This window comes from Cajanus cajan, chromosome 8 (genome assembly GCF_000230855.2).
Source record: "Cajanus cajan strain Asha chromosome 8, NIPB_CcT2T_4, whole genome shotgun sequence".
In the NCBI taxonomy this organism is placed as follows: Eukaryota; Viridiplantae; Streptophyta; class Magnoliopsida; order Fabales; family Fabaceae; genus Cajanus; species Cajanus cajan.
The window spans coordinates 1396149-1518641 of NC_138524.1; the positions used below are offsets into that span (position 1 = coordinate 1396149).

General features: G+C 30.0%; 14 protein-coding genes and 1 long non-coding RNA gene across 33 annotated transcripts; 8 read left to right on the plus strand and 7 right to left on the minus strand.

The window, feature by feature from the left end:
• Window positions 1-8074: 8074 nt before the first annotated feature.
• On the minus strand, window positions 8075-9718 carry LOC145950875 (uncharacterized). The gene is made up of 2 exons (XR_014428708.1): window positions 8689-9718; window positions 8075-8600 (listed from the first exon to the last, which is right to left on the minus strand). It is a non-coding gene; the product is annotated as an uncharacterized LOC145950875 (long non-coding RNA).
• Window positions 9719-12095: 2377 nt separating this feature from the next.
• Window positions 12096-14790, minus strand: LOC109798259 (cell number regulator 6). The gene is made up of 4 exons (XM_020358466.3): window positions 14570-14790; window positions 13862-13976; window positions 13146-13423; window positions 12096-12530 (listed from the first exon to the last, which is right to left on the minus strand). The coding sequence occupies exons 1-4, from the start codon at window positions 14672-14674 to the stop codon at window positions 12300-12302; spliced, it is 729 nt and encodes a 242-aa protein (XP_020214055.1). The 5' UTR covers window positions 14675-14790; the 3' UTR covers window positions 12096-12299.
• Window positions 14791-19977: 5187 nt separating this feature from the next.
• Window positions 19978-23570, plus strand: LOC109798622 (LUC7 N terminus domain-containing protein). 11 transcript variants are annotated; one of them, XR_014428674.1, is made up of 10 exons: window positions 19978-20139; window positions 20222-20350; window positions 20648-20687; window positions 21117-21192; window positions 21281-21481; window positions 21602-21811; window positions 21892-22295; window positions 22368-22456; window positions 22539-22663; window positions 22794-23570. XR_014428674.1 is itself a non-coding variant. In XM_020358952.3 (7 exons), exons 1-7 carry the CDS (start codon window positions 20097-20099, stop codon window positions 22231-22233), a joined length of 1041 nt encoding a protein of 346 aa, XP_020214541.1. In that variant the 5' UTR covers window positions 19978-20096; the 3' UTR covers window positions 22234-23570. The 11 variants fall into 11 exon arrangements, 1 of the variants encoding a protein (XP_020214541.1); XR_014428675.1 differs by having other exon boundaries at window positions 22551-22663; XR_014428676.1 differs by having other exon boundaries at window positions 22602-22663.
• A 1378-nt stretch (window positions 23571-24948) lies between these two features.
• On the minus strand, window positions 24949-31497 carry EYE (conserved oligomeric Golgi complex component-related / COG complex component-like protein). Its single transcript, XM_020359025.3, has 10 exons — window positions 31046-31497; window positions 30641-30730; window positions 30414-30533; window positions 30207-30308; window positions 29833-30113; window positions 29371-29516; window positions 28499-28697; window positions 27467-28136; window positions 26412-26741; window positions 24949-25529 (listed from the first exon to the last, which is right to left on the minus strand). The coding sequence occupies exons 1-10, from the start codon at window positions 31328-31330 to the stop codon at window positions 25248-25250; spliced, it is 2505 nt and encodes an 834-aa protein (XP_020214614.1). The 5' UTR covers window positions 31331-31497; the 3' UTR covers window positions 24949-25247.
• A 4521-nt stretch (window positions 31498-36018) lies between these two features.
• On the plus strand, window positions 36019-36977 carry LOC109798887 (HSP20-like chaperones superfamily protein). Of its 2 annotated transcripts, none has more exons than XM_083062485.1 (2): window positions 36019-36279; window positions 36385-36977. In XM_083062485.1, the coding sequence occupies exons 1-2, from the start codon at window positions 36078-36080 to the stop codon at window positions 36807-36809; spliced, it is 627 nt and encodes a 208-aa protein (XP_082918611.1). In that variant the 5' UTR covers window positions 36019-36077; the 3' UTR covers window positions 36810-36977. The 2 variants fall into 2 exon arrangements, with proteins under 2 accessions (XP_082918611.1, XP_082918612.1); XM_083062486.1 differs by having other exon boundaries at window positions 36020-36276.
• A 5181-nt stretch (window positions 36978-42158) lies between these two features.
• On the plus strand, window positions 42159-45341 carry G3PP1 (putative glycerol-3-phosphate transporter 1). The gene is made up of 3 exons (XM_020358720.3): window positions 42159-42329; window positions 43065-44127; window positions 44247-45341. Exons 2-3 carry the CDS (start codon window positions 43122-43124, stop codon window positions 44795-44797), a joined length of 1557 nt encoding a protein of 518 aa, XP_020214309.1. The 5' UTR covers window positions 42159-42329; window positions 43065-43121; the 3' UTR covers window positions 44798-45341.
• A 4528-nt stretch (window positions 45342-49869) lies between these two features.
• SIGA (sigma factor A) lies at window positions 49870-54864 on the plus strand. 3 transcript variants are annotated; one of them, XM_020359393.2, is made up of 10 exons: window positions 49870-50114; window positions 50464-51176; window positions 51992-52190; window positions 52282-52374; window positions 52875-53003; window positions 53122-53175; window positions 53277-53354; window positions 53491-53553; window positions 54140-54252; window positions 54497-54864. In XM_020359393.2, the coding sequence occupies exons 2-10, from the start codon at window positions 50482-50484 to the stop codon at window positions 54615-54617; spliced, it is 1545 nt and encodes a 514-aa protein (XP_020214982.1). In that variant the 5' UTR covers window positions 49870-50114; window positions 50464-50481; the 3' UTR covers window positions 54618-54864. The 3 variants fall into 3 exon arrangements, with proteins under 3 accessions (XP_020214982.1, XP_020214980.1, XP_020214981.1); XM_020359391.2 differs by having other exon boundaries at window positions 49872-50114; window positions 50355-51176; XM_020359392.2 differs by having other exon boundaries at window positions 49878-50114; window positions 50355-51176; window positions 54492-54864.
• A 1228-nt stretch (window positions 54865-56092) lies between these two features.
• LOC109799209 (maltose excess protein 1, chloroplastic) lies at window positions 56093-61673 on the plus strand. 2 transcript variants are annotated; one of them, XM_029271267.2, is made up of 9 exons: window positions 56093-56354; window positions 56456-56622; window positions 58116-58406; window positions 58626-58715; window positions 59223-59324; window positions 59416-59534; window positions 60459-60521; window positions 60620-60681; window positions 61163-61673. In XM_029271267.2, exons 2-9 carry the CDS (start codon window positions 56548-56550, stop codon window positions 61243-61245), a joined length of 885 nt encoding a protein of 294 aa, XP_029127100.1. In that variant the 5' UTR covers window positions 56093-56354; window positions 56456-56547; the 3' UTR covers window positions 61246-61673. The 2 variants fall into 2 exon arrangements, with proteins under 2 accessions (XP_029127100.1, XP_020215350.1); XM_020359761.3 differs by having other exon boundaries at window positions 56094-56354; window positions 56449-56622.
• A 2343-nt stretch (window positions 61674-64016) lies between these two features.
• Window positions 64017-72240, plus strand: LOC109798458 (DNA topoisomerase 1 beta). 2 transcript variants are annotated; one of them, XM_020358765.3, is made up of 16 exons: window positions 64017-64130; window positions 65060-66266; window positions 66433-66627; window positions 66968-67048; window positions 68049-68108; window positions 68253-68347; window positions 68468-68624; window positions 68726-68851; window positions 69602-69682; window positions 69833-69923; window positions 70010-70143; window positions 70587-70655; window positions 70759-70848; window positions 70969-71072; window positions 71151-71319; window positions 71916-72240. In XM_020358765.3, the coding sequence occupies exons 2-16, from the start codon at window positions 65100-65102 to the stop codon at window positions 71982-71984; spliced, it is 2688 nt and encodes an 895-aa protein (XP_020214354.1). In that variant the 5' UTR covers window positions 64017-64130; window positions 65060-65099; the 3' UTR covers window positions 71985-72240. The 2 variants fall into 2 exon arrangements, with proteins under 2 accessions (XP_020214354.1, XP_020214353.1); XM_020358764.3 differs by lacking the exon at window positions 64017-64130 and adding an exon at window positions 64143-64318.
• Window positions 72241-76492: 4252 nt separating this feature from the next.
• LOC109798357 (cytochrome P450 89A9) lies at window positions 76493-78232 on the plus strand. The gene has a single exon (XM_020358587.3). The coding sequence runs from the start codon at window positions 76627-76629 to the stop codon at window positions 78103-78105; it is 1479 nt and encodes a 492-aa protein (XP_020214176.1). The 5' UTR covers window positions 76493-76626; the 3' UTR covers window positions 78106-78232.
• An 879-nt stretch (window positions 78233-79111) lies between these two features.
• LOC109798935 (esterase/lipase/thioesterase family protein) lies at window positions 79112-82761 on the minus strand. 2 transcript variants are annotated; one of them, XR_014428584.1, is made up of 9 exons: window positions 82332-82761; window positions 82111-82239; window positions 81640-81771; window positions 80640-80782; window positions 80438-80535; window positions 80256-80350; window positions 80029-80082; window positions 79316-79601; window positions 79112-79283 (listed from the first exon to the last, which is right to left on the minus strand). XR_014428584.1 is itself a non-coding variant. In XM_083062377.1 (8 exons), the coding sequence occupies exons 1-8, from the start codon at window positions 82722-82724 to the stop codon at window positions 79398-79400; spliced, it is 1248 nt and encodes a 415-aa protein (XP_082918503.1). In that variant the 5' UTR covers window positions 82725-82761; the 3' UTR covers window positions 79112-79397. The 2 variants fall into 2 exon arrangements, 1 of the variants encoding a protein (XP_082918503.1); XM_083062377.1 differs by having other exon boundaries at window positions 79112-79601.
• Window positions 82762-87030: 4269 nt separating this feature from the next.
• On the plus strand, window positions 87031-92249 carry LOC109798640 (mediator of RNA polymerase II transcription subunit-like protein). Its single transcript, XM_020358981.3, has 2 exons — window positions 87031-87799; window positions 91293-92249. Exons 1-2 carry the CDS (start codon window positions 87324-87326, stop codon window positions 91933-91935), a joined length of 1119 nt encoding a protein of 372 aa, XP_020214570.1. The 5' UTR covers window positions 87031-87323; the 3' UTR covers window positions 91936-92249.
• Window positions 92250-96147: 3898 nt separating this feature from the next.
• On the minus strand, window positions 96148-99332 carry LOC109798953 (uncharacterized). 2 transcript variants are annotated; one of them, XM_020359404.3, is made up of 4 exons: window positions 99101-99332; window positions 98257-98454; window positions 97991-98095; window positions 96148-97010 (listed from the first exon to the last, which is right to left on the minus strand). In XM_020359404.3, the coding sequence occupies exons 2-4, from the start codon at window positions 98444-98446 to the stop codon at window positions 96259-96261; spliced, it is 1047 nt and encodes a 348-aa protein (XP_020214993.1). In that variant the 5' UTR covers window positions 98447-98454; window positions 99101-99332; the 3' UTR covers window positions 96148-96258. The 2 variants fall into 2 exon arrangements, with proteins under 2 accessions (XP_020214993.1, XP_020214992.1); XM_020359403.3 differs by having other exon boundaries at window positions 98257-98497; window positions 99101-99330.
• Window positions 99333-102559: 3227 nt separating this feature from the next.
• On the minus strand, window positions 102560-105480 carry LOC109798841 (gamma-tocopherol methyltransferase, chloroplastic). Of its 2 annotated transcripts, XR_014428642.1 has the most exons (7): window positions 105225-105480; window positions 104500-104669; window positions 104239-104343; window positions 103638-103841; window positions 103380-103482; window positions 102758-102959; window positions 102560-102699 (listed from the first exon to the last, which is right to left on the minus strand). XR_014428642.1 is itself a non-coding variant. In XM_020359244.3 (6 exons), the coding sequence occupies exons 1-6, from the start codon at window positions 105433-105435 to the stop codon at window positions 102856-102858; spliced, it is 897 nt and encodes a 298-aa protein (XP_020214833.1). In that variant the 5' UTR covers window positions 105436-105480; the 3' UTR covers window positions 102560-102855. The 2 variants fall into 2 exon arrangements, 1 of the variants encoding a protein (XP_020214833.1); XM_020359244.3 differs by having other exon boundaries at window positions 102560-102959.
• Window positions 105481-116784: 11304 nt separating this feature from the next.
• On the minus strand, window positions 116785-120097 carry LOC109798298 (putative tocopherol O-methyltransferase, chloroplastic). Its single transcript, XM_020358516.3, has 6 exons — window positions 119691-120097; window positions 118992-119161; window positions 118752-118856; window positions 118205-118408; window positions 117987-118089; window positions 116785-117117 (listed from the first exon to the last, which is right to left on the minus strand). The coding sequence occupies exons 1-6, from the start codon at window positions 120040-120042 to the stop codon at window positions 117014-117016; spliced, it is 1038 nt and encodes a 345-aa protein (XP_020214105.1). The 5' UTR covers window positions 120043-120097; the 3' UTR covers window positions 116785-117013.
• Between the last annotated feature and the right edge of the window lie 2396 nt (window positions 120098-122493).

A 122493-nucleotide genomic window follows, 5' to 3' on the forward strand; every position in this document is an offset into this window, starting at 1 on the left:
GAATACTTAGCAGCCACGTAGTAATAAAACTGAAAAAGAAAAGAAAAAAAGACCAAATCAAATATGAAGTATGTATATGATAAAGCCATTGATGCCAGTTGTACTGGGATCAAGAAAGCCCAAGTTTAAGGGGAAAATGTCTAAAGTGTTTCCGTTACCCTCCAGTCAGTGTGCTCTTTTCTCACAACTAAGCTTGTGAGTAGCACAACAATCTTTCAGCTACGAGCTTAACCAGTTAAGTAAAGATTACCAAGAATTTCTTTCTTCAGTTAAGTAACCTTATTAATCATTTTTTAAATAAACAATGAAACACAATAGCTTTCTAAAAAATATTATTAGAAGGTAAGGTAATATATATTGCATTAAAATAAACTAAAATGAAACTTATTTTTCCTTCTTACACAACACAACACTTACTGTGAAATGGAATAAATACAACTTAATACACAAGTAAGCACCAAATTTTAAAGAGTAACTTCTACAACTGCAAGTGAAGATATTCATTTACCAATAATATGATGATCGATAAGCAAAATGAACCACCTAAACTTAATGGAGTGTGGTATAATACTTTGCTTCCAGAAGCCTCCTATTTAAGATTTCCACCTTGTTTTTATTCACCAAAACAGATATAATTTCCAAACATAACCAATGCAAACATGAATATGAAAATTAACCCATCCACCTCATCTCTCTCATCCCCAACCACCTAAAGTAAGCAAAACAATTTCTAGTCACATGCTAATGTACTAAGAATCCCAAAAGCATAGCAAGCAAATTCCAAAAATTAAAATAGGCAAATATGCGTAATACAAGCTCAATCTGCATATCTGTAAAGGCAGTGACATATTTTAGTTTCCAGTAATAGAGAATCTTCAATGGTTTACCTCAACACGTGGCTGTCCAGGAAGCAGCTTTGCAACTGCAGTACCTACTACAGCATGACCAGCCTCATGTCGTGCAACTACAGCTTTCTCACTTCCTCGTAACTTGGCAGTCTTCTTTTCTATGCCCTAAAACAAATAATTTGGAACTAAGAATTTATTTAGCAACCCACCTGACTGTAGCATAAACAAGAATTTCTTTCTTCAGTTAAGTAAAGCAACATCAAAATTCAAAGCAGAGCAAAAATGTTGGGAGAAAAAGCAGAGCAAAATGTTTGGAGTCGAACCTCTTTTTCTTTCTCAGCCACCGAATTCCAAGTTCTCAGAATCCCGCCATGGATCTACAGGAGCAGACCGAAATGTTTGGAGTTGAAAATGAGTGACAATGGCTGAAACCCTAGCGGCGCGAATATAAGGAAAGGGAAATATTAGGAGGGAGTGGCGTTTTAAAACCCTTAGCCCTGGGTTGCTCTGAGTTTATGAGTCCGAAAGTAAAAAAAATTATAAAACATTATAACTCAAATTATAATAAATATTTTAATATTAAATTTATTTTATTTTAAAATTAATTAAATATTTTTATCAAAGAAATTACTATAAATTTTAAATTTTATTTACTATGTTTTATAATAAAAAAATTTAATATTATATCAAAAGATAATAAAAATTATAACTAAAATCATAATAAAAATCATAATAAAATATAATATTGAAAATTAATTATATTTTATCACTTTTTAATAAAGTGAGTGAATGATAATGAATTAATTAAAATTTTAAAACATATTTTATTTAAAAATATTTTTTTATCAATATAATGACTAAAAATATTATAATAAATAATAAAATTAAATCTTATAATAGTTATTTTTTTAATGATACTAAATTAAATATTATAATTATTTTACAATAAATTAAAATGAAAAGATAATAAAATATTTGAACTGATATTTCAAATAAAATATATTAAAATATTATAATCAAAATAAATTCAGTATTAAATCAAAAGATTATAAAATTCATAACTAAAATTATAATAAATATTTGTATCAAAGAAATTGCTACACATTTTAGATTTTATTTATTATGTTTTATAATCAAAAGATATCTAACATTAAATCAAAAGATTATAATAATTATAACTCAAATCCAGATAAATATTTTGATATTAAATTTATTATATATTAAAATTAATTAAATATTTTTATCAAAGAAACTATTACAGATTTTAGATTTTATTTACTATGTTTTATAATCAAAAGAAATCCAATATTAAATTACCCAACATAACAAAAATTATAACTAAAATCATAATAAATTTTCTAATATTAAATTTAGTATATATTAAAATTAATTAAATATTTGTATTTAAGAAATTGTTGCAAATTTTATATATATATTTTAAACTTTTTATTATATTAAATTAATTGAAAATTAATTATATTTTATCACTTTTTAATAAAGTGAGTGAATGATAATGAATTAATTAAAATTTTAAAACATATTTTATTTAAAAATATTTTTTTATCAATATAATGACTAAAAATATTATAATAAATAATAAAATTAAATCTTATAATAGTTATTTTTTTAATGATATTAAATTAAATATTATAATTATTTTACAATAAATTAAAATGAAAAGATAATAAAATATTCTAACTGATATTTCAAATAAAATACATTAAAATATTATAATCAAAAGAAATCTAGTATTAAATCAAAAGATTATAAAAGTCATAACAAAAATTATCATAAATATTTGTATCAAAGAAATTGCTACACATTTTAGATTTTATTTATTATGTTTTATAATCAAAAGATATCTAATATTAAATCAAAAGATTATAATAATTATAACTCAAATCCAGATAAATATGTTGATATTAAATTTATTTTATATTAAAATTAATTAAAAAAATTTATCAAAGAAACTAATACAGATTTTAGATTTTATTTACTATGTTTTATAATCAAAAGAAATCCAATATTTGATTACAAGATAATAAAAATGATAACTAAAATCACAATAAATTTTCTAATATTAAATTTAGTATATATTAAAATTAATTATATATTTGTATTTAAGAAATTGTTGCAAATTTTATATATGTATTTTAAATTTTTTATTATATTAAATTAATTGAAAATTAATTATATTTTATCAATTTTTAATAAAGTGGGTGAAGGATAATGAATTAATTAAAATTTTAAAATATATTTTAATTACAAATATTTTTTATCAATACAGTGACTAAAGTATTATAACAAATAATAAAATTAAATAAATTAAATCTAATAATAGTTATTTTTTTAGTGATACTAAATAAAATATTCTAATTATTTTACAATAAATTAAAATGAAAATATAATAAAATATTCTAACCGATATTTCAAATAAAATACATTAAAATATTATAATCAAAAGAAATCTAGTATTAAATCAAAAGATTATAAAAGTCATAACTAAAATTATAATAAATATTTGTATCAAAGAAATTGCTACACATTTTAGATTTAATTTATTATATTTTATAATCAAAAAATATCTAATATTAAATCAAAAGATTATAATAATTATAACTCAAATCCAGATAAATATTTTGATATTAAATTTATTATATAATAAAATTAATTAAAAAAATTTATCAAAGAAACTAATACAAATTTTAGATTTTATTTACTATGTTTTATAATCAAAAGAAATCCAATATTTGATTACAAGATAATAAAAATGATAACAAAAATCATAATAAATTTTCTAATATTAAATTTAGTATATATTAAAATTAATTATATATTTGTATTTAAGAAATTGTTGCAAATTTTATATATGTATTTTAAATTTTTTATTATATTAAATTAATTGAAAATTAATTATATTTTATCAATTTTTAATAAAGTGATTGAATGATAATGAATTAATTAAAATTTTAAAATATATTTTAATTACAAATATTTTTTTATCAATACAGTGACTAAAAGTATTATAATAAATAATAAAATTAAATAAATTAAATCTAATAATAGTTATTTTTTTAGTGATACTAAATTAAATATTCTAATTATTTTACAATAAATTAAAATGAAAATATAATAAAATATTCTAACTCATATTTCAAATAAAATACATTAAAATATTATAATCAAAAGAAATCTAGTATTAAATCAAAAGATTATAAAAGTCATAACTAAAATTATAATAAATATTTGTATCAAAGAAATTGCTACACATTTTAGATTTTATTTATTATGTTTTATAATCAAAAGATATCTAATATTAAATCAAAAGATTATAATAATTATAACTCAAATCCTGATAAATATTTTGATATTAAATTTATTATATATTAAAATTAATTAAAAAAGTTTATCAAAGAAACTAATACAGATTTTAGATTTTATTTACTATGTTTTATAATCAAAAGAAATCCAACATTTGATTACAAGATAATAAAAATGATAACTAAAATCATAATAAATTTTCTAATATTAAATTTAGTTTATATTAAAATTAATTAAATATTTGTATTTAAGAAATTGTTGCAAATTTTACATATGTATTTTAAATTTTTTATTAAATTAAATTAATTGAAAATTAATTATATTTTATCAATTTTTAATAAAGTGAGTGAATGATAATGAATTAATTAAAATTTTAAAATATATTTTAATTACAAATATTTTTTTATCAATACAGTGACTAAAAATATTATAATAAATAATAAAATTAAATAAATTAAATCTTATAATAGTTATTTTTTTACTGATACTAAATTAAATATTCTAATTATTTTACAATAAATTAAAATAAAAAGATAATAAAATATTTTAACTGATATTTCAAATAAAATATATTAAAATATTATAATCAAAAGAAATCCAGCATTAAATCAAAAAAATTAATAATTGTCAGTAATACTAAATTTTGTTGTAGTGTCAATATGGTGGCTAAGAGTATTATAATAACTAATTAAATTTAAAAAAATAAATCTTATAATGGTAATTTTTTAATGATGAAAATTAAATATTATAATTATTTTACAAGAAATTAAAATGAAAACATTTTTTATAAATTATTATAAATAATAATATTTTTATTCTTTTAGCGACCGATTTTAATTCGGTCGCTAAAATTATTATAAATTATAATATTTTTATTCACTTAGCGACCGATTTACCTTTGGTCGCTAAAATTATTGTAAAATAATAATACTTTTTTATTCCTTTAGCGACCGATCCTACTTTCGTCGCTAACATTATTATAAATAATATTTTTTTATTTTTTTTTGCGACCGATATAAATTCGGTCACTAAATTATTTCAAAAATATTAATATTTTTTAGCCACCGATTACAATTCGGTCGCTAAAGTTATTATAAATAATATATTTTTTTTTTAGCGACCGATTGTGAGTTGGTCGCTAACTCTATTTTAAATAATATTTTTTTTTATTTTTTTAGCGACCGATTTTAGTTTGGTCGCTAAAATTATTATAAATAATATTATTTTTGATATAATTAGCGACCGATTCTATTTCAGTCGCTAAACTTATTATAAATAATAATTTTTTTTCATTTTTTAGCCACCGATTTTAGTTGGTCGCTAAAATTGTTATAAAATAATATTATTTTATTTTTTTAGCGATTGATTTTCTATTTGGTCGCTAAAATTATCATAAATAATATTATTTTAATTTTGTTAGCGACTGAAACCGTTCCGTCGCTAATTTAACCAACATTTGTTATGTTAGCGACCGATTTAGCGACCGATTTTTAGCCACTACAAATTTCGGTCGCTATTTCGGTTGCTAAATAAAATTTGCTACCAAGTCAAGTTCGGTCGCTAATTAAGTCGCTATTAGCGACGAAAATAATTCGGTCGCTAATTTCGGTGGCTAAAATGACTTTTTTTTGTAGTGATTTAACTTCATTATCACTTTTAAGGAGAAAATAAGAAGACTAAATACGACCTTAGACCATTGCTTGTTTTCATTTATTCTTATTAATCAAAACTAGTCATAATAATGCCAACTTTTACAATTTTGGAAGTGAGGGAAATTTCTTTAGTTTGGTCAAACTAGTAATTAATCAAAACTATGCACGTATAAATGCGCGTGAAGAATAATGTAATTAACACTGAAATATGTTTCTAATCACGTAAATAAATTTTGATTTTGATTTCTGAATTTATTTTTCATTTTTTTTTTAAATTAGACATCATTGATTTTTCGTAATATATTTTTATTTATTGTAAAATAATAAATTTTAATTTTGGTCTCTTTAAAATATCAAAATTTCACATATATAAAAATATAATATCTTTTTACAACTTTATTAATAAAGTATCGTTATATTGTTGTATTTCTTAAAAGATGTAATTAATATTTCGTATAAATAAAAATTTGTATATTTTGGTATACCTTTATAGTTTCTAATATTAATATTAAATAAAAATTATTTACATAAATTTTGTGGAAAAATAATTGTTTTTTTAATTTACATTAATGTAAACAGTCCATAATTATTTATAAACCAATATGTGTGTTATATATATATTTTTTCTAAAATATTATTTCATTATTAATATATTAGTTTTTAAATGATTAATGAGAATATGATTTAATTAATATAAGTTTTTGAAATTAGTTGTTAGAGAAAATACAATTTAATTAATATAAATTTTTATAGAAAGTTTTTGGAGAGAAGAAGCTGAAGTTTCCGTACGAACAATTTTTTTGAATTGAATTTCTGTCAAAAATTTAAATTTAATTTTATTAAAACCTTTAATAATTATTAATTAATATAATTAATATTTTATGACACTATAAATATCTTATATATATTATTTTCTTCTAACATATCAAAATTTCACAAATATAAAGATATAATATCTTATGTGGTTTTTCAAAAAATGTAATTAATAATTAATAGAATTAAAATTTTGTATATTTTAACCATTAAGATTAGTCTAGTGGTTAGGTGAAGAAGGAATGAGGTAATTAAAAATATGAGGACCTAGGTTCAATCCTTATTGCGACCATCTTTGTAATTTTTCCTATCTTTACCAAAAACAAATTTGTACATTTTGTTATACCTTTATAATTTCCAATATTAATATTAATATTAAATGAAAATTTATTTAATAAATTTGAATGAAAGATTTTTTTTTAATTTACATTTACTTAAAACTGTCCATAGCTATTTACAAAGTAATATTTGAGGAGTTATTCACTTTATATGTTATTGATATTTTTTTATTTTTCAAAAATATTATTTCATTATTAATATATTATTTTTTTAATAATTAATTAATATATAATTTAATTAATATAAAGTTTTGGAAGTAATTTTTGGACAAAATATAACTTAATTAATATAAAACTTTGAAAAAAGTTTTTGGAGAGAAGAAGGTCTCTCTTTACATTATTAAAAGATTATAGATATATTTCAAAGACTAATGAAATTTTCTTTAATTGGTTGATTAAAAAACTTAAGTTGTAATAAAGTTTTTTATACTGAATTTGATTTCAACTGAGAAAACAAAATATTTCTAGAACGTGTATCTAAAGCTTTAATTGCCACTCTCTTATTCTCAACTATAATGCATCGAAATATATTGTAAAAATCATTAATAGAATAAATTGAATGTCTGACATTAAATAAATTTAAACAATAATACTTAGCCGAGGGGAAATTCTTGACAAATAGTGCTATACTTAATTGTTGCAGAAAAAAACACAAGATAGAAAGATCAACTAGAAGAGGAGACGTACACGAATTGAATTATATCTGGTCTAGTTATCTACAAGTGATAGCGACAGTGTGTTCCTATATTTTTTTTTTTATCTTGAATGAAATTATATATAAAAACAATTAGAACATCTAAAAGCATAAATAAAGTGGTAAAATTCATTTTTAAAAATTTACAAAATAAAACAAAAAAATATAAATATATAAAATAGACTCAAATTCTTTAAATAAGATATCAAATTTAAATCATGTAAAAAAATATTTGATTGAGAGAAAAAATTTAGAATAATTTATGAAAACGGGTAGATAATTGCAGTTATATAAGAAGGTAATTAAAAAAGTTCACATATTTTTATGAATTTGTTTGTAAATTAATTAATGATATAACTCCCAAACTAAAATAGCTTCAACTATACCGCTACGCTAATTATTTATCAGTTGCAGAATAATAAATAATTGTTTTTAATATATTAAATTAAATAATTTACACATCTGGCAAGGAGTCATCGCCGTTTGTATAATTACAAAACAAGGGATTGATCCCTGTTTGTGACACCTCCTATACTATACAATGAAATAACCATAATTTATCACGTTCCGAACAAACAAAAGTTATGCGAACCAAACTTTATGTCACGGTTCGCTGGGTGATTCCCACTCTCAATAATTCATACTTAATTTTTAATATATATTCTCTCCACTATTTTTCTTTTGACGAATGTTTCTGGACTTTAATACACATATTAATCTACAATTAAATTAAACAATAATGCAAAATCACAATTCATAATGCTAATTTTTTTCATCATCATTATTGCGTGTATATGAAACTAACCAGCGGCGAATAGTAACAAAACTGTATCAACACCGCAACAACTAATTAACGAGACGAAGAACAAATCAACAAAATCGATCGCATCTATGGAAGACGATTCTGAAGGATTAGGCGATGAATCAAGCAACGCTGTAACGAAAAGGAATTGAGAGAAGTAATTGGATGAAAGATTGCGGATGAATAAAAAATTTGAGGAGTTTTGTACAATCGGACTTACTTAGGAAATGGAAATAATAATTACAAGGAGATTGAGGAATGAATCTCAGAAGTTGACGAAGGCGCGGAGAAGCGTGAGAAACTCGAAGCATCGGAGGTTGAAGCAGTTCTTGTTTTGTCGGCTGCGTTTGAGGTCTTTGGATTTGCGCTGCGTTGTCATGGACTCCATGACGTCCTGCTTGAATATGCAATCGTTGATCTCGCGGTGGTCGTCGTTGCCGTAGAAGACGTCTCCCATGACTCTCCGGTGAGTTTTACGGCGAAAGGAGGGCGGAGCAGATGACATAGAAAAGGAAGAGGAATGATTGGATACGCATAGGCCACACCCGCAGTAGTCACTATGACTATGAATATGATCCTTCTTCACACAGTCAACGCCCACACAAATTCCCTTACCCATCCAACGCATAATAATAACAATTAATAATTCTGATTATCATCACAAATCACCTCCTATTATTTTCTTTATTTATATACACGCCTTGCGTTTTATCTTTTTTCATCTTATTTTTCAATCATACCACTATCTTATATGATATATCAATCTTACCAGAATACTCCACTGCTATTCCCTCACTCAAAATTCATAACTAGTTTCAAATTTAAAAGGAGCCTTTTCTACCCAAATATTAAAAATCCTTCAAAGGGATACATTTTCTTTTTTTAATTTTTTACTAGTAAACAAGACTTTTTTTTAATTTTACATAAAATTATTATTTTAAAGTTACTATAAGAGAAAAATAATTAAACATATTGATCATATATAGACTCCTGACTCTCAAATGCCAAAAATACAGAAAAACAATACTCGTAAATTTAAACATTAATTTTGTTAAAATAAAAGAAAAGAAAAAACTTAAATTTGTGGTTATAAAAAACAATGAAAGTCGTGTTTTTTAAATACGACTTACTTTGTTTTGGATTTTTTTTAAAAATTTACCATTTCAGGAATTTAAAAAAAAATATATATAACTTGATTTGATGATAAATTTATTTTAAATTGTTAAATAATAAAAAAAATAATATTTAAAATTAATTATTCTTATACATATAAGATTTTAAATTAAAACTTTGAGATTTGAAAACATTAATGATTTTTGAATATTTATTAAATAAAATATAGATTTTGTCGATAATGAAGAAATGCTATAGTTTATTAATTGGGTCGGTTAATTGACTTGGTTTAACCCGTAAAATAATATGATTCCATATGATAGAGTGTAAATGATAAATAAAAAAGATATGGATAGGTACAGAAGATAATGATAACACCCTATTGTTACGTTTTATAATGTTCACCAGCCGCCTTTATGAGATAATCTTGTTTATAATATTGAATAATTAGTGTGGAAAATATGATTTTATTTCTTTCTTGTTGAAATTCAACCGCACGAATCCTGACCATTCAAACCATTTCTTTTTTTATATACAACTAACAAATGTTTATATTTATTATATAATTCTCTCAAAAATAAATATTTATTATATAATTAAAATTTATAATAAATCATATATAAATATTGTTATATTTAAACATATGAATTGTGTTTAAAATTTATATAAATAAATACTTTTTAAATATATTAATTATATTTTAGATATAGAACATATAATTTATATTTATATTATGTCATAATATTAAATTTAATTATTGATAAATTTACTATAAAAATATTAAAATTTAATTTATAAATAAATATAATAAATAAAAAATTAATTAAAAATAAATTTATAGAATTTTACAAATATTACTGTGGGATAATGACTCCTAAAAAAAATTATTGCACAAGATAATTTTTCATATTTAATATATAAAAATTAATTAAAATCAGGATCAATTTGAGTTTTTTAGTGTCTTGGCAAAGTTAAAGAAATAATGCCTTTATAATTATTTGAGTATCACTTATCATTTCAATTCTCAAACTTAAAAAGGTAATATACAAACAATTAAACAAATAATTACTAAAAAAAATAATTAAACATAGATACACTATACATTGAAAAATGGATCATTAATAATAACATATTAAAAAAATACGGTAGAAAAATAAAAATTCATAATTTAATTTCAAGATTTTAACCGAATAAAATAGACTACAATTCACGATTTAAAAAATAAAAAGTGAATTAAAAAATAAAAAATAAGGAAAAAAAGTTAAAGTCAAACTTTTCTTTAAACTTTATATTATTTATGAAAGTTCATATCAAGAAAAAAATTTAATAATATATCATATTTTTCTCATTAATTTAATATTATTAATTTATTTTCTTAAAATTATAAGTAGAGTTTTTTTACGGATAAAAAAATAATTATTAATTAATTGTTGATAATTAATTTTTTTTATAAAAAAAAAAAATTATAAAAATAATCAAAAATTGAATATAGATTAACATGCTTCTATCATCCTAAGTCTTCTCTACCCATAAATCTTTACATTCTTTTATTACATTTCTCTGGGCGGTCTGGAACTGTGACATTGTTACATCTGTAGTAACAACTTTTTGTCATATGCGACACTGTTTGGATGATTATATATTATTAAATTTAAAAAATTAAACATAATTATAAAATTTTATGAATCATATTTGTATTTATAAAAAATCGAGGTGTTATTTTGATGAGATGTATTAAGTATTAACTCCAACCCGTTCTCAGCGTCCAAGCTTCTCGCTCCTCACTATTTTTTTTTATCTCTTTTTGGGGATAAGAGTGGTAACTCTTTGCTATTAATCGGATTAGATTACATTCTTGTCCCTCAGTTACTGATTAATTATATCCTTCCCCACTAGTTCACCAAAAACTCCTTCTGAGCTGTTCCTTTATTGGTCCACCCTTGACCAAGGCTTTGCCACGTCAAACGACCTGACGACGTCCAATAGCACAACTCAGAGTAACTCAGTTGAGTTTAAACGGGACAGTACAATATTATTATTACTAATATTAACGTACAGGTATATTTATTAATTTTATATCTATTAACGTACTGTTTTATTAAAACTGTAAATAAAATTAACCATTTGTTAGCATGTGTAAGTAGTCAAGCTAAAGTAGCAACGTTGCATAGTTATTTCATTCATACATTGGATGAGTCATATACATACATAAAAGATTATTAGTTAGTCTGACAATGTTTTTCGAACTAAATCCCCGTTCCTGTACATTAATAAATCCAACATATATAAGAAGCAAAACTAACTACATTTTAATATTAGATGGCCTTTCATTTTATTTCATCACTGCCTGAGATTGAACATCACCAGAACGATCAATTAGAGGCTGAAATTTTTAATTAAATTTCCGCACTTTATACATCTGTTCTGACCCAGGACAGTAAGAAATAAATGACAAAAACAAAATTAAAAGATAAGACTCTTGCATAATGTATTTATTTTAAGCCGGAAAACAAATTCAAAATTAAGGATTCGGTATATAATAATATGGATCTCTAAAGCCGATGAGAGTTATGTATGTGATACACCTACATGTGACATGTCCAAAGAAACGGGAAGAAATAACTCAACGTCAAAGGTGAAAAGAAAAAATCCTCTATTAAAATAAACACATTACCCCCCAACCCTCAGTATTAAGTATTAACAATGGTATTGTATAGCTTATACAGCCTGTATCTCCACTTCAGTATGCTCGTTATTGTTAGGTGAAGAGGTTTCGGGAATTTCCTTGTCCTCGGTGGTGGACTTCATCTCTTGAACGGGAGGAGGGTTTACAACAGTCATTTCTGAAAATAAATTGTCTGAGAGCCGTCCCTTCATCTCCCTGTGTTCTTGACACAAGGCACACCAGTGCAAGCAGCAGTGCACACAGCATGCATTACACGGTGAATTCTGCAATCATAAAAATAAGTAAGCAGTCCTTAAAAACAAGTTTCATGTATAAAAATCAAAGGAAATCAGAGGAAACTGGAAACAATTAACACAAGTATCATGCTCCTAGGAAACACAATAAAAGCTATATTGACTAAATTGACCATCTGATATTCTCCACTCACTCCACTGTGCTAATCACAGCCATCAGGCATTTGATCTTGTGGTGGCCTTGCCTAATGTCGGGGTTCTAACCCCATGTTAGCATGGATGTTCCAGTTATCAGAACTGATGAAAAATATGATATTGTCCCTAAAGGCAGAGGCCATCATACAAAAACAAGAGAGCAAATCTTCCAGTTACACTAGATGAGCGAAGAGATGACATACAACACAACAGCAACATTAGCTTCTCTCTCCATCTTCCAGGTCTTGTAGCATTGTAAAAACAGTTCCCAAAGTTTATCAGGATTTCATGGTTACTTACTAAGATTACAGACAGAAAGTCTATCTTTGTTTCCTTACCAATTATCTCAAAATATGCATCCAAATACCTAAAAATTATCTTATCACCATATATTTTGCTCAAAAAGAAAATAGAAGTAGGTTTTGTAACAGGACAAGCTCGTATAATTACCTTCAAGTGATATTTCTTCTGTAATGATTGCCGAACTTGACCAGTGTGAATGCCACACATCCACCAAGTAAACATTAAACCCTCAAAAATGAGACATACAGTCCCCGGGTCAACAGCAGGAAAGATGGAAGTTGCAGCTACAGTTGCTACAGCCAGAGAAATGCCACCTTCAACACAAAGGGCATGACAAATGCATGGCCCAGTCCAAGGAGTGTCTTCCTTCAATCTTTCTACATTGCGCCCAAATAATACACAAGGACAAAACAGTCCAGTCAAGCCTGCAATGAAGGTAAAAGAATGTAACAGGAAGCAACTGTCTACTATAGCAAGTCAAATGTCAGTGCAATGTACAAACGCAAACTCCTGCCAGAGCCATACTTATAAATCCTTCACATCGAAGTTTAAAGCATAGCCCAACCATAATTGAGCAAATAAAGTATTTTATATATTTTGATAGTAAGAAAACGACTTGGTCAAAGGAAGTCAATATTTTATAATGAAATTTTATTTTATGTGATACTGATGCTCGCTTATCACTTTAGTCTCTGACCTGACAACTAATTAGTATTAAATGAATTCATGGATCTGCAATCTAGTCTAATAAAGTAACACAATGATCATTCCCGAGATCCCAGCTGACTGACTAAACAAGAATATATCATAGCTACCATCCCAATTCTAGTACATTTCGAGAGCTTGTTCATGCATTAACTTACAGCTTTCTCTGTCTTCAGCACATCCAAAGATCCCAGTCGTCCAAGGTTCATCTGCAGGAGGTGAATAGCTTTCAGGTAGCGGCTGTCTACATTCAGGGCACTTGCGAACATCCAACTGAAATGTATCAAAAACCATAAGCAGATGAAAAGTCACTCAAAACCCCAAAGAAATACCGGCACAAGTTTAACATTTTCAGATTGCAGTGACTAACAGCTCCATAACTATTACGCGAGATTTTAAATTTAGAAGTTAAAACAGAAGCTGCATAACTAATTCCTCGGATTGCTCTTAAGAATGTGAATTTCTTCCGAACTCAATCCTACAAAAATAACTCGTAAGGATTATCCTTATATCCCTCCCTTGTATACACTCTTCTCACCTTTCCACTACCCACATTGACAAGGGGTCCATTAGTCAATGTGAGATATATTTATATAACATACACCCCTTGTGCCAAGGATTAAACACCTCAAACGTGAAATTAAACTTGCAAGACTGAACATTTGGCCTGATAACAAATGCTAGGATAAACTCTAATACCAATTTTGAATTGTGGGTTTGGGTTGGAAGGTGATTGAAAATGTGCAGGTCTAATATCCACTTTGACATAACTCATAGAACCACGAAATAAATAAAATTTGACGCTAAACTAGTTAGCTAAAGCCCTTGAAGAAGATTTGGTTACAAAATTGGGGAAAAGAAGGTACCTGAGGAACCTGAATTGGTTGGTTGAGTTCGCCAGGGGTGATATCTTCGAGAGGTGACTGATCTTTGGAGAGTTTGACATAGCGTGATTGCTTCCTTTCTTCCATCTGAGCTCCTTTGAAGATCTGAGGAATCGCGGGTGTAGATCTCGTCTATCACAAACCAAGGAAACAGCGTTGGAAACGCTGCTTACTTTAGTCAACCGCCCTATGCCATGCCTTTCTTTCATTCATATTTATTATTTATTAAGGATAATTAATTCTTTTACTTTTCAAAATTAACGCATAAAACCGTATTATATACCACTAAAGTAAAAGCCCATTGTTTTATAAATTTGACTATAAATAATAATTCCTCCATACAAAAATTAAAAAAAATAATTAATATTTTAATTTTTAAAGTATTTATTACTTATTTTCTTGTTATACTTTTTAAGTGGTTAGAAAAATAAATAAATATATTAAAAATAAATAAATATATTATTTAATAAACATACATTAATTATTAAAAGTAAAAATAAAATAAATAAATAATAATAATAATATCAAAACGACTATAATTAAAAAATGGAAAGAATATTATATATATCATGATAATTGCTAGTATATTAAGATAAAAAATAAAAAAAATTTAGTTAATAAATAAAATTTTTATTTATATTTTGTTAAAAAATATATTTATACTACTTTTTTTCTTAACTAAAAATCACATATTTTCTTAATAATTAAAGTGTATGTTTTAAACTATTACTCTCTCTTATTTAATAGTCATATTTTTCTAATTAATTAGTGTACTTTTTAATAAAAATTATAATTAATGTAGTTTTATCAAATTAGGAGTATTTTAATTTGAAAATAATTAATATGTTAGACAATATAAATTGAGTCTAACAATTGTTCTTAATTAAGTTTTATAAAGAAAAATCTAATAGTATTGAATTCTGCTGATTTTCTTTTATGAATAAGCATTATAAACTTTAATATTATATTAATGAATCATTAAATTTTATCTAATTAGAAAGTGAACACTTTAATTTTTAATTGTGCTATTATTCATCTTTAAATTTCAATTTTTTTTTGCAAATAGATAGATTATTTTTAATTAATTTTTTAATTTTATTTCTTATTGTAAATAATTATTATTTATATTATATTGATATTAAACTATTATGAGAGAATGAAATATTAATTTATTTTAAATCACACTCATTTATTATTTTTTATATATTACTTATATATATATATATATATTAAAACATCATAAAATTAAAAAAATTAAATAAACATATTTTTATTATTCTCTTATTTTCTTTCTTTTTAAATTCGTATTTTTTTATTATGTTTGAAAATAATTGTAATAAATAATAATAATAAATAAATAAATGACATTTAAGATAAGTAATTTAATTCTGAAACGATTAAAAAATTATAAAATAAATAAATAGTAAATATCAATAAAAATAAAATTAAAGTTGAAAGTGTTTATTTGTAAAAAAATAAGTTTGGAGATTAATGAAAATAAAATTAAAGCTTATAATATTTATTTACGGGTAAACTTTAATGGTTGATCGGAATAAAATTAAAGTTTTTATTTTTTATTTAAATATAAAAAAATATATATAATAATTTTATAAAGTTAATCTTATTAATTTTAAAAATAATGTAGCATAATTATAAAATTCTAAAAAAAATTGTTAATGATCCGATCTCTACACTTAATATAATACAACACTATATGATGAAAATTATATATACATATACACACACACACACACATATATATATATATATATATATATATATATAAACTTAACTACCTTAGGATTCTCTTACAAAAGATATAATATATACATATACAAAATCATGTACACCTATACAATATAATATCAAATGTGCTAAATTGTATACATTGCAACCTTACTGTCGATCAGCGTCTCCACACAATCATCGTTACATCAGAGTAGTAAACACAAGATAGGTCACACCCAACATGATCATCCACCAAGTCAATCCTGTCATATTCTCATATTAAGTATAATCATTGTAGTCTAACAACAAGAAGAATAGAGGGCGAGCTTGTGAAAGAATCAACATAACAACAATATACATGTACAACTTATACTATACCAACAACTTAAACAACCTTCAATTAGTTTAACACAACATCAACATATCATCAACAAGTACAACTTTCAACCTTCATAAGGACGGAGCCAAGGGGGGACCTACGGGTGCCACGGCCCCCCCAACAATTTTAATTTTTTTTTATATACATATATATTACTATATGGCACCCCCTATTTTTAATATAAACTCATATTTTTAATATAAACTCATATGTATATTACTATATGGCACCCCCTATATGGCACCCCCAGTATTGAAATCCTGGCTCCGTCCCTGAACCTTCATATAGAACTTACAATATAAATAATAATTTCCATGATACAAACTTTTCACCTTAGCACACACAACTTTAATCAATTAATGCAACGTCACGTATATCAACATATGAAGTTTTTCCCACAATAAAGGTAAATTGTTTAAATGATTTAATCCTATCAAATCATTATTTTTTATTTATCGCAACCAAATCAAGTAGATACAACATTATATCTCTTATAATGTTTGGTAAACAACTTAAACTCGTTTCTCAAGTTCACTACTTAAATTAGGAAAGTCTAGCACTACTAATATGATAAAACAACTTGGGTGCGAGTTTATCATAACCTTCAGATGCATATTTAAGCCTCATATAAGATTATTTCGTCAACTACCTTCCAAATATTATGCACCTTTTTAGTAATCAATCAAAGATTTTTTATCCATCGATTTCATACTTTATCCGGTTATTCATTTCATACACGTTGTCTTAACTTGGCTTCTATATGGTTTCACATAAAACTTATAGGAGACAACTTTAAAATAACTATCCATCAAAAAGTCAACTTACTTATTGAAATATCTTTAACTTTGGCTCTTAGAGTATCACAACCTTTATTTACACGATGAGGTATTTTTATTTTTAAGAAAACTTGACTCTCTTATAATTTTTGTGTATCTCAATTAAGACATGTAATTTAACTCCACATGCTTATACAACTAATCAACTTAAATCAACTTACTACATACATCTTTTAACTTTAATCATTTTCGTCAACTCTCATTTATAAATAACTTTAAACATCACCATGCATTATCATAGATCAATTCATAATGAACTATGATCATATAACATCATTTATATACACAAGTCACCATATTTAAATCATTAAACAACTTAGAATATTACATTTTATTTTAGCATATCAAATTCGACACAATTTTTTTCACACATAATGTCATTAAGGTAAAGAGCTTCAAACTTGTTTATGCTTAACGTTAATCGACTGTCGTCTAGTATGGATGAGATAAAGAGTTTTAATTTATGAACTAACATTAATTATTAATTTAACTAAAATAAAGGAAATGAAGAATATGACACATGATTTTTAAAGAGACTCTACTAATAAATTGACATTTGATAAATGAAGATTCTAAATATAAAATTTCAGTTTGAAATACGTTATTAAAATGACATGAGATAAATAGATCACTAGCTTAAAATTGTTTTATACACAATACAAATAAATATAGATAAAGAAACATGCAAACGTTATGATAACTTTGAATATATATTTGACTTATTTTATTTTAAAAGCACATTTATTTATTTATGTCTATTTAATATAATATTTCGAGTAACCAAACATGCATTTAAAACAATCATGTTTTGAGTAACTATTCATTTTGATTGATCCACATGAATGTGATTAAAAAAAAAACATATAATTGGTTTTACGGTGTGAAGTTCTATCACCAAGTTAATTTTAAAAATACTTATTATTAATTATTAATTTAATAATGAGAAAATAAATTATATATCTATAATATAAAATAATTTTGTATTATTATCTAATCATAAACAATTGTACACGATAAACTCGTTAACTTCTACAATAAATAACTAATATATCATAATAACGAAGATAATTAGTAGTTGTTGAGTTGAGAGTTAAAAATAAATATAAAATTAGATTCAATCTTATTAAAGAGGCTATAATATGTTTTATTGATTAAACAAAATATTAATAGTGTTATAAAATTAATAATTTATAATTTAATGTGCTAAATTACAATTTTAATATTTTTTTAAAAATTTAATTTTATCATTTATTTTTAAAAAAATTCAATTTAGTCCTTTATATTGAATGACTTTAAATGATTGTTTCTGTTAAATTTCTAATGGTCAATGTTAAATCAACCCGAGTTGACCATTTACTATATATGTTAAAATAGATTTCGATATGATAAAAGGCGAAACTGAACCTATTGAAAAATATAAAAGATCAATTGAATACGTTTGAAAAGACATAGAATGAAAATAGAATTTTGTATTAGCAGAATTCTATACAGTGGTATTGAAATTGAAATAATACGAAAATAAAACAAAGTATATTCCAACACAACAAATAAACTTTGAACAAAATTTGAAACAACTGTGAATAAAGAAATAAATGCATTCACATAATATAGTTATACGAAGTTAAAGTTTTACAAAGCAATAATAACATTAAAAATTTCCCTAAAAAAAAAAATAACATTAAAAATATGAAGTTTGATTTGCTAACGTAATTATAAAAAATAGCTACTTCAAATAATTTCACACAAAAAATGTTAATCCCCACGAAAAGTTAAAATCGATCTACACAAAAATTGGATAAATATTTTACATTTTAATAACCATCTAAAATTAGTCCACAATAAATCAAATTTGGAGACTTCACAGCTTTGTTAATTTAACTCTCATCTTCGATTAAAATTTGTTGTATTTAACTGGGTGCAAATAGTTAGATTTTGATTGATGCAAATGAGTGTATTCAAGTTCATTTTCCTTCATAATTTTAATCAATAATTAATTACACCAATTTAATTCTTTATATTTTTAATTACTTTATCAGATTTTATGTCACTTCATAATTTATACTTACTATAAAAGAAATATAGAAGTATGTAATTATAAATTTTTTTACATTAACAACTAATTATATCTTTTAATTGTGTTATATCTTTTAATTGTATCATGTCACTATTAAAAATAAATATATTTACAATGACATGACATAATTAAAAAATATAATTAATTATTAGTGAAAAAATTTCACTGACAATGTATAAATGATTAACTATTCTTTTAATATAAAAAAAATTTATATTTTCAATATTTTATATATAACTATTAAAAATACGAAATACTTCAATCTTTCTAGTAAAAATATAATTTAGTTTTATATAATAAATATTAAAGATTAAAATAAAGAAATAAAAAAGAAAAGAAAGAGGAAAGTGGTAACTGTCGATTTAACTAGAAGAACTAGTGTTCACACGGTACCACAAACCCTACCCTCTATAAACCAATTTCCCAATCCTTTCTTCTCAACTCTTTCATTCCAATTTCGAGAGGAATTCATTTGAATTAGGGTTTCCCAGCATGGACGCTCAGAGAGCTCTTCTCGACGAACTCATGGGTGCAGGTACGTCTCTCTTTTCTCAATTCACCGAATCCACTACTCCAATTCAAAACGCATTAATTTGTTTCGTTTTGTTGTTTCTTAGCGCGCAACTTGACGGAGGAAGAGAGAAAGGGGTACAAGGAAGTGTCGTGGGACGATAAGGAAGTGTGTGGATTCTACATGGTGCGCTTTTGCCCTCACGATCTCTTCGTCAACACGCGCAGTGATCTCGGTGCGTTTCAATTCCATCAATAACCATTCAATTTCAATTCAGCTACACTGTTACTTCATGTATTATTAGATTGTCGCACTCTGCGAATCGGAATGGCTTCGTTTTAGTGTGTTGTTCTGTTTCATGCGTTTTTTGTGAGCTTTGAGTGAGGTTAGTTAATAAATTCGTAAGTAATATATCTGTTGAATTGAATTGCTTGGGCAATCATAGGGATCTTCTTTATTGTAATGTCTGAGACTGCCTTGACGGATTTCATTTTTTCCCCTTTTTGCTTAATGCGCGTAAATTTGTATGCAGGACCTTGCCCGAGAATTCATGACCCAAAGTTGAAAGAAAGGTGCACATTTAAATGTATTTTTATATAATTTAGGTTTTGTAATGCATATCTAATGACGAGTTGTATGGAACTTCTTTATGCTGTGTTTGGTGGGAGAGAAAGAGGGTGGAGAAGAGGAGAGAAATGAATGGAAGTTAATGTTGATGTGTGGTTTGGTAGATCAGAAATAGTGAGGAACTGTGACTATACCGTATTCAATATAAGTTTCATGATTCCTGCTTCAATTGGTGCTATGGTCGTATGTTCAATATAGACCTTACTGATGCTTGCTTCTTTTCCCAAGTTTACTATTCTTTGCCTTCTGTACATTTGACTCCAAAATATGTTGATAAGTGAAACTACAAGTCTCAATACATTGTTTTTAGATTATTCCATAACTATGTAGTTGAATTTTAGATTTAATGAGTTTTACTGTGTTGGTAACTTCAGTTTTGAGAAATCACCAAGACATGATGCATATGTACCCAAATTTGAAGCTGAACTTGCTCAATTTTGTGAGAAATTGGTAGGTCACTTACTTGTTGACATACCCTCCCAACACTCTTGTTTGTTAGTTGATGAATCACTCTTTGTATTTTCTGTAATAATCACAGGTGATGGACTTGGATAGAAGGGTAAGACGTGGGCGGGAACGTCTTGCTCAAGAGGTAGAGCCAGCACCACCACCACCACTGACAGCTGAAAAATCTGAGCAGTTATCTGTTCTGGAGGAGAAAATCAAGAATCTGCTGGAACAAGTTGAATCTCTTGGTGAAGCTGGGAAGGTTGATGAAGCTGAAGCTCTTATGAGAAAGGTGCTAAAGATAATGCAATACCTTTTTCCCTTGCATATAAAATGGACATCTAAAGATTTACCTCTTGCAGATCTGAAGAACTTTTGATTAATTTACTTTTCCGGGGACTTTCTCTTACAGGTAGAGACACTTAATGCTGAGAAGACAGCCTTAACACAACCTCAAAATGACAAGGTGTTGATCCTTGGTCAGGAGAAGAAGATGGCACTCTGTGAAATATGTGGTTCTTTTCTTGTTGCAAATGATGCTGCAGAAAGGACTCAGTCTCATGTTACAGGAAAGCAACATGTTGGTTATGGCATGGTTCGTGACTTCATAAATGAGTTTAAGGTGAGTTTTGTTGTCTTGAACCAACTTACACTAAAATATTTATAAAATATTTCTTGATTTAAGTTGGTATTGTTTTTCAGACTGCTAAAGAGAAAGCTAACGAAGAGGAAAGAACAGCTCGGGAAAGAGAGGCAGAGGAACGGAGGAAACAGAGGGAGAAGGACCATGAGAGAAGGAGACGAAGTGATTCAAGTGATAGGGAGAGGCATCGTGATAAAGATCACAATAGGGAACGGGATAGGTATAGAGATAGAGACTCAGACCGTGAAAGGTCTCGGGAGCATGATGTTAGAGGTTATCGAGATGGGGGAAGGGGGGTGGATTATAGGATGAGGAATGGAAGAAACGGAGGTAGAGACAGGTACCGTGATCGGAGCAGGTCACGCTCCCCTGTTAAGCATGGCTACAGAAGGTCTTCTTGAAGTCCAGTTTGCTCAAATTAGTGGAATTTCGTGATAGATGTCAGAATTTGAATTTAAAAGAGGTAGTCTTTAATATCCCAAGACTTGCATAAATATGAGCTTTTGGAGTCTTGAGTTTTTTTTTTTCCATCAAGGGTGAATTTACTCTTTTCCCATCTCAGAGCTTTGTTGAGACTATACAATCTCCCTTTCATCAATATTATTAATGGAGAAAAGGGTTGAGGTAGGTATTTCACTGTTGTAACTTTTCTTACAATTTGTTTTGCACCTTGATTTAAGTTATTTATGATGATTCATCTCTGAAGCATTGTGTGTAGTCTTTCTTTTCCCTCATTTCTGGAAATCAATTGATTGATTTAAGATGTCAGACACAAAATTACATGAATGATTGTCATTGCTGCCGAGGGGGATGGTTTACTCTTGTATTGAGGTAACATGTGAATCTTATACCTTGAGACAAATAGATTGATATTTGTTCAGCATAGAAATTTTTGTTTTCTTTTCCCTTTTCTTTTTTGTTTCATTACATTTGTTTCTTAAGGTGGTATAAACCAACACAGGTTTAAAAAAAATGCTGCTTATTCTGACATGAATTTGACATTGAACTACATTCCGAAGGCACCAGTTTAGAAGATATAGGTAAACTTGCTGAATCTGTTGTTAGTTATCTCCCAAATCCATGGCATCATATTTATAATATATATGGTGTGTGATATCATCCGATATGATCATATATTGAATGGAGAACTAATTTTTATTCCCTACTTTCCTGATGCCATTCTTAATATGGGTTTCCGATGGGGAAAAAGTGCTCAATTGGGAACTGGTTTGGAATGGTAATTACAGGATGATGACGTATCATCCTCTATAAAAATATTTGATTTACATAAGTGTTGTTTGAATTGAAAATTCAAAGGGCTGGCAAATACAAGGATTTGGTTGTCTTTGCCGAGTGATTCGATTGCAGAATTATTGACATTTGTATGAAATACATTCGTTGAACTGGGATGCAGAATGTCTCCTTTCATGAACAAACTTTCTACCTTTATTGTCTGGGTGACTGGAGGTAATTGGCTCTCATCATATCAACGTTTAATTTGGTGTTCAGGAACACAAATATCCTTGTGATCTTTGATGGCTAGATTGTTTGGTGTGCAGGAAAACAATCGCCTCTTGTTATAAGAAAATTTTGCTTATTCTTTTGATATATGGAGAAAGCGATGTGCTTTTTACTGTTCAAAATGGCACTCAAATCTTTGATGAACATACATTGAACATGCGTTCTTAATTCTTGTAAAGGTTCAAGGAAATAAAATGAGCGATTTTTGGAGCAATAACCCAGTTTTGCAATAAATAAAAAAAATAGTTCATGTTGCGTCAAGTCGCTCGCCCTCGTGTTTGAACTCTTTTTAGTTGCCTAGTGCAAGTCATGGAACGATTTAACAACAAGCGAGTGTGAGAATGTTTTTTTTCTTTTTCTTTTTTTCGATTGTTCGACAAATATGTAGTGGTAGCAAATGCACGAGCTTGTGCCAAACATATAATGGTTGTCCCTAACCATCGGTTAAGTACTTGTTTAGTACAGTAATATATTCAAATCAATTATCTATAACGTAGTATATTTATTATAAAATTTAGCACGCATTTAAATTATGTTTCTAATTTATATTTGCTTTCAATTGTTCTTGAACGAATAAATATAATCGTTTAAAGACATTTGGAAGTGCAAGAACTTCTAATTTCTACATGGGTTTTTACTCGGTGAATCGGAGACTTTTACCTAGAAATCAGTTTATACTTGGAATCTGTTTCAACATAGCAATACAACTTCAAGCACTTCCTCTTGTTCCGCGAAGCTTATCATTCGGTCATTTACATTCAGAAAAAATAATATCCTTTAACTTTTTTTAGGTTGAATTGTACGTTTATTATTTTACTTTGATTTCACCGCAATTTTTATCTATAAATTTTTACTAAAAAAATGAACATCTAGCCAATTTAGGGCATGGATGTTTTAAGTAAAAAAATGATAGAACTACATTGCAACATTATAAAAATTTGAGATACTAAATTTAAGTAAAAATTATTGCAAATAAATAAATTCACACATTGGTCCTAATAAAAGCACCAAAAATCTTTTCCTATGTATTCTACGTACATTTCTATATACAAATCCATGCTAGACTTCACTTGAAGATACTTCTCCGAAAGTAAATCTTTTTATTTTAATTTTTTTGTTCTTTCTTGATATATACTTTTTTATTTACAAATTTTGATAAAACCTTGCTTAGATGTAATCCATCAATAGAAAAGGTAAAATATTTTGTCAACTAGAGTCAACAACTTTTATTGTCTCTTTTATGTCTTTGTATAATATGCATATATACGGTAAAATAATTATGAATATAATTATTTATAATATTACATAATATCAATTACTTAATATTTAAATAATGAGAATACAAAATTTCACACTACCTTGTTACGTGAAAATGGTGAAATATCACGTAAGATCTATTCTCCTTTAATCTTTCAGAATTTACTCAACAATGTGTAACTGGCCTTCTCAATTTGTATTTCGATAGTTCAATTTCTCTCATTGAATTATATTTATTTTTTCAACATTAAAATAAGTTTACAAGTTTGTTAAACTTATTTGAACAAAATCAGACATCTGCACAAAAAAAACAAAAGGGTTGAAGGAGACATGGAAGATTATTTTCACGCAAGAGCTGCATCTTCGTAGATTTGCTTCCAATACAAACGCATTACAAGCGAAGGAAAGAAAGCAATAATAATAATACATTTTTATGCCGACAGACTAATCTTTCTCTTCTGCAGTTCTCCAATAAATCTAAAGCAGATCGTATCCTTTTTGTAACTAGTTACAAATTTAATATGCAGGTAGGCAAAAAAATATCCACAAGAAGTAGGCATTGCCGATGTAAAAGAACCTCCTTGGAAAAGGAGGAGGGGTGGAAGGGGCTCAATTGCTTTAAGTTAGTAAGGAACATTCAAGAATCCAAATTCAGTCGGCGCATCTTACAGACAAGGTTTGCTGTTGGCAGATCAAGTTGGTTGGCTGGATCTGTCTTCAAAAGATCTTTTAGCTGATTTCTTGGTGTAGAAAGACAACTTTGGAATGTAGCCAGAACTGGAGGAATTGGCATTGACAGAGCAGAAAGCACGTTACTAAGATACTCAATATCGACTGATAGCTGCTGTGCTCCACGATCTGAAATATACTGAATCCCACGTAACTGCTCTATGTAAAGTGCAGTTGCGCCCTCTGCAACCTAAAATTTAACGCAGCAGAAAAAAGTTCGTCATTAGTCATTTAATGCGCAGAGAGAATAGAAATTTACGGTCTAAGAAGGATACCAAGGCCAGAATCATTTTGAGGTGAAAAGGGGAGGAAAATAATCCTTCCTTAATGCACAAGCCTATATTACATCATTTCATCCATCTACTTACGTTGGGAACTAGTCATGTCTTACTTTTGGGATAAATTTTACTGCCATGTAACATTTCTGCGCTATCTGAGCATCATGTAGGCTGTCTAAACATGTATATCAAGGCAGAAAATAAATTGATGCCATGACAAGTATATTATCTTCATGCTGAAGCACTTAATTCACATTACAGGGAGATTCTATGTAAAGAAGAAGCTATTTTTTGTTTGGTTGCAATTACAGAAAACGCTTTTCATTTTAAAAGGTAGTTATATTTCAGTTTATTTGGTTTTGTTATAATTATCCTTTTGGTTCCAAAAGTTTAATGAACTTTACCCTATACATACCCTTTTTATTTCCTTCCAATCTCTAGTTTTATAAACATTCATTTTTAGTCCCTATAGCAATACAATACAGAAACTTCAAAAAAAAAAAAGATATGCATAGAGGCTAAAATAGAACAATTTTACCTATAGATTAAAAGGTAAAATTTAAGAAATTATAGGAACCAAAAGGAGAATTAAACTTTTTTTCTTTCAAAAAAGTTACTCAGTAGCTTCTCAAAATAATCAGAAATCTGACTCCTTTTTTTTCATATTCTGATTTTTTTTTTTAAAAGGATAACACCAACAAAAAAGTGATCTTTTGTGAAAAAAGCTTAAACAAACAGGCTGACAAAATGAAACATTGATTCTAACACTGATATTCCTTTATATTATGAGTTACCTTGAACATCCATTCAGTTGCAAAGAACTGTGCCTCATCATTGATTTCGTTGGTAGAAATTCCCTCCGCAAGTGGCTCCAATTGTTGGGGTAAAGTAAGAAGATATTCACCAACACTGGTGACATAGGATTGTGGATATGCGCTGAAGGTGGGGAGGGGAAAGGCTCCTTGTTCCTCAACTGATGACCAAATTGGCAAACGGGACACATCACTAAGGCGTTGCCGTACTTTAGATATGAGGACATCGTATACAAGTTCATTAACTGTGTCTGCAAATGCTGCAACTCTTTGAGATGCAAGGGGAAGTGCATGAAATCGGGGATCTTTGGACTGCAAAAAACAGTGAGATGCTTTATGTAAGACCAGAAAATAAAAAGACAAAGTGTCTGAAGTGACATGCAATGAATGTCAACACAGCAAAAGGAACACCAACGTAATCTCGTGGTTTTAAAAAGCAATGAATCACATTCATTTTTTCAATAAAAATGGGGAGTTAATTTAATTTGAAAACCAAAGGAATAAATTTTAGTTCAGGTTTAAATTTGCATTAACCATTTTCAGCTTACAAGAACTCGATGAAAGAAAACATTTTTTCCTTTTCTTTTAGCTATTCTATTTTTGCAGGCAAAACATCTAATTTTATATAAAGAAAATAGAAAAATGAATGTTTTTTCCACTTCTTTTTCAGCAAAATTATGGTAGAAGCATGTATAAGGAGGGACACAAAACTAAGGGATTAAAGGAATGTGCAAAGACACCAAATCCATAAGAACTCTGACTTCAGAATCTTGCTTATTTAATTTGTTGAATTATAATATTTACCAATGTGAATAATTAACATTTTAGGGAGGGGGGGATAGGGGTAGTTAAATCATCATAACATTCCAGCGCACTGCATGGAGGGAGAAAGGAATATTCAAAAACAGAATGTTAAAAGGACTGGGTTATATCCTCCCAATTTCAAATTAAAAATCTATTCACTATCCCTTCTATCTATCTCTAAATCAAAAGAAAAAGAACAAATGAGACTAAAATAAAGCTAATCTTATAAATACCTGATTTAAAAGGTTAAAGAGTTTCCTGGCCTTCTCAGGCACATCAACCAACCGCAGTGTTGCCATATCCAAGGCAGCCCTTCCACCAAAAGACGGTTCCCCATCTACATTAATATTTTTAGTCTGGTTTTGGTCTAAACTTGAACCAAATGCAGAAAAAGATAGAGTTGTGCTCAATCTAGCAAGAGTAGCTCTTAAAGATGCTTCAAATACAGAAGATCTGCTTGTCAAACTATCTGCAACTGTCAGGATCTGCAACGCCCCTTGGACTATGGACCATTCCTCCTCATTTGAGATCAAATCAACTCTCCGAGCATTTTGGTTTCCATCCTTCTTCTCTATCTCCTTTTTAACAGTACCATCACCACCATAATCCACACCACAGACAGTTCTCAGTGACTTGAGAGTTTCTTGCAGAATGGAAATGTATTGTAGCATTATGTCATCAAGGGCAAGAATAAGCTCATCTGCCTCAGAACCTCCAGTGAAGCCAATGCATCTCTCTGCAGCTGCTTCAAGAAGTATAATTATTTGGGGAATAGACTCCTCCATCCTTCGAACTGTTTCACTAAGTTCAACACCTTGGGCTCCCACCCCTCGAATAACAGCTCCTCTTAAATCTACTCCTGCAATCTCAGAGGAAAGGATGGCACGCTCCATTTGTCCATACCTGTAGAATAGAGTAAAGATAAAATTGGATATTTCTAGGATTTGGAAAAGGGTTTTATGCATACATATGTATAATTATATATATATATATATATATATATATATATATCAGAATAATGAGTATGACAAACCAAAAGACCAGCCAAAAAGGCCAATGTTTTATTAAAAGATGTCTTTTTGTTCCTCTTAATTTATATTTCTACATTTTTTGAGACATAAATTGTGAGATATGATGTTAACATTCTCTCCCATAGACCCACCCAATTTTTTCTTAATAGTGAAGCCATATGCCAAAAATGCATAATCAGACAAACATAATCTATCAAATATTTTCAATTATGCTTTAAATTAAAATGTTTTTACCTCTGTTTAAACGATTCATAAGGCAAGTACACAGCTTTCAGCACATCCATTAAAACCCGAACATCAGAGGCAGAAAATAAGTGCTGAATATTCCTAGCAAAAGTCCCAGTCATATTGTGTAATTCAATCAAGGCTTCCAGATGCTTTCTCTGAATCTTAATACCCTTTTGCATATCTCCAGCTAAAATATCTAGTAAACCTACATGAAGATTCCTGAGTTAAAATATCAATATCTTTTAGAATTAACACAAAGCAAAATAGTTAGCTGTTATCACACACTTTTGCTTAAAGAAAGATATACACTGAATTATCACAGTTCTAAACTTAAAACCTAGAATTTCTTCAAGAATACTGTTTTAAATCAAATTCAAAAGGCCATTGAAGAGAGAAGAAAAAGGAATGAAATATAAGATTTCAGAATCCATTTTGATAAATGATTAAGGGACCAAGGAACTCAGCATTAATAAAGATACAGTAATTAGAAAAGTATGATCAGTTATATATATAGGGCATCACTGTAGTACATGGCACAAATATTCTTTTCTTACATAGCTATGTAAACTACAAGTTATGTTGTACTTCTGCACGTGAGCAGAAGGAACAATTCATTGGAACAAGAACTAATGACCAATATAGTTTTCCATGGAGCACAACAGCTACACCTATTTTATATTTTTATTTACATACAGGAGACAGCCTGATGTACAGGGTCTCAAACCCATTATCACTTTAAAAGATCAAAGAGGTTAACCATTGTTATATAGTGAAAAGTTCTACTATATTATATGCAATAAAATATAAAAATAAAAAATATATAAATAAATCTAACATCTTTCTACAACAAGAAACCATCCAAAAGATCTAAGAACTACCTTTAGCCAGTGCTTTTGTTTCTGGAACAGCATCTCCAATGGCAAGGTTGATACGGGATATGAAACTGGAACCTATAGACATCATAGTCTCACTTAGTAGCCTTGGGACAAGAGTTTTATAATCTTCCGGAAATGCAACCATACACCTGCAAGCAACAACTCAAATGCTTTTATTATGCTACTTCAGTTAGTATCATTTTGTGGTAGCTTATTTTTCAGTAGGCTGGCATGGAAAATGAAAATCCATTAGCACCAAGTTTTGACTTTTGGTACAGAACTAATGGTAATGTCAACCATTTTTGCATGAAAGAATCTTGAAAATTAACTGGCCACTGTTAATACAGGACATATAGATGAGAACAAATATGTTATATTATTATTATTATTATTATTATTATTCCCGTTTTAATTGCACATTTGTTCAACAGTAAAAACAATGTAAGCTAATGCTTGCAATAATACCATTTCCATTCTTGTTCAAGATAAAGTAGTAGTTCATCATAAAAGCTTGGTAGCCAACTGGAGAATATTATTGCAGTCGAAACTGACTGAAAATCACTGCCACTTGATGTCCTCTCCATCTCATTCTTCTCATTTGCAAACCTACTAGATCGCTCTCTTGAATCAAAATCTTCCCAAAGCTGCTTTATTGGTTTCAGATGAACCTTTATATATTGTGATTCCAGAGACTTAAACCTTCCAATTCTAATGAGAATTCCCCGTAAATCTTGAGCAGCATCAACCTGAATAAAAACAGTAAGAGATAAGACAAGGAATTCAATGCAAATCATAGGATGTAAGAACATGTTTAACAGTCTAATCTACATGTTTATAACCTTGCGATTAGATAACGCATCTGTAAGACGAGGCTGCACCATCGTGTCAAGCCTATCCTCCAAGACTTCAAGTTGCTTTCTTATGTTGGCAAATTCAGCAACCTAAATACGGAGAGTGATGGTAAGTGAAAACAAAAAAGTATAAAACCCAAACATAAATCCGCAGCCACAGACACCTCTTATGTATCCGGAGCACAAAAATAGTACCTCCCCAACTGCGGATAAGCAATGCCTCATGTTTGCTAGAGTTTCTGCAGCACGAGGGAGATCTCCACTGGCAAATACATCCTCCACAGTCGAACTCAATTGAGTTAATCCCGCAGCATCCTGTCATTAAATTGTGATCGAAGTGAATTTGCCTCATTATAGAAAATCTCACCGAACTACAACAATGTGAGCTAACAACTTTCCAATACGCAAATTACAATCCCTACCTGCAACGTTTCATATGCAGCTTCCATCCTCTGCTTGACAACGTCAACTTTGGCAAGAGCAGCAATAGATTCAGCCGATGACCCCTCTGCCTACGAAAATTAAGGACGAAAAAGAAAACGTGAAAGCAAATTCATAGGTGCTTGCTATCAACTAGATCTCAATGACTAGATCAGAATTGCAGATCATTCAATAGCGTAAGGCACGGTGCATCATGGCGCCTAAGTTACCAAACACATTCTACCAGGATCTATGAGGAAATCAAAAGCATTCCAAAACTACTATTCAGTTATCATAATTAATTCATTGTTAAGCAGAATGCGATGGAGGATATCTACGCTCCGAAACCTAGTGAACAAGAAGAGAAATCCGAAACCTAGTCGGATCTGGAATTAGTGCTCTTGTACCTTCTTGAGCTTCTGGAGGATGGAGGAGACAGCAGAACGGAGGGAAACGGCGTCGTCGCGGAGGCGGATGACGTCACGAGTGGCGCGGGGGACGCGGAGGAGAGCGGCGGCGCTCTGCTCCTCGAGCGATGCGGCGATTTCCTCGGAGACCATCTGGAGCTTCATCTCCATGTCCACGAGGTGCTTGTCCAACGAATCCTGAGGGTGGCGACTCTGACACGCCGAGTTGATCCATTTCTTCGGGTCGAAGTTCTCATTCGAGAACGGACCCAAATCCAGCATCATGATCTACCAACCAACCACTTCTTCACTCAACCGTCTTCTCTTCTCTTCAGGTTCCAAATGCACCATGCATCAACAATGGCACTGCATCAACGCTCGTTTCTCGTAACGAGCATAGTATAGTATCCAAATTCACAGGGGTCCTTGCTACAAAGTTTTATATCTTGTAACGCATCGTTTCGTAACTTTTGTTGATTTCGGATAATTTTGGTCAGCTTTGGACAATTTTGGTCTCTAAAATATTTTAATTGTATTTTTATAGTTTTTAAAATTAAGTAATGTCATTTATTATTAACATGTTTAAAATGATGTGCAGTTTTAGTTTTTTTAAAGATACTGTAATTCTGATTTTAATTATTTTTAAAATTAGGTAATATTTGAATTTATTATTAACATATTATTCAAAATTATTAAAAAAATGCAACTATAGAACATAATGATTAACAATTAATTAGTCACATGACAAATAATAACATTAAAAACAAAAAATTATAATAAATTATAAATTTTAATTGTAATAAAAAGAAACATAAAATATGTTTAATAAAAAGTGACGTTGTTTCTTGTATGAAAGTCACTTTGAGACATTATTCCTTATATGAAAGTCACTCTAAATTCAGCTTTTTTTGGTATATATTTTGTGATTAACATTACACAGATTTAAAACCTAAAAGAATTATATTTGCAATAAAAAAATATGGATAAAAAATGAACATCTGAGGAAAAAAAATAGACTTAGGCATATAAAATGGTTTTATTCCAATATAATTACAAATGAATAGTACATAATATAAACAAAAAAATTCATAGTTTAGATGAATTTAATTTTGGGGAACATGCAATTGTAGAAGGTGAAAAATTGGTTCTACACGACTATTTAGTCATGTATTATTATTATATTAACATGTTGTTTATTCAGTTCAATATTACTAAATTATGTTGAGAATTACTTATTTTATATTAATAATACTTTAAATTTTGTTTTATTTTTTACAAAAAAAAAGTATTAGAATAAAGTTTTATGTAAAGATAAAACTAATCACTATTCCATCTTAATACAAGTCTACATGAAAATATATAAAATATAAAAGAAGTTAAATTTAACCTTAGATACCAGTTAATAGGAACAAAAAAATTAAAATCAACTATGTCATCTCCATGAGACAAATAATTTTTGTTCAAAAATAAGTGGTGATTGAAATAAAATATTTTATTCACGTACTTAAAATTATCAAGTAAAATATTTAAAAGCTTGCATAGTAAATATGCGAGCCTTTGTCAACATTTATGTGCTTTATTTATCACTTTATTTATTTATTTTTGTAAAATTTATTGTACATTTGAGTTTGTTTTTGTAACACAATGTTTTAGGAGTGTAATGCTCTTTTGTGAAACTTGAAAGTATGTGTGGTTCTTAAAATACATTATTATTATTATTATTATTATTATTTTATTTATCTTAGTTCCCTTTAAATCTTAGAATGGTGGTGATAGTGTTTAGTTGTCGCTAGGCATGGCAACGGGGCGGGGGCGGGTTTTACGTTCCCCGCCCCCGCCCCCGCCCCCGCAAATTTAAACCGCTCCCGCCCCCGCCCCCGATACCTGCCGGGGATAAAATCTAGGTCCTCATCCTCACCCCCGGTAGGATTCGGGTTTTCCCCGCCCCGCCCCCCGCTTTTATTTATTTTTTCTTCTTTTTTTCTTTTAAATAAATATGAACAATTAAAAAAAATAAAAGAAAAATAAAAGAATATAAATTTTTATATATAAATATTTATAATTGGTTTATATATATAAAAATAAATTTTTAATTATATTATTAAGCGGGGCGGGGGCGGGGGCGGGTATGGGGACGAGGGTGGGGTGGGTATTAACATCTCCGCCCCCGCCCCCGCCCCCGCCCCCGATTTTATCAATCGGGAAAAACCCGAACCCGATAAACACGGGTTTTTCCCATCCAAATCGGGGCGGGTTCGGGCGGGTACCCACAGGAGCGAGTTAGATTGTCATGCCTAGTTGTCGCTTCAAATGTCTTGGCTCGAGGTCAATGTTGTAGGTGTAGACCTTAGAAGCTCAAAGTCACTTCTTCTTCCTCTCCTTCATCATCGAAAAGTCAGAGTCATTCCTTTTTCCTCTTATCTTTTCTTGATTAAGCTCAAAATCAATGTAAGAAAAGTTATAACTCAAATTGTTGTTATATTTTGAGTTACATGTGGTTGGATCATCATAAAAAATGTGATTGTGTGGTTAAGTTTTTAGATTTATAAGAATTCTATATTGTAAAGTTGGATTTTCGGAGAAGGTGAACCAAAACCTAAATTTGTTGATACCTTGTTGTTGAAAACATGCATGTTGCATTTGAACTAGCTTCCATGTGTATATGTTACTTCAAATTGTTTTAGAGCTTGTTACACAAATTGTTGCGATTTTTACAATTTTCAATGTAATAGATGATAGAATTATAACTTGACATCTTCATAAAAGTGGTATATAATCTTTTCGTCTTTCACGTGAGACAAGGATGAACTTGATAATAATAGTATAACCTTATTTGTGTTTTTTTTTTATGTGAAAGTTGTTATTGCATAACAATTGATTTTGATACGTTGTATGTTGATACATGTGTATGATAGGTGAGTTTGATGAACATGAATATTTCAATACTTGTATCCATTTGCATGTTATGTGATGTATGATGATAAGGATAAGCATTGGTATACTATACTTGTATAGTTGAAATTGGTGATGAACATTAATATGCTATGTATGATTGGAATGTTATTCTTGTATGATTGAACTCTTAATAAGCATTAGTATGCTAAGTATGTAGGTATGACTTGTCTCTATATACATTGACCTAGGATAATGTAAATAGATGATGTATGTTGAAGTGTGATGTCGAGAATTTTGTAGGTAGTAAAACATGTTGATTGACTTGGGATTAAAGGAAATGATATTGTTTTGAAAGTTGAAGATTCCATATAGAGAATCTTGTCATGACACTTTACGAGGCTAATTATTGGAAAACCCTCATTAAGTAACAGTGAAACTCTTTAAATGAATTTTGTTGGGTCTCCTATAGGTTTTTAGTTAATGTGGAATGAAACATGAAGTCTAGGGCTATAACCCTTAACCAATGGCTAGAAAGGTTGCATGATTTATTAAGGATAGTTAGTGGGCTAACTTTATATGTGATTTGATAATGCATGTCAAGGTTGTGGTACACCTATACCCAACTATACCAATTCTGACAATGGAACTAGACTTTTCTAGTATAAGTGGCGACACTCAAGAAATCAAAAGTAGGGATTGGTATCCTATTTTATCTGTGGATTTAGTAGGTGCGTATGGCGTGAAAGTGATCATGATTGATTCAATAAGGTTAAGTCATTTAAACTGTTCAAGTATATTTAACAAATCTTCATAAGTAAATGTGTGACGACACATTAGTTGTTGTGTGTGTACATGTGATGTGGGTTTAGTTGTTCGTTGTTCATATGTACTTAATGATTACCTTGTTATATGGTATGGTGGTGGTGAATGTCTGAATTGCTTCATGTATTACTTTCAAACAGGTTGATTTGGTGATTGTTGTATACCATAAGGTGTTTATAGATGACTTACATGTGGATGTTGATGGTATTATAAATATTATCTTTATACTTGTATTCTTTTGAAATCTAGTTTATCTTATGTATTTTCTCTATGTGACTTAAAATACGATGATTATGATTCTCATGGGATCATGACAAGGTTAATTGGTGTAGGCTTTTGGAGTTGTTAGGTTATGTTGTTGACAATGTAATAGATGACTATCTTTATTGATATGTATAAACATGCTTAAACGATTCTTAAGATTCATATTTTACTTTTTGGACCCCCTCTCTCTCTATCTCTATATATATATATATATAACTTTAAATATAAGGTAGTGTGATTGTTAGTTATTTTCATCCGTAAGTATAATTAACATAAAGAAACATTACAGGTTTTAATAAAAATTAAGTATAATTTTCATACAATACTAATGTACTATTAATTATTAAATTAATAATTTATTATTTATAATAATTTATATTTGATTGATAGTACAAAGAAATTCTATATTGTTACTATATTTTAATTAATTTTTTTAAAAATAATAAAAAGTATGGTCTAAGTGTAATGTACAGCAAATGTAAAAAGCCATTACAAGAAAATCATAGAAAATAGGAAGATTCTCTTGTAGGAAAATGATACGATAAGATTTTGTACCAGAAAAGTTTCAAACGCATGGCGGTGGAGGTGCTAATGTGGTAAGTGCATACATAAGAATGATGTCTAAAATTGTAATTACTTATTAAAATAATTGATAAATTTAAAAAGTTTTTAACTATTATTTAAAAAATTAAGTAACATCTGTCCTTAAATATAATTTTAAGCAATTAAAAACAAAATTTATTAACTAAAATTACTAATCTGTAAATATCTATCATATATAATTTTAATAAAAAAATTAATTAACATCTGATCCGTCCTAAATGGCACATGTGATGAAGAAAGCGTGACGACGATGACTAATAACGGATTTGCTTGCTCCCCAAGCCAGACGCACCTTCGAGAACCTCTTACAACCGAATATGACTGCTCTGGAACCTTCTGGACCTTTTTCTAGCACCTTCTAGCTCCTCCCAACCGTTCCCCTCAAATACCCACTCTCACTTCCATTTCTCGCACCATAGTCGAACCAAAGCTACCTTCTGCAATTTCAATGGCGTCCTCTCTCCCTCTGAAGCGCTTCCTTTCCTCTCCCATCCTCTCCAGGTCTCTCCTCCGTCCCGCAGCGTCGGCTTCCGCTTCCCGCTCCTTCAACACCAACGCCATGCGCCACTACGACGACGACCGCGACGTCGATCGTCGATCCGAACGCTCTTCCCCTCGCACATCGCGCCGCGACGATATCTTCGCAGGTAGTTGTATTGTAGTCGCTATTCGATTTACTTTCCCGCGCTTTTCTTGATTCGCTAATTTCGTTACTGAACTTAATATTGTTATCGTCTGGATCTTGCTATTTGCAGACGCGCTGGATCCGTTTTTTCCGACTCGGAGTTTGAGCCAGGTTCTGAACATGGTGGATCAGTTCATGGACAATCCGTTCCTCTCTCCGCCGCGCGGAATCGGTGCTGGAGCCGGAGTTCGTCGCGGATGGGACGCGAGAGAGACGGAGGATGCTCTGCTTCTCCGCGTGGACATGCCTGGACTCGGGAAGGAAGACGTGAAGATCTCCGTGGAGCAGAACACTCTCACTATCAAAGGCGAAGGTGCTAAAGAAAGCGAGGACGAAGAAAGCGCTCGTCGCTACTCTAGCAGGATTGACTTGCCGGACAAGCTTTACAAGATTGACCAGATCAAGGCTGAGATGAAGAACGGCGTGCTCAAACTCGTTGTGCCTAAAATGAAGGAAAATGAGAGGAGCGATGTGATCGATGTCAAGATCGAATAGAATAAGCTTCTTCGGTTGTTTCGCTTAGACACTTTTTTTGTTTTCTTCTCTGAGGCCTTGTTGCTCTGTTTAGTTTTGAAACTTCTTTTCTATGTAATAAGTGTTTGTAGAATTGTGAATGAGCTTCTTGCTTTGAAGGTGCAATGTGAATTTGACTTTTTAATGGGATACCTGTCGCGTTAAATTCTTGAAATCAAGCATTTTCTTGAGGAATACTTATGTTGAGTGATGCTGTTTTGAAGCTATGAATCAACAAAAATAGTTAACTATACCATAGGGACATTGCTGAATCTGAATTCAATTTCCTCAACCATAAACCATTGGAGAAATGAAGAACTGTCCACATGGTGGTCTGAGATACAATAGTTCAGTGGGGTATTTGTCCAACAAAATTTATCGGTGTCTGTCATTTGTAACTATTAGTTTTTTTGGATCTGTCTGTGACCTGTTCGTAACGACTTGGGCCGGGAAAGTATGAATCTATTGGGTTTTTAAATTCAGTTAAATTTGGGTTGTTTTTGGAGCCTTACAGGATTGACGCAATTAGACAATTTTCCCCTTTATTTGGGCTCTATGCTCTATCTAGTATGTATCTGATCTTTAGGTGCTACCTAATAATAACAGAAGTTTAAATAAATACTAAAATATGAAATTATGTAATTAAAATAATAATAAAACCAAATAAAATGATAAGAATGGAAGATAAAAAAAAAAAAAACACATGTTTTATTTGTTCCTATTACTTTGACTCGTGTCTTTTTCCCTTTTCTTGATTGTTTAATGTTTTTCTAGGAAATAGATTCCCATTTTGGAGGGGGAAAGTTAGGGTAACTTTACACATTTAAACCATTGAATTTGTAATAGTAGATCAGATTGTGATACGTGTACATTTAAGTTAAAATATATTTTGTACACGTGTCACAATCTGATCTATTATTACAAATTCAACGATTGAATGTGTTAAGTTACCATATCTCAGAGAATTTGGATCCGTTTTTCTAGTAAACTAATTATTAGTTTGTTTTCTGACGTGTAGCAAAGTTATTAAAATAATAAGTTTAGAAACGATGTAGCACTCAGTCAAATTTTGAGTAAATTTTGAACAATGAGTCAAATAATCACACGCTTAACTATTAACATATATATTAGACTAATTAACATATTTAGTTGAAAGTTATTTTTAAATAACTTTTAAAGTATGACATTACTTTTAATTTATATTCAGATTTTTTAAAATTGGAATTTCTTAATGAAAATTGATCGAGAAAAAAATTATATTAATTTTTTTTTGAAATAAATATATTAAAACATATGCATACAAAAAACTTTATACTCCACTGTATGTATTACATAATATTGAAAAATATTATTCATAATATTTATAACTGTTACTATTGGTGGAAATAATTTTTTAAATTAAAACTACTCGAATTTATCTAAGATTACATTTTGGCTATATTAAAGAATGTATTAAATAAACTTACCGTTTTATATATTAAGAATGCAATAGTATAAAATTCGATGATTTTGTAATCGACAAAAAATAATGATAATTAATAAACGATATTAAATTAAAATTTAAAAAATAAAATTGATTTTGAACTTCATAATTTCTAGAATCGTTGTTTGGATATTATACCTTGTATATTTAGCGAATCATGCTACAAATCACCAGATAATAAGCCGTACATTGAACACTACGTGCCTTACTAAAAGGCTCTACATGTACAAATAATTTGTGCGCAATTTTTCAATTAAATTTATCTTCACAATTGAAACAAACATCCACAGAATTTTGGGAAGAAAAAAAAAACATAATTTCGTTGTTTTCTTAGTTCTTAGTTCTTACCCTAATACGAAGGCGACATTAGAAGAAATTGGGCTTACTTAATACTTAGCCCCATCCAAAAGAAATGCAATATGACACGTGGACCCAATTGGGCACGCGGCATCCATCGTCCACTAATTTTGCCACGTCATATTATTGGAAAACTCGACGCAGGGCAACGATGATTTTGGTAGAGGCGGATATCCGCTTCACGTAAGGAATAATGCTAATGGATATTCGAATATCCGTTTTTTCTTTTTCCCCATTATTTGTACCACGAAGACTGGGCGGCTATCATATTACCATTTTGCCCCCTCATATTTACGCTGTTCACATTGACAAACATATCCTTCGTATTGGGACCCAAAACATTTAAATAATAGGCATAAGTGGGGCATTTGAATTCAACTCTTCATTTTCACTTTGATTTTGATTTTGATTTTGATTTTTTCGTCCTCTTGCGTTAGCTGTTTTTTCTTTACTTCCAGGCAACTTCCAACACCAAGGTATGTCTCCCTTCAACTGCCTTATCTAATTCCTTTTTTTTCGTACCATACTTGTTATTTTATTTGAAAATTCTTAGTTCCCTAACTTCTGTTATGAACGATCCTTACATATGTACTGTGTATTTGGTTTGTAATTAGTTCAAATTTTAGAAAACATGTAGAAGAAAGCTTGTGCTCGTTAGATCGATCAAACCCGACATACAACATTTCAACACATGAAAATAAGCACACCAATGTTATAGAAAGTTTAATTCAATTGATTGATTTTTTGAATTGTCTACTGATTAGTTGAGTTGTAAAGTATAAATAGTTTAAAAAATTTTAACTGATAAATGAAAAACGTAAATTTCATTGCTAGATGTGATATGAAAGCTTCAAATTAATTATGGAATGCGTTTATTTTTAATAAGTTGAATGAAATATTTTTAAATCATTTAACACAGTTAAGATGTATATAAATTTCAATTTATTATTCTAAAATGTAGTATTTTTTAATAGGATAAAAAAACTAAAAGAATTTATTACTCTCATTTTTATATATAAGATTTAATTAAAAATAATAATAATTTTTTTATATAAGACATAGTAGTTAATATAATATTTTTTTTAAAATTAAAATATATGTAATTAAAATTTTTTTTATGAAAATATTAGACATACATTCTAATTGATTAAGAAAATAAATGATATTAATAATGAAATAAAAATAGTATAATATACATTCTAATTAGTTAAAAGTTGTTAAAAGAGGAATGATTATTAATAAAAAAACTAAATAATATAAAAGTAATTTTAAAAATATACAAAAATAAGATAAGTTTATTATTATGAGGCAGATTAATTATTTTATTTTTAATTTAAATGAATTAGATATTTGAGGATCGTATATTCGATGGAAGGGAGTAGAATTTTCTTCTTCTTTTTTGAAGAAATTAAATGCGATATTTTACAATAAAGGCACACAATCTTTTATAGTTTTATATATCAGATTTGAATTTTGAAATCAATTACTGTGATATAATCCTCCAGCAACTTCTGGTAGAAGGCAGTGACGTAATCCAACCCTGACTCGGAATAAATACTCTTTGTAGACATAACACCATGGAAACATGAAAAAGAGAGATATATATTTCGTGTTTTTATATTTTTAAAAGAAAAAAATAAAATAATAAGTCGTAGTGTAGTTGTCAAATAATTTTTATATCTAATTAAATCATAAACATGGTGATATAATATATAATACTAATCAAGGAATAAAACATAATTTCATGTTATATTTTCAACTACATGTACAAAACTTTAAAAGGAAAAAAAGAGAGAAGAAGTAATCCTTGAGATATTCAATAATAATATATGAAAAAAGTCAACAAAATCATCAGAATACTATTTCCATTAATTTTTAATAGTTAAACAGGATTTTTACACATAAATTAATGAACATACTAAAATTTTATATTTTTTTTATAAATAATTTTAATATTTTAGTATATTTTCTTTAATTTTACCTCATAAAAGTGTATATTTGTTAGAAAAGTATAAACTAGTATTTTAACATTTGTAATGAATACATTAAATACTTATTATATATAACTAAAAATTAAAATAAATTATATATATATAAATAAATATTATATTTAAAATAAATTATATATTTAAATAAATAGATATTTTTAAATATATAAATTATATTTTAAATTTATAATAAATTATATTTATTTTAAAAATATTAAAAAAAATATTTTATAAATAATTGTGATAAATAAAAATTAAATTAAAATAATTTTTTAAAAATAAGATTTTTTTTAAATGATCTTATGTAAAATAATAGCTTGTATTTTATATATAAGAGTTGATAAAAAAATAAATAAATTAAAAATATATAATTGAAAAACAAATAAACTGTTAGCTCAATTTAATAAAAGATTGAAGTAGTATATAAAAATTTTAAATTCAAAATATTTTATTTTTATTATAATTTTTCTTAATAATAAATTGATAAATAATTAATTAATGTTGTTCAAGACTTTAAAAACAATAAATAAATAAAAATAATTTTCACTAACAATGAAAAAGAAAGAGAATTTAATTTATAACGCAAATAATTTATCAAAAATTTTAAACTGTGTTGTAATTTGTTACCTTGCATGCATATCACGCATAATAAATTATTATAAAAAATTAAAATTATTAATATCTCATCTTATCTAATTGTAAACACTTCAACATTCAAGTAATTACAAATATGAATTTTTATATGAATTTAGAATTTGTTTGGATAGAAATTTATTAATATTTTTGAAATTTTTTTTTATCAAAAACAATTTTTATTTTTAATAAAAAAATTTAAAAAACATTTATAACTAGTATCTAGATATAATCTTAATATTTAACACTTATTAAGGAACTTGTGAAAAATCACGTCAATAGCAGAATTATAATCTGTTTAACAAACGAACTTTTTCTGAAAGAAGAACACTAAAATAAGTGTAGTGTTGTTGTTCAGTTACGTTTAATGTAACTGGAATCCAAACGCATCAAATACGTTGTTTTTGCATCCTTTTATATATATATATATATATATATATATATATATATATATATATTTAAGAGCCTCCGAAAACGAAAGCCGAAAACGTTCCGAATAATTAAAAAATAATTATTTTATAATAAATTTATTAAAAATAATAAATTTTCAATTATTCGAACAATTTTTCGGCTTCATACAGCATTTTAACGGGGGTTTGATGACATGACATACGCGAATTAAAACATGAATCCCAAGATGTTATTAATGACACCATTAAGATTTTGTTAGTATTTAAGTATGTTTTTAATACTATTGTCTGGGTGAGCGATGTTACTGAGAAAGAGGACATTTTGGTGAATTCGAAGGAGTGATGGTAATGTGGTAATTGAGAAAAAACACGTAATATGGAGGGGCCATAGTTGTTAGTGAAGGAGCAAAAGCGTAATTTCGCATAATAAATAAACATACACGCTAAGCATAAGTAATCACACGCTGCTTCCTTTTCTTGCGTCTCAAGAGCGTTTTCCTCTGCTAAACTGTCACAAAAGAACACGCAAACTCTTCAACGGAGGTGAAACTGAACCAACACAAACCACTTCAAAACTCAAACCCAGATTTTGATTCAACACAGCTCTACTCAGCTACACATAGCTTCAGGGGTACGATTTTCCTGTTTGTCGGAGGACCCAAATTTTCTTCATTGCACTTTCCAAGCTTTTTATTTTTTTTTTATTTTAATTTTTGGGGTGCGTTCAATTTTGTTTCTTTTTTTGGTTTTGATAAATTCTTTCAGTTCATGTTGGAGTAACCTTCGAGATTTGGGTTGTTTGTCTAATGATGTTTTTGTTTCCCGAGGTGGCTTAAACTTTGTGAAGGAAATCTTTGATGCTGATTTTCTTTGGATTTGATTTCTGATTCACTTTGGATGTTGCCCATACTGCATCATCCACTTTTATATATTTTTTTTTAATTTTAAATTATTTTCTCGAGTCCAATTATAAGGAACTCTATTTATTGACGATTATACTTTGTGGTGGACGTAAGGTAAACATACGCTTTTCTCTGGAGAAAAGTTGTTCTGGAATTAAGAAAAGTATTTTAACTATAAATTGTTTTGAGATCATGGGTGATTGCCATCTTTCTATTTCACGCTTCTAGCTCAACCAACTGAGTTAGACTCTTATACTTGTTTTCGATTTTCATGAAACAAAAAATATATAGATCGTATTTTTGTATGAATTAGAATATATGTTAGATGAAAAAAAATTCTTATGATTGATATCAATATCTAGGATCAGGAATGTCTGTTAATTACTATTTTGCGGTGCAAATGGAATTAGCCAAATTTAATACCATAGTCAGTCTTGCTTATGAATTCGTTTAATTTTTTGCAGTTATATTCTATAAGGGGGAGCTCAACTTCTTCCTCTTTGTTGCACCTGTTATAATACATGGGTTCGGCACCAGAAGTGTTGGCTCAGAGAAGTTGTGGCAAGCTCATTGGGACTCGGGTCCTACAGTACTTAAATGGAGGCCCTCTCTCCTTCAAAACCCACCAAGCCATTGTTTTGATTGTAACATTTTTTGCTTATGCTAGTTATCATGCCACTAGAAAAACTACTAGTATTGTAAAGAGTGTCCTTGATCCCCAATCAGCAGATATAGGTTTGGCCTTCTTTCCATTGAGGCCAATCAATTTCACTGTGTCAAATGGATCAAGGAGACTTTCTTCCAACCTTGGAGATGGTTGGGCACCATTTAATGGATCAGATGGCACATCCATTCTTGGTGAATTGGATGTTGCTTTTCTTGCAGTGTATGCTTTTGGGATGTACTTTTCTGGACATTTTGGTGATAGGTGTAATTTGAGGATTTTTCTAACTGTGGGGATGATAGGAACTGGCTTGTTTACTTCATTATTTGGGGTAGGGTACTGGGGAAACATCCACAACTTCTATTATTATTTAGTAGTTCAAATGATTGCTGGATTGTTTCAATCCACTGGGTGGCCTTCTGTAGTTGCTGTTGTGGGTAACTGGTTTGGGAAGAGCAAGAGAGGGTTGATCATGGGAATTTGGAATGCTCACACTTCAATTGGGAACATTGCTGGTTCTTTGATTGCTTCTGCTATGTTGAGCTATGGATGGGGTTGGTCCTTTGTTGTGCCAGGACTAATAACTGCTTTCGTTGGTTTGGTTGTTTTCCTTATATTGCCGATCACTCCCCAGTCTGTAGGAGCTGATAGAGAGGAAGATGAAGACAGTTATCCCAAGAAAAGTGGTGAAGAAATAGCAGAGCCTCTATTAAGCCAAGAAACTCCAGTTGAGGAGAAAGCAGTTGGGTTCATACAAGCATGGAAAATTCCTGGGGTTGCTCCTTTTGCTCTTTGTCTGTTTTTTGCCAAATTGGTTGCATATACGTTTCTCTATTGGCTCCCATTCTATGTTAGCCACACAGGTTCTTACACTCTACTCATTTGAAAATTATCTTTATGTCTACCTTTTACAATTGCAGCTAAGAATTACTTGTAAATTTAATCTTTATGGTTTCTAATTAATGTTCATTATATAATGCAGCAATTGATGGGAAATATCTATCTAGTGAGACATCAGGAACGCTATCCACTTTATTTGATGTTGGAGGGGTGCTTGGCGGAATTCTAGCTGGTCACATTTCTGATCACTTAGAGGCTAGAGCCATAACAGCAGCAAGTTTCATGTACTGTGCAATCCCAGCTCTCTTCTTCTATCGGAGTTACGGGCATGTTTCGTTGATTTTGAACGGAGTGTTGATGTTCATCACTGGCATGTTCGTGAATGGACCTTATGCTCTCATAACTACTGCAGTTTCGGCTGACCTGGGAACACATAAATCATTGAAGGGTAATTCACGAGCTCTTGCAACTGTCACGGCAATCATTGATGGAACTGGTTCTATAGGGGCTGCAGTTGGACCTTTGTTAACGGGTTACATATCTGCAAAGAGCTGGAGTGCTGTTTTCACAATGTTGATGGCAGCAGCTTTGATTGCAGGGTTGCTTTTGACCAGGCTAGTAGTGTCAGAGGTGGCCACAAAGATTGAAGAGTCAAGGTCTAATAGATCACAGGAATGTACACTCGAAGTATGAAAGGTCACAGCAATGTTGTATTGCGCTGTATGTGTAGTGTAGGAGTGCCTATAAGGTCTCATTCACAGCTTCACGCCCTTAAATTAAAGAGGAACATGCCCGTTAGTGTTTATATGGAGAGGACATCTTCAACTTGTATCCTTCTTCATGTAATACTGGTGGGGCAGGTTGAGGTGTTGTCTGTTTGTACATTGTGTGATACACCCAATTACCAATTCTAGCATAGTATCATCTCTAAACACAAGCTATTCAAGAATTGCTTGTAGCTTTTGAATTTCGGAAATTGACCACATTGCTGGAAGTCAAGAATGAAATTTGTCTAGTGAGTTTACAAATTGATTTTTGTAGCATTTTCAATGGCTTAATGGGTGCACCAAACTGCAAATACAAATAGCAGTTAAAGATAAGCTCCATGCTTTTGTGGATTTTGGTCATAGCTCCTCAATTGGACTTTCTTTGATTTTGAGGATGGCCTTTGCTTCTTATTCTTTGAGCTTGGATTTTTCAGTCAATATTGATATGAGAAGATTACTTCACGCTTTTATCAGAAGCTGATTAACACTACTAACTTGTCAAGTAGTATTTTATGTGCACTTTTCACCATTACTAGAAATATGGCTTAGGATTTTATGTGATGATAAGTGCCGTTATATACTGACCAATTAAACATGAACTCTGCACAGAAGTTATAGTAAGGTGGCTTCAAAAGTTTAAATTACAATTCTTTTATTTTTTGAAGAGTACTTTCTTTCGGAGCTTATTGCACGAATTTCTCTGATAACGGTTCAAGCACAACGGTTGTAAAGCAATTATCATTTTCAGTATTTGTCTAGAATCATTGTTTCTCCCTACACAGCTTGCAAATTTCCATTCTATCTATTGGTCAAGTAGTTAGTGGCATATGCAAAAGCATGATTTGTAACGTCTGTGGACATGACTTTTGACAAAGCATGACAATCGTGAAGAAAAATGACTTGCTGAAGGCACAACCTCTAGTAAGAAGTAAGGCTACAATTGGTATACCAAGTTGATTGAATGTAAGATTGTGTTGGAAAGTTTCATGCTATAAATTCAGAAATAAAACCATGGTGCAATAAGTGATGTCAGCATCATTCATGTTTGTATTGTATAGATGCTTAAGGTGTGGAGACGAAAAAAAAGAATGGTCCACAAATCAATCAATTCTGCTAACAAGCCTAAAAAAACCTTGCTTTGCCCCTAATTAGTGAAGTCCTAAAGTGGTCCCTCCGAAGAGGGGTTTATCATTTAGTTGGACGAATCGTTTCTCTCTCTGCAATTTTCTTTTGTTTGGTAGTAGATATACCTTTCCCAACTTTAAAAAGGAACACCATATGCTATATGGTGTGATTGCATAGTGTGTGATACACATAAGAATTCTTATATAGTTTGTCCTCATCTTATCTTGGGATGAAGGGTTCTACCTTACCACTTTGCTATTCAGTACGTTTTTTTTTTAATCAGCAAAATATATTTATATATATAACCTGTTACCAGAAGGTGTTTACATGTAAAATCAAGAATAAAATTAGTGTCACACTCAAATTAGTTGATTAAGGGTATATTTGGCTAAATTCATTAGTGCCATACTCAAATTAGTTGATTAAGAATATATTTGGTTAAATCGGTGGATAGATCATTTAAAAGCGAGTAAACTAAAACCTGGAAAACTAGCTGATTAAATTTTAAATGTAAGAAGTTAGCTATTAAACTATATAGATGTTAAATAAAGGGGTAAAAAACTTATAGCCTAAATACTATAAGTGGAGTTTCAAAAATACTTCAATACTATAATATATAGTTTTAAAATACATTATCAAAGTAATCTAAGTTACTAAAATAAGTATCTCATGAAAAATCTTATTTAAAATAAGTTTAAGGTAAGTTGTAAACTTTGCCAAAGAAATTTAAAGAGGCTAACGTCATTTCCTTGATTATTCACTGCTATATTCATTCAATTCGTTTTTTATCTTTTCCAAATTAACTATTTACCTAATATCTCAGTCTAGGATCAAAGTATACATAGGAAAATGTAAAATGGACAATTATTGCGGTGTGGATTAATCCTTTGAATCTGATAAATGGGAATTAAACAGAAGGAAAAATTTTGGATTGGTTCAAAGCATCGTATTTTTCTATAATAACGATAAAGTAACTTTGGTCTTAGTTGAGGTATACACTTCCCCTTTCTATATATATGTATTATATAGTATTCTCATGTGATAGTGATGCTGACTTCGACCTATACACTACAAATTGGGTTTTTCCTTTGCATCTAGGTGTCCAATGGAGACTCATATCCGATATGAAACATAATCAACCCGAAAATTAGTGTTATTTACGATTCAAGAACAGATGAAGAAGAATGGCAAATGAGTTATGGGGATGAGGTGAGTGAGACAGTTATGAATGGATTGTATTATCCATGGAAAAAGGTGTTTGTGAACTTGGTGGTACAAATAAGCCCAACAAAAGTGGCGTGCGTAGCTTCTGCACCCATAGAATTTATTATGGCTATCAATAATGCAAACAAGAAATTGATATAGTCACAATAATGTCTCGTTACTTCAATATCAAAGATAATACTATAATGCATCAAGTTATCATTTTCATTCGTAGGGTAAGCTTCATTGTTTTGTGACTTTAGTATTTAATTCATCATTCTTTCTTTTATTTTTTTTTTTATTTTAAAGCTGGATAGTGGGGTGACTCAGCAGCGTCTCTAACCATGCAGTTAGTGATTTCCAAATTTCCAATAGTTGGTTGTGACTCAAAGTAATTAACATTGATTAATTTTGTACAAGCAATTTTCAACCGTGAATTTGATATGTACCAGCTTTTGAAGCGTTGACTGTGACGAATATAATATAATAATCTCGTAAAAATATTAGCCACTATGGTAAAGTAAAGATGATTAGTTTAAAGTTTCGATTTACGAATAAGATAGTTGAGCGTGATTTTCCTCGTGACTCATGACCTGTTTAATCATCTCTTTAACCACATACTTAAAGCTTAATGATATGATTTGTTACTATTTTAATCAAATGACGCTATTAGTTTATTCAAAACAAGGACACTACAAGTTTATTTATACATTTAGTTGTACAGATTGATTTTCAAACCAGCATGGAACTATTAAGAAACAAAACAACTAATCCCACGGCATTACACCATCTCCATATAGATACCAGCAAACATATTTTTTAAGACAAACTTTTGACCAAACTTCATATATATTTACTATAAATTCCAAACCAAATGATGACAAATAAATTTTTTATAGTAGATAATTTTCATTAAATATAAGCTACAAAGTTAATCACACCATTTTTTTAAACTGTTATTTCAAAATTACTCATGTCTAAATAAAGTCGGTGTATCAATGTTCTTTTTAATATTTAAATTATGGAATTTGTTTTTGGAAAAATTAATTTTGATATGTTTACAAACGTAGTCCAAAAATAGAATTTCAAAAGTGATTTACAAATTACTCTCAAATTAAATTTTTAGAAGAATGTTTTGAATGGGTTCCAGAAATTATAAAAAATATGTTTAGAATATTTAAACTTTTTATTATGTATATGGGTATTTTCAAATATAAAAAAATTAAGGGTGTTGCAACTAGTAGAAAGGAGTGTTACAAAAAGTAATTTCCTAAGATGATACGTCAACATCATGTGTTGGGCTGCCTGTTTTAGCCCAGTATTTGTGTGCCTTCGGGCCCTCTGTTTGTCTTGTGTGGCCTATGTTTTTCACTCCTCAAAAATCAAAATCATGCATCTTTCAAAAATCAAAAAGAAGGAAATAAAAATGGGAAATAAAATTCTTATATATTATCTAAATAGTGATATATATATATATATGAGGAGGGTTCAAACGACACCGGTGTAACTTTTACTAAGTGTTACACCGCTTAATAACTTTATATTAAATGTGAATTTTGAAAATCCAACCATTAGATTGAAAGTTCATATCTCTTAGATCATATATATCAAATTTTATATTAATCTAAGATGATTTGATACTTCATTCTCATAAAACAAAATTGACGTAATATATACATTTCAAAATATACTAAAATATGAACACTTTGATTACCTTCAAGTTGTTGTTCAAATTTAATAAAATTTGACATATATGATCTAAGAGATATGAACTTTCAATCTAACGGTTAGATTTTCAAAATTCACATTTAATATAAAGTTATTAAGCGGTGTAACACTTAGTAAAAGTTACACCGGTGTCGTTTGAACCCTCCTATATATATATATATATATGAGGAGGGTTATAATAATACCGGTGTAACTTTTACTAAGTATTACATTGTTCAATAACTCTATATTAAATATGAATTTTGTAAATTCAACCATTAGATTGAATATTCTTTACTCTTAGATCATATATACAAAATTTTATATTAATTCAAGATGATTTGATACTTCATTCTTATAAAACAAAATTGACGTAAATATATTCATTTTAAAATATACTAAAATATGAACATTTTGATTTCCTTCAAGTTGTTTTCAATTTTAACAAAATTTGATATACACATATAAAATGATATGAACTTTCAATCCAACGGTTAAATTTATAAAATTTACATTTAATATAAAATTATAAAACGGTGTAATACTTGGTAAAAGTTACATCGGTGTAGTTATAACTCTATATATATATATATATATATATATATATATATATATATATATATATAAAGTATATCTAAAAAAAACATATAAAGTACACTCAATAAGTACTTATTTTATACAAACAAAAAATAAACTTTATTTTGCCAAGGGATGTGATTCAGTGATTGGTTTCTATCAACTAATAGAAGAAAAAAAATCTATTAGCTTGCACATAGAATTATATTAACAAATAGATTTTGGATAAAAATATAAAAAGAATGTTGAATCGAAGGGGAACGTGGAATGAAGAGAACAGAAAACATAACGCATCATAGACCACACAAGGTTGGTCCCAATATCTGTTCCAACCAATAACGTTTCATCCTTTCATATCTTTATCTTTTCATTTTCTTTCTCATATCTAATTTTCTTTTCTCAACCAAATTAACTTTCTCCCCATACAAATAATAACAAATAATATGATAATAAAAGGAGGGAAAAATAAAGAAGAAAAAAAATCTAATAGTAGTAGCACAGTTATTTCCTTCCACACCAACAGTTTTGTGAGTGAAGCCTTTCAGTGTAAAGCTGCAGCTGCAGCTGATTCAAAAATTGTTAAGCTTTTCGTTTTGGAGCAATAATCATTGTCCAGATTGTGATTTGTTCAGGTATTCCATTCACAAACATACCATGCGCTATTTAATTTAATTTTTTTTTTTTGCATGTTTTGTATTTCCGTTGGTTTTCATTTTGATACTTCCAGTTTTATTTGCTACAAGCTTGTATTGTTTTCATGAAGTAGATTCTGGGGTGGGGTGGAGGTTCAATAAATTATTAACCTCTATATAAAGGAAATCTTGAATAATCCATTATTTTTATTATAACAATTTATTCTTTTGGTTTACCAGAAGGTAAGCAACAATTTGGGAAGTTTCTGAAGGCAATAGGAGTAGAAGACACGGTTTAGGATAGTTTTTATAATAAGGAAATTTGATGGTAAATGGTAATCATACACAGTGGCTAGGAAGGAATATAATGGCTACTGCTGCAGTTATTGGACTGAGTGGAGGAAAGAGGCTCTTGAGCTCATCATATCATTACTCTGATATTATAGAAAAGCTTTCTTGTGGCAGTGATTTTGGATCCACACACTATCAGATTGCTCCTACAAAATCTGTGATAGTTTCTAAGAAATCATCCAACTACACTTCTACTTTTCCAGCATCCAACAGGCAGAATGAGTCCATTAAGGCTCTTAAGGAGCATGTTGATGGTGCCCCCACCACTGCTGATCCATGGTTTCATAGTTGCAATTCTAATGAATTGGAGGTGGAAAGTTCTGAAATGGGTTATTCTGTGGAGGCTCTTCTTTTGTTGCAGAAGTCAATGCTGGAAAAGCAATGGAACCTTTCCTTTGAGAGGGAAGTGCTAACGGAGCATTCAAGTAAAGAAAAAAACTGTAGGAAAGTGGCAGTGACTTGTTCTGGGGTGTCTGCTAGGCAAAGAAGAATGAATCTCAAGAGGAAGACTGCAGTTAAAACCGGCTCGTCAATGGTGCAACCTTGTGGTGCTGTGCAGCTGAAGTCAAAAATCAGTCCAGAGCTGCTTCAAAATCGTTTGAAGGGCTATGTGAAAGGTGTAGTGAGTGAGGAGTTGCTGTCTCATGCAGAAGTTGTAAACCTATCAGAGAAAATAAAAGTTGGGCTTTCCTTAGATGAGCACAAATCCAGGTAATGGCATATATGGTTGATCCTATGATTAACTAAAATGATGAAGAATCTGTTCTTTTTATAGTCTGCCAGTTATTTTCAATATTATGTAATTGTGACTTTGTTAGTTATCTTTTGCTTGAAACAATGCATCATGTTAAAGAATCTTTGGATCACTAAGATGGAGGTTTTGTTACTGAAGTTTTGAACCTTAACTATCATCTTTTATTTTAATACTACTAATCTGAATGGGGAATGAGATTAATCAATAATGATATAGGTTAAGATGGTTCTAGCATGCTTGGCGAGAAGTTCTGCTTTTGTTATTTGCAACAAGTTCTGTAAAGCTATTGTTTAAACAGTTTCATTTTTTTTTTATTACAATCCAATTGTTTTCAATGTCAGAGAGCCTAGTTTTCTTGAAAAATCTATGTATCATTATAGTGCATATGACTTTTTTACACAGGTTGAACACAGATAGCTAAATTATATTTCTTTCACCTTTTTTTAATTAATGAAATTCAAATCTTTCTTTATCATTTTTGTTAGCTTTCAACAGCAAATAGCCGGTGCAGAGGCAGAAAATTTCCTATTAAGAATTGCATTAGGATGGAGAAAAGGCTATTTAAATCATCAAGAATATATCCACTTTAAGTTATAACAACACTAGCCTTTTATAATGAAAAATTCCATTATTCATGGTACTTATTTTATTATCTTTTCTTCATGGAAATTCTAGCAAATAATTTTGTAACTTGACTTCCTTTGGTTCTTATTTTACGTCAAAGAGAATGATAGCTGACGTACAAGATATGCAAACCTTTTATGAGTTTCAGACTGAAGGAAAGACTAGGATGTGAACCCTCTGAGGATCAAATTGCAACTTCATTGAAGATTTCGTGCACTGAACTACGAGAAAGAATGTTAGAGTGCTCTCTGGCAAGAGAAAAGTTGACTATGAGCAATGTTCGCTTAGTTATGTCTATTGCTCAAAGATATGATAACCTGGGTGCAGAAATGGCTGACCTTGTTCAGGTGATTATAAACATATCTCTGTTTTAACTTCATATCAGGTTGGCTTTGCTCCTTCCTCTGCTGTAAAATACTCAAATTATTTTCTCTGTAGGGTGGCTTGATTGGACTACTGCGTGGTATTGAAAAGTTTGATTCTTCAAAAGGGTTTAAGATTTCAACTTATGTTTATTGGTGGATACGTCAGGTGAGGTTTTGTGTATTTATGAGAGTTTTCTAGACTTTATATGGTTGATTAGACATCCTTATTATTGTTGTTCTTTAATCAAGTATATCATGGGATTCACCCTATTTGTACTTTTAAAATCAATGGAAAGAAGGACAGTGTATGAGAAAATATTTTCATGAAAACTCTTAAAATAATTTCTGTTAAATACTTCTATTTTCTCATAATTTCTGTAAATCAAGGTATTGTGTAACTTATATTTTTTAATCAGTATTTAAATATCTGGCAATCCTTGCAACCATAATTTCTGAATTTGGGTATGATTAATCATTTGCTTCCTTTCACTTAATAATTTCTATCGCTATTGCAGAAGCAACAATTTTAGGTGTAGAGAATGCATCTTCTGTTTCATTTTGTTTCCTTTCCATTTTCATTAGTTTTAGAATCATATATGAATATGATTGTGCTGTTTACATCTCAAATTTGTCCAATCACCATGAATACTGTTTTTCTGTTGACAGGGTGTTTCAAGAGCTTTAATTGAGAATTCAAGAACTTTAAGATTGCCTGCTCATTTGCATGAGAGATTATCTTTAATCCGCAACGCAAAGTTTAGACTAGAAGAGAGAGGCATTACTCCAACTATTGAGGTGAGTCAGCCAAATGTATAAAAAGAAAGCTACTGCAATTTTATCAATTATCAAATATTTTAAAATTTCTAAATATTGGTAGACCTGCACCTGCCTGAACTATTCCCTTGTCTTGCAGAGGATTGCAAAACACCTTAACATGTCTCAAAAAAAAGTTAGAAATGCTACTGAGGTAACAAAAACATTGAGAGTTACATTGTCCTCATATATGATACCGAAACATGTAATGTCTCTATTATCCATTTGTTTACCACGTGTTACTACTTATTGCAGGCAATCAGCACTGTTATCTCATTTGACAGGGAAGCATTCCCCTCTCTGAATGGTATACAAGGAGAAACTCATCATAGTGTAAGTGTCGATACCTTTCTACTAGTCCATCAAGGAAGATCATAAGAACTGCTTTCTTCTTATTCTTTGCCTTGTGTTTTCTTTTCTCTCAAGAATATCAACTGTCTTATTCGTGTCTTTTGCTTTCCACTTCCAGTATATTGCAGATAATCGTGTTGAGAACATCCCTTGGAATGGAGTAGATGAGTGGGCCCTAAAGGTATTTAGAAAAATATTTGTATGAAAACCTGACTTAATTGCAAAGCATAGGTATTTCATTGTTGACATGCAGAGGATCGTTTTAATGCCTGTTAATCCTTTACTGCACAGTATGCTGACTTTTTTTGTCTTTAAGCATATGAATATTGATTTGAAGTCATTCTACGATTACAAAATATATTCAAATTTTCACAGTGGACAATATGATGATGACATTGGTGTATTATATGTGTTATTCCAGAACTTACGAAATATATTAACTGAACTGAAATCAAACATTTTTTAGCAGATAAGCCTACATAATAATAGCTCTTCCGTTTTCTGATGTTGTTTCAAAAAAAATTTATGTGCCATGCTAACAATTGTTAGAAAAGCATTGATTAAGGAATCAATAAATAATATATTTATTTTATTGAAATAGTGAGGTTACATTAGAAATCCTAGTGTAAATGTGTTGCTAACTCTTTTTCATAAAGACTTCTATCAATTTCGTAACCACTGTCCTTAGTGCACTTATTAACATTTTCAGTATTCATGTTATAAACTTCCATGATGATTAATAGCATAGCACTTGTAAATATTCACAGGATGAAGTGAACAAACTCATTAATGTGACCCTTGTGGAACGAGAGAGAGAAATTATTCGTCTTTATTATGGACTGGATAAAGAATGTCTTACGTGGGAAGACATTAGTAAACGGTGAGTTCAACCACAATGTCCTATTAATTCTTTTTTTAGATGCCCTTATCAACTAAAGTTTTGCAATTATACATCATACTTATCCTATTTGATCCATCTTAAAGCATAAGGTTTTGCAATACACTCATTGCTCGTGTCGTGTTACTACATTTGATGGAGCTTTCTTGTTGAAATGAGGATGGAAAATGTGACTAAAAATTCAAATTATGTTCATTACTTTTCTTGTGTTCTTTCTGTAGGATAGGTTTGTCAAGAGAAAGAGTAAGGCAAGTTGGACTTGTTGCATTGGAGAAACTAAAACATGCTGCGAGGAAGAGAGAAATGGAGGCCATGCTTTTGAAACATTAAATTTGGACTTATCATAGAGATATTTACAATGTATATATACAGAGAGGAAGTATGTACCTAGAAATTTGACTTCCTGATTCAAAAAGAGGACAGTGATATAAGGGAACATTGAAAATTTGTAAATCCCTTTAAATGTGGTTTTAGTCCAATAAATATGGGTAAATTTGGTTTTAATACTCAAAAAAAAATGTTGCTGAGATGGTTCTCATAAATTTTTATATTTTTTTAAATGGTTTTTATCATCATCTGAGTATTTGACAGTAACATGATATGTATTTTGTTATATCAATAGTCATTTTGAGATGATACGTCTAAATACATGTTATGTTATTAATAAATGATGATATAGGAATTTTTTAAAATTTTTTAAAACTTATAAGAATTAAAAATCAATATGAAAAATTGGAAAACTAAATCAAATTTATTCATATTTACATTAACTAAAACATGTTAATGACATGACCTATGAAGACTTGTATAAGAAAAAATTCACAGGCCACGTGCAATATAATTCAAAATATTATACAAAAGTTTTATTGAAGGGTGAGAATCTAGTTATGATATGTGTAACTTTTAATAGAATAATTTCATTTAATAACTCTTTGTGTATATTAAATTTTAATAATTTAATTATTAAATACTTGATATTATCTCAATAATTATACACCACAAATTTTAAATAAATAAGACAATTATAGATATATAATCTTATAGTTGTCATTTATTTATATTTAAAAATATATATATATATTATACTATAAATTAATTTTATTTAATAAAGTATCAAATAACTTTCAAAAATTATAAAATTTATAAATTTCATCTATTCAATAAATTTGTTTAATTTTATTATTTTGTTATTAAAATTTAATATACATAAAGATTTATTAAACCAAGTTATTCTACTTATTATAATTACTTTTATTATAATTCACGTGGATTATACTTTATTTATTTTTCATAAAATCTAATAAAAGGCTGTAAAAATGCTATGAAATAAATAAAGTTTCATTATTCAAACATTAAATGATTGATAAAATATTTAATGCATGATATAATTGATTATAAATATGTCTTGTCTAGCGAAAATATAGGTATAATCCACATATGTTTCTTTGACAGGCAATCCTCACATGATTTAAGAAAATGAGATCAGTAGTGGTACAGTATACATAGATCTTTGGATGAAAGTAAATTACTGGAATTAATAATTATAAATTCATTGGATCACGGGTACTGTACTGTGTATATTTTTATTTATTGAAAAACTTTTTTCTCTTCTACGTTAACATTTTCTATAGCCATTATTGGGTGGCATCTCGGTAAGAGAAATTAAAATATAATTTAATTTTTTGATATAATTAATTAAGGGTATTTATGAAAAATAAATTTTGGCCTAATAAAGGGGAGCGTGGTGGAAAATCCACGTGTATCGTTGGAGATACGAATATCTCCCCACCGTCCAATCTCCAATCCCTATTCGTTCCTTCTTGTCCGTTTCATTTGGTTTCTGAAATGAGAATGCATTTGCAATCTTCCGTTAACACTTCATCACACTCATCATGCTTCCCATTTTCAACACCATGGCCAACTCCTACCTCCTCGCACCTCCTCCACCTCGCTTCCAACACCACAACGCCAATTTCCCACAATTCAAATACCTCCCTCGCCCACGCCACCACAATCCCCTTTTCATCTTCTCCTCCCAATTCGCCTTTTCTCCACGCCCACCCAATTTCGCTCATCATTCCGAGGTACGTGCCTATTCCACTCCCTGCTCATTGCTCATTGCTCATTGCTCATTGCTTCTTCTTCTCTATTCGCATTAACTTTCACCCTTCTTTGAAGGGTTCAGTTGACGTTCGAGAAAGCCAAAGCTACCAGCAATGGGATTCCCTCACCGCCAACTTCTCTGCCGCCGCCAACATTCCCTTTCTCTTGCTCCAAATGCCGCAAATCATACTCAATGCCAGAAACCTTCTCGCCGCAAACCTAACCGCACTCTCTGCTGTCCCCTGGCTCGTAAGCTTCCAACTTCCAACGCATTAATTAATCATTCATTATTTGCTCTTAATTACTACTCAAATTATAACTCATACTCTCTCTTTATCTATCTATAAACAAACAAACAAACAAACAAACAAAAAACAATTTCACACGAATTAAAAAAAAAAAAAAGTTAATTAAATTACACGATTTCATAAAATATACTTCCTCCGTTCCATTTTGTTTGCAGATTTAGTATTTCTTGTCTTGTCTGTTTCAATTTGATTTTTGATTTTTGTTTTACAAAATCAATATAAACATTAAACATATTTTTCCTATCCTACACTTAACCATTATTAATCCATTATCGGTAGAAATCCAAAAGATTTAAGGATATATTGGGAAGTTATATACTTCCTCTGTTCTTTATTATAAGCAGAAGAAATTTACAATTAGTTATCTCTATTAAATTTTACTACTTCCATAATATTCTTTTTAAATTGTCCCTGATATAAATGTCAAATGAATTAGTGCAATTGAAAAGTTATGCATTAAAGGAGAGATATTTTTAGATAAATATAAAGTAGTTGAAATTTACTTATATTTAAGTTTTTTTTTTTTTTTTTTTTTTTTTTTTTTTTTTTTTTTTTGCTTATAATAGAGAACAAAGAGAGTAATTTGTTTTATGAAATCAGTCATATTAAGTCCCGTGCCAAAACCTAGCAAAACTGGAGGTAGGGAGTACACAACATTTTCCTAAAATATCCTTAATTTCATTTATTGTAAATAATGCTCTCATTATTGTTTATAAATAAAGTATTAAATAAAGTTGATTTAATTGAAATTGTTTATATAAGTCTGGAGTGAGTATTACATAGTCTTTCAAGTATTGGAAAACTCTTCTAATTAACCCCTCTGTATTAGTTACATATATCAACTTGGTGACTAAATTGATGGCAATTCAATACTTTTTGTTTCCATCGATAGGAGATATTACAATGACAACAATAAAAATCAAACTTAAGTTCTCATGCATCAATCTTTACCTCATTATTAGGCTGATTCTATTAGTTATGGATAAGGATTTGTTTGGACAAACTTCTCCAGAAGTGTTTATAAGAGAAAAAAAAATAAGAATGAAAATGGAAATAAGTTTTCCTATAAACTAAAATTAGCTTATGCATAGATTAAAAAAATAAGATTTTAGAAAGCTTAATAGAAGAGAGCATCAATAAAATAGTTTATGCAAGAGTTTATTTAATTTTTTCTTCCTATTTTTTCTCTTAGAATTGTTTTCAGAAAAATTTATCCCAACAATATTATTTATATAATTTCATTAGTTTAAAATTTAAAAACTAGTTAGGATTGAAAGTGATAATTCAGGTACTAAATTGATGGTTTATTTTTGAAAAAAAATACTTATATTCCTTGCATTTCAATGAAAATTAGTTACTGTTTCAAAATCGTTGAGGTTTTTTGCATTTTTCGAAATTATGATGTGATGTGATCTAAGATGGTTGTGGATGCAGGGTATGCTAACTAGTTTGCTTGGGAACTTGTCTCTGCTTTCCTACTTTGCCAAGAAGAGAGAAAAGGAAGCCATGGTGGTGCAGACATTGGGTGTGGTTTCCACCTACGTTGTCCTTGTTCAGCTAGCCTTGGCTGAAACCATGCCCTTGCCTTACTTTTTGGCTACTTCGGTTGTTGTGGTCTCCGGCCTTGTTCTCAATTTCTTGAATTACTTTGGTTTACTCAATGCTGGAATCTTTGGCTTTTGGGAAGATTTCATCACGATTGGGGGTTTATCAGTGCTTCCCCAAGTAATACTTATTTCCTTCTCTCACCCTTGGATCAATACAATTGGAACATTTTATCAACTTATATTCATTTTGTAAAGTACTTGTCAAGCATGTCAATTCACTAACACTTGCTCACATTTATTAAGTGTAATATCTTTTCACTCACATGGATACATTAATTTTTTTCCCCATAACTTTTACTAACTATCTCACATTACCTAATATACAATCTGGATGCAGATAATGTGGTCTACATTTGTCCCCTATATACCTAACAGCATCTTACCTGGGGCTGCTGCCTTTGTGATTGCAGTCTTGGCTGTTACCATGGTAATCTTCTTATCTCCTTTGGTTATCTTTGATTATGTCTTAATAATAAATCCAGGTTGCCTTGATATATACCTGAAATGGTCATGTACTCATCCCCAGTACATATGGGCATATAACTTGTAAATAGTAATTTGTCTAGCCACCTTGAAATTATTGTGAATATGTCAACCATAATTTAAATAAATAAATTATATTTGTTTTTCATGAGTGCTATGTGTCATTATCCATATCATACCAATGCATACCATCATCTCTTATCAGTGCAAGACAGAATCCCATATATTTGTTGAATTTTCATATAGTCACTTATTTCATCAACTCACGCAAAAGAAGATAGTGCCAAAATGGGATTTCCTAATTGTTGCATTTAAATGCCACCGTATTTGTTAACTGAAACCAAGAAAATTGAATGTGGGCCTGGGGTCTTGTTTATAGATTGGGACCATTGGAATTGTAAAGTCTTTCAGTTTCATTATCATTTTAAATGCTTTGATCTAAGATTTGCAGGCAAGAACTGGAAAACTGTCTGAGAAAGGTGTCAAATTTGTTGGAGGAATATCTGGATGGACAGCTACATTACTCTTCATGTGGATGCCGGTTTCTCAAATGGTAAACTTTTTACACGAGAACTTGATTGCTTCAGAGGTAATTCAACTTTTATCTCCTATGCATTTTTATTAACCTTTTTATTCTGCCGTAGTGGACAAATTATCTCAATCCCGAGAACATGAAAGGCTTGTCGGCTTTTACTATGTTACTTGCCATGCTTGGAAATGGGCTTATGCTTCCTCGTGCTCTCTTGATTCGTGATTTCATGTGGTAATTATTTTTCTTTTATTGACTCTTGTGCTCTATTAATCACAAATTATGGCAATGCCAAATTTGCTGCAAGACATAATATCTGAAAGCAGTGTAACAGTCCTGCTCTTCACTCAAGAAAATTCCTCAATTACTCACAGCAGGTGGCTTTTTTTATGACCTGAATGAAAATTGCCCGAGTAATGAAATGTTGTTTGTACTCTTCCCCTTACATCTTGAAGTATTATCAAATATTGTTAAAACTATTGTGAACTATTCTGCAAAATAGCTGACAACAATTTTAACAGTGTGAAATATTATCTGATCCAGTAATAGTAGTTATGAACAAAAATCGTAGTGGTTAAATGATTTTTTTTTTTTTTTGAATCATTGTTGACAATTGTAACAGTTGGTAACAGTAAAGTGTGGAAATTAGAAAATACTGCATTACTCAAATTGCCTTGTTGGTTGTGATGGTGGTGAATTGTGATTCAATTTAAATGCTACTTTTTTAATGAGTGTTACTTTTATCTGCTTCCTCTAATGATAATATGATAGGAACTAGTTCATATGCAAATGAAGGAATGAATTTTTATTAAGAACAGTCCTGGACTTTCGAGAGGTTCAAGTCTCTCCTAATTCCTTTACCAATTCCCACATAATGAATAACTCCTCTCAACTCCTCTTCCTATTTATATACATCAGCCTCAGCCACTTCACTCACTAACTGAGTAACCCACTGACTGACTAGCTGTCGCCTAGCTAACTAATTGAGGCTCTCAACTAACAGATCTATCATACTCACTTAAGTAGAAATTTATTGATTGGATGTTACTCATGTATCCAACTTTACCATTGCCTATACTTTTCCATTTTAAATGCCGTGTTTGTTGTAATCTTGTCAAGTTGCTTCTGCATATGTTAACTCTTTAACTATGATGGTAGGTTCACTGGTTCAGCGTGGGCTACCTTTTTCTATGGATACGGAAATATTGCATGCTTATATCTGTAAGTTTTATGTCCAGTTTGCTTATGCACTTTTCTTTCCAGTGCCCTTTTGAGCAAAATATAGAATCATTTGTAAACTAATTTTCCGCCTTTTCCAGTTTAAACATTATCAGCAAGGAATTCTTCTTAGCAGCAACTGTTGGTCTGGTTTCGTGGATAGGTTACTCTCTTAACCCTATAGCACCCATTAACACACTGTTATGGATATATTTGTTGTTGCCTTGCCTAGGATTTGTTATGTCATATTTGAGTAATGTCCTCATAGGTTGATGTAATGATGATTTACTGTTACCGTTGATGATGCATTACACACATTTGTATTATGTCTTGAGCAACCATATGTTAAATCTATTAAATAGGTATTCCTGTTGCGAACATAGCTGCATACATTCTCCACAAAAGTGTGATTCTTTATGTATTATAAAGCGATTTTGTTTTTTTTCAAAATAATTGGTTGTTGTGTGATTGTAATGAATAGCCCATTTTTTAATTTAGTTATATACTTTTGTCTCTTCATAGTCAACAAAAGGGTGTTATAACTATTTTATGTAAAAGTATCTTATAAAAACCCTCATACAAGATTGCATTGCATTCCTTTGCCCCATTGCAACAAACATATGATTTTATTCTCCTTGTGACAGGAATGGCTTTCTGGAAAGACAGTGCAGTACATGGTTACAGCTCACCTTTGACTTCTATACGTGACTTGGTTTTTGGATCGTGAAGTTCAAGCCCTCGATGCTGCACTGAAACTCAGTTACACGGTCATTTCTGCTGAAATAGTTATGCATGATTGTCATTGCCACTGCCACTACAGTGCGCAATATACTTCACTGGACTAATACAGTACGGTGAATCATAAACTCGTCGTTAATACCATTCTTCTCCCTCATGGGGTTGAAAATGAGTATGTCGTACCAAATGCGCGTTTTAAGTGATTTTCTCTTACAAGCTGTGATATAGGACTACATTGGACTTTAAGGATATAATTGTAATGTAATGTTCAAGGTGAAACTCGTCCCGCTTAATAGTTTAGTCACTCCTACATTCAAACATTTTAGAATATCATGTCAAGGAATCCACTTCCACGGAGAGTGAATCTTGTCTAACTTCACTTAATATTTTAATATAAATATTGAATTTCATTTATTAGTAGTTGGTTCGAGAGTTGTTATTAAATAATTTTTTTATAAAAACTTACATTGATTTAAATTATATATTTTATCTAAAAGTTGATACGCGTTAAGTTGATATCATATAATTTAACTTAAATTTATGAAATTTGTATAACATGTATTTGGTCTCTATTAGAAGAGCAAATTTTACATTTAGTCATCACTATTATATAATATTCATTAACTATTTTTATGTTTAATTGAAAGTTACACGACATCAACAAATGTTAAAGATATCATGTTAATGTATAATATCTCTAAGTTTTTTCTAAATTTTATAATAGTTTATATATATATATTAAAAATAATTGTTGAGGACTTAAAAATAGTAACTTTTAAAAAATTTAGGGATTAAAATTAAAATTTATTTAGTTTGTAAGGACAAAAAAATAATGATTTCAAAATTCAAAGAATGAAAGCAAAGATTTTTTCACAAGCATAAATTTAAAATTTATTTTTGTGTAGGAGCTAAAAGTATATATTTAAGCTTATATAATATAATATAATATTATATAGAGAGATAAGACAAAATCTATTATATAATATAATTATATATAGAGAGATAAGACAAAATCTATTATATCGTGTTGTTTTTTAACTCAACTCTCTCTTAAAATAAAAAAAATACTGAATAAGCGTGATATAGGATAAGGGATATGATAAGACTATTATGTCTAATTAACATAATAAGTAACTAGTATTTTGGCTTTTATAATGCACAATCAAGATATTTCTTATATATAATTAAAATTTTTTTTTTTTGTTCGTCCCTGGAGTATCCACCGTTGATAGCGGTGACTAATCTCCTCGCTACGTGGGAGCCACTTCAAAGGGTGGGATAGCTGGTCCCAAGATTTAATGGGGCTGCATACACAAGGCAGGATTCGAACCCCTGACCTTGCTTAAGCGTGGATCAACCCCTACCGCTGAACCACATGCTTGTGGTTATATATAATTAAAATATATAAAAATTAGATATTATATATATATATATATATATATATAATTAAATATATGTTTGAATATATAAGTCACATTTAAAATTTGTTTAAATAGAAATTTTAAAACATACAAATTATGTTCTAAGTCTATGATAAATAATTTATATTATAACATAGTAATATATTTAATTATTGATTATTTATTTTTAAGATATTAAAATTTAATTAATAGATAATTCTGAAATAAAAATTAAATTAGATAAAATATAAAAAAATTTGTAAAAATCTTTTTGTCAAAACAAAACTCCTAAAAATAATCTTGTGTAAGATAAATATTCGTGTTTAATATATAGAAATTTAATGATTAATTATTATACATGAAATAAGATAAATATTATATTATGTTATCATATTCTGACCATCAAACAAATGATAAGAGAATTAAAGACAATAAGATAATAGAATGTTTTTATTTTATTTTATTTTTATGCTCTTAATTAAAAAATACAAATGAAATATGTTAATTAAATATAGATATAAAACTATAGCTCAAAAGATGTATAAGAAAATTGAGTTTGATTCAATTATGTGCAAAAACTTGTTAGAACAATAATCATCATAATATTACAAGTGAAATTAATCTCTAATTTAGTGAGTTGAAAATACTTATAACATGAATAATAAACATTTATTAAGAATTATAACTCACAAAATAATATAAAATAACAAAAATTTAAACTTATACTCATAAATATATTAGCAATTATTATTTTTATATAATCGATAACAATGAAAATAGTGTAATTTTGAGAGTTTAGAGCCAGGACATTTAGATAATAGTTGAAAATTTTTATTTTATTTCTATTTGAAAGGCGAGAACTTTGCTCTGAATTAAAAAGTTAAGCTTAACATAGTATTTAGTTAAAGAAAAATAAATAAAGGAAAGAGATGATTTTTATTATTTTTTTTTTGGAAGGAAAATAATAAAAGAGAACAAAATCTCTCCCCATTTAAATTATTTTCTTCCTTCCTTCTAATGTCAGAAGATTTAGAAGAATGAAAATAGATTTTTAAGTTTTTTAAATATAATATATAAGAATATAAAAAAAATCTCTTTTATTGTAAATCAATGAAGAAAATCCCTCTTTCTCCGGATTTTGTTATTTTATTTTATTTTTACTTTTTCTTTTTTAAGAAGACGGAATACTAATAAATTAATAACGGCGGGATCCTAAAGTGACACTGACGAAAAAGAAAAAGAAAGAGGCGGTCTTATCAGTTTGGGTAAATTTGGAATGGGCTGAGATGATAGGCGCGAAAAGCGAGCCCGAAAAGAAATTGGGCCTTTGAAGAAGAAGGAAGGGGGCCCATTGGATGCAGATACGATAAATGGAGGGAAGAGTGAAAAGGATGCACGTTAGCTGAGGCTGAGGCTGAGCCTGAGAGAGCAAAGTAACAACAACACAGGACACCCCAACCTGACATCTGTTTTTGTAAGTAAAATCTTATTGTATTGGCCTCGCCGAGTCGAGTTAAAACTCACCCACCCTAACTCGTTCTTCCCCTCTCTCTCTCTTTCTCTTTTGGTTGTATCTGTGAGCTACCCTCGCCTCGCACATCCCTATCTCATCTATTCACTCGCTTCCTTCTGCCACCCCTTTCGCCATTCACATCCTCTTCGGTATCCCTCTTTCTCTTCTCTCGCTCTCGCTCTCGCTCTCGCTCTCGATCTTTCTTTTCCCCCTTTTGCATGCTCTTTTTCTCTTCACGCGCCAATACCGCCTTATCTTTAACTCTTTCTGCTTCTCTTTTATCCCAATTTCCAGATTGAGATTTTTTCGCGTCTGCCTCTTCCACAATTTTAATGACAAACCCTCTTATTCCCAGCTGTTTTACAGAATAATAGGCTTTCGTCGTGTGAATTCTGATTCTTCTTCGCTTTGATTATGAATCTGAAATTTCATAGGAGAACATCGTCTCAGTGGCCAATTCATTCAACATTTTTTTTATGGTTTTATTGAAAGACCGAGCAATTCGTTTGTTTTGCTTTATGCATATCATGATGTAGGGTTTTTGTTTTCCTCTACGTGTAAGTGTGTGAGAGCATCATATGCTAATGCTATATCCTCAGGGCATGGGTCGCGTGAAATTTTATCAACTGTTTGAACACACTGTGCTGGGATGGGTTTCTATTCATACTTTCAGCTGACTGAGGGGTTCCCTTTTATTGCAATTGAAACCCCGTCTTATGATATTCATTAGCTCTAGAATTGATTAGGTTGTTTTCCCGTTTGTTGCAATTGAAACCCCGTCTCATAGTGCTGTACAAATAATGTTTTCTTGGTGTTGTTACTTTAAGATTGCTTTGGATATTTAAAACTTGATGTTTGATGATTAATTGGAACTGCATTTGTTTTTCCAGAATTGTGTGTGATGTACATGCCAACACCTTCCATAGTTGAATGATGGCTGTTGAGACTTCCGATAAACCTAATGTACCACGTGATTTTGATGATGATGAGGATGGGATAATTTTCAAAAGATACACATCTAAGAAAAATCAGTTGCATTCAGAAGCAAGGAGGTCAAGTTGTCACAGTCATGATGGACAGAATTCTAATGCACCTTCTTCGAATGGCCAAACTTCTAGCGTGCAGAAAGGTAATACTGTCCTATGTGCTAAGCCATCGTCCATGAAACCTTCTCTAGGTATCTCAAAAGCTTCAAATTCTCTTGTCAACTCCTCCTCTGTGAAGCTGCCTGTAGCAAATTCAAAATCACCTTCATTGGGAGAAAAAACAAAGCCTCTTTTGGAACAGAAAATGCCCATTGACGTTAAGGAGGAACCAAAATCTATCGAACATTCTGCTAAAGTTGATTTTGAAGATTCAGAAGATGATGAGGATAATAAGCCGTTGAGTTTTAGGTTGATAAACTCTAACCATGATAAGAAAGCAACCCCTGCTGTTGTCAAGAAATCTTCTGAAGACTCTGATGATGATGATGTCCCTTTGGCAAAAAAGATACTCCGTAATTCCATTTTGGGAACAACTAGCAGTAACCACGATGACTCTGATCAGAAAAAGCCTATCATGAAAATTCAGAAAGATCGGCAAAATGGTTCTGGCACGAGTAATAAACAGGATAAGCCATCTTCATTGCCAGCTAAGAGACCATTAGATAATAGTAATTCCTTGCACCCCTCTGTTAAGAAGCCAAAGGTCTCAGATCCAGCTGCATCTATAAAAAAAAAGCCAATCCCTGTGAAACATGAGCTGAAGGCAGAGGAGGATGATGATGATGACATTCCTATTTCCCAGAGATTAAAGAAATCATCCATGTCGGGTGATAAATCATCTTCCACTAAGAAGGTGTTGTCAAAGGTCAATAAAGTTAACAAGTCTGGCTCAAAACCTTTTAAGAAACAGGCCAAGAAGACGTTTAAAAAAGCAGGCAAAGATTCAGAATACTCCAAATCTACTAAACTTCTTCCTAGCTCTGGTGATGGGCAGAAAAAATGGACTACTTTGGTTCACAATGGTGTCATTTTTCCTCCTCCATACCAGCCACATGGGGTAAAGATGCTCTTCAAGGGGAGACCAGTTGATTTGACTCCTGAGCAAGAGGAGGTGGGATTTTATCTCTGAAGACTATGGTCTTTAGATTTTGCGTGACTGTTTGCTCTTGTTCCTTTCTCTCGCTCTCTATGATTTGGGATCATTTAAGTACTTTTATTGATTTCTGAAATCAACTTCAAGATTTTGACAATATTATGAAATTCAAATTATTTTGCAGGTTGCTACAATGTATGCAGTCATGCGAGATACAGAGTACATGCAGAAAGATAGGTTCAAGGAAAATTTCTGGAATGACTGGCGGAAGTTGCTTGGAAGAAATCATATAATCCAGAACTTGAAAGATTGTGATTTTACTCCAATCTATGATTGGTACCAAAGTGAGAAGGAAAAGAAGAAACAAATGACTACAGAAGTAAGTTGGTAATGTTGTATACATTTCATTTGACCATAGTAGAAATATCTACATTAGAGCATCCATTGCTTTTTTAAGCGGATTTTGTATTTATTTCCAATATATTTATTTTTCTTATGTGATGTATAGTTGTCTTAACTAGTATAGTTTTGTATTAATGTTAAAATATAGTACTGCATGTTGTTGATCATACAGCAATTGTAATTTATCTTACAAAATACACACATTATATTATGTATATATGTATTTGAATTGTGCCAAGTTTGTGCTGAGTTTGCCTAAGAGGTTAATTCATGTCTTATTATTTTTGTACTGAACTCATTTGTCTCTGTTTATGCAGGAGAAGAAGACTTTAAAGGAAGAGAAAATGAAACAAGAGGAGAAATACATGTGGGCTATTGTTGATGGTGTTAAAGAAAAGGTTTAGTCCCCTCTCATTTGTGTAGATTTCTTTATTTCAAGTTTTGACAGACTGCAAACTGTAATTGGACCGTTATATCAAATTCGTGTAGATTTCTAATGAGTTTTCTACAGGCTTTATGAACTGTAATCAGGCCATTATATTTTGTGAATGGAGAAGTATTGGTGTTAACTTCTCTTGAAGTTGTTGAGTTATTGTTTATCATAGATGAATATTCACTTAACCTTTATACCTCTATCCTCATCTAATGCTAGATTGTGATATGAAATTATTAATGCTTACCGGAAGAGCATCAATCACCACCATGTTGCCAATTTAATGTAGACCAGTGTCTATTCTTCATTCAATTTTGAGCAAATTGTACCTTACACCCTTCAACTTTTGGCCATGTGTATATTAGACCTTGGGTTCAAATTATGTGCATAAACCTCCCTGTAGGGGAATATGTTTTAACCTGATAATACCATTAATAATTAATTACATAATCCAGATTTAGATGGAAAACTAAGATAATGCTGTTTTCTCTCATAACACTTGTATCATTTGAGGTTAAACATAATTTAATGGTGTTATAAGTGTCACGTGATATTTCTGTAGTATTTTAAAGGTTTTCTAATGTGAATTTCAAGGTATTAGTTGTACTTCATTAAAACCCTAAAGGTTTAATCTGTGTGGCCTAAAGTTAAAGAGCTTAATTTGTAATTTGCACTATTATTTTTCATGTAAATTTAATTTCCTCTTCTGCCTGCCATAGTAGTACACTTCGTTTTTCTGAGTCATTGGCACTGTAAGGTTACATTATATCATTATTTCCTTAGAATTGTGTTTCTGCATTCTTTACAACATTTTAGAAAATGGTTGCTTTTAAGGGAGTTGTGTGCTAATGAAGCTGCACCTTCTCTATTTAGTTGTTTGGCATTCTACATGCAAACTTTTTAAAAATTTATTCTTAAGGAAACATTTTAACTTGTGACTAATTTTTATTAAATCTTTGTTCTAGGTTGGGAATTTTAGGGTTGAACCACCAGGATTGTTCCGAGGCAGAGGAGAGCACCCCAAGGTTGTTATAATAGTTGTTACTGGAACTGGATACATTTAGATTTTCAGATACAATGGTTTCATTTATAGTTGCTTCATATTCAGAAGTTTGCCTGGCTTCTACAGTTTATAATGTATACTTATTGACTGTGTTTTATTATGCTAGATGGGAAAATTGAAAAAACGCATTCATCCAAGTGATATCACAATTAATATTGGAAAGGATGCCCCAATTCCTGAATGTCCTATTCCTGGTGAAAGGTATGACTATTCTAAATCTTATTGGACTTGGAGGACAAATTTTAAAAGCAAAGGAATGTTGTATATTCTACCAAGTTGAAAGCCGGTTTTTCTAAACATTGAATTGTGTATCCTTGGCAGGTGGAAGGAGATAAGACATGACAATACAGTTACATGGTTAGCCTTTTGGAATGACCCTATCAATCCAAAGTTATTCAAGTATGTGTTTTTGGCTGCTAGTAGTTCCTTGAAGGGGCAAAGTGACAAGGAAAAGTATGAGAAAGCCAGGATGTTAAAGGTGCTTTAATGTTGTGTCAGCTTTTATGAGTTTTCTCGGTATTTTTGGATGGCATTAAAAGAACCTGTCTAATTTTCATTGTTCTTGATATTTGGGTGCAGGATTATATTGCGAATATTAGGTCTGCATACACAAAAAATTTTACCAGTAAAGATATTACGAAGCAGCAAATTGCTGTTGCTACTTATCTTATTGATAAACTAGCTCTGAGGGCTGGCAATGAGAAGGTATTATGTTGGTATATGCACGTGTGCACTCTCATTTGTTGTAATTGCAACTTATCCTCTTCACCGAAGCATAGATATACATACAAGATGTCAAGACACCCATTTATTTTGTTAGGACTTAGTAAATTGACTCTTTTTTTGTTAATTTGTCTGCCAAGCACTTCTAATTTCATTTAAATTGCCTAAGTATCTGAAGAGAAAATTAATCAGATACTACTTCCTCGTTAATATTTGTTTTTACAATCATGTATTCATGTTTATAAATGTATCTATCTATTTATCTATATATATATACACTAGTCAAAAAAAGGCAGCCTGGGTAATTTTTGTCTGCCAAGCACTTCTAATTTCATTTAAATTGCCTAAGTATCTGAAGAGAAAATTAATCAGATACTACTTCCTCGTTAATATTTGTTTTTACAATCATGTATTCATGTTTATAAATGTATCGATCTATTTATCTATATATATATCTATATATATATATATATACTAGTCAAAAAAAGGCAGCCTGGGTAATGTTATCAGTTGTTGCCCTAAAGTCTTGCTTGTTAGATGGTGTTATCTTGACTTTGGAATAAAATTCCTGAGCTTTTGATGGTGCAATCCCTGCAGTTAATAATGTATATATTCTTAAAATTTCTTGTAATAACTTGGTCATGAAATGAAGCTGTCCTATCCTAGTGTGTTTGATGAATATTTCAATTTTTAATTGTTAAATTTGGTTATTTCTGAATTGCATTTGTGCAGGATGATGATGAAGCTGATACTGTTGGTTGCTGCACATTAAAAGTAGAGAATGTGACAAGAGAACCCCCCAACAAACTGAAGGTATTGGGTTTCTAATTATTTTCACTGTATTTTGTGGTTGGGAACTTGAGATTGATGATTTTTAAGTCCTTCAGGAGTTTTCTAAGTTTAGTAGTCTTCCTTAGTAATTATACTTGTTAGTGACCTTGTCTCCTTTCTGTTTTAATGCAGTTTAACTTCCTTGGTAAAGATTCTATCAGGTATGAAAATACAGTTGAGGTTGAGCTTCCTGTATATAATGCAATTTTTAAGTTCCAGAAAGGTGAGACACTGGTTCTTCTTTTTATTATTTTATCTTTCAAGCATGAAGCTGAAGCACTGAAGTATATTTCCGCCTGCAATTTTCAGATAAAGGCCCTGGTGATGATCTTTTTGATATGTTGGATACAAGTAAATTAAATGCTCATCTGAAGGAACTCATGCCTGGTTTAACAGCAAAAGTCTTCCGTACATTCAATGCATCAATCACATTGGATGATATGGTATAATCTGTTTGACACAAAATTCCTGAAATTAACGTTCCCTGTAGATAAAACAAAGGAAAAGATCATTCCCTTGTTCTGTTTTATATGCTCTAATTCTCGGTATGGACTGTCATTGAATGCCCCAAAAAAAAAACAGTTGAGATAGCATGCCTCTTAGATCTATCTCTCTTTGTGCAGGGCCATATAAAAACTTTTGTATTTAATTTATATAATATAATGGCTCTGCACAAATAAAAGAACACTTCATTGTAAAATTGTCTCGTCTCTTAAAATTGTAATGCATCCCTTAAATGCTCTAGAATATCTCATGTGCTATCAATATACCCATAGTCAATTATACATTTATTAAATAATGTATATGCTATGATTTCTTTTATTGGTAATTAAGTTGTATATTATAGACTTACATACTTGTTTTTTATGTAATTATGTGATGGCAGTTGAATAAGGAAACTAAAGATGGAGATGTTGGGGAAAAAATTGTTGTTTATCAGCATGCAAATAAACAGGTGAATTGGCTAAAAAGTGTTGCTGTATTATGCCTATGATATTGCATTTTAGTATTTTATTTTTTCACATTCAAATTGTAATGACTTGGGTTTTTCATAACAGGTTGCTATCATTTGTAATCATCAACGTAGTGTTTCAAAATCTCATGGTGCACAAATGTCAAAGTTAAATGAAAAAATTGATGAACTTCAGGTATAATGAGAATATCTGAAAATTGTGAATCTGGGACTGCATGATATTTTTTGAATTTAGAGTAGACTTGGTTTTTATCGCCCATTAACATATTACCTGGTGGTTTATCTTTACTTGTAGGCTGTTTTGAAGGAGCTGAAAACGGATTTAGACAGGGCAAGGAAAGGAAAGCCCCCTTCAAAGAGTTCAGATGGAAAGAGAAAAAAGAGCTTAACTCCTGAAGCGTAATTTAGCTTTTCGTAACATCTTTTACCATCAGGTGTTTGAACATGATGTATGATTGTGGTTTATGTAATCTACAGGCTAGAGAAAAAGATATCTCAAACCAATGCAAAAATTGAGAAAATGCAACGTGATATGAAGACAAAAGAAGATCTGAAAACTGTGGCATTAGGCACATCCAAGATAAACTACCTTGACCCCAGGATTACGGTTGCCTGGTGCAAGCGGCACGAGGTTCCTATTGAAAAGGTGCTGGCTTCTTCATTTGTTCTGATTAAGTTATTGTGTTGTGTTATCAATGTGAAACGGGGGTGGTGTGATCTGGTGGGGCCATGTTCATCCTCAAGTTTTTTAAGTATATTTAAATAATTACAAAGAATATCTTGTGGCCCCCTAATATATATATATATACACTTTATCCATTTAATGTATTCTTTTTCTTATATATTATCTTTGTACACAATATAATTATATATTTTTTATTTATAAGAAAATATTAGTTATATATTAAATTTCTTACATGTGGAAAATTAAATTTTCTTTATCAAGTATATTTTTCTTATTTTTGTCTCCTTTAGGCCAAAGTTTTGACTTCGCCTATCTAGGAGTGTGTGTATATGTGTGTATATTTTCCCAACCGATATAAACAAATAAAGTATCGGATAGTGCATACATGATGCCTCAATAGTGAGCGAGATAACACTATGGGCTGGTTGCTGCATTTTCATTCATGCTTGTGTGGTCAAACTGACATAGTTATGATCCGATGCTTGATCTTGATTGGTTGCATGTTTTCCTTAATCTCATTTTGTTACTTACCTGTGCTACTTGCTTGAAATCTTCAGATTTTCAACAAATCTCTTCTGGCGAAATTCTGTTGGGCAATGGATGTAGATCCCGATTTCAGATTCTGAGATACATAGAATGGAGCCATGTTGATGATGAGGAGAAACATTTCTTTTTTACTTATTTCTTTTTTATAAAATTATTTTTTTCTGTTGTCAATTTTAGCGGAAATTGATGTTGTAAGTCCATCTAATCTAATTATGGGGTGAGTTGCCCCTTCTTCATTGACAAGTTTTTATACTTGAACTGTTAACCATTCATAGTCATGATTTTAATGTGATAAACATGCCAAATGTGAAAAATGAGTTAAAGTTTCAGTCTTAATTTATTTTTATTATTCTGTGATTAGTTTTTGTTTTTGCCTCTGGAAAGATTCTTTCATTTTTGCTGAACACAAATTTGTAGTTTAAGGAATCACACAACAACACGATTAGATGCAAGAAATTTTGGTTAGTGTTTTAGGGTATCTATTTGCTTGAGAAGGGTATCTATTTGCTTGGGAGTTTGAATTGGTTGATTAGTGTTTGAGATAAACAATGGTTCATTTTAAAAATTGTTCGGTCTTTTGCAATAATTGTAAATGTATGTTCTATGAATATGAATTAAATTTTAGTTTATTAGAATTTTATTACTCAGTTTAGTTAAAGGAAATGGTAACTGCCTATTACCAGTCTAAAAGAATTGACTAATTAATAACTACATCACAACAGTAAAATCTTGTTTTGAGGATTCTGCCGATCAATTTATAATTTTGGTGGTCTCAACTTGTAACATATTGAAAAAGGAATTTTCCTTTAAATTTACTCACAAAATTGGCTTGCAAGATCAGTCGTAGTTTTTGAAAAAGGAATTTCTCGTTAAATTTACTCACAAAATTGGCTTGCAAGATCAGTCGTAGTTTTTGAAAAAGGAATTTCCCTTTAAATTTACTCACAAAATTGACTTGCAAGATCTGATTCAATCGTAGTTTTGATTCAATTATTTTTATTTGGGAAGTGCTAATGCATAATAATGAATAAGGAGAAGTGGTAAGACAGTAAAGTCAATCAATTATTTTTATTTGGGAAGTGCTAATGCATAATAATGAATAAGGAGAAGTGGTAAGACAGTAAAGTCAACAAAGATTTACGTTGATAGAGAACATAAGAAGATCAAGTCTTAGGTGAACCATTGAGTAATGTGATCTATGACAGTCAAAGTGATGTTTCTTGGGTAAATTATTAAAATATTAAATGGTTGAGATGAGTGATTTACAAATTCTTTATCATTTTTTCAGTAAATTAAACTGACATTTTTTAACATTCGTAAAATTGTATGTATTCTATATTTATACTATCATTCTTTGTAAGAGAAATTAATGTAAACAATAAAATAACAGGAGATTGTGTGTCATCTTATGAAATTTCATGTAGTTTCATTGAGTCAACATAATTTTTAATTTTTTTTACAGGATAATTACAAGTATTGATTAAGTTTTAATCTTATTTATGTCTCATTGCAAAATATTAAATTATACTTAAAAAATAATTTATTAAATTATACTTTATTTCAAATAATTTATGTTGTTTTTTATTTAACAATTGTTATTTTCTAAAGAGTTGTTTGAAACTTTAAAAGTTGTTCCAACTCAAATTAATTCAACATAAGAAATAAAGAGAGATCAGCTAGAGATATGAAATAAAATGTAAAATTTGGCTGTGACTGCATTTTTATTGCGCTTAATCATGCAAATAGTGAGCCCGATATATATTTTATTTTGTATTTTACTTAATGCATATCAAGTATTTATTATTTTTAATTTATTGATGTGAGTGTGTTTGCATTTATATTACTCTTAATTTATTGTCGTTTGTGTCTGTTATATTATAATCAATTAATTAATTTGTTAACTTATTAATTACTATTTTTACAGAACTTATTAATTACTTGGTTTTTTTGGGAAAAATTACTTAGTTTTTGATTTTTTGTAATGATTATTAACATGAATTATTAACAGTTTGATTAATTTTTTGTACAACTTCTAGCCATTGCAGTAGTAAATATATATATATATATATATATATATATATATATATAATTGTGCTAATTTTGATTCAAGTTTTCAAAATATGTTTGTTCAAAATGTTAAATAATTATATTTTATAATATATTATGAAAAATGAAATGCTTTCAAAAATAATAACTATTCAAAGATTAAGAATAAGAAATAGTTTTTATTTTCTAATTTGTGAGATAATAGAAAAATCAAGAATAAAAAAATGAAATTATGTTCATGCTTGTATTTATTGAATAAATCAAATATTTTAAAGTAAATATTTAAAGAAAAGATAATAATGTTAAGAAATAAAAAAGTAAATTCCATTACTATATATTTTAATTTTTTAGAATCTATTTAATTCAGTATAAAAAAATATTAATCGACAGTGTTTTATAAATTAAATACAAACATATTCCCAATACGAACATATTCCCAAAAAGTTAAATCAGTTTTAGTTATATGAAATAAGAAGTTTAAACACAAAATAACACAAATTAATATATCAATGTCCTGAAGTATAATATGTTTGCTGTCCCTTAAATTTAGTGTATATATTTTGTATTCCTTAAATTTAAAAAATATGTTTTTAGTCTCCATAACTTTTTTTAAAAAAATATTATTTTAGTCTCTCAAATTTAAAATTTGTGTTCTTAAAATATTAAAAATTATTATTTTAGTTCCTTTCAATTTGTACTATCAGTTATGATATTAATAATTAAAACATTTTTTTAAAATTACAAGAACCAAAAAGATAAATTTTAAATTTGAATAATCAAAATAATATTTTTTTGATATTTCTGAGACTAAAAATACTTTTTTTAAAAAAATTTGGGATACAAAAAAGATATATACCTAAATTTGGAGGACTAAAAATATTATTAAACTTAAATATTATAATAGTTAAAATATACACTTAAATACGAAAATATTTTAAAAACTAATAATAGAATAAAATAAATAGTTACTATCTATCGTTGGAAAATCGAGTATCTAGCTAGTTCTAGGATATAAATTTGATATCTCATTAAGGAAATTTACACCAAATCAGTTTCCCTAAAAAGTGGACAATTTAAACTTAATATTTTTTTCTTTCACATTCTTTCTACGTAATTTCTCTATTCATGAATGTTTTATATCTTATGTAATAAAAGCAAAAAAAAAATAATAATAATTTTTTTTTCTTTGTGTTATAAAGGATACACGTAATAAAATTCTACCTTATAAGTGGAAGAAGAGAGAAAATCAATATAAGTGTAATAAAATTTTGGTTTAAATATACTTTTAGTTTCTTAAATTTAAAATAAATTTATTTTTGATCTCTTAAATTTAAAAATATTATTTTAAAATTCTATAATTTTTTAAAATTTTATTTTATTTCCTCAAGTCACTAAAATTTGAATGTAAGAAATAGAACGAGATTTTTAAAAATTCAGGAACTAAAAAGATTAATTTTAAATTTGATGGTTTAAAAATAAATTTATCTTAAATTTGAGATTAAAAATATATTTAAGTCTAAAATTCTTCTTCTCATGAAAAATATTTAAAATAAAATTTAATAAATATTTTTAAGACAAAAGAATATATAAACAACTAGAAACCACAGTAACATTTATATATAAAAAAAAACTACTGTAACATTTTGAAACTGATAATCTAAAAAAAACTATAAACTATTAAAAAAACTTGTTTACCAAAACGACCGATAAGATCAAACAAACTATTCAATTAGTTAAAAAAAATAAATAATAAATAAATAAAAACTAGAAACTAAAGAAATAATGTGAGAAACATATCCTTAGTTTTTGTGAAAAATAAAATAAAATAAAATGCGAGTGAAGTTTTTGAAAAAATTATACCGCTAATTCCTCTCATTAAAGACAAAGTTGATTGAGGAGAGTCAACCCAATGTATATTACTCCCTCGGCGTTTGAATTTTTTTAAAAATAAATGTTATATTAACTTTTTAATACGATATCAATAACCGAATTTTCAACTGTATTCCTAATAATATTACATAAAAAAAATATTTTTGTGTTACATTGTTTATAACAAATAAAATTAATTATAAAGTTAATTTATAAAATTATTTTTTTAATTTATTTATTAATTTTTTTTAATATGTGTAAAATAATCTAAAACAACACATGAAAGAGTGGAGTAATTTATATAACATTAATTTTAATCTTTCTATCATTAATATAATAAATGGTGTGAAAAAAAAAATTATCACCGACACTATTTTTTTTTTCATAATATTCTCTTTATTTTTTTACTAAAAATTACAAATTGTTATAATTTCTACCGCTAAATCAGAGATACTTATCAAATAAGAAATGAAAATATAATTTAAATAATTTTTAATTAATACTACGTAATAAAAAGAGAATTAGAATATACATACACACAGTGGTAGCATTTCTCAATACAGTTAGACAAAAAAAAAAAAAAAAGTTTTTTCACAATTACTAATTTAGTAGCGGTTAAACATAAATGAGCATTGAATAGTATGCTAAATGCCGAAAACAAACACACATACGTTATCAATTCATGGACGTTACAAACACATGAAAAAAGTAACACTCTAATTCCAGTAACCCACCTTTTATGTTTCCACTCTTCACTTTCGTTCCTCACCAACCACATGCAAAGAACCCACTCATTCATTCCCACACATGGAACCATGGTTCACTCTCACTATTCTCTGTCTTTTCCTTTCAGCAATTCTCAAAATCATACGTAACATTCTCTTTCACCGTTGTCCCCTCCCTCCGGGTCCTCACAAATGCAACTTCACATTGCTAAGACAATACCTCACCGATCCAAAAACCATTCTCCAAAACCTTAATGCAAAATACGGTCCAATCTTCACTCTCCACGTTGGTTATTCTCACACAAACATTTTCATTGCGAATCGCTTCCTTGCGCACCAAGCTTTGATCCAACATGGCACTGTCTTCGCTGATCGCCCCAAAGCCAACCCCACCAACAAGGTTCTTAGTAGCAACCAACATGACATTCTCTTCAACTTCTATGGCCGCACGTGGCGCCTCCTCAGACGCAACCTCACTTCAAGAATTCTTCACCCTTCACATGTCAAGTCCCATGCACATGCACGTAAAAGGGTCTTGGACATGCTCTTACAATGTCTCAAATCTGATTTAAACTCTAGTGGCCCCATAAGGGTCATTGAGCACTTTCAATATGGCATGTTCAGTTTGCTGGTTTTGATGTGTTTCGGTGACAAACTCGGTGAGAAGGAAATAAGGGAAATTGAGGAGAGTCAACGTGGCATGCTTGTGAGCTTTGCTAGGTATAGTGTGTTGAACTTTTGGCCACCTGTCACTAGGGCTTTGTTCTGGAAGAGATGGAAAGAGTTCTTAAAGCTAAGGAGAGACCAAGAAGCTTTGTTGATTCCTCACATCAACGCTCGAAGGAAGGCCAAGGAAGAGAGAAGTGAATCTGTTTTGTCGTATGTTGATACTTTGTTGGATTTGCAAGTGTTGGATGATGGCAAAATTTGCAGCTTATGTTCGGAGTTTCTGAATGCTGGATCAGATACAACTTCAACTGCATTGGAGTGGATCATGGCGAATTTGGTGAAATATCATGATATTCAAGAAAGGGTTGTGGAGGAAATTAGAGGGGTAATGGTTGGAAGAGAGGGTGAGGAAGTGAAGGAGGAGGATTTGCATAAATTGCCTTATCTTAAGGCTGTGATATTGGAAGGATTGAGGCGTCACCCTCCTTTGCATTTTGTGGCTCCTCATAGTGTAACAAAGGATGTTGTTTTAAATGGCTATTTGGTGCCTAAATATGCATCTGTGAATTTCTTGGTGGCTGAGATAGGGAGGGACCCTACAGCTTGGGAGGACCCTATGGCCTTTAAGCCAGAGAGGTTCATGAACAATGGTGACACAACGTTTGACATAATGGGAAGGAAAGAGATCCACATGATGCCATTTGGGGCAGGGAGGAGAATGTGTCCTGGCTATGATTTGGCAATGATGCACTTAGAGTACTTTGTGGCCAATTTTGTTTGGAATTTTGAGTGGAAGGCTGTGGATGGAGACGAAGTTGATCTGTCAGAGAAGCTGCAATTCACAATCGTGATGAAGAATCCTTTGAAGGTTCATATATTACCTAGGCAATAGTTAAAACAAAATTCTACTCTTTTAAGGTGTAAATTTCCAAATATTTCATGTTTTTATCTTGCTTTTCTAATATAATGCTGACTTAGATTTTTTTTCTTCTTTTTCTTTGTTGCTACCAACTATCATGTAAAGGATCCAAATTACCTACTCTGAGTGTCCGTCCCCTTTCCTATCTCTTTAATAGAAACATGATAATCAACAAGATAAAATCAACGAGTTGGAAAGAATGTTATTTTTCAATTACTTGAGAAACCAAGAACGTAACAAGAATTGGGAAAAATAAATTTTATCCGATTTCCACATGATTACTTGTCACTACTTAGATTCAATTCTCGTGCTTTTGAGCTTTAGACCAAAACCGAAAGTCTGAAATGTGATTCTTTGGATGTTGGCATGAGGTTCCCTAATGTTAAAAGTGGACCTTTTTCTTACCCTTCAGTATTTGAATCAGATTCGTGAATACCTTTGATGAAATCATATGGTTTAGATTTTAAATGTATGTTTAAAGTTTGAGTTAGATTTACAAGATAAAATACGATTCGTTCGATCTTCATTTAACAGTTACAATTATATGACTGCATGAATATGTTAAATTGCTGGTCGCAGGAAATATAGGTTCTTTCAGCATGACAACTTTACCTTGTTATATGTCAGTTTCAGTTTTATGTTTCTTTTAAAACCGTCACACCTCTACGTTCTTACAATGCTAAATAAACTGCAGCAATGGTTTGCTAATTGATGCCCTTTATGTTTCAAATCATATTATTACTTTCAGTTTCAGATGTTAGGATCACTGAAAACCCATATACTACAAAAGGTGACATATAATAAAGTTAAATAAAGTAACAATAAATTTGGTAATAAAATTCAATGATGAAAACAAAATTGAGTAATAAGAATGATAAAATAGTCGAGTTATCCCACCTTTTGAGGTACCTTCAACTAGCGAGGACGAGGAGATTAATCACTGTTATCGGCCCTGGATACTCCAGGGACGAAAAAAAAATGATAAAACAGTAACAGTACTTATCCAGTTTTGTAGTTATTTACTTTCTACAAGACATAAATTTACGGGTATGTTGATGATAAATTTGAACATTATTGATATTCTATGGGGTTCATGTCCTGCTGAAACTACTAGTACAAACAAGAGCGTATGGGCTAAAGAATATACATACATATATATATATATATATATATATATATATATATATATATATATATATATATTTTATCGGTGAGCTTCCAGCATGAATTTGATGTATGAAGAATAACTACCATAGTGCCTTACATTACACTTCAAGATGGTATAAGGCTTCTTTACTTCCTGGATTGGTAGAAGTTTCTGGAGCCTTAACTGCTCCTCTCTCTAAATATTGAATAAAATCTATTACCAAAGGATCAGTCCAAGGGGCGCCTCGTGGAGCAGCTTCACCAGCAACCCACCCTAGATGGCCACCTTTGGGTGTCACTATTAACAAGCAGTTTGGATTTTCCTGACATCATAAGCAGTGTAATAATATTTAACATAAGGGTCAAAATAATTTATAGATAGATAGAAACAGAATAAAACAGAATATAAGATTTAAAATTTGTTTGAATACAATATAGAATAACTTTTGAGAATTTTTCTACTAAAACTCTTAAGATCTCTTCTAAACTTGTATTCAAACATATTTTTGGTCAATCTTAAACAAATAATTTACAAGTACTATCTTCCCAACCTAGAGCAGTAATGAAAGCCCAATGCCCAACAATGCAATGGTTGAACTTGAACATGTAGCATAACATAATTGAGAATATAATAAAAAATAGAGTTAAAAATACTAAAAGGGAATGCAATGAAAATAGTATTATCAGAATGGAACGGTAACAGTAAATTTCATAATTTTAATTCTCAACTCCCAAGACAAAATTGCATACCTTGATATCTTCACGAGGAATTCCCCTATTAGGAGCAATCGGATCATTGGCTGCCTGAAAAAAGTACGCTTCTTGAGTTCAATAATTTATTTATTTAGAGATCAGGACAACAAATGCGTATGACAAATCATAATTGACAAATATTAATCAGGATAACAATGCAGTGGGTTTTCATTTCAACACTAAAAGAAACAGATTATATTAATTTTTTAGTTAAATTTTTTTACCTGGATGCAAAGCAAAGGGGTTTTAACATGTTTTATGGAATCTGAACTGCTTGAGTTAGAGTAGTAGTCATCCACAGACATGAATCCAAAAGAAACTGCGAAGCTCATAGATGAGTACCTAAGCAGAGATAATTCACAATTGTGATCTATCGATCAAGCTTCCATTAAGTAGAGGCACATACCACGAGTCAGTCCATCATCAAACTCCCTAACAGACTTAGCATTGGCTGCCTGTGGAATGTTAAATTCACCTCCAATATCTTCAAAGAGTAAAGCATGCCTGTACTCAAGAAAAATGAGACATTAGTGATACCCTTATTTCCAGCAAATAGATCCATTAATAAGTAGCTAGAAGAATCACAATGACATATAAATTAGCATCACTTTTTGAAAATTTTGCAAAGAGCCTTTGTAAGGGCCTTATCATAAATATTGTTAAAGCCCTTTCGGAAGTCCTCATCAGCCACAACCAGGTTGAAAGGATTACACAATGAGACAGCGCCAGAAAGAGGGCAATTGTGCGATTCCTGAAAGTAGCAAAAGAAAAATATAAACTACATAGCAGAAGCAGTATCTAATGGACAAAGTCAAAAGCGATCCACCACACTTCTAATTATTTACTTTGTGGGGGGTAAAGTGCAGTTTCAATGTCCATCCCCCATTTTTTTGGTACAAAGTGAGAGTTGAATCTCATCAAACAAACACATCCATCCACCTTTACTATATCTCAAACCGAGTAAACCACCAATTTGATCCTTAAAGTATTTATGCTATATGGTCCTAAAAGTAAAATAAAATACATATATATTTCTAGAAGTATTAGAAATCATGCTGAGCAATCCCTTAAATATTAAAAAAAAAAAACCTTCAAACTGGTCCATGCTCTTTACTTTAATACATCAACTTAGGGACTAAACTTATGGATATTTAATTTAAAGGATTACGTGGATAATTTATTATTTTAGAAACTATGTAATAGAGAGGGTAACAATTCAGGAAAAATTGGTGGTTTATTTAAAATAAAACAAAATACATAAGTAATCCTAGAAGCATTAAATTTTAAAAATCATGCTAAATAGTCCCTTAAATATTATAAATTATATATATAAAATAAAAAATAAAATAAAAAACTAGTCCCTGAACTTCGGTAAAAACACCAACTCAGGAACTAAACTGATAGATATTCAAATTAGTTCCAGGGTGAAATTGGTGATTTATTACTTCGAAATCAGTCAACAGAGTGTCGATTCCAAGTCATATACAAATCACTAGCCAAATGAACAGACATAAACTTCAAAACCTCTGACCAAAATTAAATTAACTCAAAGCATTTATTTGTTTTACAGGGTAAGCAAATTAACGCAAGAATGATCAACAATGTTACCTGACCCAAGTAACGAACGAGAATGTTGGCCCCAAGAGACCAACCAGCAGCATATACATTAGCATCGGGATATCTACCAGTGACATGAGAAACAACCTCACGCATATCTCCCAAAAATGAAGCCGAATAGAACTGCACACCAGTATTCGTACATTAGCAATGTCAGTGTTACAAATACTAGATCCACTCATCTCATACTCAAAACAAACTAGAGTAAATAGCCATTGGTGGTCCCTAAGAGTGGTAAGCACCAAGGCATCAGTAACTACACTAAAAGAAGATATCAAATAAGTTCCTAAAATATCAAATAATTATTTAAACTTAACTACTTATTGTCACCTTATATATATCATATGATCATTTTAGTCATGCATTTTTGAATTCTAAACTATTGTTATCTTCCAAGACTAATATAAAATCACCTTCCAAATTCAAGACCATTTAGTATCATATAGTTACAACAATATTGACCTGAGGAGTAGTAACAGGGCTATCTCCACAACCGCGACTGTTGAAGACGACAACACGCCATCCATTGCTTCGAGCTCTGACCAACATGTGTCTCACGTAAGCATCCTCACTACCTCCGGTCAAGCCAGGCTGCACAACCACAAATAACAAACCCCATTTAGTTCAAATTAAAAAAAAAAACGATTTTTTAATTAGTTTTTAGTTTTTTGGTTATAACGGACCAGCAAGATGAGAAGTGGAGAATCGGGGGGCAAGCGGCGGTCGTCGCCGGAGACCCAGTCGAGAGCCACGGCGCCGCCGTCCTGCGTCCTGAGGCACTCGCGGCGGAGCCTGACGTCGGGGACGGAGCGGAAGAAGGCGGCAAAGATGGTTTCGACGTGGCGGTTGGCGGCGAGGAGGGGGAAAGGGCGGTAGGGGCGAGACAAGTGGGAGAGGGCAGGCAGGAAACGGTCGCGTGCGCCGCCGAGGATTTCGAAGGAAGGGTGGGCAGCGGCGGAGGCAGCAGGCATGGCAGCGGCGGAGGATGACAAGTGGAGGGGTGTGATTAGTGAAATGCTGTTTTTGTTGTATGGAAGAGAAAAAAGGGGTAAAGACCCCACTAACGACCTTGCCATGCCCTCGCCTTATTGGACAAAGCACACTATCTTCGTCTTTAATAATCATTTTTTTCTTTTCTGTCTTCTAGACGTCTCTGTTTACATAGCACACTGCACGTGGCCTGCTTATTTTGCACGTGGTCTGCTTATCCTGCAATTTAATTTTTGAAAACTACTGGAAAGTTAAAATATTGGTTAAAAAATTGAAAGTCAATTTTTTTATTAAAAACTAAAGAAAAATGCTGTGCCTGCTTCTCTCGATTTTTTTTTTAAGAGAAAGAAAATCATATACTTTCGTTCGCAATAATAAATTTTGTATTATAAATCATATACTTTTATTGTTCATAAATTTTGTTTTCATGTTACATCTTTGACAATTAGTTAACAGTTAGATTTAATATCTTAAGTGGGGTTCATATATATATATGTGACACATATCATTGCATTAAATAAAAGTATTGTTTATGTCTTTAAATGGTAATATTATATTGATACCAATAAATTAAAGTTGAAAATAATTTGTCATAATGATCACACATGCAAATTCTATAATCTTAGTGTCCAAAATTAGAAGAAAAATAATAATATTAATGTTGCACTTTAGTATTCTAATAGAAAGTTCTCCCAAGATGAAATAATATGAGATGAGATGAGATAAGATTGTAATATGAGACTTTTTTTTTCTTTTTATCTTATGAACACTTCTAATTATGAGTCATTTGTATATCAAGTTGAAAAAGAAAATTGTAAATTTTACATTATTTCACATCTTATCATTTATTCCCCTTCATTTACATCAAAACTAGAAAATCAATTCCTCTTTTTGTATTGCATACAAATTTGCAAGAGTTTAGAACTTGGTTCTACACTGTATTAGAAATCGCACATCATCTGATAATAAAGTTATAATAATGTATATAAGTGAAAAAACAAATTCTCATTTTACAAGTCAGTTTTGTGAGATTGAGTTGAACTCTAACCCATTTTCTAACTTGACTCCAATATCATTTTAAGAAAATAAGTTAAGAGTCTAATATTAACATTATAGTCTTGTTTCTAATCGATATGGGATCTCAAACACATTGTTATAGCACAAACATAATATAAAAAAAATATTTGGATTTGTTTTTAGTTTTTTTTCACAAAATGGTATTGTAAGACAAATACTTCACAAAGGTGTCGATGGTATTATTGTAAAGACTATAACTCATTGATATATGATAATAAAATTGTACTTAAAGGAGTTATGAAATGTATATATAGGTAAGCAAACGTTTCTTTGTTTGTGATCAAACTAATGTAATCACTCACTTGTTGTCATGGAGTTTTATTTTTATAATTTTACAGACATTGAGTTTTATATTGAGAGTTGATAGTTAGTGATTTGTCTATGTTATTATCGGTGATTGTTAAATCAAAAAACGATTTTGAATCACTCAAAACACAAGTTTTAATATTAACAAATATAGATGTCTTTGTTAAAGAAATATTTTTCATATCAAACAGTAAAACGAACTAAAATAAATGATTGGTTATGATGGTATGTAGTCTCTTAGGTGAATTGCTTTGTTTGTCTAAGACAAATGTATTGAATATAATCATTTGTGATGATTAATAACCAAATCATATTTGTTTATGTTATTCCTCGACATATCAAATGAATAAAAACTTTTTTGATACTTGAATTTCATAAAAGAATGAAGACATGTTTTTCGTGAAGTTTTAGATAAAGTCATTTGCAACTGACACACACAACAATTGCTTCCGTTTTATATCTTAAAGGTGATAAGTAGTCTTCTTGATATGATAATGAGTAATAATTTGGTGAAATGCATATAATGCTCACATTTAGTGCACTAGTGATCATTTTTTTTCTATAAGGAAAGAAAACGAACATAGATGAAACAAGCTTGTGAGAGAATAATTATTGTAAAAATTCAATTCATTTTTTTAAACTATACTTAATTTGGTTGTTCCACATCTGAAAAGTAAGATGAAATAATAAATAATTTTTTAATTTTAATTTTGTGTTACTGTTTGAAGTCTAAAAATATTTTGTTATAAAAAATATTTGGTTGTTTTAGCTTGGAAAATTTGTTATTCAAAAAATACTTTCATAGTTGTTTGAAGGGACAAGTCTAAGAATATTTAGGTTGAGTCATAAGTAACTTGTGAAAAAATATTTGTATTTGTAAAAGATAGTGAAACTTGATCAAGTTGATCAAGAATTTGATGAATTCTCCAAAATTGAGACAAATCAATATAAAAATATCATGTGTTCCCAATATTTTTCTCTTTGTCTACATTCTTAAAATCAGTTATTATTTTATTATTTTAAAAATATTAAATTTTTTATTGATATTATTAAACTTTTAAAATATTTTTCTTTCCAAAGTACTAATAAAATGCCAAATGCATGCTAGAGACTTAAAAGTGACTATAAAACTACAATAAAAAGTGAAATGTTAATTTTAATTCTAGTTTAGGTTGAGTTATTTGTAATAGGGTGAGATTGGCTGGTAATGGAATATACAAATTTAGATTAGTTGGTTTGGTAAAGTTATTATTATTATCATTATTATTATCTCACTTACTTTTAAGTATTTTTACTATAATTTTTACTTATAAAGTTTATCTTAAAATAGTTATTTATTCTTTTATATAGGATACAATCTATATTATTTGATGTGTTAATTTATTTTTAGGTTAAAATACATGTTTTTTTAATTTGATGGATTAATTATAAACTTGTTAAGATATTATTTATTTTTGTCACTTCATATGCCAAATTTTTGGGAATTAAGATTGGTATTAATTAAGAAAAAATATTATTATAAATATAACTTTGAAAAAAATAAAATTAAGACATATTTATTATTTTTAACTATATTAACTACTATTTTTTTAATCTTGATAAAATTAGGTAAATGAATATTTATTATTAAGAGACCTTGCAAACATGACACAATTAATCAAGTCTCTTTACTTATACTAATTAGGACTTGAAATCGTATCTAACTTCTCTTAAGTTTTATATATTTTCACATGAATTTGTATTATGGATGAGATATATACTTTGTAATCTAATTGAAAATTTTTAAACATGATTAGTGGTTGACTTTAATTTTGTATGAAGTTGTGTCTTACTTTAATCTATTTTTTAAAAATAAAATATTAGTGATAATATTTTAATTTGGTTTCTTAAGATATACGCATAACACAAGAAAATGTTAAAATTATAACAATATATAAAAATCATACAATATTTTATGACATTTTTATCCTCATAGCAACCTTTAAATTACTTAATTCCCTATTATAAATTATTCATTATTATTATATAAAGATGATACAATCTTTTGATTGACTCTAGTTTTATATGGAGTTATATCTTATCTTAATCTAATTTTTTTTAAAAATAAAATTAAATAATAGTGGTAATATTTTAATTTGATTTTTTAAGATACACACATAGCACTAGAAAGTATTAATTTGATTTTTTTGGTGTACACATTTTTTACGATATTTTTATCCTCATAACAGCCTTTAAATTACTCAATTCCCTATTATAAATTACCTTCTATTTTATAACTTCTTTTATTATTTTTACTTTTTTTTTAAGTGAAGGCAATTATAAATTTACATAAAGATCGATTCAGACAACTTATTTTTTATTTTTGATATATATAGACAGATTAAAAAAATGTCTATTAAAAAAAGTGAGTCAATACGAAAATAGATACAAAAATAAGTTAATCATCTTGATTTTGATTGTCAGTAAGAATGTTCATAGAATAATAAAGTCAATAAATAGTACATTAATTTTGATGAAAAAAGTTATATCCCGCAAAACCTTATTATTTTTTTTTATCCAGGTATATATTATATATATGTGTGTGAAAGGAAAAATTATGCATTTGAAAAATGTACAATTTATGGCTGTTTCATGCTTAAGGGTAATATTTTTATTTTATATAAAATAAAAAATAATTTTAAATATTTTATAATAAGCAGTATATTTAATTAAATTAAATTTCACTAATGTACTGGATACAATTTTTTTTTGACAGGTACTCAAGTAACTCAACACAATAATTATGCACTACTAAACATTTATTTTTAATTAGTAATAAGGGATTACTCTTTGAATTTTTTTAAAACAAAAATCATCTATTAATGTAATAATTTATTTAAAAAAAAATCAATTAAAGATTATGATAAAAATAAGTTTTTAAGACAACTATTATAAAAATTAAATAAACTTATCGTTATAAATTGTAATTGGATTGGAAAACAGTAGATATAATTATTTAGTCTTGTTTTATTCACGAGTCCGACCCGAGCGGTTTCATCAGGAAAAAACAAAAACAAAAAAAGAGACATCTGGGTCACTGCATTTCGCGCAGGTCAGGGCGAGAGTGTCGACCGGAACCGGATTGTGTCTGTGCGTTGTAGGGAAAACACCAATTTAGATTATGAAACCACAAACATAGATTTCGGAGATAACCAAACGCTCCCTCCTCTCTCTCCGGGTCCAATTTCAAACCCTGAATTTCGGATTCGAAATAGAAGGGATTTCCGAGATTTTAATTTAATTTTATTTTTATTTGGCGAAAAATGGAAGAGGCAAAGGCATTGCAACAGCAACAGCAACAGCAACAACAGCAACAACAACAACTTCTGTTGCAACAACAACAGCAGCAACATCAACAACATTTTCTGCTCTTTCAGCAGTTGCAAAAGCAGCAACATCAGCAACAGCAAGCAGCCGCCATTTCCCGTTTCCCTTCCAACATTGACGCTCACTTGCGTCCTATCAGACCCCTCAATCTCCAACAAAACCCTAACCCTAACCCTAACCCAAATCATAATCCCAACCCTAACCCTAATCCCATCCTCAATTTGCACCAGAACCCTAATTCCAACCACCTACCGCAGCAGCCGCCGCAACAATCGCCGCAACAGCAACAGCAACAGCATAAGATAATTCGAACGAGCCAGATGGAGCTTCAGATGGCGTACCAAGACGCGTGGCGGGTTTGCCATCCGGACTTCAAGCGACCCTTTTCTTCTCTCGAAGATGCCTGCGAGAGGTTCATTCTTTAACCCTACCTACGTGAAAACAATGATGATGTTTTCCGTGTTTGAATTTTATTTTATGCTCCTTTTTTTTATGACCTGTGCTACTATGTTTTATTTTTATGATCCCTCTATAACCCTGCTAACTGTGGTTGGCCTGCTATTGTTCTGCATGAGTTGTGCTGAGTTTTAGCATGGAAAGAAATGAGACTCTCTCTCTCCCTCTCTCTCTCTTCTTTTCCCAAATGCTGATATCTATCGTGTTTAGTGTGTGCTTTCTAAGTAAATATTAGTTCACATTAGGATGGGAACAGAAGTGACGTGCTGGCCTAGGTGGTTGTTGAAGAGGCTTGTTTAATTTATTAATGTCTTCTCCTGAAAATAGGTGGTTGATGACATATGACTTTAAGATTTATCTGAAATAACATGGAACCCTTCTCGAATTGAAAATTTGTATGTTGAGATTGTCATTGAAGCTTTAGGCAGAATTTTCTGGGGTGCCAGTGCTGTATAGAATTAATGTCTTGTTTATGACTGAAAATAATTTAGAGAGATTGGAGAAGATGAGCAGCTCATGTAAACAGTAAATACAGATACAGAGAGGCTCATTATGTTATGTATAAGAGCTTGAAAAATGGGAAATAGTTGCCCTTTTGGTTCTATTATATGGAAGTGTAATCCATTAAGTCAAAATGGGCTATGATATTTCACTCACATAGAGATAAGTCTGTGGAGCTTAGGTTGCTGCTGCACCTGGAATTTTTTTTGTTTGTCCTCCTTAAGCCAGTGGATCAGATATGTTTATGAAACAAATTATTTTCAATTACATATGAGAGCAATAACAATGAAAGCCTTACCCCTCTAGTTAAGGTTGGTTACATGGATTACATGATGTTATTCGGTTTGGTTAAAGACCAAATCTTCAGAGATATTATTTTACTATGAAATCCTTCTTAATAACTTTTTCGAATGTTCTTTCAGTGGCCTCCTTTTTACATTACTAAATACTATGCAATCTATTATTCTCATTGGTGCTTTCAGTGGCCTCCTTCATAATGTCCAGACCACCTTAACTAATTTTCTATCCTCTTTTTCGATCTATGCCACATCAATATCTCCTTGTATAAAATCATTTCATATCATTCCCTTTCTCATGTAACCACACATTTGTCTTAACATTCTCATTTATACTACTGTATCTTTGTCTCTTGTTATTCGTTTAAAGTTCAACATTCACTACCATGAAGTTTTATCAACCATATAACAATATGATAAAACTTCCCTCTAGGTTCAATAGGAACTTTGTGATCACAAAAAACCCTCTATGTCTTTCTCCATTTTAACCATTCTGCTTGTATTATATGTGTGACATCTTTGTTAATTAACCCATCATTTTGTAATGTTGATCCCAAATATTTAAACAAAATTTAGAAACTTTTGGTATGACATCTCTCATTTTTATTTTGAATTCATTTTCCTCGTCTCTTGCTAAAATTGTAATGCACATATTTTGTCATACTCCTACATAAGACAATCTTTTGCTTTCAAAGTCTGTCTCAAAAGCTCAAGTTTGAAGTTAACTATTTCTCGTAATTTCTCAATCAAAACTATATTCCTCAGTCAATTACATTTGACAAGTATGATTGAAAACTAGGGTTGAAAAATATTGGTATAGTACTTGACCTGTTGCAATGAAACAAGTTCTTTGCACGATATATTCTTGTCCTATCATATACCTAGAGAAACTAATGTTGTTGATGTTTCTGGTTGATTGTGTGAAAATAGGATGGAAGAGTTACCGTAATGCGGTTGATATACTCCTTTTCATTTCATGTTAAATTTTCTTTTTGGGAGAAGAGTCTGTAAATGTGATTATCTTGCGGTCTCGAGTTTTACAATGTTCAGTAGCAAATGGCTTTCATTTGATAAAGTTTAAAGGCAAAAACTCAAAATGTGAATTGTAGTTTTAGTGTTTGGGCTATATCTAGCTGTCGGTAGTCATCTGCTGGTGGCTAGGTGTTGACAAGTGCCTGCTTGCCTGCTGCCTGTTCTGAATTAGATTTCACCATTGCACTACCCAGACCAGAAAAAAAATTAGTTTGACTACTGTTTTTTCAATGAATTAATTTACAACTAGCAATCTTTTCTTCATGATGTTGGTTTCTGGGAAACAAAAGGAAAGTATGAAATGTTATGGGGTGGTACGTCTTAGTTTTAGCCAGGATTGCGAGTGTAATGAAAATAATGCCAAGTATTGTTGATGCCACTTGGTTTTTCTTTCATTCATTCATTTAAGCTGATGTAGGTGAAAAATCTAATTAATCTATTTGTTATATGCTTATATCCCAATAGGCTATGTATGACTAATATTAATTGAAATTTGTTTTTCTGGTGTGAATACTGTATATCTCTTCACTTGCTATTTACTCACCGCAACCTGCTCCTTATGTGGATTTGCTATGCTGCTTCAGAATACTCTCATTTGCTTTCTCCTTTGTATTTGATTTCAAGTTAAATTCAAATCCATCCTTTTGGTCTTGTGTATCGAGTAATCTTTGATATTCTCTTCTGTTATATTTGACTCTGTTATGTTTTGTTGCTCTGGTTTCAGAATTGTTTAGCTTGTCATACTGTCACCCGCTATCCTAAATTCATTTCCTTGTCATTGACCCTGTTTTTAATAACATTTAAAAGTATATATATGTATGTGTGTGTGTGCGTGTGTGTGTATATATATATATATATATATATTTGGGGCCATACAATTAAATTATTATCTATTGCATGTCCTTTTTTTGTGTAATTTTACTATATGCTTATTTTATTTATTAAGGTATACTTCTGTAGAACGTATAACATTTAGATTCTATCAAATCTAATCCTTGATCTATCATATGGAAATTGATATGTCATATGTGCTAAATTACTTCAATCAAGTCAAATGGAACTGACAGTTGATTTATTGTAATGTTGAAATCAACTGGGAACTTTACCTGTTTATTACTATACTTATATTACAAATGTGTGATGTTTTTCCTTTTAGTAAACTTGACCACATGATTGTATTGGAGGCCTTGATATGGCATTCATGATGACCATACCAAAATGAAAATGAAAATATTCATTAATGATTTCATTTTTTCTGGCCATGAATTAGTTTTTTAAGGTTTGATATGATAAATTAAATCACTTTCTGTGTAAATTTCTATTGCTTGCTATATATGTATCTTAGCATAGAATTAAATGTGTTTTGGTCCTGATTGCATTTCATTGAAATGTGTTATACCAATTTAAACATAATATTTCTCAATTGATTTTTTTTTCTTTACCCTGTAAATAGTATTTTATATTTTTCATTGAAAAGAAAGAATAATGCTGGCAGCAAAAAAAGAAAAAGAAAGAAATAATTATATGAACACTTCCTGAATTTTGAGTCTAATGTAATTGTAAATTGCACTTCCATGGATTTCTTATGTTTCAGAATTTCCCTAAATTTTTCTTCCGCAGATTATTGCCATATCATGTTGTGGCAGACTATGAAGAAGAAGAGGATGATAGGATACTTGATTCTGACACCACTGGCCAGATGCTTTCACGGTCCCAGCAGTGGGATAATAATATAGCTGCTAAAATTGCTGAATTCACAGCAACTTTTGAGAAACAAGCACTTGCCTTCAACATAATAACCCAAAAGAGAAGTGTGGGGGAGTTCCGGTCCGAGGAGAGATTGATGATTGAGCAGGCACTTCTCCAAGAAGAAAAACGGGCTAATTTTGAATTAAGAGCAGAACTAGAGTCCAGGGAGAAGGCTGGTCGTGAAGCACACGAGGCTAAACTACGGATGGCAGCAATGTTTCAAGCAGAACAGGCTCGTGCAGATTTACAGTCTCATGCTGAAATGATGTCTCGAGTGCCAATGAGAGGGAGTGCACTTGGTTCCCAAGGCAACGACATTGTGATTGGCCATGACATGGGAGAGCAGGATCAGGGAAGTAACCCAGGTGAGATGATTAATGGATGGGGAAACAATGCACAGAGAGATGAGAAGGAGCCATCTGAGGATTTCTTGAATGATGAAGCCGAGAATGGAGACACTGGAACGCAGGATGGCTGGCGTGAAGTTGGTGAATTTGATTTGAATGCTAGGTGATTCTCGATAGTGATTGACCAAAACCTTTCAGGAGAGTTTAAATTATGTGTTAAGGGATCAATATCCATTTTAAAGAATTATTATCCTGGGTATCAATCATCATCTTCAAGTTAGTATCTTAAGATTACTTTCTCGATCAAAATATTTAACAAGGGCGCAAGGAAAACTATTGAATCAGTATCAGATTGGATAAATATCAATGTTTATACTCTTTGACTAGTGTAGTGCACATGGTTGGATGATGATTAGGTCCTCACGAGTGTTATATAAGCATACAAATTCAGTCAAATGTATATCTTTTGTTTTCTGGGGAACTCTGGTTTCATCGTTTATGCGTCTGATTTTTTCAGGTTGCCATCAAATCTTTACTGTCATTCTTATAAAAGTCGAAGAATTTTTATGATGTGGATTTCGTTGTGGGATAGTAGGGGTAAAATCTCTAACTATTGTTGTCAATGAAACTGTTTGATCATGTTTGGGGAACAAATTAGCCTTGTCACGTGATAGAAGAAAAAAAAAATTAATATAAGTAATGAAGTATTAAAACACTGTAAATGTTCAAAAATTCTGTACAAATAACAACTCTTTTGGCAACGCTTACATCGACAAAACGTGTTCGGGTACCCATATCTTTTTTAGATACTTGTATGTATATGACAAATTGACTTTTTACGTACTGGAAGTAGAATTAAATTTCAAGAAAGGCATTTTGTTAAGGGAAGCTTAATTTGTTGATTGAGATGCATAAAGTCGAAGAGGTGGTGTAGGGACGTAATGTTAAATGCAATGGGATCCTAAAAAGTTAGGACAACGGGAATGATAAGAGAAAATACAATCACAAAATAAGATAATTTTGCTGAATAATTTGTTGTTGAAGACACAAGACAATTGTTGATTAGCAATTTGTTGTCGAAAATAGAAGACATTTATCCAGTGAATATTTGTCATCGATAATATGAGAAAACTATCTACTAAGGATTTGCTGAGGACAATATCAGACAATTTTGTTGATTGAAGATTTGATGTTGACAAGAAAAAATTCTCGAGTAAAGATTTGCTGCCGATAGTATAGAAAAAAATTGTTAACTGCTTTGTTGTTAACAATGTGCAACAAATTTATCAATTGAAGATTCATCGCTGATAATAGAGAATCAATCCAAAACTTGGCATTGATTATATAAATCCCTTGTCATTTTTGTGTTTTCTTGTCAACAAGATAAAGATTTGGTGGGTTTGTCTGAAGCTCGTAACATTTTTGCTGATGAGAGAAAGCACATCGACAGTGATGCAGGAAAAAATGTTAGTTGGAGAAAGTACATTAACAAATTTGACAGTAAAGGATAGTTTGCTAATACAACGATTAGATAAACCAACAATCAGAGAAAAATGTCAATATAAAAGAGTAGCTGTGATGTAATTGTTATAATAAGCACATGAGCAAATTGATACAACCAACAAAATCAATTTATTTGTTCCATCAGATGTTTGAACTTCTCATAACAAGAGAAGTAATTTTGATGTTGTAATGCGGCCACAAACACTATCAAAGCTTTAGGGAGAAGGAAGTTACAAGAAGTAAGTAGTGGGTGAGGTGACATTTAATATTTATCAATGAATTCAAATAAGAGAAAGTTTTATAAGATAATGATTATTCGTTTAATATTTGCTCAAAATGCAATTTTCTAATCGTGTAATTTAAATTCAACTTTGTAAATGGTTGTTAGGGTTCAAAAGAGTTATCTTTTGCTTATAACTAGCACCTAGAACACGAGCTCATTATCTTTAGAACTTTATTCTTTAGCGCTCTTTATGTTTCTCTTATTTTACTTTTATTGCTTATTTATCTGCTTTCTCTTTATCTTTTCAAGTTCATCTATTTTTAGCACTTTGCTCTTTAATTTCTTATTAATTTTTTTTTTACAAACCTCTCTATTAATCATTTTTTTTATCAAATATTTTCTTTACCCTTTTATCAAAATAATATTATTTTTGCGTCAATCAAATTTTTTTTTATCTTTTCACACATCATCAATTTGATAATTTTTAAAAAGTTTAAATATATTTTTAATTTCTCAAATTTAACGTAAATTTATTTTTAATTTCTTAAAACTTTTTGATCTCTGTAATTTAAAAAAAAATTCTTTTTTAAATTCTTATACTCAAATTTTGTTAAAAAATCTATCAAATACTTATACATAAAATTCACATATTAGTGTCCTTATTAGTAAAAATATCACATTAAATATAACTAATGGTATATAACAATCTTAGTTTGTCTCACATATTTAAGTCTTTTCAAAACTAAAAAAATGTTATTATATAACTTGAAACTATAACAACAAAAGAATCTTATCAGGTTAAGTAAAATTTACTACATGAATCATACGATACTGTTTAACACAATTGCAAACTAAAACTTTAAAAATATTATTTTCTATAAAAAATTTTATTATATAAACACTTCGTGACATGAAATATAAAATACAAAATTCCCAAACTCTTGAATAAAATTTTTATCACAAACAAGTTGATAATTGTTCAAATATGAATGCTAACAATGTTCTTTAATATATTTTTTAATTCCTATTTATAAGGCCATCTCAACTAAGAAAGACTCATTGAATAAGACATAAAATTGATAAAATTTATAATTTTTAATAAATTTTTATGATAAATAAAGTGTTAGAAATAAAGTATAAAAAGTATAAAGTATTAAAGAGAATGTCATGACATTGCTCTTGTTGGGAAGACAAACTCACGTTGACAAAAAAACCTCGACAACAACACGATACAGAAGATCTAGGCAAAGTCTCTTAACCGACTATAAATAACCTTACCCTGCGGTTCACGCAGAATTTGATTACAGAAAATGTGCATTTTCCGAGTAAAGTGTAATGTAACAGTACCGTCTCAAGGTTGATAAGAATCTTAGTAATTTAATTATTGTTCCGGTATTGGAGACCGCCGCCGAAGAACCCTTAGCGATACCGAGCTAAAAGAACTTGACAGCAGTCTTGACCTAGAACATTCGATGAGAGTAACCTCTGCCTTAGACCTAATGATCGCTATACGTAATGGTGTCGCGTTTATGAATTGCTCACTCCTCTTTATGATCCCATTAATCACGCCTCATTATGGACTCGTAACTTCCGGTATTTATTATCGTTCCCACGGATCATGGGATCTTATTGATTGTCTGAGTGAGTCAATGAATCTTCCCACATTTGGGTCCGTATTATGGGCTCGTCCTTTTGTCGATGTGTCTCGGGTCGGCCAATGGGAGACCACCACGGTACATAACCCTCAATGCTCGAGCACTAAGGTGCGAAGAGCATGTTAGATCAATATTTTGCCGACCTACTTCGGGTCGGTTCATGGGAGACCACCAAGGTACATAGCCCTCCATGCTTGAGCACTGAGGTGCGAAGAGCATGTCAAATTAATATTTGCCGACCTACCTCGGGTCGGCTCATTGGAGACCATCAAGGTACCGTCTCAAGGTTGATAAGAATCTTAGTAATTTAATTATCAAAAAAAAAAATCTTAGTAGTTTGTGTCTTCATCATGTCCAGTTTTTCCACGTGGGATAGTGGGAAATTTTGATAGCTAAAAGTTTTATTATACGTCATAATAATGCTTAAATGCGTTGTATATGTCTCTACTCTCTAACTCGATGTTTATTATGGTGTCAAAAAAATACTCGATCCTTTTGACTTTGATGATTATAAGACATCCTCGCATCCATCATACTCAGTTAGTGATCCTTTGACTTTTTAGGGTTTTATACTGCGGGAGCATTAACACAACGCAACCGAATAATTATAATAATAAAGGACCACATAAATTTCCTTTTATGGTTATAAAAATTGAACTTATTGGACCTATAATTTCATAGCACAAACCTAAATTTAGAGGATCAAAAATAAAAACTTTAAGCGTCAAAATTTAATTGCCTGGTACGACCACCCTATCTCCAACCGATGGTCCATATTGCCAACCAACAGAAACCTCCCACATGATTAAGCTGTCGCGAAACAACATATTGATGATAGTAAGTGTCATTCTGTGATATATATGACAAATGTCTATTTTACTCTCTTCAGTATAAAGAACAAAGTAATTTTTTTTCCTTCTATTTCTAAGACCAATATGCATTCATCATCTTGTCATTTTTAATACGCAGCCCTCTCGTTCTTTCCTTAGTAGCACACATTGCACAAACTCGAAATATATTGAGCTAATTACAGAGAAAATAAAGAATGAGTAAGACAGTGAAGATTTGTCAAATGTAAAAAACCAAAGTATTCACAAACTTGACAGCTTCTACAAAATATTAGGCAGCTGAGAATCCAATCTATGCTGCAATTCCCTGATCTTCACAGAGAGTTCCGCCTTTTGCTCCTTGTAACTCTGGAGCAAGTATTCTTTTCCTTCTATTACTTCTTTCAACTCTCCTACTTGCCTTTTCAGCATTTCAATTCTCTCTTCCTCATCCCTTAGCTTTTCAGAAGGTTCAGAATTATTGTCCCCATCAAGATGCCCATTTGAAAGGCCACCATTTCTTATCTCAGGAGGCAAAGCTGTGACCTTGGAAGATTTGTCATGGGGAACATATCCAACACAGTGATCTGCAATTGCTTTCCTTAGCCGTTGGATCTCTCTCTCAGAGTCAAATAAGTCCCTGTTTGTAGCATCAAGCTGCAATTGCAAATGAGAAGAAAGCCCCATCTGAGAATTGAGTGAATTTTGCAATTCAGCCATTTGATCTTGCATTTCTAGTATCATATCATCTCTTCTCTTCAACTGTTGCCGCAGTTTCTGTATGACTTCCCGCTTACTAAAAATATCAGAACCAGATTCTGATACGCATGGTGAATCTGAGCAGTTTGAATGGTGGAATGGCTTAGAAGGCAATTCAAGATGATCAGGAGAGCATGCCCAGACAACACCATTTTCTTTGCTAAATTCAGCAGCTGCAGCAGGAACAGTCACCAAAGGGAGAGCCCCATCATACTCATTCAGCATCTGCATCTGGCCATTTGGTGGGCACTTTAGCTCCATGTTACCTCCAGTTCCTGTCCAAAACATGGCCACATTGATAGTCGAAATCTAAGTCGGATGCAAAACAAAACAACAAAACAAGCTCAAATATTTAGGGCTTGGTATCAGCCCTATAAAACAAACCATTTATGAAAGGAATTAGAGGAATAATATCAGAGAATGCAAAATTACTTTCACGAACTACAGTCACCAATTATTTGCAAATGACTCGTGGATAAAGTTGACAGCAGTCAACTTCAAATGGAAGCCTGTCAACTCTTAATACTTAAGAACAGGTAAATCCAGGATTTCTTTAAATATCTGAGCTGTTTAGTTTGCATCTCTTTGCTAGTAAAGAGAAGAATATCTGCTGATACCAAATAAGAAGTTTTATCAACGTAACTGCAATTATTCTGCAGCAACCACTGAGCTAAAATTTGATTCAGCATGTTTAGCTCATCTGCTTAATTAGGACATAGTTGTGTCCATTCCCACTGTTTCTTATGAGTGCAGATAAATAAGTTGCATCTGCACACCACTTCATACATCTCCAATTTCATGAGGAAATTCTGTGCATGAGCACAAGTAACAATGACATGTTCAGTAGCAGTGCTAATGATCTAGAACTGGGAGCAGAGATAACAAATAAATAAAATGTGAATAAAACTATAAAAATAAAGATGAGTTGGCAGATATTTGATGGGCAATAAACATCATGAAACATGAGGTATACAGACAAGTGGAATTGGAAGATGCACCTCTAACACAGTACTAGATATAGAACAAGACAGACTAGGATAACGAATTCAGTTAACAGGTCTTAGCAAATAATAAATAAATAAATAAAAAGCATAACATGCTACAAGCAAATATCCAACATAAATCAAATTTGAGAAACAAGATCCTACTGGAAAAATAAATTTTCTAAATAAGAAGAAAGAAAAGTACAAGCAAAACCTACAACTAGTCATCAAAACTCAGCAAATCAAAAACGTCTTTGAAGCACACAGTAAACCTGAAATGCAACTGAAGCATCCGTGATTATCTTGCGCTTGGGAATATCCATTAGACTGCATAAAGCAGTCTGCAGAGTTCTTTGTGTTGGAGGATTTTCCATTTCCTGAAGTATCAAAAAGATATGAAGTTAGAATCCACTATAGTCAAAGACACTAAACCTTTTTGACTATTACGTTTATTTTCCCATTTTAGATAAATAATTAATAACAAGAAAGGGGCAATGCAGAACAGGAAGATTGGTAACCCTCAACAGTACATAAAGACCTTTCTGAACAGTTGTTGCATTCTGCTTCGGCTTCGAGTCAAGTGCCTGCTTCAACTTGTAACCAAGACGAATGGATAAGGTACTCAACAAAGCACCGGCAGCAAAAATAACCCAGTTAGGCCCTTCAACTTGGATATTATTTGCCTTATGATTATGAGCTCTCGACACCCCGTTGGTTTGTGGCTTCATTATAAGAGCTAAAACAACGGAACAAAACTTTATGGGTTGTCCAGGAATAACCTACACAAACAATTACGACAACTTCATCACCTAATGACACACATTCAAGATATACACGCCTAACAACACACAAACGAATAAAGTATATTTAAAAAACTCATTACATAGTAACTTCTGGTATTCACCATTAAAATAAAAACAAAATTCCCTATTGATATTTATGATGTATATTCATTAATATTAATATTAATACTCCTCATCTGAAAATATTAACCCCTCTCCTATATTTCCTCTTCCCCTATTTAGGGCTCTATCCACCATGGCCGTTTCCCCCGAAAAATCGTTAAAAAAGATTCTAACTTTCGGGCAACATAACAAATTAAGATACATTCGCACTTGTGGGTTCGACATCTTAGAAAAACTTTTAAAAAAACACGAACATGCAATTCCCCTCAAAGATCTCAACCATTTCCTTGCTTAAACCCTTCTCATCGTTTCCCCCCCTCATTTCGCGCCTTAGATCACACATCACCGCAACCCACACTGAGCCAATCGAGAAACGCTCAATCGGAAGCAGTGACAGCAAGTATTGAAAGAAAAGGCATAACAACAAGGAGAGAGTGAGAAGGGAAAGTAGGAGAAGAAAAGAGAAAGAGAGAGCACCTGAGAGGACTAAGAGCACATGGAGGTGGCTGTGAACGATGAAAACAGAGTGGGAGTGGAAGGAGCCAAAGCCAAAGGGTTTTTGCGCATAGCGGCTAACCAACTGAGACAAGAGACAGAGTGGGGGTGTGGAAGAGGATGAGAGAGAGAGAGAGAGAGAGAGAGAAAATATATATTTGACTGGTAAAAAAGAAAAACAATATATCGCGAAAAAGAAGAATATTGTTATCGCTTCCAAGCTACGAACACAACATGCTTTATTCGCTGTGCCTGTGCCTGTGCCACACACATCCTTATAATACCTGTTTTTTTCTTTTTGTTTCCGAATTTTTAAATCCTAATAACCTATGCATAAATTCTTGGACTCTAATGTACCAAACAATAATGACAATTCATGCATAAAAAAACAATTATGATCCTTTTATAACCGAATAAATTTCTGTGTAATTTTTTTTTTTAAAAAGTATCGATTACTTTTAATTTTAAATTCTTTTTCGGCATCTTTTTTTATTTCTAGCTTGTATTCTCTTTTGGTGATAATCTTACTCGAAAAATTATAGGACATTATGTAAGATTTTATTTTTAGTAGGAATTCATATCTTCATCTGTTACATTGTGAAAAAATTAATTTTTTTTTGCTAGACTATTGACACCTCTAAAATGTTAACTATGAATAATAATAACTATGAATGTATGATTTTATTGCATGAATCTAGGGGGAGATGTATGAATGAATGATAAGGGACTCACGTAAAGATTAATATATGATTTTATATTTTTTTTCTTTTTATTTATTTGTCATAATTCATGTCACACTCTAGTGGAGATTCCTTCTTATTAAGATACAGATATGTCAGTTGTTCTTAAGGAGCCTAAATCTTATCATGGATGAGATAATGTAAGATTTTCGTCATGGATAAAATTCTCAATGTTCGAATGGAGAGGTTATAGATGAGAATGCAAGAAAAAAACAAAATAAGATGATACAGAGTGACCATAATACTAAATATGTATGTTAGTGACACATAAAAATCGAAACTTAAGTTGTATTCTGGTATATATAATAAAGCAAAGTGTGTACATTACTTTTGTTGCTTTTAGTTTTACCGTGTGTTTGGAAATATGTTATCTATCTTTACCGTAAAATTGATTAACTTTTTTCTTAAAAAAAAATGCAAAACAAGTTTTTATATTTTCTTTGAGAGGGTTCGACAACAAGATTTTATATTCTTTCTGTTATTTTGATAAAAATAAAAAAGATTATAAAGATGATTATAATAAAAGTTAAACTTAGGTCTTCATGCTTCTAACTACTACAGTCTTTTAATTACTGGGCTAACTCTAGTGATTTTTATATTTTTTTGTTGATCGTGAATGTGTAAGTTTTTATATTTATGGTGTATTTAGATGAAATATTTTAGAATTTTATAGAATTCAAAATTTTTAAAATTTAAATTACTTTGATTTTACTTATTATTATTTTTAATATTTTATTTAGATAAATTAATTCAAACTTTTTAAATTTAAAATTATTAGTTTAATATGTTATTTTGATTTCCACCAGAGTTTAAATTGATTATATATATATATATTATTGAGATTTTAAGATTAAATTTTATTTAAAAAATATTAATTAATTTTTAAATATTTAATAATTTTAAAAATTAATATTACATAATATTTAATAATTAATTTTTTTAAAATATTTAATAATTTAAAAAAATTAGGAGATAAAATAGAGTACAAAAGATGAAAGAAAGATAAAAAAAAATATAAAAGAAAGGAGAATATATATATATATATATATATATATATATATATAAAAGTGAGATAAATTTTTTTTTCAAATTCTTACCATTTTTTTTAGAGAATTTGAAATTCTATTATCTTAAGGAATTTTACAAATACTTAAATTTTATCTAAACAAAATATTTACCTCAAGATATTTATTTATTTTTTTTAAAAATAAATTACTCAATTTAAATTATTTATCCAAACACACTTTTAATATTCTTATTCTATAATCTTAAAGTACATGATTATTTAAGTTATAAAAAGTGTGTAATATTTTTCCCTCGTCTATAAATATTGAGAGAAATTATTGTCTTGTGATCACTTTGTAAATAAAGACAAAGGATGCTAATAGATAAGTTTTATCTAAAACTAATTTCCTTTCTGTCTGAAAACCTACTATAATGTTATTTTATTATCACTCCAAGGAAACAAGTATGTTTTACACTTGTCTTATGAGGGATCTATGTATTAAAAAGCTTCTGATACTGAATCATGAATATTTTTAGGACCCTCTAGTTCATAAGAATTCAATTAATAGTAGTCATGCAATTCATGACAAAGAATATTGATATACTAAGAGAATGCAAGTTAATCAGCCCGAAAATAATGCATTTTTTATGATATAGAGATGTAAACAATCACCCAGAAATATGATAGTAGCATTTTTTAACCCGGACGTAGTTGTAGACAATCAGCCCCAAAATAATGCATATAAAAAAAAATATTGTATTGATATTGGGCCGTCATATATGATTACGAGACCCAACTGGGAAATTGGGGAGCGAGGCGATCCAAGTTCACTGGGCTACACGCCCATTGGCTTAAAATAAAATTTGTTTTAATAATTATTTACAAAAATAGTTTCATAAAACTTAACGGGAACATATTTGTGTTAAGTTCAAATAAATCTTCATAGATAACATATAACAGATCAACTTCTCTAATAAAAATTCACATTTATCACTTCACCTAGAATTCTTATAATGTCAGGACTGGTCCTATTTTCAATCTTAATCAGCTACTCTTTTACGGTATAGCTTATTTACGATGATAATTTGTTTATTCTTTTTATTTCCTATTGATAAAAGAAAATGTAAAACACTTCACTTGTTAGATACGATACAAGTGATTTTGTTATGATAAAGTTTATATTTTTTTCAGCTCTATTTAGCCCTTGAAAAACATTTACAAAAGTCTTATTAACTTTCGTAGAATGTTTTTTAAAAAATTTTCCTCTAGATTTGTGGGAGAAAGAAGAAAAAAAAAACTGTAAACTCAACAAATATTTAAATGACATGTTTATCTTTTATTTTGAGTTATATAAACATATTATTCAAGATAAATATGACTTTATAATGCACACCTGCTCATTATTTATCTTAATTCAAACCAAACAACTTAAAACAAATTATTTCTTACTCATTATCTCTTCTCTTTTTTATTTCTTTTCACTTTATTTATAAAAAAAAAAAAAAACCTTACATCATTTAGTCAAAGCCTGACAGTAATATGTTTAACTCTACAGTTATATAACTTAATTATTAATAATTGACAAATTAAATTTCAATAATTCAATTATTAAATTAAAAAAACTTATAAAATAGACCAAGTTTATAATTTTTTATGAAATGTGAAAACTATTCAATATAAATAATGAGAAACCGATTACAATAAATTTATTATAAATTATTTTTGGAATAAACATAAGTCACTACATAAATTGCATCAACTCCAAGTCCCAACATCTTTTTTTTTATTTTTTTTCTCTCTTACATTTCAACTATCGAAATAAATGACCCGTTAACCTACTTCATATGTGAAAATAACATCTTGCACAACTATCAAAATAAATGACCCGTTAACCTACTTCATATGTGAAAATAACATCTTGCACAACTATCAAAATAAATGACCCGTTAACCTACTTCATTTGTGAAAATAACATCTTGCATTGGCTATGCTTATTCAGGCTTTCGACACGTAATGATGGCAAACTTAATCAGATTCTTCTTGTATCCTTCTATCATCAACGGCATAGCTAAAGCTCCTTTTATGGGTTTTAGTCCTGAACCAAAAAATTATCAAAATAAAACACACGATTCAGTTCAACAAAATTCTCCAGCCAAAAGCCATGGAAGAAACTCTGAAAGGAAATCCGAAATCCGCCTACAGTAGCAGATATATAACAAAAAAGTATTTTGTATAATATAAACACCAATTCGTTCAGTGAAATAGCTGAAGTTGGAGGGGATAATAGTTATTTATAATATATATAATTCTACATTCTTTAATTTGTTATTTATATATCATAAATTTTAATTATATATAATATACATGTCTATATATACATTCCAGAGACTAAAATATTAGTTGATATATATAGTGCGTGAAAATGGAAAGAAAAAAAAATAGGGTAACTTTTTTTCTGAATCTACTTTCATTTTCACTTTTAAATGCAATTTGAAAGTTGATCGAGGTTACTTACCGTTGCGCAAGAGTGAAGTGAGACCCTTCCATGTCAAGGCTGAGCGTATGACTGCGGGCCAAAATGGAGCGACGAAGGGAGACCAATCTGCTGACTTAATGTCCTACATAGCAATAGCGTAGCAATTTGCAAGCATGCATGTTAAAGTACTAGCTAGTAACAAACTAACACAACTTGAACAATATCTCTACATGTTATTAGTAATATTTACGAGTAATGAGACAGCCCTTTAATTAATAATTAGGCATTAATGAGTACCTGAAGTGAGAGGGATTGGAGCATTCTCACATAATCAGCAGTAGAGCACCAAGCTGGTAGGTAATAAGCATCGCATATCCTCTTCAACAGATTTTGCTCCCATGGTTGTAGGGATTCTTCACCAGGACCAAGATCCCTGTGGCACCATGTTACTATTATTATCGTTCCACCTGGTGCTGCTACCCGAGCTAACTCTCCAACAAACTGTCATCAATCCATGAAACAAAGGCAATAAATAATAGTTAATCTGGAGTTAACTAATACTCCTTCTGTTTATTTTTTTTTTTTCCGTGACGCTTAAGGTTATGTACCATAATTAAAAAAATAATTAATATTTTAATTTTTTAAAATATTTATTATCTATTTTTTTTTAATATCTTTTAAATGGTTAGAGAAGAAATAGGTATATTAAAAAATGAATAAACACATTATTCAATAAATATATATTAATTATTAAAGATAAATAAAACAGAAAATTAATAAGTTAATTAATTTAAAAAATAATAATACCAAAACGACTTAAAAAAAATGGAGGTGATAAATTTAATCACAAAATGGCAAATCATTATACTGCAACAATAATTAGTTAAATTATTGAAACCTTTTCTTTATCAGGCATATGCTCTCCACTCTCCATGGACCACACAAGATCAAATTGCCCGTCTGGAAATGGTTGCTCTAAAGCGTCAGCAACCTGAAAGGAAACCTGCAATCACAGAAACAAAAACATAAATTAAGGAATGCAAATATTATAATCGATATTATTAAAGCTACATGCGCATAGATTCTATTGAAGTAACTATGAACCTTGGGAAACGTGTAAAATAGATTAAAAAAAACAAACATGTCAAGAAATGAAGACCTTGTGAGCCAATCCTTGAGCAGCAGCGAGAGCATTTGCTCTTTGAACTTGAACTGGACTCAGAGTAATGCCTACAGCCGTTGCTCCATATTTCTTGGCCAGGTATCTAGAACTTCCCCCTATGCCACACCCAACATCAACTATGCTCTTGGGCCATTTAGTACTATCCTCTGACCATTCACAAACAAATTAGTAGTAACTACTGTTTATTCTCTCTAAACTTATATATATAAAAATAAAAATAACTAATTTTATATAAATTAAGACAATTCATCAAATAAATTTAATTTTTACAATTTTATATAAAATACATATTATATTTTTGAAATATTTTTAATCATATTTATAATAGATGATATTCTCATTTATTATTATAGAAATATTTTTAAATTAAAATTATTAAATAAGGTTAACTTTATTAAAATTCGTTTATATTTAAATCAAAATTATAAAACATTTTTTGTTTATATATACAGAGAGTACTATTTTAAGCACTTTGGAATTGGAACTAGCTATACATTAATACATACCATACTCTCTGTAAAATAGTGATTCAATTTTAAATGAAATATTAAATTGAACTTTGGATCTGCATATTGTTCTCGTGTCTAGTAGAATTTCAATGTTCTTGTTAGTGTTTACTCGATTACAAAATAAAACTGTTTATAATTTAAAAAAATTGCAAAGAGAGTGGTAGCATAGGAGTTGGTAAAAAAGAGAAATACCAGAAACATTGGCAAAATGAAGAGATTCTTGGATCATTCGGATCTGAGCAGCGCGATGATCCGAAACAGAAACGGTGGAATGGAGGTCGTAGAAGCCGTGGTGCATGTGGTCGCCCCAAATGTCCTCCCACATCCGAGACGAGTCGTCGTAAAACTCGGCGATACCCTTTTTCAGTTTCTCTTTCTCCTTCCCGTACTGCTCCAATGCCATCTTCCCTCTCCTTCTTCCTCAAACCCTATTATGCAACTCATCTCAACCTTTTATATATAGACAAACTAATGTTATATTATTCTATTAGCCTTCAGGTTTAGAAACACGAGGAACTAGGTTTAATTTTTATTGTGAATTAGAGTGTTACATTACTCATTTTTAATTTTAATGTTAAAATATATAATTTAATTAATTTAATATATTAATATTAATGTAAATTATACTTTTTTTCTTTAGATTTAAATATTATACTATTTATTATTTATATATTAAAATATTACATATAAATTATATTATTGATCTTTAATTATATTAATTTAGCATATTGAACATAATATCACTAAAGAATAATCTTCATAAGATTTTAAATATATTTTTAATTTAATTCATCAAAAAATATATTTTAATTAAAGTATATTTTAAAAATATTTTAGTTGATTATCATTTATTGACTTGATGAAAAATTATAAAATACATAATTAGATTTAAATTAATTTATTAAAAAAAACTATAGAATAAATTTTATATTTCTGATGGAATGTTATTGTAAAAGAAATTTAGGTAGTAATTTTTTTTAACAAAAGTTAATAAAATTTTAAAAAATAGATAAAATGTTATATATTAAAATTTATTAAAAGAGAACCGTAATTTTTAACTTAAAAATAAAAAATAAACATAATATTAATATTTCTTAGAAGAGAAGAATGTAATTTATTCTTTATATTTTAAAATACCAGCAACACGCTACTAACCTCCAATTGTCCAAAGTTATAAATGTTATAAATGTTAGGAGTTCTTACTAATAAATTGAGAAAGACTTATTTTGCAAAATTTATAATTTTAATCAATTTTAATCAATTTTATATAAAAATAATAATAATTCAGTCGATAAAAAAAAAAGTCTTAGAAAGAATGTGTTGAAAAGAATTTTGCTAATGCTCTTTTTTATGAATATCAGACTAAAGAGAAAATAATAAATAAATAAATAAATAAATAGTAAAATAGAATTGTAGAAGAAAAATAAAATGGAAAAGAAGTATCAGAGCTGTTTACTTAAACTTTTTTTTTCTAAAATAAACATTTTCTTAATAAAATAAACATTTTTCTATTTTTTTATGTGTTTATCTAATTTATTTTTAAATGAAAATTTTTATACTTTTAAAAACAAACAACTTCTATCAACTTTTTTTTATAAAAAAAAAATGGAAACATTCTTTTTAAAGTTAAAACGAACGGACTCAATCTTTGGATATAAATAAATAAGAGAAATGAGATAGGGTTTTTTTATATTATTATTTGAATACAAATATTAAATACAAACTGTTATTTTGAACAATATTTGTTTAAGACCTTTTTTTTTAACAAGAGTCAAGAACATTCTTGGAGATTTCTATTTGAAAAGAGAATTTATAGGAATTCGTTCAACTATGATTTTTATTTGTTTTATTAATTATAAATTAAATTATAATATTTTTAAAATAAATTATCAATAATTAAAAATAATTTTATACTACAATATAAATATTTATGATAAAAATCTGAAATATAATATATATGTTTAAAATATTTATTTATATAAATTTTAAATATAAATTATATATTTAAATATAGTGTTTCTTTAAATATAATTTATTGTAAATTTTAATTATATATAATTAATATTTAACATATACATTGAATAAGTCAAAACACTAACTAAATTAATTGGTTGTAATAAATTGACTTAATTAATTAAGTGAAAGTTAAATCATCACATTACTTTTTTTTTTTTTCGGAGCACATTACCCTTAATTCTAACATGTGTAATTTGCTGCAGATCTTTTATCTTATTAAGAGTTTTTTTAATTAAAATATAAAATTTATTTTTGTATGCAATCAAAATATATATATATATATATATATTAAATTTATTATTTTGTCTATTTTTTTAACTAATATTTAATTAATACTCTAAATTTTTAAAAAATAAGAAGTCTTAAAAGAAACTTTGTATATCCTTCTCTCTGAGTCAAATCTCTATCCAAAGAAACTCTCAAAAATACCTAAAATTCACAAGAATTATTCAATTTTAGAGTTTCTCAACATTTAACCCCAAGACTATTGTAAGATATAATTTAACAAAATCAATAATAATTAATAAAATACAGTATTATATAAATTATGTATATAAATAAATATTATGTTTGAATATATAAATTATATTAAAAATTTGAATAAATAGATTTTTTAATATATACATTATATTTTAAATTTATGTTAAATAACTTAAATTTTAGCAAAAAAAAAATTATTTACTAATAATCCATTTTAAAAGTATTAAAATTTATTTCAAAAATAATAATTATAAATAAAAGCTGAATTTAATATGAAGTTAAAATAATTCCTAAAAATATTTCTTCGAAGGAAAATTTTTAAAAGCATTAATGTGTAAGATAGTTGTTCATGATTATATGTAAATTAATATATAAGGATTGATTAATATTTTAAAAAATAAAAAATATATTTAAAAATTTTAATTGTGAAAAATTATATTTTATTTTTGTATAGATTAAAAATAAAATAAAAACAATATTTGAATGAATAAAAATAAAGATAAAATTAAAAAGAATTATTAATAAATTGTAAGAATTTATCTATAATATTTTTAAATAAATGTGTTATGCTAATAAATGAGTATGTACTCCATATACTAACGGATAATGATAGAAAAAACAATAAAAAAATGTTGTATAAAATATCTACCAAAAAAAATAACCTAATAACATTGTTTGAAGTTGTATCACAATCCCATTTGATATGTTGGGAGTTCATATTATTTGCACTCTAGCTCTGTATTTATTTATTTTTATTTGGACTTAGACTCCTTTTGAATTAATTTAAAAGAAAATTATAATGATTGTTTTTAAAAAAAGTCAATAAGTTCCTAACTCTACTTATAAACAATAAGACTAAAAGCTGGAATTTTGATCAAGATGATATAAATTAAATACTCTCAATTCAAAATAAAATAAAACGTGAGATATTATTATTGATCCTTTTATTCAAATGGAAGCAGCACCCATGAGATGTTATTACTTATTAATTTGAATGCACCTCTTTCACACATATAATACTAATAGCTAAATGATAAAAAAAAATATGGTTTAAATTTACATTATTTATGATATAAGTTTGATATTTTTTATAATTATAAAATTTTATTTTGATAAAAATACTTATTTAAAAAGATTTCTTAATGTTAGAGGTGAAATTTCTATAACAAATTTCTGTTAATTTTAGTTTTACAAATAAATTTTTTGATCAAATTAGACATTAATAAATTTTGACTAATTATTAAATAAATATTAATACTTGATATGAAAATCCTTAATATGTTAATAACTTCTTATATGATAGTGATGAATGTTATTATGTATCTACCATTTTTTAAATGATACATATTATTTCACATCTTCTAAGCATTAATAGATAGTAGAAACCATTAATAAAGATAAACAAACAAGAAAAGTATCATGTAAGTTATCATTTCACATCTTCTAAGCATTAATAGATAGTAAAAACCATTAAATAAATATTAATACTTGATCTGAAAATCCTTAATATATTAATAACTTCTTATATGATAGTGATGAATATGTATCTACCTTTTTTAAATGATACATATCATTTCACATATTCTAAGCATTAATAGATAGTAAAGATAAACAAACAAGGAAAGTATCATTTATCAACTCTTAGGTTCCCACCCGTTCCATTTATTTTTCTCTTATTTTTCCAACTATCAAAATAAAAGACCAGTCAAAAACCTGGTATATCTTATCTCCACTTATTGAGATTTTCAGCACATAATGATGGGAAACTTAATCACGCCTTTCTTAAATTCCATGATCTTCAACAAGAAAGATACCCATGCATTTCATGTTACTCTTATTTTCGCGTATGATTAAAAAAAAATATTTGATTTTAAAATTTTATTTTTATATTAAAACAATATAATTAATTATTTGAGCTTCTTTTAAATATAAAAAAATAATTTTTTTAAGTTAAATGTAGTCTTATATATATTTTTAATTTTACTTAGAATATTTATAAAATATAAGAATTTTTTATAATGTGGAAAAAATATTTTAAAACTTTAAAAGAATTTAACTTGTCTTAGATTTAGATATTTTGTAATTTTAAGATATAAAATGATAAACGTAATTATTTTACAACTATATCGTAAATAAATATTTATAATAGTTATAATTTTATAAATAATATTTTTAGTATCTCCTATAAATTAATAAAGATTTATTGCAAATGAGAGTGATAGAATGTTTCATGTCCAACTTTGTTAGTTTGTCTGGTCTCATCTCATCTTGTTTCGCTTCATCTAGTTCCATTTAGTCAAATGAATTCAAAAATTCAACTTACCCTATTAGTAAAGTATTTATAAAAAATGTAAAAAAAGTTTATAGCATGAAAATTTTATTTTGAATTTAAAAACAATTTAACTTATATTAAATTTAAATATTTATAATTTTAAAATAAAAAATAATAAATGTATTTAATTATTTTACTATATTATAAATAAAAAATTTACATTTATAATATTTAATTATAATTTTATAAATAATATTTTAAATATTTTATTTGAATTAATAAAAAATTATTAAAAGTGAGAGTGACAAAGTGGCACACCATGTCACTTCTTTGTCACGTCTTCCTTCGTTCTATCTTATTTCGTTCCATCCCGTTTCTCTTAAGAAAGTGAGTTCAAAAATTAAACTCATCTCATTTATAAATGTTAATAAAAATGTGAGATTTTTTTAACAGCATGAAAATTTTATTTTAAATTTTTTAAAAAGTAACTTATCTTAAATTTAAATATTTATTCTTTAAAATGTGAAATGATAGATGTATTTAATTATTTTACAACTTTACTGTAAATAAAAATTTATTATATTTATATTTTTATAAACAATATTTTGAATATTTTCTATAAATTAATAATAAGTTATTAAAATTAAGAGTGACAAAATGTTCCATGTCTTGTCCGGACAATCCCTCCCATCTCGTCTCATCCTATTTTGCCCTATCACCCTTTAACTTTATTATTTTGCTTTTCTTTTAATAAACACATTGCATCTTAAAAATTTTATAAAATAGAATTTTAAAGAATGTTAAAATATAAAATAAAAAAATAACACAAATACTAAAATAAATAATATTTTTTTTGTCATTATAAAATTTAAAATCTTATTTAAAGAAATAATATTTATTTAAATTGTCCAAAAACTAAAAAATAAAATCATTTAAATCAAAATACTGATTATACAATGTATGAGAATTAAGGTTTTAAAAATAAATTTAAATTATTATTGAAATGATTTTAAAATTTAACTTATCCAGAATATAAAATATTTATCTCTTAATAAAAATAAAATAATATCGTAAAAGTATTATAATGTTAATAAAAATATTTAATAACATTTATAATTAAAAAAATATTATTATAATATTTAAATAGATTTAAAAAACTAATTGAAAATATTATGATATTATTTTTATTTTATTAAAATATAAACTTTTTAATATTTGAATGTGTATATATGTGTACTATTTACACTGTGAGACTCCGTGTCAATCTTCTCTCTTTTCTCTCTCTCATCACTCACCTTATACTTTCCCTTATCCTTTCACTTTGAATTTTCACTCTCAAATTCCCTTCTCTTTAGCTGAAGCCGTGTGTAACATTGTTAAAAAAAAAAAAAAAAAAGTTGATTCAGTAGCCCAGAACGGGCCGTTCCCAAACTGGAACGGGTCGTTCCAAGCTACTGAATTGAACTACATATTGTAGTTGAGAACGGGCCGTTCTGGGAAGGAGAACGGACCGTTCTAGAAGGAGAACGGACCGTTCTGGAGGGAGAACGGACCGTTCTGGAGGGAGAACGGGCCGTTCCGGAGGGAGAACGGGCCGTTCCGGATGAGTCCCGGAACGGGCCGTTCTGATTTCAGAACCGGCCGTTCTGGGCGTTAATTTTGTGCGTGATTTGGGAGTTCGGAACAGGCCGTTCCGAACTCGGTACGGGCCGTTCTGGGCCAATCCGAAAGTCTATAAATAGGGGGTTGGGGGCCTTCAGGAGTTTTGGAGTTTTTAGAGAGAAGTTTTAGAGAGAAGGTCTCTGGGTCAGTGAGCTCCTTTCTCTCCCAAATTTCTCTGTTTGACTCCTTTTCTTCTCTAGATCACTAACTCCTTCTGACTTTTCTTGAAATTTAGATTAGAAAACTTGTTTTGGGAGGACTGAAGTTTCGAGTTGAGCCTCGAGGGGAAATTCTACTTTTGTTCAGTCTTTGGCTATCTGAGCCAATCTTCAGGTAAGGGAAGCTAGAATGTTTGTTATTTAAGTTGCATGTGAGTTTAGAAACTCAATTGATGCATGGAAGTTGAGGATCCATGGCTGGATCGGAGAATTCGCTAATTGTTCAAAGTCTTGGAAAAAAAATGGGGTTTCTGGTGAATTTGATGCATCAGATGGGTGCATGTTGATTCTAGGTTTATTTAAGTTGTATGGAGCCTATGTATTGTGTTTTGTGTTTGCATGTGACTGGATTTGTTGGTTTGGATGAGAGTTTGTGAACTCTGTTATTGGAATTTAGGTCGGGCGCAGGTTGAATGCGCTAGGCGTGGATGAGTCTTGGGACTCTCAGACTGGGATTAGGCTGGACGAGCTCAGGCTACGCCGAGCGTGAATAAGTTTATGAATGAATTGATGCTTATGCATGTTTAAAGTTAAAGTTTTAGATTATGTATGTATGATATATGATGTATGGTGAGGTGTGATTCATATGTATGCTTTGTGATGATACGTATGAATGTTTGAATATGATATGACATGCGTATATGTTCATATGAGTATGACTGTTGATCATAATGGTGGGCAGACCATTATGATGTATGATGCATTATTGCATGTGATGTCTTATGACATGTGTATGATTGTTGATCATGATGGTGGGCAGACCATTATGATGTATGATGCATTATTGCATGTGATGTCTTATGACATGTGTATGATTGTTGATCATGATGGTGGGCAGACCATTATGATGTATGATGCATGATTGCATGTGATGCTTATGGCATGAGTCTAGCCTAGGACTTGAGGAGAGGAAAAATATTTTCGAACTGGAAGAGCTCACATAGAGTTTCTTGAGAGTGGTGCTTGGATAGACCACTGATATATGAGAGTGGTGCTCTGGGAGGCCACTGGATTTGGGAGAGTGGTGCTCAGATAGGCCACTGGGTTGAGTGAGTCTCCTCTAAGTCCTTAGCTAGTGTTGGAGCGGGGTATGAGGTCGAGGGTTATTCCCTTAACCAAGTACTCGGGAAGGTGCGTGGATCCTTGCGGATAGTCGGTGGGCGAACTCCACAATTGACTTGGTTAATGCATGCCAAGGTCGTGGTAAGCCCGTACCCAGCTGTGCTATACCTGACGGTGGATCTGGACTTCCAATTGTGTAAGTGACATCATCCGAGTAAACCCGAGGGAGGATTATATATCCTGTTTAGCTGTGACCGAGCGGGCGCATTGGGCGTGAAAACGGTTGGGGTGGTTTCGGTAGGATGGAATGTCACTTATACAGCTCTATTGTTGTGGAGATCTCCTAGGTGTATGCGTGACGACGCATTAGATGATTGATATGCATTGATATCTGTCATGAGATGCATTTATTGCATGATTATTAATATGATGAAGTGTGGTGTTTGACTTCATGATTGGTGGATTGTATTTTATGCATGAGTAGTATTGGATAGAGTGTATGGTGTGACTCTATGAATACGATTGTGTAGTATAGATTATTATGATTCATTTGTGAATTCTAGCTTACCCTTCTGTTTCCATGTGGTGGAACTGCGATGATCATACTTGGTATGGGAGCACATCAGGGCTAGCTTGGAGTCGAGGTGACCGCTGCGAGACGGGGAGTTTGATCCTCGTGTTAGGGTTACCATTTTGGGTAGCGATTTTTGTCTGTTTGACCGGCACTAGGGAATATTATTTTTGGGATGACTGTACATATATGGCATTTTATTTTGTATTTAAAGAATTTGGTTATTTTTATTCTTATCTATACCTGTATGTATGAGTTATCCAATTTAATATTTTCCTTAGTTCACTAGTAGTAGTGCGATTCCAGTAAGTGTAGAGACCATGGCGGGTCGTTACACCGTGAGCACCTAGGAGGTTCTTCTCCTCCTTCCTCTAGAGTGAAGCTGTGCGGAGCTAGCCGAGTGTGGATTTCTTTTCTCCTTCTTCTTCCTTTCTCCTTCCAGGAAGCTCGGAATCCTTGCCCGAGGTAAGGGAAGCTAGTTTTCTTAGTAGATTTTGTTGGAAATGAGTTCTTAAACTCAGGGTGTGGTTGATTCCTTGAAGATTGATGGCTGTATGTGATGAAAATGAGTTTTCGGGCTTTTCGGGGTTTGATGAAAAATTTGGGGTTTTTGATGATTGATGGATGCATGTTGAAAAAGCTGGTATTTTCGGGTTGTATGATGAAAATGTGATGTTTTGGACCGATTGCATGTGCCTGGGATGTTGATTTTTGCAGGTTTTGGTGGAATTTTCGAACCGGGGAGAGTTATTGTTTGAATTTGCGCCGGGCTCAGTTCTTCGCGTTGGGCGCAATAGACCTTTGTAGGTCTCTGGTTGAGAATTGCGCCGGGCTAGATATTAATGCGCCGGGCGTGAGTTTGATTTTCAGAATTTGACTATATAGTCTTCATGAAAGTTGTAGCCTTGGATGTTAGCTTTCCAATGACGCTGAAATCACCCAAAAAGGAGTTTTAGAACTCCAGATATGACTGTTTTAGTGAAGAGGGGTCAAGCTGCCAGCATTAATTATAGCTGTTGCAGTTTTTAGAATTTTTAACAAGGTAGATGAAGGAATTAGGACTTGGTGTCTTCAGGGGAGTTGTAGGAATTCTTCTTATCTTTCATATGAGATAAGGATGAGCACGGTAGGAGTAGTATAACTCCTGATGCGCTGTTTTCTGTGAAGGTTGTCATTTCACATTTAGTGATTTGGTTAAGTTGAAAGTTGTTTTAGGTGCTTAGGTTGATTGGTGTTGTTTGAGTGGGTAATTTGACAAAATAGATGAGTTGTAAACAAGACGGTTGGGTCTTATTATGTGTTGAACATGATGTACGTTGTGAAATTGTTGATCATGTTGTTTTAAGCTGTTAATGATGAATGTTGTTGAGCTGAGTTGTGAGTAGTAGCTATGTTGAATACTACCTAGCTGTGCTGGATGCTGATATTGATGTGCTGCGCTGAGCGCGACCCTTGTCGCGCTGGGCGTGAGACTCCTTGGGAGTCTCTGCCTCGAGGGCGATGAGTGCAATTTGGTTTGCGCTGGGCGCGAGACCAAGGGAGGTCTCTGCCTTACCTGCGCTGGGCGCGAGTTGGGACACGCCGGGCGTGTGAGACTCCTTGGAGTCTCTGCCTGGTTTGCGCTGAGCGCAATTAGTATTGCGCCAGGCGCGTGTGAGCCTTGGGCTCTCTAGCTGAGTCCCGCCGGGCGCGAGCATGCTTGCGCTGGGCGCGCTGGCCCCCTAGTGCTCTATGGTTGTACCGCGCTGGGCGCAACCACGAGTGCGTCGGGCGCGGAGAAGAGATTTTACTATATGCTGGTTAATGTTGTTTATGATGAGCTGAGTTGAAAATGATGGATAAATAAAATGTGATGACTAGTATATGATGTTGGTTGATTGATGTTGAGTTGTAAAAGTTGTGTTGTGTTGCAAGTTGATGTTGAGTTGTAAAGTTGTGTTGTTTTGCAAGTTGATATGTTGAGTTGTAAAAGTTGTGTTGTGTTGAATGTTGATATGAATTGTTGTAGGCCATAATGGCTGAGTTGTTGTAGGCCATAAGGGTTGAGTTGTTGTAGGCCGAAAGGCTGAGTTGTTGTAGGCCGTAAGGCTGAGTTGCTGTAGGCCGTAAGGCTGAGCTGTTGTAGGCCGTAAGGCTGAGCTGTTGATCACTAAGGCTAGAGGAAATGTATTCGAAACTTCCTCATCCCATTGTGTGGATTGAGTGGCTGTGGTGCTCTTAGAGCCCAATTTGTTGAAAACCCTCCCTGGAAAGTTGACCCTTGGAGTGGTAACTTGCTGTTCTCCTCTAAGTCTTAGTGGTCCCGTGTGTGGGCAAGGTCGAGGCATACGTGTACAAAGCGACCACGGTATAGGGGTCAGGTCGAGCTATACCGATTACAAGCGACCAATACTAACTTATATGCGTGACGACACATTGTGTGTTTACTGCTGTTATTGCTGAATGATGTGAGATGTGTGCTGATATATATATATATATATATATATATATATATTAAGCTGATAGTTGAATCTGTTTACCATTCATATATTTATATATGTACGTTGTTTCTTTTCACTAGCGTACCCTTTGTTGTTTCCATGTGATTTGGATTGCGATGATCATACTATGTATGAGAGCAGAGCAGGGATAGGTTGGTGGCTAGTGGTGAGTCTGCAGCTGGCAGGCGGAGCTGATCCTTGTTGATGTTTTGTTGTTTCAGCTACTTGGTGTAGTAGTTTGGATGTATTTTTTTGTACATTTTGAATCAAGTCAGACTTGAACATGTATATATGTATATTCTAGACACTATATGTATACACTTGTTCCTTTTTGTCCGATTTTCAGGTGTACTGAGTAGCGTGTAGTGACCAGCTGGGTCGTTACATACACTTAACAAGTGTGTGTGCCTGCGTGTGTGTAAGATCTATTTATTGATCTACCAGTAAGTTTACTCTTTTAATAATTCATGTTTTATATCAAATTTTAATAATTTAATAATAAATATAAGTAGTACAATCATGTATACATAAAGATTTTTTTCTATGCAAGTACAAAGAATAAATATATAATTATATAATATTATTTTTTCTATGCAAGTACAAAGAATAAATATAAGTAGTACAATCATGTATACATAAAGATTTTTTTTTTTAGTCAAGTGATTATTTAAAAATAAAAGTCAGCTAAGATTATAAAAAATTAACATGATTTATGATTTAACCTTAACTGTTTATGATAAGATCTATGATTAATATTTATTTATCTCAACCTCAAAAAAAATAAAATTCTTACTACCGAATATATGTCTGAGTATATGAATTTAGTGATATTGTTTTTTCATGAGAATGAGATAAATAAATATTAAGTATTAACGGTTAATTCAGTTTGGAGTGTAGACAACATTTTGATGGGTAGGTAAGGCAGTAATCACGTAGGAGAGAAAAACATTTTTTAACATAATATTATCAATATTTACCTCTAACTGTAAAATAAAATAAAACATGTTAGGTATTATTGTTGTGATTTATTATTTTTAATAGGATTTTATCATTGTTTAATTTGATTCTATGTATACATATGTAGAAAATGAAAATTTGAACAAGTATTAGTAATACTAATTCCCAAACTTTTCATTTCTTTTTTCTCTTGTTTACTAATTATCGAAATTAAAGGCCTGTTGAAAACCTGTTTCTTTCTATAAAAATAATCCTGCCTCCACTTATTCAGGTTTTCGACATGTAATGATCGCAAATTTAATTAGATCCTTCTTGTATCCTTCAATCATCAATGGCATAGCCAAAGCTCCTTTAATCGTTTTTTGTCCTGGCCAGAAAAGTAACAAAACACAAATCAACAAGAAGTTTCTAGTCCAGTCCAAAATAGTAACAAAGCAACATTCTTCTTCCTTTACTAAATTACATACTTTCTTATTTATTCCCTCTTCATTAATAAAAAAATTACATTACCTGATTTCTTCAATCAATCGTTGAGCTTAATGGAATATTACCATATTTAAAAATCACTAACAAAATAATCTTTTATCAATTACATCATTTTTTAAAAATTTTAAAAACCGAAAGTTTCAAAAAATAAATAATATATATATATATATATATATTATTTTAATTTAGTTTTTTATTTACAGTAAATAGTTATCTACCATTTAAATCATTTTTTAATTCACAATTTTTATGCTTGGTTGATTGCTTCACTAAAGAAATAATAAATAAAAAAAGTTTTCATCTTGTTTACAAAACAAAAACAAAAAATTAGGATATTAAATTTATGTTAATTTATTATTTTTAAATTAAAAAAAAATTGTTCTCTTCTCTTAAAATGTTCAACTCCCAAACATACCCAAGTAGATAGTTAATATGATAGAAATATATATATATATATATATATATATATATATATATATATATATATATATATATATATATATATATATATATATATATATATATATATATATATATTGGATAAATTTTTTATGACCGTCCTGCCATTTTCACTCAAAAGTCTCAACAATCTGATTGTGTTATTAATTTTAATCTATTTCACAGAACATGCAGACTACTATGTTCTTAGCCGTAAAGGTTATGAGTATGGAAAAAAATTATCAGGGACATAAGACTGGCGATGGGAGACAGGAGTTTGTTTTTTAAATTTAATATAAATGTGGAGCTTACCACTGCTTAAGAGTGAAGTGAGACCCTTCCATGTCAATGCTGAGCGTATCACTGCTGGCCAAAATGGAGCAACAAATCGAGACCAATCTTCTGATTTGATGTCCTATATATAGCAAGCATGCATGATAAAGTACAAGCAACAAACACAACTTGAACTGTGTCTCTACATATTCATGATGAGACAGCGCTTTAATTAATAATTAGGCATTGATGAGTACCTGAAGTGACTGGGATTGGAGCAATCTGACATAATCAGCAATAGAGCACCAAGCTGGTAGGTAATATGCATCGCATATCCTCTTCAACAGATCTTGCTCCCAAGGTTTTAGAGATTCTTCTTCAGGGTCAAGATTCCGGTGACACCATGTTACTATTATTATCGTCCCACCCGGTGCTGCTACCCTAGCTAACTCTCCAACAAACTGTCAATTGCATGGGTTGTGTGCGAATTGAGATTAACATAGTACATAATAATATAAAGAGATAGACATTGATGTGTCATGTAGTGTGTAATGCAAATTAAGGCAATTATTAATCTGGTAATAACAAGTAATTACAGAGAGTACAGTGATATTTAACACTCCATTTTATTAAACATTCTATCAATATATATATATATATATATATATATATATATATATATATATTATTTTTTTTTCCTATCATATCTTGTCATTTTTATAGTGTTACCTTCCTCTTATTAGATGTTGAATAGGGTGTCTAAAATTCATTTTTGTTAAAATGCAAGATTAATGAAATTGAAACCTTGGCTTTGTCAGGCATATGCTCTCCACTCTCCATGGACCACACCAGATCAAACTGCCCGTCAGAGAATGGTTGCTCTAAAGCGTCAGCAACCTGAAATGAAACCTGCAATTACAGAAATGTAAAAAAAAACGAGTATTATAGTATCAGCTACATGTGCATAGATTCTATTGAAATTATTAAGAATCTTGGTAAAGGTGTAAAATAGCAGATACAAAAAACATGTCCAGAAATGAAGACCTTGTGAGCCAATCCTTGAGCAGCAGCAAGAGCATTTGCTCTTTGAGCTTGAACAGGACTCAGAGTAATACCCACACTCGTCGCCCCAAATTTTTTGGCCAGGTATCTGGAGCTGCCCCCTATTCCACACCCAACATCAACTATACTCTTGGGCCATTTAGTACTAACATCTGACCATTCACAGACAAATTACTACAAGTCAGAAGTAACCGTTAAAAAAAATAAAAAATAAAAAAGAATATACAATTCCTATTCTAAAATCCAAATCCAAATCCAAAACAAGTGGTAACCGATTTTATCCCTTTAATCAAAATTTTGGTTTCGACATTTGTAAATAGAAAAAATTATGATGGAGAGAAAAAATCTCACTCTAGATTACAAGTCTTAAAAAAAAAAAATTACAACGATTATTACAATTCATGACAGTATACCCAATACAGTTAACGATTATTACAAATATAATTTCAGATTTGTGTATCAATACATAGGTTCTTGAATTTTTTATATTCATTGAAAACGAACTTGGTATAAAGAATTTAAAACAATTCAGGCAACTTTAATCGACAGAGTTAGAGTATATATGTTTTTGAATTCAATACAGTTTTATTGATTCTCCTAAATTTGAACATATATATATTTTTTTATAATTTGAAAGACACTGGCAGCATGAGTCAGAGAGTTAGCAAAGGAGAGAAATACCAGAAACATTGGCGAAACGAAGAGACTCCTCGATCATTCGGATCTGCGCAGCGCGATGATCTGAAACCGAAGCAGTGGAATCCGGATCATAAAACCCGTGGTGCATGTGGTCACCCCAAATGTCCTCCCATACGCCAGACGACTCGTCGTAGAACCCCGCGATTCCCGTCTGCAGCTGCTTGTCGTTTGATACCATCTCCGCTCTCTCCGTGGTGGATGCCCGAATGGGACTCCATGACCCGGATCCGACCCGGGTCCTGGTGAGTACGGTTGGTAGCTGAAGGGACTGGGTGCGAAACGTGTGGCTGCATGACATCGGGGAAATGGTTGGAATCGTGGCCATTGTGGTCATGTAAAAACTAAAGTAACGCTAAGTCCAATTGTTGGTATCTATAGAAAAGAATGCTCAGTAGTTACACGCTCATATTTAAAACATCCTTCTTACGTGACGCCATCTTGTAATGCTGCACGCGGGGCCGGCTTGTGCGTGGGTTCATCATAAAATATCTTTATAGTGTGTTTGGATGAGAAATTTATATAAGATTTATTTCAAGAATTTCAAATTTCTTGCGGTGAAATGCTTTGTTTAGACGAGAAATTTACAAAGAATTTGAAATTCAAGTATTTGTGAAATTCCTTAAAATAATATAATTTCAAATTCTCTCAAAAGTGGAAGAATTTGAAATTTCTCATATTTATTTTTCTTATTTCACCTATATATTTTATCTTATCTCTTCATTCTTTTAATTATTGGATATTCAAAAATATTTTTAAAATTTTTAAATATTATCTTATATTAATTTTTTAAAATTATTAAATATTATCTAATATTAATTTAAAATTATTAAATATTTAAAAATGAATTAATATTTATTTTTATAAAATTTAATTTAAAAATTTCAACATATAAATATATTTTTAAAATCAATTTTACTATGATAGAATCAAATTATCATATTCAACTTAATAATTTAAAATTTAAAAAATTTGAATTGACTCATCCAAACAAAATATTTTAAGAATGATAGAAATTGAAATCAAAGTAATTCAAATACTAAGAATTTAAAATTCCTTGAATTTGTAAAATTCTTTATCCAAACACACTATTAACTAATTTCTAATTCAATTCCAGCTGGATAGCATAAAAATATATTATTAAATGAAAAAATTGCGCTCATTTTCCTTAAAATTTGTTTAAATGACCGATATTTTTTCTAATATTTAAAAATCACTCAACTAATTTTAAAAAAATCATTCATCTTCTTTATAATAATGTCATTAGTTAAAATAAGGAAAATGAAAAAAAAATAATAGTTAGTTTATATTTTATAAATTATATAAATATTTATCATTCGTTTTTAAATTACGTACATCATTTTATCTTTTTTATAAGAATTTTCATTGTTATTTAATTTAAAAATAATAATTTCTTAATCCGTTATTTAGAATTATCTTTGAAGTTGATATATTAACACACATAATATTTATGATATAATTTAAGATTTAAAAATGAATAAAAGATTAAATTTCATTTAATTATTAGCACTTATATTAATAATTTATTTTTTCTTAATAATATACAAATAATATTATTTTATATAAGAAATTAATATGTTACTTAAAAAAAAAAAAAAAAGAAGTTAATGTTCACTTAAAGACTACAAGAAGGTACTACAATTTTTCTATTTTTAAATTTATCCGAATCAACTTAATCAACTTTTTGGTACTTGTAATCTTTATTTAAATATTAATTACTCATCTTAATTGTTTAGTTAAAATTTATTAAAATTATATATAAAAATATATATGTTCATAAAGGTTTGCATGTTTGCGATAAGAGGTATTTATATTTAGTAGTACAGTGTTAGGAGTAGGATTCTCTTGGAAAGACCATACTTGCAAGGAAAAAATAAAATAAAAAAGTGAGTTGGTACACATGAGCAAGTATCTGCTCGTGGTTTAGGTTGAATTTTCAAATTTTGGATTCAAAATTTTTTGTTGATAGATACTAATATCTTAGTTTCGTTATAAATTCCTATTTGATGATTTTTTTGACGGGCGTGTTTTCTCTTAATATAAATTTTTTACAACAAAAATATATATGTATTTAGTTTCTTAGAGGCACAAAATGTATTTAGTATTTTCAATATAAAAAATTAATAAAATTAAAATTATCCTTTTAAAAATTACATAAAATTGATTTTTTTCATGTAAAATGATGACAATAATATTAAAATTTAAAATTTTGTATATGTTATCTAAATTGTTTCACTACTAAATTGATCATAATGCTCCAATCATATAAAATTATTTTTTTTTTGTGTACGATGACGACTATGTTAAAATTCAACCTTGTATATATTTATATAAATCATTTTATTATTAAGTTGGTTCTAATGGTTTAATATATAAATTTCATTTTTTTTAAATATTACTCTTTTAAAAATTATATAAAATTTGATTTTTTCATATACTATGACAATAATGTTAAAACTAAAACTTTGTATGTAAATATTATTTAAATTACTCCACTAGTTGTTAACTCAAATATTAAGTTGACCCAAATGGTTTAATCATATAAATTGATTAATTTGTGATTTTTTTGTTATTGAAAATGAGGTATTCTCAAAATCAGAAATCTTAAGAATATATCAATTAATGGACAACTATTTTTCTCATGGGTGTTGTTCTATTCACATAATCATAAATTAAATTTCTATGATATACTTAAATAGTGGGTTATGTAAAATAAAAATATAATGTACATTTATGTATGATGTGAATTTGTTTAGAAAAAATGAAT

Excerpts from the sequence above, each read along its gene's own strand:
- LOC109798458 (XM_020358765.3), top strand. The coding sequence starts at position 65,100 with ATGATGGCTGTTGAGACTTCCGATAAACCTAATGTACCACGTGATTTT. Across the intron at positions 69,924-70,009 it reads AATTTTTAAGTTCCAGAAAG|ATAAAGGCCCTGGTGATGAT; the intron begins GTGAGACACTGG and ends TGCAATTTTCAG. Across the intron at positions 71,320-71,915 it reads ACGAGGTTCCTATTGAAAAG|ATTTTCAACAAATCTCTTCT; the intron begins GTGCTGGCTTCT and ends TGAAATCTTCAG.
- LOC109799209 (XM_020359761.3), top strand. The coding sequence starts at position 56,163 with ATGCTTCCCATTTTCAACACCATGGCCAACTCCTACCTCCTCGCACCT. Across the intron at positions 58,407-58,625 it reads GTTTATCAGTGCTTCCCCAA|ATAATGTGGTCTACATTTGT; the intron begins GTAATACTTATT and ends ATCTGGATGCAG. Across the intron at positions 59,325-59,415 it reads GGATGCCGGTTTCTCAAATG|TGGACAAATTATCTCAATCC; the intron begins GTAAACTTTTTA and ends ATTCTGCCGTAG.
- G3PP1 (XM_020358720.3), top strand. The coding sequence starts at position 43,122 with ATGGGTTCGGCACCAGAAGTGTTGGCTCAGAGAAGTTGTGGCAAGCTC. Across the intron at positions 44,128-44,246 it reads ATTCTATGTTAGCCACACAG|CAATTGATGGGAAATATCTA; the intron begins GTTCTTACACTC and ends TATATAATGCAG.
- LOC109798357 (XM_020358587.3), top strand. The coding sequence starts at position 76,627 with ATGGAACCATGGTTCACTCTCACTATTCTCTGTCTTTTCCTTTCAGCA.
- LOC109798259 (XM_020358466.3), bottom strand. The coding sequence starts at position 14,674 with ATGGAAGAAAGGAAGCAATCACGCTATGTCAAACTCTCCAAAGATCAG. Across the intron at positions 13,977-14,569 it reads AACCAATTCAGGTTCCTCAG|TTGGATGTTCGCAAGTGCCC; the intron begins GTACCTTCTTTT and ends GATACATTTCAG. Across the intron at positions 13,424-13,861 it reads TGCTGAAGACAGAGAAAGCT|GCTTGACTGGACTGTTTTGT; the intron begins GTAAGTTAATGC and ends CCTTCATTGCAG.
- SIGA (XM_020359391.2), top strand. The coding sequence starts at position 50,440 with ATGGTAAATGGTAATCATACACAGTGGCTAGGAAGGAATATAATGGCT. Across the intron at positions 51,177-51,991 it reads TTAGATGAGCACAAATCCAG|ACTGAAGGAAAGACTAGGAT; the intron begins GTAATGGCATAT and ends TATGAGTTTCAG. Across the intron at positions 52,375-52,874 it reads TTTATTGGTGGATACGTCAG|GGTGTTTCAAGAGCTTTAAT; the intron begins GTGAGGTTTTGT and ends TTCTGTTGACAG.
- LOC109798841 (XM_020359244.3), bottom strand. The coding sequence starts at position 105,435 with ATGGCATTGGAGCAGTACGGGAAGGAGAAAGAGAAACTGAAAAAGGGT. Across the intron at positions 104,344-104,499 it reads CTCAAGGATTGGCTCACAAG|GTTTCCTTTCAGGTTGCTGA; the intron begins GTCTTCATTTCT and ends CTGTGATTGCAG. Across the intron at positions 103,483-103,637 it reads TCCAATCCCTCTCACTTCAG|GACATTAAGTCAGCAGATTG; the intron begins GTACTCATTAAT and ends ATTGCTATGTAG.
- LOC109798953 (XM_020359404.3), bottom strand. The coding sequence starts at position 98,446 with ATGAAGCCACAAACCAACGGGGTGTCGAGAGCTCATAATCATAAGGCA. Across the intron at positions 98,096-98,256 it reads TGCAACAACTGTTCAGAAAG|GAAATGGAAAATCCTCCAAC; the intron begins GTCTTTATGTAC and ends TTGATACTTCAG. Across the intron at positions 97,011-97,990 it reads ATGCTTCAGTTGCATTTCAG|GAACTGGAGGTAACATGGAG; the intron begins GTTTACTGTGTG and ends TGTTTTGGACAG.
- LOC109798935 (XM_083062377.1), bottom strand. The coding sequence starts at position 82,724 with ATGGCAAGGTCGTTAGTGGGGTCTTTACCCCTTTTTTCTCTTCCATAC. Across the intron at positions 82,240-82,331 it reads CTCCACTTCTCATCTTGCTG|CCTGGCTTGACCGGAGGTAG; the intron begins GTCCGTTATAAC and ends GTGGTTGTGCAG. Across the intron at positions 79,602-80,028 it reads TTCCTCGTGAAGATATCAAG|GAAAATCCAAACTGCTTGTT; the intron begins GTATGCAATTTT and ends TTATGATGTCAG.
- EYE (XM_020359025.3), bottom strand. The coding sequence starts at position 31,330 with ATGATGCTGGATTTGGGTCCGTTCTCGAATGAGAACTTCGACCCGAAG. Across the intron at positions 29,517-29,832 it reads CTTGAACAAGAATGGAAATG|GTGTATGGTTGCATTTCCGG; the intron begins GTATTATTGCAA and ends TGTTGCTTGCAG. Across the intron at positions 26,742-27,466 it reads TCTTTAACCTTTTAAATCAG|TCCAAAGATCCCCGATTTCA; the intron begins GTATTTATAAGA and ends TGTTTTTTGCAG.
- LOC109798640 (XM_020358981.3), top strand. The coding sequence starts at position 87,324 with ATGGAAGAGGCAAAGGCATTGCAACAGCAACAGCAACAGCAACAACAG. Across the intron at positions 87,800-91,292 it reads CTCGAAGATGCCTGCGAGAG|ATTATTGCCATATCATGTTG; the intron begins GTTCATTCTTTA and ends TTTCTTCCGCAG.
- LOC109798622 (XM_020358952.3), top strand. The coding sequence starts at position 20,097 with ATGGACGCTCAGAGAGCTCTTCTCGACGAACTCATGGGTGCAG. Across the intron at positions 20,140-20,221 it reads CGACGAACTCATGGGTGCAG|CGCGCAACTTGACGGAGGAA; the intron begins GTACGTCTCTCT and ends GTTGTTTCTTAG. Across the intron at positions 20,688-21,116 it reads GACCCAAAGTTGAAAGAAAG|TTTTGAGAAATCACCAAGAC; the intron begins GTGCACATTTAA and ends TGGTAACTTCAG.
- LOC109798298 (XM_020358516.3), bottom strand. The coding sequence starts at position 120,042 with ATGACCACAATGGCCACGATTCCAACCATTTCCCCGATGTCATGCAGC. Across the intron at positions 118,857-118,991 it reads CTCAAGGATTGGCTCACAAG|GTTTCATTTCAGGTTGCTGA; the intron begins GTCTTCATTTCT and ends CTGTAATTGCAG. Across the intron at positions 117,118-117,986 it reads CACTTCACTCTTAAGCAGTG|GACAAAAAACGATTAAAGGA; the intron begins GTAAGCTCCACA and ends TTTTCTGGCCAG.
- LOC109798887 (XM_083062485.1), top strand. The coding sequence starts at position 36,078 with ATGGCGTCCTCTCTCCCTCTGAAGCGCTTCCTTTCCTCTCCCATCCTC. Across the intron at positions 36,280-36,384 it reads CGACGATATCTTCGCAGGTA|ACGCGCTGGATCCGTTTTTT; the intron begins GTTGTATTGTAG and ends TGCTATTTGCAG.